This window comes from Nyctibius grandis, chromosome 1 (genome assembly GCF_013368605.1).
Source record: "Nyctibius grandis isolate bNycGra1 chromosome 1, bNycGra1.pri, whole genome shotgun sequence".
NCBI lineage: Eukaryota > Metazoa > Chordata > Aves > Nyctibiiformes > Nyctibiidae > Nyctibius > Nyctibius grandis.
In genome coordinates, this window is record NC_090658.1 from 2,669,262 (window position 1) to 2,813,440 (window position 144,179).

The window sequence follows — 144,179 nt, forward strand, 5'->3', positions numbered from 1 at the left end:
AACAAAACAAAAAAGACAGAAGTAGGCGATAGAAAAGAAGTTTTATGGTCGCTTACACCAACAGTAAGTCTGTCTCCAGAATTTCAGAAAACAACCAACTGTTAAAGTCTTCGCTTACAGTTTGGACTACAACCAGAACACGCTTGAAAAGACCACAGAATCCAGCCGGTTATCTACGATTTGTGAGATCAAGAAGGATAAAAAAAGCACTGCTAAACATGTTGTCCCAGTTCTTAGGAAAGCTTGAAGCTGGAGTGAAGAATGTGCAAGATATTAGACAGTGCTAAGAGCAAGATTTATGATTATTGCTAGAATATCAATTAAATAACTGAACATTTTTGACTCCAGAGTACATATGCCTGTCCATGGAAAGACGATGAGGCAGGCAAGAATGAAAAAAAGAGCTGAATTTTCTTTCTACCTCTGCCACAGATCCCCTAGCTGTTTCTGTTCCCCCCCCAATATTTACTACTTTAAGGACTTGACCTCTACTGGAACCACTTGATGCTACCATAACACACAGCAACACCTGACCAGCTGGTGTGCATGTGAGAACAATCACAAAATTTGTAGTTAATGCCACAATACGCTTTTGTGCTTAACAAATTAATTATTGCAACATGTCATGTTCCAGAGCTGTTGAGAGGCATGCTAGTGTCCATGCTGGTTAGACCGCTCGCTTTCATCTGCCACTGCTTGCAAATGACTTTAGAAAAAAAAAAAAACACATTGCAAGTATTTTCTTCAGGAAATACAAATAGTTTCTGAGAACACACAGTGAAGTGCATTTTAGCATTTCCAGAATATAGCAAGTAAAGATCCTTAAGGAGAACTCTGCTCCGACATATTCTAAGCAGTGTTATTCATTAGAATCTGTAAGAGCAAAATCTAAATCTGTCATAGCTCAAAAATTCTGTTTCAATAACATCAACAAAAAGCTTGCACATTCCCACAATACAGTTTAAAAACTAAATCCCCCTGTTAATTACCAGAGAGTGCAGGCTCTCCAAGGTTGAGTACCTATTTCTGTTTAAAGGTCGACACTTTAAGTGCTCTAAAATCCACATACTTGCTCAAATTGCCTTGAAATTTGGTGTGCCCCATGGGGATCCAACGTAAGGTTGGAGTCATAAGCTTAGGGTCACGCTTGCCTGTGCTTTTCAAGATATGGCCTGAAAAAAATAGCTTTTCCTAAGTGATAAAATTCTGATAAACTGTTTTGTTTATTTTTTTCCCCTATTCTTGCATATCCTTAGTGGATCAAACCACAGCTTTCCACAGTACTCCAAATGTTCCTAACATTCAACATTCAGCACCTTGAAGAGGTAAATGACTAAACTCCCGATCCTAAGAGACTCTAGAACACATCAGGATGCTGAAATCAGAAATGGCTTCCACTTTACTGACCAACTTTAAAATGAGCTGGGTGGTACAAGAGGATGTATGATATTAACTCACTGTACTTTATACCTAGTGGCAGTTTGCACTTGAATCTCAAAAGAAATTCTGAACACCAACTGAGTATATATTATTAGTAAAGCAAAAACCTTTGACAAAGACATTTTATTATTTTGAGTATATAAAGTTAAAATATTTTTGAAAAAGAAAGCAAGTTACACATGAATTCTTGCTTGGATGACAGAGGAACTAATGAACAGAAGAGATCAAGGAAGGAAGAGCATTTTAAGGGCAGGTGGGAGCCAGACAGGTAGGTCACAAGACCCCCAGAAGAACTTGAGGAGACCAAGGAGGAAGGGGTGAGCAATTCTCATGCTCTTTTTCTCCCCTCCTATTGCGTTTCAGGAGTTTCAGAGGTGCCTCCATATTTGTGTCAGGTCCTTGGGAAATGCTGTTCCTCTGGGAAGAGAGGATGGGAAACCAAAAGCATGTCCTGCCCACTTGCAAGGAATACAATTTTATATCTGTGAAATTCAAAATAAGATACCTGCCACCTCTTTGTAGGGGTAGGATGATGGAATGGGCCAGCCCTCATGGCTGACTTGGCCTTGGCACAGGGAACAAGGCCACGGAGGTGGGCTAATGAGAATTCATCAGGATAAAAAAACAAAACAAAACAAAAACAAAAAAAAAGGAAAAGGAATCTTATGACCTTATTTCTAAAGGGATATTGGCTTAATGAGGCAGGAGAAAGGGACTGGAAATGGTGACTAGGAAGCCTCTATGTTTTTAAGAAAATTACAGAAGTCAGACTCGCTCACTAGTTTTATACTACATATTTAAAATTCATTTAGCCATCCCATAATAAAAAAAAAGCCTAAACGTTGGGCAATGTGTCATATTTGTAATTTCTCTGTTAGTAGGCGGGACTTTTTGATTACATAAAGCATGTACTGGCTGATGGTTTTGTGAGGAAAATATGGCATGAGTTGATGACCACACGCTTAGTTATTTCCCTGCAACCATTTGTTGAGGGGCTCTCTCAGCCCAGGGCACGTGGTGTTGGCCTTATCAGGAGAAAGTTGAGCTTTAATGCTGTTCAGGCTCAAAAAGTCTTAAACTCATACATGTCCCTGTGTGTATAAAGATGCCTGCTTCATTCGTACTCCATGCAATCCGATCCATTTGTTTTTACTGAGAGCTTTGATATTGACAGTTTGTACAATCTTATATATGTGGAATGGGACATCTATGTATGTGCTACTGTTGTGTATTAATCAGCAAAATGTTCCAAATAGTAATTCTCTCAATAATGTGTTTTAAAACTTCCCCAAACTGTTATAGAAGTCAGGCTGAATTACCTCACAAGTTCCAGCTGAAGAGAGTACTTGAAGAGAAAATACCCCAATAGAAAATTTCCAAGAGGCAATTTGGCTAGCACCAAAAATGGATCATTTGAGGTTCTGCTTGTACAAAATTCAGTCTAAGAAACTCTTGACAGTGGTATCACTTATTGTAAGCATGACTTTTTCTGTCATCGTTTTAGAGAACAGACAGATTTTGAAAATCAGTATATAACCTTTTGGATTTGACCTAGTTAGATTTTTAATATTTCACTCATATATTTCCCCTGATGTACCACATAAAAATCATGCAAAATGCAAGCTTATCAATCCGTAAAGTCATTCCTTTTAAGTTTTGTCTTTAAGTTCAGTGACTTAACTCTTAACTTCTAACGTTTCATCGCTATCATCCACATAAGGCCAAACGATTTCACAAAGCCAAAAGGCATCAGGTAAATCTTCTAAAACTGCTCCACGAAGGAAGGCAGAAACTGCATCAACAAGAGGTAGGAAGAGCCTTTTGTAAGGCTGCAATACAGGAAAGGTTTTGTTAAATCTCCTGTAAGAGAGATCTTGCGCATCTGTTGCTGAAACACATACACCTCCTGGCACCATATCTAACAGTGTCAGATTCACAAAGGTGCAGGATTGGGGCTTCCTGGGGGTGCCCAGCCAGGACATGGAACCTTTTCATCCAAGATCTGAGCCTTGAGAAGCAAAAGAGGAAATGCAGTTACAGCATATTAAAGTCATCCAGAAAACCCCCAAGCTCTCGCCTCCCTTCAGAATGTGTCCAGTGTACTCTGAAACATGTATTGTCCCCTTCTGATCACATTATAAGGAAGTTGGTTCCTGTATTTTTAAAGAGCCCTCACTGTAGTTTGACATACATATGCCTGCTACAGCATTCAGGCATTTGAGTCTGTGCAGGTATGTACAGTTTGTTACACACAAGATGAACGCTTACAGAAGCCAGGGAAACAGCACTGCAGAAGCTTGTCTTGCAAACATGAGCACAAATCATGTCCCTGTAAGAGCAGACAGCTGAAACTGTAAATGTCCAGAGCATATTGCTGAGAGCGTGCTGGAGGTCAGAACTGTTGCTCCAGGTTGGTGCAAAGGGAGTGAGAAAGGGAAGCAGGTAGCAAAGACAGTCAATGCAAACCCAAGTGACAGACAGAAGTGCACCTGACACTCCTGGGTGAGCAGCATGCTGCCCGTCATGAAGTCTTACCTTCTCATAATTATACCTATTTAACACAGAGTTAAATTTATTATGTGAACCAGTAGCCGTGTTCTCTCCAAGCCCAAACAGATCATGATAGAATTAGATTGAGCGAGATGGCCCAACAACTGGTGAACAACTGGAACATTAGGTGTTGTCAGAAAAGATCACCAGAGCCATGAAAACTGACAGCCATCACTGTGCCCCAGAATGGGAAGATAAAGAGGACCGGTACAGAACTGGGACAGAATCAGGTCAGGAAGTCATCCTACTGTTCCTATTGCTGCCAGAAAGATAGAGAAGAAAACCTTGCTAGTTTTGAAAGGAACAACTGCCTTTTGCAGCAGTTTAAGACACCTGGCCTGAACACTGCAGGAGAACTAATCTGCTTTTCAAATGTACCCAACACATAACACTATCCAGCCACATTCCTGAAAAACGTAAAGGTTAGTGATTTTACAGATAGCAAATTTCCCATAAGAAATAAGGTAGTAGAAGAGGGATGGATGGATGCAGGGACTCAAAAAATTCACACCATTTAAATGCACAGGGTCAGTACGGTGAAATAGAAGATCTTTCCAATTATCCTAGCAACACTGCTCATAACAGTAAGATCTAAATTGTGAGAATGCAGAAGAGGCGTGGCTACTGTATAGCCACCCAGGTGATACTCCATGCATTTCTATCAGCATCAGTGTGACACATCAACATTACTTAAATATTTAAAATACTGAAGACTACTGTATCTCTTATTTTAACACAAACAAGTTCTCAACAGGCACCACTTCAGTACAATTGTCTGTCAGAAGGGCAAAGGAGGGACGAATAATGATAATGGTATGATCAATGGTTAGCCCATAATACAATGGGCAGAGAAGTCACAGATACTGACACATTACTGTACAGACACAACAGCTCACAAAGCCAGAAGTCTTTGCTAACTGTAGAAATCTGTTGCTCTAGTTAACTACCTACAGGTGAAGTTAGTCCCAGTTTTCTATTTAGACATGTTGTCACTCCATTCTCTGAGATTTTTTTTTTTAAGGGCCACCCCTCTGAAAGCAATCCTGGGAAACAAGCATATATAGGAAGTTTTTTGCCTTGCTAGAAAGAACATACGAACCATATGGTTAGAAAGGGCCAGGCTTCAGTTTCTTTGTCAGCATGAGGATTGCATGCACTACAGTATCAAATAAAGCTTCTGAAAACTGTGGGAGAAAATGGTTAGCGTAAGCTATTAACTCTAATTTTCTACATGTGCCAGGTGCAAGTATCCTGTGAAATAGCAGGACTCTCTCTGTGGTTACAGGGACTATAAAGCAACCCTCAACAACTGTTTAGGTAGGAACCTGTTTTAAATCCTGAAAGCCTGGAATCACTTTATTTAGTCACCTGTGGGGCAAAAGATGATTTAGAAATAGCTTCCTGGTGTGTCTGGAAATACATCTGTATTTCATCATATAATGGAACAAACATGGCGTAGTTCAAATGCAGGAATCTGTTATATAGATGATGTGTTCATTATAGGTACAAATTAGGAAGCTCCTTTGGGAAGATCAGCCTATTCTGAAGGCCACTGTCAGGTCAGATTTATTCCAAAGCAGCTTCTTTTTACACAACCTGGAGCTAACACACTTCTCTTATACACTCAGCTTTTGTTCAGCTGTGTTTTCATTTGTGTTTTGCTTTTTAATTTCAGAGAAGCCTCAAACTTAGGCATACTCATTGCTGACTTTACAACATTTAAAACCTTCATACCGCAGTGTCATACATGGCGAGAGCTGACATTTGCCACTGCGGCTGTCACTCCATTTCTGCTGCTGACGCGGGGCTCCTGAGCCCGAGCTGTGTGCACTGAGCCCTGTGGAGTAGAGCTGCAGGGGAAACAATTAGAGACTACACTTCACATTTCTGAGCAGAGAAGCAGCATAGCTGTCCCTCATCCTTCTCACCCCAGTTGGATCTCACATGGCAATAAAGCAGCATTATGACTGTACAGAAGAACTAACACTCAGCATGAGAAGGATCTGAAAAGTTTTTCTGTGAAGAAGTGAAAGAGAAAGAAGTGTGGAGTGGTCTAGAAAGGAAGAAGTGAGTGGTAAGGAGGGGCTTTCCCAAGAAGAGGGCAGTGCAATGGGAAGGGAAAGGCAAGGGAAAAAGCAAAGGGATTAATAGGAAGAACAAGGTGAAAATGCTAGCAGAAAGACAGACAAGGAAGGAAAGATCCTGCAGCTATATATTTATGTATATATACACTCATTTATTTCTGTCTTTCCTACTGATTTCCTGTGGGACTTAAGAAGCAGCATGACTTTTTCATGTGCATATGTAAAGTAAAGATAGAGACACTTCTACCCCACAAGAAGGTGGCAGCGGTTTCAGCTACTTGGAAGGAAATACTGCTGCTTATATAGGCTATATCTATACCAGAACAACTGCTAATGCTTTTTGTGTTAAAAGTGGGTAATGAAAGCAATCAATGCAAAAGCTTAAAGAGTTTAATGTTGCAAGTCAGGCTGAGGAAGAATACACAAAACCCTGTCTTTTATTCTCCAAGCAGTTAGCCGAAAACTCAAGAGTCTTAGGAGTTTATTCCAGTTAGAAGGCAGAACTGGCAACGGACCTGTGTATGCCCCCAAAGCAATTCTGTTCTTCTGTAAAGAGCATAGGAAGCTCCATTTCCCTGAAGACAACAGGACTCAACAATAAGCACTTTTTTTGCTCAAATTCCAAGACTCTTTCCCAGTCAGTGTCTAAGCCCATAGCCCTCCTTCCCCCTGGGATTTTTCTGTGACCCAAACACTTGGCCTTGCTTTTCTTCTCTCTCCTGTACTCAGAAATGCAGATGCACACAGTCAGTCCCTCAGCACCACATCTATTCGTCATTTAAATACCTCAAGGGATGGTGACTCCACCACTTCCCTGGGCAGCCTGTTCCAATGTTTGACAACCCTTTCTGTGATGAAATTTTTCCTAATATCCAATCTAAACCTCCCCTGGCGTAACTTGAGGCTGTTTCCTCTCATCCTATCACTTGTCACTTGGGAGAAGAGACTAACACCTGCCTCACTACACCCTCCTTTCAGGTAGTTGTAGAGAGCGATAAGGTCTCCCCTGAGCCTCCTTTTCTCCAGGCTAAACAACCCCAGGTCCCTCAGCCGCTTGTCATAAGACTTGTGCTCTAGACCCTTCACCAGCTTCGTTGCCCTCCTTTGGACACGCTCCAGCACCTCAATGTCTTTCTTGTAGTGAGGGGCCCAAAAGTGACCACAGTATTCAAGGTGCAGCCTCACCAGTGCTGAGTACAAAGGGACAATCATTGCCCTGGTCCTGGTGGCCACACTATTTCCGACACAAGCCAGGACGCTGTTGGCCTTCTTGGCCACCTGGGCACACTGCTGGCTCACATTCAGCCGGCTGTTGACCAACACTCCCAGGTCTTTTTCCACCAGGCAGCTTTCCAGCCGCTCTTCCCCAAGCCTGTATCGTTGCATGGGGCTGTTGTGACCCAAGTGCAGGACCCAACACCAAACCTTGTTGAACCTCATACAGTTGGCCTCGGCCCATCAATCCAGCCTGTCCAGATCCCTCTGCAGAGCCTTCCCACCCTCAAGCAGATCAATGCTCCCACCAACTTGGTGTCATCTTGTTGGTAGAATTGCTCAGAAGAATCTCCTGAAAGACTGAGGTAAATGTCAAATCCGCAAAAAGTAATTTTGCGGGCCATATTTATATGAGATGACTGAGGAATAGAGCATAGACTGGTAAATACAAATCATCTGGTATGTTTACCAGCAGAGACTGGTAAATACAAAGCATGCAACCTATTAGGAAAACATGCCAGAGCATAAGGAGCAAACGTTCCCCACAAGGTGCTATAATGGTAAAGACTGCCAAACATACTTTAAGCAAGATTTCTAAAGTTCTGAACTTTATGGGTTTTGCATAAAAGCTTACAAAAGCTTTTCAAGCATTCACCTTTCTATCTGAAGAATTCTAAACATTTGCAAAAAGAAGACAGGTAACACACTAGACTGGTTTCTTATCACCTTGACTCAAACAGGTTCACAAAGAACTCTGTCCAAATATTCACATGATAGAAAAGGTATTTTTGGGAAGGGTATCCTATGCACTGTACTGATGAGTCACCACATAATAATTTAATCTTTTCTTCCTGTGCTGACCTCCAAGCAATAATATATTGAAGTCCAGCTGACCTATTTAAAAACGTCACCTTCACCTCTGATTTCCATTCTCGTGCAATAAGACAATCACATGATGAGCAAACAAGAAAAACAGTGAGAAAGCAGAAGGGAAAGAAGCAACAACCAAGTATTCTGCTCAAAACCTTGTTTCCACGGAACACAATGAGGAGTTTTCAATTGACTTCATTGAGCTGGGACTTTACTTCAAATAAGTGTGGAGAAGCAAAAGGAAATTAGAGTTGTATTTAGGCTTGTAATATAACTTGTGGTTACACAATGTAAAAAGATTAAAAGGAACTGAGGCAAGTAATTTATCTAGTAGATAGAAGAGTTTTCAGATCTTTGGAAACCTTTTACAAGTAGAAGTGTTCAGAAGACAGTTACCTTCCCCTTATTTAATAAACTAAGTTTTCATACCACTAGACCAAACAAGGACTTTTTGATGTTATACAAACCTTGGCTAAATTCAAATTATTCTACATATTCTGTTCTGTATGTTACAAGTTACTCAGGGGATTTGTTCAGAATTATATAAAAATGACAAATCTTTAACAATAATATTACTTAAATGACAATTTTAACAAGGGGTAAAAACCAGAGGAGAAAGCAAAATACTTGAAAGAATTTTCACTTGATTTAAAAAAAAAAAATTTTTAATTAAACTGTATCTAACTGTGGAAAGTTATTTTTGTAGTGGGTTGAGATACTACATATCTGTCACACAAGATACACTTATGAATTAAAATATAAAAATTTAATATACAAATATGTTTTAAACATATTCTTCATAATCTGGAAATCATCTGGTATGTCACCACCTTCCTGGGCTCCAAACAGCACTGTATTCTACTTCAAAAACACTAAGCAAATGCACTTTAATCCAGGCTTGCTAGTTCGCTGCTTTCCTTGGAAGTCAATGGTTTAATAAAAACAAAAACAAACCACAACAAACAAAACAACAAAACCCCCACACAGATACAGCTATTTTGTGAAAAAATCCAAATTCTTATGAATGCTTGTTAAACACCTTGGACAAGCACCAGCACACTTGCAAAGAGATACAAGTTTCATGAAAATCTAAATACTGATGAAAATGAGTTTGTTTGGTTCCCTTTGGTACCTCAAATTTCTACCAAATATCCATTAATTGTGTCATCAGACTAATTGCCTGTTGTACCTCACCAAAGCAGAGACCTGAGATTTCTTCGGATTCCATTTAAACCCTAGGAGCAACTTCAACACTGTGATCACACCAGTAAAAGCATGTGCTTGTACTCTACTTTCAACTGCTTCCCCTTTCAAAGCAGTAAAAGATCTTTAACAGATTTTTTTCCCCGCCTTTTATGACAGTCCATAGTCAAAAATACACTGAACTCTTGGACTTTTTAACACTTTGCCTACATTTCTGTTACATCTGCTTGTGTTTCACTGCTCATTCAAAAGTCAGCATGAAAATCACACTTATAAACACAGCCCTCTAAGCATTTATGGTTTTTACCGTGCATTTTGAACAAGCTTTTTGATATTTTCATTTTACAACCAATTAATGAAAAACCACTCTGAGCTATAAAGAGGAAATAACGTCAGGTTCTGACAGATGTTTTGCATGCATGTTGCATTTATTACAATGTTTTCACTGTAAAGCTGGAAAGAGAAGCTGCAAATAATACTTTGTTTATCTACCACACCTTAAAAATACATCCTGGGGAATGCTCAGGAAAATCAATGAAAAGTCATTCCAGACATTGAAACAAAGTTCCTTGAAGTTACAGACATCTCCAACATTCTTGCCCAAACGAATAAAGATGTAGGTTCTTTCCTTATTCTCTTTTACTTCTCTTTTAACAATCTCTTTCAACGTGGAATGTAAAATATCTATTACCCTTTTTCCACTTACTACACTTGGCCGTCCTTTGCCTTCCGTCCTCTGGATTTCACGGCATGAATCAGAAGCCGAATGACTATCACTAGTACCATCCTGCAGAGGCTGAGACTGCATCCTTATCAGAGTGATTATTGTTTGCCATAGTCTCATAAAACCCTTTTGTCCTCAACTACAGATTTCAAGAGGGAGATGATTTTTATACTTTCTTTTTTTAGAAATTACCTTTGTCTAATCCACAAACCTTCTGCTTCTTCCCTTAACTATTTTTTTTAAAGCTATATTATGCCAGCAATTTTTCTTTTTCCATCAGGAAAAAAAAATCTCTCCTTGCTATAACAACAAAAATTTCAAAATCAAGTTACCCTTGAACTTTACCAGCCTTGTACAAAACATCTCAGACTAGCTGATGAAAAGAACATAAATCTTAAAAAACTATAAAGTTTTTTTTTAACCACTTAAGTTCTGCCTTTTCTAACTGAAAATGATAATGACTTTTTCCATCAGCCTGCCTCACATTGTTGCATTACAGCAACACAGTGTCATCCAGGGCAGCACGGCTCTGAGAAGGCTAGAGCTCAACAGCAGCAGTGAATTCCTCCGAGGGCTGCAGCGTGGTCCCTTGTGAAGCTCATCAGGAATCACAAGCGCAGCTGCATTAAGGCGCTCTGCACTAAGCAGCAGGCTGCTCATGACAGCAACTGCTCACTAAAGGAGATGAGCAAAAACAAGGGAGCAGGAGGGTTTCTGCAGGGCAAGGTAACTTCTGCCATGGACTGACACTAAGTTTTTGCTCAGTGCTACTAAGACCCTCTAGAGAGGTCATTCTCACAACAGATCAAAGGTGATCTGGGCAGTTACCAAGCATACACTCTTATTTAATCAGGAAGCCTGCATAAGAACACTGATTAAATTAAAGCCTTGCATTAGACAAATAAAAAAGCATCACAGTATCGAGGAGCCAAGAAACAGAGAGTAGTGCCCAGAGAGTGTGTTTGGAATAATCTTACTCTTCCTTCTGCCAAAAAATAAGCCTGTAATAGTGCAGAAGAACTGGGGACAAGAAATATCTCCCAAGAACTAGAAATGAACCTCACTCCTTTGTGCATTTAGCTATTAAAAAAAGATTGAAAAGTCACAGTGAAACTCCACTATAGAGTCAAGGAACAAAGCACGTGAAAGCTAGAGAATGAAAATATTGCTGACAGCTTGAGGGAAACTTCGAGAAATTAGAAACAGAAAGAAAGTATTGTGAAAATTAAGCAATTCCAATTCATCTAATTGTAGTGTACAAGTACCTTCTGCTGGGCAGTAAAACAGACTGAAATGATTTCTATTTGAATTACAAAATTATGTTAAACTACTGAGCACAATTGCTATGAAACCAGAAACGATGCACATATCTGATCAACAATATGCTATGGCTAAAATGTTCAGGTCACTGGATGATGGCATCTATTTTCAAGTTAGGAGCAACTACACAGGGGTGGGGAACAGAGCTTCCTTTTAACGAAGGAGTGGCAACCAGGGTTACAAATATCCAGTGGGTACATCTCTGCCCGACAGTGCATACAGTTGAAAGGTCTAGAAATTTGAGAGATGCGAAGACTGTGACAGCCACTGTGATCATCTGTTCAAATAATCAGAAGCTATAAAACTTCACCCTGTAATTTCCACACCCAACCTAGTTAATGTGGCCAAATCTGTGGCCTGTCATAACTTGGTAGAGTGGAAGAGCTGACAGAGATTTACTCTGAAAGAAAGATCACTTCTACAGCCTGCAGGCAAGAAATTCATCTCACAAGACACCTTCAAATCTTTCCTCTGTTCCATACTTCATATTTCACACAGTCAGTACTCAAGCCAAACTCAAGCCAAACCAAAATGGTTTCTAGACATTTTAAAGTAACCCCAGTTTTGGAAAGCTGAGGTATGGATTTGCTTCCTCTCTCCCAACCCTGTGAGCTTGACCATTAACTTCATCTCATAACTGTTGTCTGGGAGGTTTTGGCTTTGTGTCATTCAAGCCTCTTTAAAATAACCTGGCTATTTTCCATGGAGAAAAAGAGCCTATTTGTCAATATGCATTGTGTGCAGCTATACATCTAAGAGCATCTATACTTGGTGACTGGCCATCTTTCCCTCCTGGAAGAGGAAGGAGCACCTGTGGCCAGGTATGCATTATACGGTTGATGCAATGGGAAGCCATTCCCCCCACAGTGTGCTTTAAAATCTGTGGTTCCAGAGTTTGTGAAGGAGGCTTAGCAGCACTGCAGAGGTTTTGAGGCCTGGATCAGTGTTGGACTAAAACTGACAGCAAGAATTCCCAGGAGGCCATCACCTTTTGGTTGTGGTGCTCCTTATACATATGTTCTTACTGTACTGTGCAGTACGTATAGCCCTTCTCTAACGTTAGTAGAAGGTAGGCACATCTTCTGTATGGGTAACATTTACCTTGGCTGCATTATTGCTCTTTCACATGCCTTGTGAACAAATTTACAAAGAGCTGCTTTATAGATTTTCTGCCACCTATTAGAATAGGGAATGTAACTCCGTTTTCTTTATGCATATCACCTCTCTCATTTGGATTCAGGTGCCCTTCACTCCTTAAGAGTAGGGTCAGCTCTTTAACAGACAAAAAGTGCAAGATTGTATTTCTCAATCTGAACGGGATGCTCTCTATATGGTGATACTGCTGCTGGTTTACACATGGCTCTTGTAGTGTTTATAACGGTTTCATAAGAATGCAAATACAATTCAATATAACTTTATAAAGCTATGTTGCATGCAACTGTTGTATAGCTAAAGCTACTACTTTCTCCTTACAAAATTTCATGCCCACTTCTTCCAGAAATTTAGTCACATGCTTACCAAAACCTCTCACCAAAATTCCTAGGATGTCAACTAGTTTCTAGCACCCTTTCCCCAAGCATTATCACCATCAAGTGCTGAACTGAGCTGCATTGACAGGAAGGATACAGTGGAGAAGATTTACTGGTTTACTGTGTGTGCACACATGCAGTGGTGTAACAGGGGAAAATGGAAGGTATGTTTTTTTCCCTGCTCCAGCCCCACAGAGACAGGAAGAGAGCCATGTGTATGTGGGTTTTTTTCCTAGGTAACATATGATAGGACAAGAGGAAACAGCCTCAAGTTGTGCCAGGGGAGGTTTAGATTGAATATCAGGAAAAATTTCTTCACCAAAAGGGCTGTCAAGCATTGGAACAGGCTGCCCAGGGAAGTGGTGGAGTCACCATCCCTGGAAGTATTTAAAAGACACGTAGATGTGGTGCTGAGGGACATGGTTTAGTGGTGGACTTGGCAACATTAGGTTTATTGCTAGACTTGATGATCTTAAGGGTCTTTTCCAACCTAAATTATTCTATGATTCTAGTCTATGATTCTGTTTTATGTGGACAAGGGGGTGGACTGGGATAGATTATTAGAGCTTAATTACCCATTGATTAATTTGTTGTTGACATTTAGTCAGAGGAAGCAGCAGAACAGAGAGGAGAGCCACAAGCAAAGGGAAGGATGTCTCTGGAGATTGTCTAGGGTTTGGTGTGTATGTAAACAAAGCTAGCACGTGCTTTCAATGGTTATGCTAACCAGCTGTTTCATTATTCATGTAAAAAGTAGTAGCATACAAAGACTAGGATTCTTGGAAGGAAATATCTTTTTTCTTTTCCTAAAGACATGCCTCTGGATTCCTGCAAGTGATATTTATATCCTTAAAGGATTTCATCAGATACCTTCCCATGTCAATCTACTTTCCATAAAGCCTCAATCTGATGAACCACTCAGCTACAGTAGGTCACTGTAGTAATGCAATGACAATGTCAGGGACAGACACTTACACAAGGCAGTAAGGCAACTTTACCTTATATAAGCAAAAAAATTGTAGTCATCTCAGTTGAATTTCTAGTTATTTCAGTTACAGTGCTTTATTTTGGAATTGCTTTTATCCTCTTGGTGCAATACTCCAAGTGGGGCTTGACACAGTTTGCAAACAGTACACTCGGCACAACAAAGTCTGTGCACCATTGGTAGTGCTGCTGGAAAGTTCCCTGAGTAACTAAAGAATTCAAAGAATGGTTTAAATGACAACTGCTTCCCAAACCTTCCTGCCCCAAATTTCAGCAGCAATCTCCTTCCTACCTAAGCCACTCCAGAACATTGACTGCAAGGTGGACAACACAAAGCCTTGAACATCTGCTCTCTATCTCATGCCCCCACCAAAGGGATATTCTTGTAACATATATATTGGTGTTGATGTCATGTGAGTCTCTTGTGATTTATGCATAATGCTGTAAAAACTACAGTGAGCTCTCCTTTTCTTCCTTTGTCAACTTTTTCTCCATTCTCATCTAATCTTCAAATCTTTGGGAATGTTTCTGCCACCTGGACTCTAACTGAGCAGAATCCTTTCTGAATACTCAGTTGCTCAAGTCCCCTTGGACCTCTGTAGCTTCACGCATACAACAACTCTGCTCTGCTTCAGCACTGTAACTGAGCAGAATCCTTTCTGAATACTCAGTTGCTCAAGTCCCCTTGGACCTCTGTAGCTTCACGCATACAACAACTCTGCTCTGCTTCAGCACTGCGAAAGGTATGGGAGAACTCAAAGAATTGTCCAGAGCTTCCGAGAATTGTGGCCAGAGAGCACAAGAACGGCCACTGTACCTCTCCTTACTGCAAAATGAAATTGACCCTGCAAACATGTGACAGTGTCTAAGGAAACATTCAGCTCAGCTTTCTACTACTCAGCAGTTCCATGACAAGGTAGTTTCAGAATTAATAACTACTTTGCCTTTCTATGTGAGCAAAATTTATAAGCACAAAGAAAAAAAAAGGTATACAAGATGTATAATAATGTATGCACTGCTAGGTTACCGTGTATAGACTTGAATGAGTACTTGCACATATTTTTCTTAAAGGTAGTGAGTAAAAGCCTGTTGGTTTTAGTCAGATGAAATTCTGAATATGTTCCACTGTGATAGATTTGTTTGGGAACAGGAAAATTTACCCCATGCTCTCTTACTGTTCACGTAGCACACAGATGAGCCCGAGTCATGAATGCAGACATTGTCTATAAGGTGCTGTACAAACACAGGAACAGAAAGATGGTTTCTACTACCACTAAACATTTTTACTTTGTGATCATAAGCTACATTTCAGAGTAGCCACTTCTACCCCTCTATTTCTACCATGTTTGCTACGGGAAAGATGCCGTCCAAACAAAGGCCTGTGGATGCCATTGTAATATACGTCTGTTATTACTGCAGATGAAAGCAATCAGAAAAAATGTAAATTGTAATAAAACTGCCAGACATTCAATAACAAACTATTACAGCTTTCAGATGACAGGGAAGGTCTGGCCCTGAGCAATTTAACTTCGAAGACTGATATAAACTTCAGAATTGGTCCTGCTTTGTGTACTGGCATTGGACCAGATGACCTCAAGAGGTCCTTTCTGGCCTAAATTCTATGATTTTCTGAAATTATAGTTACCAAAGTGAAATGCACACTATTAATTTACACCTTCAAACTGTAACTTGTATGTATGGTACAATTAATTCCATGAGCAAACCAAAAGCTTTCATTAGATGCGACGCATCAACAGGAACTTATGTATCATCTAAGGAATCAAATCCCCGATAAAGAAATTAATACATTACACCATAATGCACAAAGGGAAATCAGGTATTTCATACAAAAGCTTTCTATAACCAAAGTCCTTTTATCATCATGTGCAACTTGCAGACTCTCCTGTTTAAAGATGGTGGTTTAACAGTAACACCTGGGACCTGGACCTGTTCTTGCTTCACCTTTTGTTCTAAACTATGAATACCATCTCCACCAGTGTTTTAGAACAGATCACGGCTATAATTTTGAAGCACAGCTCTTGATTGCCTCCCTTTATCATGCCTTGGTTCGTGTTATAGAGAGTTGTGGAGTATGAGAACTGACTCCTTTGGAGCGAATGGAGCTAAGTGAATGTGAATTTTGGAGTGAATGTGAATATATCTAGAAAGGTGTTTCCTGGAGAGTTCGAGGATACTGATGCTGTTAAACTGAGTTGCCTTTTTCAACTCTGCACATCAAATGTTACCAAAAACTAACCCTGCGACATACCTAAAGAGTGAGTAAATATGATCCATATATTACCGATGATGGGAAGAGAAGCTGAATGTAATGGCCTACTCAGCTAACAACACAGCATTGGCAGAGCAACTGATAGAAAGCCAGCAGCATCCTGACTTCCTGCTCCCTTCCCTTCTTAGGCATTGAGATGGAACCGAAATGTGAGTAAATGAGAACTATTGCAAGCTGTTGCTCAGTGGGCCAAAAGTCCTTTTAATGCCCCAGCAGTAAAGGAATGTTTTATGGCTTTCATACAACCTTTGACGCCCTATTTGCAACTTTGAGAGATGACTTGTGTAATTTGTCCTGATGCCCATCCCCTTGCTTGCTCACAAATTCAGTTTCACTGCTGTGCCTATATAATACCTTAAATATGGGGAATATAGTCTCTATTCAGCAGTTAAAGCAAGAATGGAGTGTACTGTAGTAAAACAAACAGCTGTACTCTACACAGAATAGTTCAAACCTCCAAGTGAAATACTGAAATGAATCTCTCCAGTGCATCTAGCTTTATTGCACAGAGAGATGAGTCCATGAAGACTATATACACAGAAGCATTATTTTTTGATGGAAGTATAGTACTTAGCTTTTAGAAAAGCAGTGCTAACTGGTTTTCCTGTGCTCCACTTGTAAGTACCGTGTACCCAGCTGTCCCTTTTACACAGCTTTATGTATCATTCTATGTATTATTTATACTTGGAAAAGGCAGAGCCACACAGGAGTCAGAACTCATTTACTTATCAGTTATGTAGTAGGCTATTGATGCAATCGTGTCAAAGGTATTCTTGTTTATTCAGCAGTCTTATGACCCACAGACAACGAAAATAAATTAAAAAAAAATAAAAAATGAAGTTTCAATTAAGAGAAAGTTGTGATAGTTCCCCCAAAACATATTATAGTTCTGTATTGATTTAATAGCCTGTTACTTTTAGAGTGACTGCTTTTAACACAGTTGCACATAGTTGCCTTTATTATTTCAAAAGCACTGTCAAGCGTAGAAGTATGGAATTAGCGTACTTACATTAAAGAAAATTAAGGCAGAATGCCCATCTTCTTAACTTTATGTTCCTTTAATACACACTCATTCTTCATCTTTTTCCTTTCAAATGTAAGAAAGCTTGAAAGACTTAAACCAGGTTTAGTTTAATAAGAGAAAATAAGAGGACTACCACACAAAAAATTACTAAATTATGCTCAGTTTAGGGGTTCCACTTTTCTCTTTTGCCTCAGGCTTTTGGGACATTAAGACCATGTTATAAATCCTGGTCAGTGCTTTTTTCTAAAGAGCAGAAATGAGAGTTTATTAGCATCACAGTGGTTGCCTCAATAATGACAAAACAGTTGCTCATTACTGCTCATTAGATTCATATTAGATTCATTTGCAATAGCAATACATCTTCTATTCATACTCGATTGCAAAACAACAGATATGATTTGACACCTGCTGTAGCACAGAATTCATTATAAAGTAATAACACAAATAGGAATTCAGTGGATGGACTTAGTCTTCTGTCTCTGATGGGTCTAAAATTTGTCATTTAATGTAGAATTTATATAGGATAAATACCACAGCAGGCAATCAGCTTCCTCAAATGATATGTGCTCCAATAAAATATCACACACAGAAGCAGATATGCAAAGAGCAGACAGACATACAAACAAGCAAATTAACAGTACCATATGCAGTACATTATGTATGCAGTAATACACACGAACTGTGTGTTTCTGTTGATATCCCTAATATAAATTGTGGTGACTAATTTTTTAAATCACAGAAAAATGCAAAAAGTTACCTTTTCATCAAAATACTAAGTCAACAAGTAAACAGGTCCGATTTTCCCTTGAAAACTTCTGGGACAAACTGACCCCTGGATGTTACTGAAATACTACTTGAATGCCATTGTCTTAATGTACTTGAATAGTGCATAACCATTATTGTATCGCTATACTTTAGAAGCACAAAACTAATAACGGTGATTAAACAGGCTGAAATCTTCCCTTTTTTAGAAAATTCCATGGGGAAAAAACCAAAATCATCTCAAAACTCAGCAGTTCTTGCTTTTTTTTCCTGTGCAAGGGATGAAAGTATACCCAAGTAATAGGTCTTCACATCATGAAGAAGTAGAGAAATACAAGGATAGATTGATTCCAAAATCTAGCCCTGTGTATCCCAAAATAATTCACCTTATATTACCCTCGGCCTCACTTATTACCTTTCATGGTATTTCTGATGTTATTTCTCAATGTACAAAACAAATATCACCTTTCTGTCCTCTGCCCAGCTCCTAATTCATCTATCAAGTTAATTAATTCCCTACCACTTACAGTATATAAGTGTTTCTTAGCAAAGGAGTTTCTGTGTGTTCCCATCCCTCAACACACCTAACATCTGAAAAACTATGTAATTTTGCTTACTCTACCTCTGGAAAGAAATGTCTTCACAACTTCTTTTCAAATCTGTTTCTTACAAGAACTGGTTTCCAGCAGAAGAGGTCCTCTTCCAACTCAGTTCACAGTCATGATCTAGCTCTGCTTTCAACAGCAGAACTGAATATAATCATTGCCCTCTGCCTGCATTGTTTTAGAGATAACATTCATGATTTAGCAGTTAAGGAATATACAGCACAGTAAAGATGAATTCTCAATGAAAGACTACTAAATACGTATTCTGAATTCCATAATAGAACTACTTGATCTTCTACAACCTAGAATCAGGCCTGACTTTTCTTCAGACTTCTTAAGTCACATTACCAGTCCATGGTCACTCTGTGATTCTCCTCTTTGTCCTCCAAATCAGCAGTCTCAAAAAGCATAACCTCTAACTTTGTATTCTGAAATTCTGTTCTGTTTCTCTTACACCAGTACTCCAGTGCCTCCCAACTTTATATTTATCAGCAAAATTGTATAAGGACATTTCTATTTTGTTGTTGTTGCTCATGAAATTAATAATACTGAATTAAACAGTGCCTGAGGTAGATCCTTAGGAAACCAGTAACCTCTTTGTCATTTGCTATTTCCCCTTTCAGTTGATTACTCCTTGCCCATTTCTCCACTGTTTCACACTTTTTGCACTTACACATTCTCCAGCTTAATAGTTTCCCATGTGATTCTGCATTAAATGCCTTGAAGTCCAAATGAATTGGTTCTATCACACTTCTCTTGTCTAGCAAATCAGTTATCTTAGCAAAGATAGATACCGAGTTAGTTTGGCATGATGCAAAGCAATACTGCATTTTATTCCATTTTCCTTTATCATCACAGACTGTTATTATTCTTTCTTTCAAAATTAGTTCTAAAGCTGCAAACTGTTGAAGTCAGGCTATCAGTTTTTTAGTTGCTCAAATCAGTTTCCTTTCTTAATTGTAAGTATTTTCTGTATAACAATATGTCATACTAGACATCTTTATTTTCCTTGCTGTCTGTAAACTATGGAATGGAAGTTGTCACCTTCCCTCTTGACTTCTATCACCTTACACAAAACACTCAAAACATGTATTAAACAGAAAGACCACTCATAAAAGGCATACAACTATTCCTCCTCTGTCTAAATGGGCACAGTTTTCTCAGGACCTCTAAAAACTATACAGTATTATTTAAAGGTTATTTCAATACATGATCTCTTATCCCTGCTCTTTATAGAGCAGACATTATAGATAAGTCTATACAATTACTCCATGATGAATATTTAAAAGCAACCATTCTGTCTTGGTTCAGCCAACCATTAGAACAGCAGGTCTAAGCCTGGATTTTCAAGAGTCACTATAAACGCAAAAAAAAAAAAAGGGGGGGGGCAGTGGGAAGTCACACAAGCAGGGCAAAGCCTCACTTGAACAAGCTAACTGCTTTTAAAAATCAGCTGTTAAAGAAATTACTAGCATGATTATTGAAGAAATCAGAGCTGCAGATACTGAATTACAAACCAAAATTGTCAAATTATCCCATCGGTCTCCTTTCACAACTATGGCTCTGCTCATGGGATTGACTGCATGGCAATGGGAGTGGAGCAGTATCACGTAAGGACAGTGCCTTGCTTTCCTTGGCATGCTAGAAAAACATAATAATATCTAGTATCTTCTTAGATGTATCACACAGTCTATTTGCCACTTCACCACTGGTTTTAATTAAAAAAACCAAACCCCAAACCCAAAAAACCAAAGCACAACAACAAATTGAAGGCAGTCTGAATGGTCATTAAAATCAACAGCTTCCTGATTTCTCCTGGGAAAGAAAGCATCAGCACCCTGCCTCTTTCCTTCTGAATGGGATCTGAGAAATAACAATCCAAATATATTAATATTGCATGGTCAGGACTACTTTCTATTAATATGCCATTAATATAATGACCTTTGCACTACATTTAAAGATCATGAAGATCAATATTTATTTTGAGTTCAGGAAAAAAAAAAAAATCAATCGTGCAGTAAAATGAACCATATTTAATAAATCCCATCATCATAATTAAGTTTTTATATAAAAAGTAGCATTGATATGTGAATAATGAATGCTTGACAGACAAGTGTCCCTTCTCAAACAACTTTGTGAATAATCTCAGAAGTGGAAAGACTTAAATGAGTATAGGCACCTTCTCCCCAAGTGCTTTGCCACATTCCTCTTTGTTTCTGTAAACCTTTTCACATACACTGCTGTATAAAAAAAGAAGTCACTGCTTCCTGTAGACCAAGAACACTGGTGTGCTACTGCTAATATTCCTGTAATTCCTTCATTTCCGTTCCTAGATATCCTTTGAAAAGACCTAGTGTCTAAGTAATAACCACTACAGAAGCTTAGCAACCTTCCTCCTGCTTTCTGACTAGTGTATCTTTACTTTTATGTCTAGGATAAAATGTACAAGAACACCAGTGGAGGCAAACTACTTCTTTTCTTTGCAAGGCTGTAATAACTTTAACTTCATGGAAATTTTGTGTGTTCCATATGCGTTTGGTTTTGAAGGGGAGAAGCCTGACTAAAAAAAAAAAGCTGGTAACTGACAGAAAGAAGAATGTGCATTCAAGCTGGATATATGGGAAACCAGTTGTAATGCATCACACATCCCATGATAAGGTAGGGCTAATGGTTACCATCAGATAATAGCCACAGCAATAATACATACACAGCAACTCTCACCTGAGAATCTCAGTGCCTTAAAACAAGCCACTCAGATTGCTTCAGATGGATAAAATGACACAGATATGAAATTATTTGTATAAGGTCAGTCAGTAGCAGAGACAGGATTAGGATTCATGGAGTTACTCTCATAAGGAAGATCATTCCTGATCACCTTCTCTGCTCTAACCACTAGACATTCTGCTCTCCCTGCAAATACAATCCATTCCCACAACAACAACAAACTTACTTTACCTCTTTGCACATTTCTGAAATTAAATAAGCATGGCTAAGAAAACACTTTTTCTTCAATGCTCATAAATAACCACTTTCTAAAGGTATGAGCAGTAAAACCCCTAACATGAGATAAGGAACATGCCCAGGCTCTGTCTTTTTGGTTATAGTGATAGGAACTGGGAGTAACACCTCATCCCAACAGCCATTAAAATGATGTGAGAGCAAGAACAGACTTGGGGAGAGGAATCCTGACCCTGCCTGGACAGACAGATTCTGTAGCTTATTCAAAAACCAGACATCACTTCTTCCCTGTTTCAGGACTTCTCGTGCATTTGTTGCCAGCAGGTTTGACCTCATTGTATTAATCCCCTGTTCTGGTTAGTTCAGGATGTAGAACTGATTACACATTTCTCTTGTATTGGTAGGAAGGCAAGTGTTAAAGGGACACTGGGTAGGCAAGTTGCAGAGACTAAAGCAGCCCCTATAGAAAGAGTTTATTTTCTGGTAAAAGGACAGTGTGGGAGTCATTCAGTCACTCAGGCCACATGGCATTAAAGCAAATGTCACCTATTGCCATTGTCACCTCCTGTATTTTAGTAGTGCTTTTCAAATAATTTGTTTGCAGTGTTATATTTAAGATGAAAGTTCTAAGATCTCCCATTTTTTGTATTTTCTTTAAAGAGAAGACTCATTTCTTGCTTGCCTTTTTAAAGTCTCAGCTGTTTTCTTCTGCTCTGTTTAACATGTAAAAGCCTTTAATACTTTGAACTTATTGTGAGATGCAAAATACAAGAACTGTCTACGTGGAAAACCTTAATCAGTCAGGAAGTTGGTAAATTATGTCTTCATGCCATCCATATTGAGTGTCCATTACTCCTGGACATAGCACATTAACTGACTCATTAGCTATTTCAAACCATATGGACTTAGGTTTGGGTGGGTTGCTCTGATAATATCCTGAGGTGAGCTTCCTAATTATTGTAATTATGTGATCTCAATCATGGGGCCAGTCACACAAAATAGAGTCAAGAGTCTTTAAAATGGGTGTCAATGCACCCAGACAATGACTGAGTTGAGCAACATGCCCCCTGGATGTTGGAGATCCCTTGATACTACAAAAAGTAATTACTTTAAAAGTTCTGAGAAACTGGCAACGAGCACAGTGACAACTGAATAAGCACAGCAAGCGCATGGGACTCTGCACAGATACAGGAACATGAACAGATTTCTCAGCAGAAACCAGGAAATAGTCTGAAACTTGATGCCTTGTTGTCAATGGTCTTAATACAGAGATGTTACATCTCTAGTGTAAATTTAGCCATGATATTTTAAGCAGCAAGGAGATCTGAGGTGGAAGGGGGGAATTAAATGTGGAAGTGCTAAAATGTCAGCGTTAAATACCAGAAAAGCATCACAATGTTACAAGTTGCTCACCTATTGTAGCAAATTTAAGGGGCTTTGTATATGTGATACTGCAAGATTTCCTATAATTGACTGAAATCTTTTCTACTCAAGCTTAGGTTTGAGCAAGAAGAGGAAAAAAAGGACTGAAAGAAACAGAAAATGGGCGTAATGTTTAATGTGCTGTACTTTAAAATAAAGACAGAAACACATACAGCCTCAGGACAGAAATAAAAAGTTTGCTGTATCACTAAACACTTAAAGACATCACTCAGTCCCAGTGAATCTCACTATGCTTTTTTAAATACAAGCCATAATAACACAGCATAGCTTTTTGTCACCCTCTACAACTTATTCTGAAAAGAAGATTAGAAGTAGAATGCTACTTCTGAACCACAAATAAAACTTCCAAAGTTTGTACCTTACAGGCTTACTTCTAACTTTCAAAGTGCCTCTTGAGCACCCTGCAAATCCAAAAGGCCAGATATTAAATAGCACCAGACACCTGAATACATATCTAGATAACAAAACAATACACATTAAAAAGATATTTAGATATGTAACTTTGATCCACTATGTAAAGTGATCTACACTCTATCTTCACCCCAAAACTAGATCATTGTATTTACCTTGAAAAGCCAGCTCAGGGTGTTAGCAATGACCACAGAATAATCTAGTAAGTATAGCACCACCAGTTTCTGTTTCAGTGACATGACAGTGAACATACCTGCATTAACTCTGCAGAGAAGCTCAGAAGATATCTTCATGCCTTACATATCAATATAAACATACAACAAACAAAACAAATGAATAAAAGCCTGCATATATCAGGAGTACTAAAACAACCATCCAAAGAGAGCCTCTTCCACCACTTCTAATATATAATCCTGAGTAACGAGAAAATGCCCACCTGAGCTGCATGAGGGACAGATTCTTCATGAGAAGGGCCTGTGACCCTCAGCTGTTTGTAACAATTTGCCATTAGTAAGTAAAATAACAGCTATTTGGTAGCATTTTCAGTTGTATGCTAGTAGGATTTGCATATTTTTACTCTTATTAGCATACATACCTTTCTCCTATAAGGATTCTTGAATTTGGCAGTAATGCTGGCTATACCACCTTGAAGGGAAATTGCTTCCATCATAACGAGGTTTTCCTGAAAAAAAAAAAACCAAACAACAAAAACCCCACCCTTGTATCTATAATTATTTTGGCCATTTGTCCCTCTTAAACCACATCCCCAAACCGCTAATTTGAAGCAACTGTGAAGAGGCAATGGAGGCTTTAACCTGACTAAATGAAGCTCATGTTTCTTGGGAGGGTTGCTAATTGCCTGATGATAAGCAGGAGAAAAAAAACCCAACACTGTCTCCAGTTCAGCTCAACAGGAAAAGAGGCTTCCTTAGTCCCACCCACAAAACACAGGGATGTGCTATTTATACGGCAAAGGGCCCTTGTATCAAGTTCTAATCTGGTTAGAGCTTTTTTCAGGTAAAATTTTTGATATTTGTTGATTTTTAAAAAGATATACGTGTTAATTTTTTTGAATGTGTTTTCTAGAATAGGAATTGTATGAAAAATTTGCTAGTGATAGTTGCATGCATTTTTCGTGGGCCTACTAGCTATAGTTATTTATTAATAAACATCCATGTTTAAATGACAAACTAACTCGTTCTTCAGGAGTAGCCTAGTCTATGTGGGAAACTTTTCTTTTTAGGAAATCTTTTTGTTTGTTTGAGTGATTTTATTAGTCTCTGTTACATTCCTGTGCATTTGTCTTTGAGGGTTTTTAACCCTTATAATGAATGATAAAATATTCAAAATTTTTTAACCTTATGTTTTTTCTCTCTCTAAAAAAAACCCAAACCCCACAATTTCTTTATGCAGAACCTATTTTCTGTGACTTGTAGGCTATATATCTTAAACCTTTTTTTATACTACAGGATAACATTAAACTACAGAAGTTGTGAAAGAGCTGCGTATTAAAGATGTCTAAGACTTCAGAAACTCTTCCATTTGGATGGAGTTGAAGCTGTAAACTTGCAATTTCATTTCTTGTACTACTACAAGGAATCTTTCATTTAAAAACTGACAATCTTAAACCTTGGCTACCTATGTAGGTATTTGTGTTGTATGAGTCAAATAAATGTTATATAACCTGACTTAAGTTTTTAAAAGTGGTAACAGATTGCATATGCTGCTGTATTCATTAACAAGGAAATAGACCCTTGTGCATCTAGTTCTACTTTTAATTTTGCTGTTAGCTTATAATGACTATTTTTTAAATAGCCTTTTCTGATGACTTCATTATTCTTCAGAACTTGTTTTCTTTTTGTGATCTTATCCTTGCTCATGAATAAAAAGCACTAAATAAGCTCACAACAACTTATATTTTTGAATGGTAAAGTTCTGCATTGAACCCCAACCTTTCATTAAATCAATGTATTCCACTAACTTCCTGATGTTAGAGTATTCTCAATGGTTTTGTGGGAACAAAAGGGAAACAAACTCCAGTTCTTGTGTACTTAAACATAAAATAAAAATAGGAATGGGTAATCAGTTTTGGTTTTTTAGGATCATGTATCTTTCTATTAATTCATAATTAATCTGTTTTTTCTCCACATAATTTCTATGCATTTTGAGTGTTTTAAATTGTTATGTAGCTTTCTTCTGTTTCTACTAAAAAAAAAAAAAGCCTTAAACTATACAAAAATGTAGGTGTCTGCCAGCCAGCTAATGCTATTGCTGGTATCTGCTGAATGTCTAGAAGACAGATGCAACCCTCATCTGATTTGTTTAATTTCCTTATCCTGATGTTTTACTTTTGTGGGCAGAGAAAGATAGCTCAGAAGCAGCAAGGCCTCTAATACATGCTTATGTTTCAGTTTAATTACGTGAATACCTCTTTGCAAAAGTTGAGCAAAAAAGCTTTTTGCTTAAACAGAGGCTGGTTCTCTGATTCCCAGGCAACTACTTGAAGACAATTTTCTTGTGAAAAAACCCTTCACCCATGGCAGAATGGTGGCTCTCATACCAAGTGACAGATATTCTGAGAGGATTGCCCAAATGGCCTCTGTGAATAAAGGTGCTAGCTCTCTCCAGTGAATGGTAATAGTTTCTTTGATACAGTACTGGACACCTGCGGTTTTGTTTTTTTATTGAAAAACAAACCAACAAACCCCAACAACACCCTCCTACAGTCTGTTTTGACAGCTGTTATAAAGGGGAGAAACCCTATGAAATGCTTTCTGGCAATCTTGAATTTGTTTGCTTTATGGCGGAGCTTTCTACTGGCAATTCTTTAGCTGGTCCTTTTAGTAATGGTAAAACCACAAAGCTTGTGAGAGTGATGAAGCAGAAAGGGTTGTTATGTTAACACCCTCTCTACTGATGGCACTACATACTCTGCAGTTGTGATCTGTGTTACTACTTTTCAGTTCACTGGCAAATTATGTAGCTGCTCAAGATGTTCTGGACTTTGATTATTCTTCAACCTTTTTTTAGTAAAAGGACTTCTGGTCATTGCTAGGAAGATGTGGTGGTCCCCAGTGAGCTCTATCTAGGTGTAGTGTGCTCAGTGGGTGGGTGGATCCTATTAATAAAGTAAAGCTCACACAAGATGGTGGCTTGTTATCAGAGGTATGCCCTCTGAGCTTGGCAAGTAAAAAAAAAAAAAACAACTAACCTTCCTGTGTCCTTTATTACCAACTCACAAGCTGTTGGTCGTGATGGGGCTGATCTACCCCCAGGTCAGCTCCATCTGTCCTCTGTACCTGCTTGGAGCAATGGCTGACTGGCAGTGAGGTGGCCATCGCCTTTTCCTGTTGTCCTGCTGATGGCTCCCAATGCTCCAGGCAGGTGAGCTGTCATCGCCTCACTCCGGGTGAATGCAGGAGGCATTCCATGCTGGTTTTGGGCAAGTTTCTGTGCGTAGAAGTGATCCTTGGCCTAGGCCAGAAACGTTCTGAGGTAAAAATGAAGCGGCCTGACCAATAAAGCTCTGTGACTTCATTACAGCTCTTGAAGTCCTTGCTGCACCCCAAAATCCCTGCGAGCTAAGATTTTTTTTTTTTTTAACCTCAGCCAGGGAACAGCACTACAAGAAAAAAAATAAGAAGTAAATTCCTCACTTGCGAAGTGCAGCTTAAAGAGAGGGAGCGCTGAGGGGGCGGGGGTGAGGGCCGCCATCCCGCTTCTGCCTTTCCCGCCCGACGCAGGTGCCGCCCTTCAGGGGGCAGCGCGCGCTGCGGGGAGGCGGGAACGGCGCGCGCCTCCTCTTCCCCCCCGCTCCCGCCCCACACACTGAGGGCGGGCCCCGCGCGGCTGAGGGAGCGCAGGGCCGCGGCCCGGCCCGGCCCTTCCCTCTTCCCCGCCCAGGGGTTTCACGCGGGAGGACGGCGATCCACCGCCTCCTGCTGCTGTGGGCGGGGGCTCGCCGCCCGGTCCCGGCCTGCAGGAAGTTCTTGTCTGGGAAGTTTGTAGCCGGCGCCGGGGGGAGGCCGCGGACGCCCTGCGGAGGTGGGTGTAGGGGGAGCGGGCGGCGGGGCCGAGCGCGGGCCGCTTACTACCCCTGTCCTGTGGAGCGTTGGAGCGGAGGCCGCTGCGAGTGAGCCACCCTGGCCTGCCGCTCCACTAACTAACAGGTCCTTCGGGCCTGAGGCGGGGGAGAGCCGCCCGGCGCCCGGCCGCCGCCCTGAGGGGGACCGCCCGGGGAGGCCACGGGGAGCTGGGCCGTTGCTCGGTGCCTGTTGGGCAAAGGGCACCGAGGGATATTGTTTCTCCTGACGAAAGTTAACTTTCTCTTTCATTTCCCCCCCTCAAGGTGCGATGCCGCCTAAGGAGCGCGGTAGAGTCAAGCTGCCAGTTCCTCTCCCAAGAGACATGATCCTGAAAGACACCGAAGGAAAAGTCTGGCGCTTGGGCAGTCAGATCGGCCAGGGAGGCTTTGGCTTGATCTATTTAGGTAAAACACCGGTGGTGATTAGGAGGGTGACTTATAAATTTCTTTGTAACTTTCTTAGATGAATAAGAATGGGTTTAAAAAAAATTACTGTTATCTACATGCTAGTGGTCATCTGTGTTGGAGTGTGGCTTCCTGACTGTTTTAGCACTCTGCTGGGTGTCCTTGTTTTTCAGAAGTGTTGCTGATGGTGCCGCGTGTTCTCCATGGGCCCACCAGCCCAGTTTGCTGGCTCCTAGCACGCTTTTCTATGGAGTTTGCGGGGGGTAGGCAAGGTGCTGCTGCTGTCAAAGACTATCGAAGAGCACTGCCAGGTGATGCTCTTCGAAGTAATGGTGATGCTTTTGTGAGCTGCCACTTTGGGTTCATGCCAGTCTTACACTCTGGAGCACTGTGGGTTTTCAGTTACTGGAAATGTTATCTTCTGGCCAAGACTAATCAGTTTCATCCAATAAACATAACAGTAGCAATAGTTAGCTGAGTGTTGCCTCTGAAATAAAATCTTTCACCAGAGGTGGAAATGCTATTCTTTATTTGCTGTAGCCTGTATGTGTTTCTGTATTTTTTTCAGAAGAAGCTGCTGCATTTCACTCAGTCTGTGTTATAAGGAATGCATGGTTCTGAAAGGCAGTTTGTAAAGCATTCTAGGTCAGTGAAGAGGATATAATGTATGTTACTATTGCTGGTCTCTATGAAAGAGCAAATCCTGTTTTCAAGGCCGTATTAAGAGTTTGGTGGTTTTTGGTTTTTGTGGTGTTTTTTTTTGTTTGGTTGGTTTTTTTGCACAGCAAACGTATACAGGCAAACTAGTCCACAGTGACTGTTAGGGACTAAATTGAGTTTGTATTAAGACAGCTGTAAAGAATTACCTAGGAGCAGTTTAGTACATTGTCCCTGGAGCCAAACATGATCTTTTTAAGTTAACTCTATATTTGGAGTATTAATGTTTAAGGCTTGATAAGCAAGTCACTCCTATACATAAATCGACTTCCTTTTATGTATAAATCAGCTATACCTTCATTTTTTAAGCTTTTCCTTTTTGTGTGTTTCTACCATGGAAAATACAGTTTTGATTGTTTCCCACTCTTGGTTTTTTTTGGTTGATCTCTTAATGATGGTTCCTTCATATTGAGTGATTTGTCAGAAAATAATCTGTTAATACACTGTTATGCAGCATGAGCTTTCCACTTAGTGTGATTTCCAGATTTTTATAACGAGACAAGTGTTCATTAGAACAGGCATCATATGTCATGCGCCTTCTCAATTCTTTTGTCTTTAGTAGCTGTGAGATGTTCTGCATGCGGGGACTCCTTTCAGATACGCAGAGCTGTGCTGGATTCGGTGTGTCAGGGAGGTGAAGGAGTTGTCCATCAGTGTCAAATTGTAGCATCAGGCACCTACTGTAGAGAGAGAAAAGGCGTGTGTTTTCTATAGAAGTGTTAGCATGTTTGCTCTTTTCATATTTGCAGTCATAAATGTAGCTCTTGCGTGCCACTGGTCTCTTGGTGACAGATTTACTGTGATCTTTGTTACATCTGTCTGGCTATCTCATGGTGCTTGTCTGCTTTTCAGCTGTTCAGGAACATTTTATATGGCACTGAAGTGTTCTTCCTCTCCATCTTTATTTTTCTTCCTCGTCCATTATGGTTAATCGCAAAGAACTGAATGGCAACTGAAGATCCATATTTTATTTCATGGTGTAATAGTCCCATATGTGATCAGATGTTGCTTCTCTAAAGTGGTTGCCCAGTTGTACTGTTCTTCCAGCTATTAACGTGTGACTGTAAACTACAGGAGGGTGGACAATTTTACTTGTGCCATCTGGACTTAAGTTGCATCTAGACTTCAGGTTTGAGTAGAGAAACTTTCTAGAGGGGAAAAAAGGCATAAACTGGCTTCTAGAAAGAAGAGGGAAGTGCATTTTGTTCCACTGAATGCCTGCATAAATGAAGCAAAAAGATTTCAGTAGCAACCTAAATGCCACTGCTACTTTTCCACCAAGAAAACACAGTCACTGAAAAACCTGGAGAAAACTGAGGCTGTGTATATGTTTGCAAGTAGTTTGGTATAACAGAAGTGCATGAGTAAATGGAAACAGTCGTGGCTATGACCTTATATCTACCCTATGTCTAAGTTGAGGGTTTGTTTTTACTTTGGACTAGATTTGATGTGATCTGCTGCACTGAACTTCCTCACCAAGTGCGTGGTTTGAGGCTGTCTGAAGGAACTGCTTCGAATGCTTATGTTGCTGTTAGGAGTTGGAGTGCATCTGATGGGTTCCTCTAGTGGAGTTTCTGGCTTGGTTTCCTCTGGAATTCATATAGTTCACACATACCTAACTGCTCTGCAGGCTAAACCAGTGGGGATGATAGGGGTTTCAACTAACTGCAGTTACAGAGGAATCAAAGGAAAGTGCGCTTAGAATATTTACGTTCTTTTTCCTTTTGATTCATCTGATAGTTTATTATGACCTCCTTTGAAACCTCAGTTGGTTACATTTGAGAGGTGCTGTGCATAGAGCATATATGAGATGTTACCATAAGAAAATAGACCTTAGCATGAGCTGAGAAGTGAAGTTAAGGTGTCTCTGGATATTGCCATTCAAGGATAAAGAAGACAGAAACTTGCAGAAAGCTCCCGTGGAGAGGAGGGGCTGAGGGAACTAGGGGTGCAGTGCAGAAAGCAAGGTTGTAGTGGGTGTAGTTTTCCACGTGTAAGGCAAAAAATGTTGTGTTCCTGAATCGCTTGGAATATAGCTCTGTCGTTTGCTGTTGCAGTTAAATCACACCAGACCTTGTGGGTGGTATAGCACGTGGCATTCAGTCAGTTTCATGCAGATTTGATTAGTTTTCTGCCTGATCACACAAACCACTGAGGTGATTTCATATATTGTGGTATTTGTTGCAATTTGACTCCCACTGAACTGAGGTGAAAAGCAGTCAGAGGATTAGCTGAGAATGCGAATACAATCGGGGACCCTTGGTATTACTGTTCTGTGTTTTTCTGTAAGTGACAGCATGGCTGAAGAAATACGGCTGCCACTTTTATAATAATGGTATTTGTGTTCATTTAATCTCTTCTTTCAGAAGAAGTAGTGAATGTTACATGTAGCACTGGACTGAAGGCTTAGTTCCCCTTGTAGCTCATCCTACAATTAAAAGAGGAAATGGGCAAGATTTATGCCTAGGTATTGCCACTGACTGAAGCTTTCTCGTTTAGTCCACCTCTTTAGCTCTGATACGTGTTTGTTATGTAAAGTATAGCATTCAGTAGGTTTTTGGGGACTTGATCCTACAAAAGAGTTTAGCTGTCTTTGAGAGTCAAGGGGAGTGAAGTAGATGATGAAACTTTGAGAGAAAGATACGGATGCTTGGTGCTGAGAGGCACCTTCTTCCTCTCTGCTGTTCAGACTAGTTTTTAGTGCATATACAGCAAGATGTGCGAGGACCACTGAACTTCCAGTGAGAAGTTAACCCAGAAGGAGCTGCAGAGAGGTGGGTAAGACAGGAGAGTGGAGACAGATTCGACTGCCTGCCAGAAAGAACAGCACAGCCCTTTTATAAAAGTAAAGGTTAACTTTGCCAGCAATATCTTTTAATAAGTATTTTTATAGTAGCCGTGTAAAGATTTTGATGTGCATTGTTATAGCTTAATTTCCATTAAGGGTACTCCATGCTCCATTAATGTATAACAGTGTTCTTGAGGAATTTTACGGTATCTCTGCAAAATATATTTACAAGGGATGCATTCTGTGCAAGGTTCTGTTCACTAAATCAAAGCTGCTGAAAGCCATTTACTGACCATGAGCCCTAGGATGCAAATAGTCTCTTCAGGTGTGGGGCTTCTAAACTTCTAATTATGTACATGAAAGTTATCACTCTCTACAAGTTCTGTTGTGCCTCACAAACGTTTTCCCTGGGTTTCTAATTATTCTTTCTCTTTCCTGTCTGTGCCATTCTTGTCTGTTTCTTTGTTGACTTGTTCCTTCCCTTGGATTCCCTTTGCATTTTTATCTTGACCAGAGCACATCCAGCAGCAGAAGGCTTACAAATACTGATTCCTCCCAATGCTTCTGAAGAGGAAAGCTTTCTCTGCTGCCAGAAGCAATAGAAGCCATCTAGAGATGTTCTTTCAAGCATTGCTTGTGTTGTAGCAAGAGCAATATGGATCATAAGCTGGAATTAACTCTACTGTTGTATAAGTTTGATATTTTTGTTGTTGCTGTTGCTGGTGCTGATTTGCTGTCAGGCATCTCAGGCAGAAGTGTTATCCCTTTGATAAGGGGGAGCAGAATGGAGAGCAACCGAGGAAGAACGTGACATATTGGTGGTCTCATGGCTAGTTTGTAGCCCTGTGGAGAACAGTGGCAGTACACTGGAATATTAAGCACAAGTTGAGGAGGGTGCTACTGAGAGCCTTACATTCTCTCATTTATCTTCCTGATCACAGTCAGTAATTAACACCAGTCTTTATATAAATCATTCTCTAGTCCCGCTGCAAGCACTCTATTAATGCACAATTTGGACTGAAAATTTAAGTGCAGAAAGGTCACACAATGTTTTGTTAGGAGTCCACTGTCACAGTGAAATCTGCTGTACACAGCACTATCTACTTGCGGGTTTCTTTCTCATGGAAACTGATGGTTCTGCAAAATACTAATTTTTTTATATATATATATTTATATACACACATGTGTTAGGTAGTGTCTTTTACAATAGAACTTATTATATTGTCAGTGTGTTTTAATTGTGTTATACCTGTATATTGTAATGGAACTTTGTAAGCGATAGGTGAAAACTAAGAGTTTTGAAACCATTTTTTGTAGCTGGCTTTGCAGCCAGTGTGTTTGTGTTGCTGTTTGACTGCTATTTTGTGTGTGTTGTTATAATATGGGAAGCTCAGAGAAGTACATAGTGATAAAGCCATAATCAGTGATAATTCTGCCCTGCTTGGAGATCTGTCACCAGTATAGCCAGCACGCTATCCTTTTCTTTCTTCTTTTCCCACCCCCATTTTCCAAGAAGAGGCGAAGAATATCTGCTTGAGCAGTAAATAAACAGCGATTAAATGGGTCAATATTGTCTTTTAATATCAGCAGCACAGGGAGCTCTGCTGCTGGTGGAGGTAGGGAAGAGGTGTGGTTGTGGCCTTTTCTGCTTTTAAGTTTGGACCATAGTACGCTCTGCCATTGATATTCTGAGGCTTGGTGTTCTGGGAATCAGGCTGAGGTGTGAAAGAAAGGTTCTTTCTATTTCAGAAAGAGTAATATCCATGGATAATTTGTATAGCTGTGAGCAGGGGTGTACGTGTGTCAGGGAAAAGAAGCGTTGATGGAAGCACATTCTGTCATTGTCATACTATTCATTCCTTGGTATGCGTTAGAAAGTTGGATTAGCAATTGGTTCTAGAGAAATTAAGTATTTCACCAATTGCTTAAAGTAACTTCACTGAAAATATTTGCTATAGTGCAGCAAATTAATTAAAAACGTAGTAAAAATTATACTGAAAGATATACATTCAGCATGATTTTTTATAAACTCAATGGAAAGAAGAATATTAATAGCAAAACCCTGTAATTAATAGCACTAGCAAGTAACTGTCTGGTTAGGGATGCATTTTTCTGAACCTTCAGATGTTAAAATGCATTTCAGCAAAGGACTCATTGTATCTGCAGGTGTGAATCTTAGTGTGAAAATAAATTCATTGGCAAACACCACTTCAGGAAAGAGTCTTTTTACATAGTCACTAATATTAAACTGTATAAATACAGATATAGCAAGTAGATTACCTAATTTTTTGCCCTGTCTGTAGGCAAATTATATCATAAATCTGGCTTGATTTTTGCTGCTTGGTGGTTACTTAGGGCTGACAACATGGTACAGGATCAGCCTGCACCATCTGTTAGAGAGGAAATGCTCCTTGCCTTGACTAGTTCTTTCTGGTGACTGCTTACTCTTGAATCTTCCCTCTTTCTTCTGTTTTTGGTCCTCTGTGGGCTAGATGTCCTAACTTTGAAAGCATAACTGATTTTTACACAGTAGTCTAAAGCCTGTTACAAAGTCTGCAGAGATCATTACTGTAACATTTTAGTATTCTGCCACATAATGTGTTGTGGTTTTTTTTTTTTTATATGTGTGGACTTGTGATTTGGGAGTTGTTGTCTTGCTCTTCATTAGTCCACTTTGTGAGAGTTGTGGTCAGGGACCGACACCCTGGCATGCTAAGTAAAGCTAGAAAGTCAAGAGAGCAATTTTTTTTTTTTTTCAGTGGGGGATGTATTTCTGAGCAGTGTTATATGGTAACAGGAGGAGCTTTGGATGAAAGAGAGGGCACCTGTTGCCTGATGGAGGGCACTCCCTTCAGCTGTCTTTGGCACCTGTACCCCACTGAACCTGGCATAGTATCTTCTGAGTGGGCACTGTGTCAGATTAGCAGATGGGCTGGAGCAGAATCTTGCCAGAAAACAGTTTGTGCATCAAGTTTTAAATATTAGAGGCCTGGACTCCCATCTGAGAGTGCTGTAAGAGCAGACCATACATAGCTTTTCTGCCTGGGGTTAAAGGATGTGTCATACCTGTTGCAGCTTAGAGTAATTAACTTTGAAAGTCAAACAGTGGCTTCCGTTGCTGTGGAATACAAAACTTTGGCTCTAGTAAATCAAGATTAAGGTTTCATAGAAACATGAGTAAGAAATGTAGTGAAATTTCTTACCAGTTCTGAATGTTCTTAACTTGGAGGCATTTGCAATTATCTGCAAAACAGTTTAGCAGTTGAGCACAATTTTCTACCAAAACCAGTTTAGTTAGGTCTTGTGGAAGATGGTTTCACAAGCATGGTACAGAGGGCTATGTATATGTAACTTGTGTAATAAAACTCTACATTCATAAAGCTACCTAGAAGAATCATCTAGAAAAAAACCTTATCATAAGCACTGCTCAGAGAAGAGTCTGTCCAGGAGATGATGATGCATGTTTAAGGTAACAGTATGAGCAGAGAAGCAGGTCTTCCTTAGGCTGTGTTAAAAATGGACTGTAAACACCTTTCAAGCACTGAATGTTTCGGTTCTTGGGAAGTATTGGATATTGCGAGGGTGGGGGGCGAAACCATGTGCTTTGTTTGCCTTGAAGTATTTGCCTTAGTGCTCTCCATTTTTAGGAAATATTTGAAGTTGTGTGTTAAATAGCAGATGCTACTTTTTATTTATTTGTGTATAGTAACTATATTCCTGCAACTTGGATCATTTGTTATTGTTAGATGCTCTGAGCAACACTCCCCCCTGTTAGCCATTGAATTTAACAGCTCTTGGCTTGACTTAAATGAGGTCAGAATTTTTCCAGCTTTTTTTTATAGGTAGCCCGTAACTTCTAAGTGTGGTATTTTTGAGCTTAGTTTTTATTTCTGCAAAAAACTAAGCTAACAATATCACTCTACAGGATTAGTTAACCAATGAAACAAAGAGAATAAAACACTAGCAACCCGAGAACTTCTGAAAATAATATTATTCATGTTTCCCAAACAAATATATCCTCAAAATATCCAGCAGTGGCAAAGACACCAGCTGTGGACAGGAGCAGGGATGTTTTTTCAAACTGCCAAATCAGTGCTGTTTTCTTTTCCACTGTGTAAACTTTGTCAACAAAACTGGTTCTGTGAGAGCCATTGAAAATATTTCACCATATTCCAAATGTGACTGCCACAAATTAACTGCTAAAATTACAACAAGCACGTTTGAACTGGCAAATAGAATTGGCACGTTTCTTTGTCAGACTGCAAGCAATTGTGCTGTATGGTTGTAGGAAATCGCAGTTCATCCAGAAACACTCTTTTGTTACTGTGTCATATTAACATTTAGAAAGCTACATTAATTAAGGTTGTGGCACTCGGCAACAAAACGGATGAAATTCACGATTAAAGTGGATGATAAGACCATAACTGCTTTGCCTGGGTGAAACTAGGGAGTTCTGGACATGGGTTGATTTGAGGTAAGTTATTTGCTGTGTTCTATAGGCACAAGAGTTGGAAATTATGGCAAAGAATGTGAATCTTACTGCACTGCTTTATTTCAGAGTGTATTTTAAATTCATATGCTTTTCACTGGCATGGTAGCTGCAATTGTGGGATGAATGGGAGGGAGGGAAAATAGAGCTGTGCCCTTTCCCCTTTGCAACTGTTTTGTGAGACTTGTCTTGGCATGAGATGGAAACAGCCACAGCCCCCTACACAGCTTCATCTTGCACCAGTGTTCCCAGTTAACAATTATGCAGACAATGGTTTTGATTGTGTGCATACATCAACACCCCTCCCCCCAAATGTAAGGAGATTGTGCATCTCTGGTTGATAAAAGCAAGATAAACTGCAAACTGGGAACTCTCACGCCTGTTATGCTATTTTAAGATATCCTTTGCAAACATATTCTCTCCATATAGTGCTCCTGGTACTTTATGTGTGTGCTTACATGCCATCAGAGACCTCCTGCCTATCAGCATTGCTCTCCTGCAGGGTCTCTGCTTACTGTCCTGCAGTCTAGCATTTAACTGATTGTAATATTATAAATAGCCATGTGCTACCACACAGAACGAGGCTAGCACATGGCTAATTACGAGTATACAGTAATTAACTATGAGCTAAATTCGCAGGAGAGTATGTGGTGGTGGTCTATGAGGTATGTAATCAGACTGTTTGTTAAACCTTGGGAGCCTTTCCAGTCTGTTAAGTAACTATACATAGTAATGAGACAATTTTTTAAAAACCATTTATGTATATTTATGGACAAAAAATAGTCTGTCTGATTTCTAAGCTGCAGTTAAAATATTGCTGCCTGATATATGAATGGTTAATTAAAAAGATGTAACAAAAGGTACATGTGCAACTGCGGCTTATCTGCATGTATGCGATTATTGTCTAAGCATTATCTGTGTCAGAAGTTTAGAGCGTTATTCGGTGTGAATGTTATGCCTTGTTTCATGTATGTGCAGGAAAAACAATAATACCATTTCTCCTTTTGTAGATTTGAATGTCATGTTACTCATTTTGTGGAGCATCTGTTCCTATATCTTCTTGAGCTTTGTCTGGCTTTTCTCCCTTTTCACATTGTAACGATTGCCAGTTAGTTTTGGTTTTATTTTTCTTCAGGATGTTCTTTCAGTTTGACTCCAAAAAGCATCCACACTGGCCTAGTGTAAGAACCATGGGGGTTAGGCCCTTTTGCTGGGCTGCTGCCTGTTAATTGCTCTTCTTCATTACCCTGACAGCTGTTACTGTCTGTTCCAGATTACCATGAATGAGGCCTCTCTTTATAAAATGTCAAGATGTCTACAGGGAAGTTAGATCAGACTCTTTCAAATACATTTAAATTTGATACTTCTCTATACCTGTCAAACCTCTGTTAAGTAACTTGGTATGAAAATACATTTTTTTATACACAGGTTCTTTTCTTCTCTGTGTCAGTAAGGGAGCACATCTAATTCTGTTTGAGTAATGTGATGTTGTTGAATACAATCAAAACACTTGGACTGTGCTCCTTTAAACTAATGTCTTCAGCTATTCACACATAGCTGTGTGTGACAGAGAAAGATAAAGACTTAAGCACCTGTGCCTTACTTCCCAGTTCAGTACAATAATATGGTAAGAACAAAGTTTACCAAAATTTCCTTCCTGATTGTATGATAGTTTTAAATTGTATTCTCAATGTGACTGCTACTTGTCTGAGTCTATGGATAGTTCACACCTTCCAGAGCTACTGTTTTAGGATATGTTCATTTTATCTACATATGTTATTAGCACAGAAGCATTCACATGGGGAAGTGTCAAGCAGAAGGCAGTGGGGACCCTGTGTTTGGGGTGTGTATGCTGCCAGATTCGATCTAGGTGCTGAATAGAATTGAAGGAAGATGGCAGCTGAAGGAGTCTGTTCATTGTCAAAATATTTTTATGCCCTGACCATCAAAAAATGTAAGCTTGGATGGTTTGATTAGATCCAAGTTTACTCGATTTTTATTATGTGGATAAAAGTAGTCTATTTTTGTGTGTGCGGATAGGTGAAGTGTTTCACACCTGGACTGTTGTTGGTATTTGATCATTATAAGAAGTTTGAAAGGGACACTTATTTCCTAGGAACTGTATTCTTTTTAGTTTTTTTCAGTGATGATTCTAAAAGATGATTTAGTCTCATTAAATTTTAATCCCAGTGTAGCTCCATGTAGCTTCAGTAGTATCAGAGAGAACTGATAGTGTTCTCGGGGTCAGAAGAAAATAGAATTGCATTGTCTGTGCAGAGAGGTTCTGTCTCCTGGGCTGTAATTGGCACATGCGGTCAATTATTGTTTTGAAATCTCTACTTGCACGAAGAGGCACAATCCCTCATCTCCCCTTTAGGCAGGTGGTGGCTGTGCTATCCCTAACTTAGGCCAGTGTCTAAATAATGTCAGAATAGAAATCAAGGTTCTAGGGCCAAATTAATTTGTGAGAGAGGAAAGCAGACAATCCTGTCTAGAGGCATAATGTAGGTCATAACTTCTAAGTGGTGTCTTTGTCACGACAGCGGATTGACAGCAACCAGATGCAGAGGTTATCCAATTGACTGGAATGGCTTAAACATAGTCTGTTATAATGGAATACCTCATTGTGGTGCAGACGGGCAATGGGGACATCCTGCTTACTCCTTAACTACCATCGAGGGAGAGAGTTCTGAAAATGTGGGTTAAAATTGCTTCTGTACTTGTTGATTAAAACTTCTGTGTGTGTGTGTTGTTTTTGTTTTGTTTTTCTTTGAACTTGGCAAAACTTTGACCTTTAGAAGTAGGAATTCAGACAAAATGTTGGGTATCTTTGTCATCTATTTTTTTTTGGTCATCCATGCAATGTTAGCTTGGTCTTTGTTTGCAATTATATTTTGTTGCATGCAGCTTGATCCCCATCTCTTTCTCATTTTGCAGCTTCCCCTGAAACTCATGTTCCTGTAGAAGATGATGCAGTGCATGTAATTAAAGTGGTAATGTGCAGATCTCCTTTCTAAATTCTTAACTTGTATGCAGTTACTTCTTTTAATTATCTATCCTTATTTTTGGCATTGGGTCACAGTATTGCGTGCTGTGGCTATTGTTTTTTTCCCCTGTTTCTTTATATCTTGATATACTGTCTCTGCTTGGGAATATATTTGGCATTTCCATGACACACAGTATTTCCTTGACTTGATTCTTTCCTTTCCTTGATTACTGCCCTCAACAGTTTAGTAAGGAAAATCAGACTATGAACTTAAACACACCTGATCTACAATATTTCTGAAAATAGTGTCTTAAATAATTCCTGAAAGAATCTCTGGTGTTTATGAAAATGTCTTGCCAAACACCTTTTCTTTTTGCTACTTAGTAAAATTACATTTCAGACGGCATGGTATATGGGAGGTGGGGACAAAAAGAGAGTTTCACCCTCTCTGAATTTCTCATACACTTTTCTTTAGAAACTGTTGTCTTTCTAATGGATTTTATGATACTAAGTTTGTTTATTTCTCAATAGGAATATCTTGAAAATGGCCCCTTATTTTCTGAACTGAAATTTTACCAGAGGGCTGCAAAACAAGAGCATAGTAAGTAATATATCAGTTCTGATTCAGGTAGATTTAAGCACAAGTCTGGGTTTTCTGATAACAACTGTCGCTTTAGAGCGTGATAGCCAACTCATTTCATATACACTGAACTAACCCTAGTTGGTGCTGTAATAGTTCTAGGTTGCTGTAGGTTTCTTTACTTTGATGTCATCCTCGTCCTTTCTGATCAGAAGGGAGAACAGATGCGTGCCAAATTTATGATGTGCACACTTCAGAGTGCACAACAATGAATGGACTCCAGAGAGAGGCCAGCCTTGGAACAGAGGTACTACATGAACTAATTGGTCACCATATTTCTGCTAGTAACTATTTCCATGTGCAGAGCTAAGAGTGTCTGTAATCATCAGAGGATTTAGTAGTAATCAAGGCACTTGATTCTGCAGACACTTAAACATGGATGTGATTTATTCCTGGGAACTGTCCTAAAGACTTTGGATGACTTAGATTGCTGGTAGACATAAGCTCTTTTGATAGCTTGAAGCATTCTGTATTGAATAAAGTAGAGCTTCTAAAGGAATTATTTCTTCAGCTATTGATAATTGCTTGTCTGCCTTCTAAGGGAAGAAAGTACAACATTGCTAGAACAAAAAAACTGCTTCTTGTTTTGAACAATGTAGAGAACTTCACAGTAAAATTATGGTCTGAATTGTTTGCTACACAAACTGCCAAATAAGTCTTATTTGTTTCATTGTTTCATTCAAAGTTTTGGCTTGCTAGCTAAAACAAAAAACAATAAAAAAAACCCTGCACCAAACTTGAAATTCTCCAGCTACCTTTAACCCAATGTTATCTTTTATTATTATTACAGTAAGAAAATGGACGAATCTCAAAAAAATAAGATGTTTAGGAATTCCAGTGTTTTGGGGATCAGGCCTGGCTGAGTACAAGGGAAAAAGGTAATAAGATGAATTGTAATTAAGCCTCAAATTGCCTGAAGATCCATTTTCAACAAAATAGAGGTATGTCCTTTCAATCTGACACAAACTTGCAGTCTTGTCTTAAAGGATTCCTCCCTTTTATGTATCTTCTGGCAGCTATAGATTCATGGTCATGGAGAGACTGGGGGAAGACCTTCAAAGAATCTTTGAAGATTGTGGAAACAGATTTAAGAAGACGACTGTTTTGCAGCTTGGGGCACGAATGGTACGTACACTGAGAGGGGAAATTGCTATGTCTCCAACTTGCTGAATTCAACTAGAAAATTATCTTTCTAACATAGTTCCTTTAGGGAGCTGTTGAGTTTAGAATTAAACGTGTAAATGCTATGTATTTTCTTATTTTTCATCTTTTTTTTTTTAAATAAAATGAGTATTAGGTTGAAAATCAAGACCCCCTGCAAACTGGAAGTTGGTGGGCTCAAACCAAAATTTTTTCTAATAGGTTAAAACACAGACCATACACTTCAAAATGTGTGTCTAGACTGAGATGTGTAAGCCTATTCTCATATGCTTTAACTTGTATTGATTTTTTTTTCTCCCCCAAGTCTGAAGGGTATTGTATTAGACATCCATATTTGTCAAACTTCACAATTGCATGCCTGAATGCAAAATTTTCAGTGTGTTTGCTGAACACACTGATTGTACAGGCCAGGATTAGGCTAGTCTGCAAATATCAGTTTTGTTTTCAACTGTGTGTAGACTGGCACATACCAACGGAGATTTTATATGTGCTCCTTCGTAATATCATTTGTGTTGTGAAAGACTGCTATTACTGAACGGAGGTGCACAGCAAAAGGAGTAGAAGCAATGGTCATAAGTTGCAAGAAGAGGAACTCTGAGTATAAAGGAAACATTTTTGCAGAAAGAATGTCTCAGCACTGGAGCATGCTTCCCAGAGGCTGTGAAACATCCATCCTTGAGGACTTCTGAAACTTGACTATTCAATCTCCTGTGCAACCTGATCTAACTTACATTAGTGCTGCTTGAAGCAGGGGGTTTAGACTGGACACCTCCAAAGTTTCCTTTTAACCTAAATAATAATAATAATAAAAAGTGAAGGGCTTTTGTAGTTGCATAATTGTCAAACTTGTAACACTTTGTACTCTCCAAAAGCCAGGATTAGATTGTCCGATTGTCCTTTGTGTGAGTTGCCAAGGGCAAACATTTTTTTTAATAACTATTAGAGCTATCGTACCTCAGTAAGGTGCTGAAGAAGGATGATGATGGGGGGATAGTGACATGAAATGCAGTTCATGTAATAATTGGGAGGATCAAATATATTATAAACCTTCAGGGCTGATTGAATATGTTCTTCTTAAGAGCTTGGTGTTCTCAACAGTTCCTCCAGTGTTTATAAAGTACTAGTTTCATGCTTGCTTTATGAACTTAGAAGCTGGAACTCGTAGGAATACTCATGGCAAAGTATGGCTTGTTTATATTTGCCATCAGCTGTGTGCCTGGTGGGAACAGACCCTGTGGACAGAGTGGGCAGTCCTTGTGCTCTGGCTCAGAACAAATTTGTCAGCTCAGTCTGTGTAGCCCTTGATTGCACTGTATAAGTGAGAAATATTTGGTGGTAGGGTTAGGGGCTGAGTGGAGAAGATGATGATGTTTTCTGTTCTAAATCCTTTCCTAGTTGGATACTTTGGAATATATACATGAAAATGAGTATGTTCATGGTGACATTAAAGCAGCAAATCTACTTTTGGGCTACACCAATCCACACGAGGTAAGCACGTTTACTTCTCTACACTGTTACTCTGATGTGTTTATAACTGTTTAATAGTTTTAAGTTATGTATATCCTGCATTAACAATTTACGTAGTAAAAGAAGTTTATGCATGAACATTCACATCCTCTCATGACAAATCTGAGAGTGGCTCTGTGGAGCTTCAGATTTGAGAAAGAAGCAGGACAAAACTGCTTTGTTCCCTTTGCGCTCTGCTGAGGGATAGTGGTATGGACAGGTAAGCTGTCAAGAGAGTAAGTTAGAGGACCTAAATGCTGTTCTAGGTTGTGCCAGTTTAAGTATATTAGTAGAGTTTAAGGATGTGGCCCACTGTATTTTCATTCTTGGGGAGCTCCAGCTTTCTAATATTGTCATGAATTGTGTTTCTGTGCTGCTAACTCTTATGTCCTGCTCGTTGTAGTGTATATAGTAGGTAAGATTAAGGTTGCTGCTCTCTAACACTATAGAGCCTAAAGCTAGCCTTGAAACTGAAGTGTTTTGGTGAAATGTTGTGAAACAAATCTTTTGATCCTGTCATACTCTACATGCTTTTATGATGTCTTTTTTTCTTCAGTTAATAAAATCTAAGTATGCTTTTTTTCTTGGAAAAAAAATATCATTTGGGAAAAAAGGACATCTCTAACTTCACTTTTAGATATAATTAGCTGTAAGCAATACTTCTCCTTTTCTTTCAATTTTTGTTTTTCTGCTGCAGTGCTGAAGGGACAGATCTTGCAAAACGGCTCACTGCCATTGGAGGTTGAACCATTGAACTGTAGCTGATTTTTTTATAAGTTAAATGGTTGATTCAAATTTGACTTTTCACCTTTCTAAATCACATAGTTTGAAAACTCTCATGACTGTTTAAAACAGCCATGTTTTTACACAGTGGGAGCAGCCAGTCCATAATCTCAGTTTATGGTGTTTACCAGCGTTCTGAATCCAAAGGAGGCGGCTATTTAGAGGCAAAACGATGTGCTACCCAATCCCATTAACATAACTCAAATTACTTTTTTTTTGTCTTGGCTATTGTGCATTTTTATGACAGCAAGATACGTTGTTGTTTTTCACATTGAAATAATTTTGGAAATGTCCATTTAGAGTAATCATAAAATTTTAAGACATGTAGCTGACTTGGATCAGCTGCTTTTGAATTAGCCAGATTGTGAGGTGATATTCTGATTTGTTTCTCTTGTTGTCTGCATGAAGATTGTGCTACTAGTATTTTGTTTTCATGAGTAGTAAATTCATGGACAGATTAAAAATAAGGTACTTGTGAGTTACTGGACAGAGGTTTTTAGGTGGAAGTAGAACTTGTTATATTTATTAAATAAAAGAAATCAATAGATATTCCAATTTAAGTAGCTCCTAACTCAACACGTACAAAGTGGATGTTACTGCTGAGGTTTTGTGTGGAATTTTGTTTCAGTAAAATTTCTTTTCCACTGAAATAATTCTATAAGACAGTTTTAAAAGTTCACATTCTAATTCAGAAGAGCTAACAGGAGAGAATTTCTAATATTTGCTTGCATTTGTAAGGTATGAATTAAATTTTCATTTCTGTATGCTTAAGAAAACTTAGAGCTGTTCAGATAAACTTCCCAGTCATGGGCCTCAGAAATTCTGCAAGTGGCCCCAGGTCTGCTGGTTTCACTGAAGCCGTGATAGCTATACCATACCAGTCTAGAGCCACGTAGATAGTGATGGTTATTTCTAAATGTATTTTAAGGTAATGTGTGCTATATTTAGCTTACACAGCAGGGCAGATGGCTTAATGAGGCTGTTTATGGTCAAATAAAAAATTATTTTCCAGGCACAACTTGCACTATATCTTGAAACACGTATGCTCTGTGGCTTGCAGGGCATGAAAAGAAGGAATAATCTCAGCAACACCACAGCTAAAACTTTCAAATTGGCAGATCTACGTATGCCACAAAACTGAATATTCTTCCCCTGGAATTGTTGACTCTGATGTGGTGTCTGCCCCCATACTTCAGTAAATGTTCTTTATGTGAGTTAGGAGCAGTGCTAGGCAATATCCTCACACAGATTCAGGTATTCAGAACTGTGCATGTGTACATGCACAGATGATTTGGCATTTGTCATGTCCTGGCTATTTGCATGTGCCATTAATTTGCATGTAATTTTGCCATGAAAGTTGCTTCTTCCTATTCCAAACGTGTCCAGTTCCTGTGTAAGACTTCACGATGTTCTGATAGCCTTTTCCACAGATCAGGCTGTCTTTATAACATGCTGGTGAGCAGAATGTGTTATGTATTTACCAGACCAGTATTTTGGGAAGCTCTGTGGAACATTACCACTGACAAAATATGACAACAATGTGGAATATCCTGTATCCTCTCAACTGTTGCTGGAGATGCTGTGTTTTAATTTGGAAATCTTGTACTAACCGTAGACACTTCAGATAAAACCTCAGACACTGTTGCTGCTACCAAATGCCTGTGAAGCGTTTTGTACAACCTTCTCTCTCTGTTAAAATGAGGGATAGCTAGATTGCCTTGGTCTTGTTTTTCTAAAACAATGGAACTGGGAGGTAAAGTGATTAAACTAATCTCATAAATAGGGAGTGAGAGCATCTAGCCAGTGGCAAACTCAAACTCAGGAAAGCAAGCTGAGACCTGTAGCTCCAGTGCGAGCTGGCATAATAAAGCTGTCTGACCTAACAATTTCTTGTGAGTTTTTGTGAAGAAGTTTATGCTAGTGGGTTCTTGCTCTTTAGGGTCTAGGATTTTAAGAGAAAATAAATTGGAAGTTTTCTTTAATTCTAGAAATTTGTTTTTAAAAGAAACATATCTAATCACCTAAAATATATATATTCAAAATGTATTTTCATATTCTGTTTTGGTGAAGAGAGAGAAATATCTGTTCAAAAAAAGCATGTGTACCTTTATACTCAACGTTGTCATTGGCTGTTCATGTGTACTATTATGTGTGAATTTGTCACTGACTTCCTGCAGTTCCAAAAAAAGATCATTTTTCTATGTTAGACTTTCTGCTGCTACGCTCTCTTCTGTAAATTAACCTGGTAAATTTACACCACAGCCAATAAATATCATAGTCCCCTTTTAAAAAGAACACGTGAAATCCACACTGCTATCCCCTACCTTCTGTGGCAAGGCAGAGAAACAAATAAAGTAAAGGTCCTGTCACTCTGTGACCTCCAAATGATGTTCAGGAATGGTTAGAAGATCAGAATCAACTGACCTCAAAGAGCAGTTTGCTGCAGATCTATTCAGTAGAAGGGAACGAGGCCATTCAGTGAGTTACAGGTCAAAAGATCAATTCTCTAGTCAATATGTTTCTGAACACGGACCCAGCACAATGACTGACAGAAGAGGAGTGATGTACTGAGGGAAGTACACAGCCCATGAATCTCGAAGAGGACTGAAAGAAAACTTGAAGTGATCAGACCTATAAATTACAGACTAAGTGAAGCACCGTCTCAGTATTGTGGCGAGTTAAAGATAATTTGGTGCGTAGTAATAACTGTATGATAAAGTAGAATAAGCATTATTGATATGGACTCTAAAAGAGAAATTAAAAACCATTAAACTCATTTAAATTGTCATACCCTTAAAAGGGACAAGCTGTCACCCGACAAGAGCTTAAAATCAGAGGTTTTTAATAAATGGAATAAGGTTTGGAAGAGTGTCTCTTCAAAACAATTACCTTGAAGTATTTTCTTTCCCTCCGCACCCCATGGAACATTTGGGCAGACATGCTGCAGTGTGGCAGACTCAAGGCTGTACCAGAAGTTGCTTAGTTGGATTTTTAAGCTGTAAATTTTAATTGCATTTGCACCTCAGTTCTGATTTTGATTTTAAGTGTTTCTTAGACAAGATAGTAACAGAATAAAACTCTCAGACTTATCATAGATACCCTTAACCGAGAAGGAAAAAAGAATACAAAAATGTTTCAAAATGTTAATTTTTTGTGACCATCTTTCAGTGGACCAGCATTGAAGATACAGAGCTCACGCATTGATCATATGGGAAAAACATGCATGAAAACAATTCCAACTTTAAGCCATTTTTCGTTGTGAGGTGAATCATTGTGATTCCTGCTCTTTAGTCCAGTATGACAGATTAGCTAAAGAGCAGATGAATTGAGAAAAATTAAAATCTGCCACTGCCAAGTAACAGAAGATTTCTTCCCCTCTCTCCTTTGTTTAACCTGCTTTCCTCCTTCCTGGGTTTCTGTTTTGTGAAAGATGCTATTTTTATCCCAATCACTATACTTGAGACTTCCTGTCCCAAGATGGACTTGAGTCCATCTTTACCCTTTTCGTAGAGTAGTGTCCATCTGAAGCTGACAGCACTATGGCCATTAGCAACCAGTCTGCCTCTTATTAGTAGGTATCTACTTAATTATTTACAGCGCATTACGTAAGCCTAGTAATGGAACCATTGGGAAGAAAATGTACAAAGAAAATCACTGTGTTGTTATCCGTTCAGCAATAAATCTCCTGCTGTATGTACTTCAAGATAAAGAGAATACCATGAGAATCCAAAATGCTGGGCTTATGACTTCCCAGATCAGTGCAGGTATATATCATAACATATACAAGTTGTAAGAATTTTATATGTTTAGCAGATACTTATCACTTCAGATGCAAAGCGCTGCGAGGGAGTCATACACAGAGAGGACAAGGGGACTGCCGAATCTATGGCTGGTTGCTCCTGCATATAAATAGTTATTTGTGCCTGTGTGGCTGTGGGCTTGAGTAAGATGGGCACATTCATGTTTGCATGAAATTAAGTGCGAAGACTTTCGAAATCTGGCTCCTAATCTATAACAAAATCTATTAATAACAGACCGTGCGAAGCGCTGCTGAGTCTAGTGCAGACTGGGATGTGTGAAAAAGAGAAACTTGAACAAAAACAAGAGTTAAAATAAGTGAGTGTGGGGGGAGGAGTGTACAGTGTAACACAGCTAAACCCAGCTGTTCTGGGCTTATGTCACTGTTGCACCTTCATCATCCATGTTACCATTCCTTGTTTCAAGTGTCTTGTTTATCCTAGTCTACATGTTTTGTTCTCTTTTTGTTCTTATTTGTTTTGTTGTTCCTAAAAAAAATCATGCAGATGAAAAATATTTATGGTATTGAAACACATACTAACACTGACAGGTTTTCTCAATATTCTTTAACACTCATCTTCTTTTCCCCCTTCCTATACCCTTAAAAAAACCCCAACAACCTACAAATTCGTTAACTACCCCTACCCACCGTGTTCTGAGCAAATTTGGAAGGGCACGTTGTGTCACATTATCAAAAAGTGACAACTAACTATAAAGAACTATATATCTTTTTAATGATGGAAGGGTTATAATGATAATTGATGAACTGAAATTCATGGTAATTTAAAATAATGTAGTCATTCTAATAATGGTTGTGGCAAGGTTGTAACAGTGCATTGCTGGCTTTGTACAAGCTGAAGGGGATTGATTTTTGTTGGTGGCCAAGAGGCTTTGCCTTGAGAGGCTACCATCGGCTGCATGTTTGTGGAAGAAATCTGGTGTGAAAGTTGTGGAGGTGATGAATGGCTCAGCTAGAAGTGAGCTAAACAGTGACACTCAGGACCAACTTCTGGAGCAAACTGGTGCGATCATAGATGTTGTTGCAATTGCATGTGAGTGGCTTTAAGAAGTGATTGCTGCTTAGTTTCCAGGTCCTGCCACCATCAGTCAAGGCAGAATAACCTAAAGCTACTTCTCACTTTTAGAGGGGTTTTTCAGTATAAATTTAAAACTCCTCTGCTGATACTACTAGTGACGGTGTTTTAAGCAAACATGTTGCTTAAAAATGGGTTAAGAGCATATAGCTGCTGTGATTTATCTCTAGGATAACTGGTAACTTTTTTACATAGTTCAAGTTTGATTAGCAAATATTTGTGGCTACTTTCTAGACGCCCTGTCATTAAGATAGTTTGAAAGACCACCAAGGCTGGGCTGCTGTATGGGAGTGTCTATCACATAAGGTAGCATTCCCAGCCCAGACAGACCCAGAGAGCTGGCAGGGATGCTTTTCTTGTGTTGTTTTTTCTAACAGTTAAAATCTCATTTTATACGGCGTAGCCTGAATTTTTGAAGGTTGAAATCTGCTCTGTATTTCATCTTATTATATCTGTTCAACTGTACATGTCAGAAATCTGTAGTCAAGCAATATCCAAAGTGTACCGCTTAGCCTGGGAAGAACACATCTTCTAGCCTACTCTCTCCTTCCCAGCCCACAAAGGATGCAGAAGACTCACCAAACTTGGTATTAGGGTAGTTTAAATTAGTTTTCTCACACTGACTGTGGGCTCAATTAGGATGGGTACCAGAGCATCAGGAACACGCTGGAGAATGGATGCAGGAGAAAATCAAATCGGTCAACCCAACAAAGTTTATGCCTTGTCCCAGATTTTCTAAACGTGCCTCTGGTCTTTAATCTTGTATCACAGTTTGTATAGTCTGTCAGGTGAAAAACATCACTGGTAATCTTAAAAGCCATCACCCTGCAGGAAGTGAGTGCTGCATCCTGGCTTACACGCTCCAAATAAGCACAGATCTTGCAGCAGAAACAGTAAAACCAAGAGACCAGCCATCCCAGGATTTGAAGCTGCCTGGAGCACAAACAGGAATCAGTAGTTCAACAGAATGTGGTAGAAAATAATGCATTAAGTTTTTTTAAGGGTTGGTTGTTTGTTTATTTGTTTTTCCTCTACCAGGAGTGACATAATTAAATTACAAGTGAGTGCCAGAAGAGTTTATTGTAGACTTTTATAGGATAAATTATTTTTTAGCTAAAGAGGACACAAAACTAAGGTTCAAATAAGAAAAAGCTTTTCCTTGCAATATGATATAGTAGAAATGATCTGTATATGCCTTTAGATGGTTTAGCTTTTGCCCGAGAGATCTGTTCCATCGGCAATATAATAGCAGTCTGTAGCAATTTTTTTAAGTGAAAGTACCATACTTGGATATTTATAAAAAAAGCAATTACCTAATGTGAGAACTGGTCAATGTAAGGGGCAAAGGCCGGGTGGGAGTGTGAAAATGACAGAGTGAGAAAATAACCTATGGGATATTGTGGGGTGGACAGATTGTGATTAAATTCCAGCTGCTTTCAACAAGTTACTGCTTGTCAGCTGCGCTGCAGTAATTGACCACGTGCATGTATTAAGTCCACCCCTGTTGGAGGGTAGAACATGTTAATCTGAACTTCATAGAGTGGACTTGCGCCCTTAATCTGAATTATGTGAGTGGCAGAATTGACACGGATGCGGTACCGTGTGCTCTATGCCTGTAGAGAAATAGAGGCGTAGGAGCCAGATGGCATGTTCGGGTTTGTCTTGACAGGCAGCAGGAGAACAGAAAGTAAAATTCAGCTCTCCTGAGCTATTCTGTTTACAGCTTCAAATACCGTAAAAGTGAGCGAGACCAAGTTTAAAGTCAGTTAATACTTGCACAGTTAAGTCCCAAGAATATGCAAGTGCATCTCCCAGATACGTCATTCAGAAGTGTGGGGCCTCCTCTCTCTGGTTATTTAGGTGGCTATAGTGAAGCATCTTGGAAAAAAAACACACCCCTGTGCCAGGGTGGAAAGGTAAATGTGGCATGCATGAGCTCGCTGCAGTATACACAGTGGGGGCTCACATTTTTTTTCCTCTTACACTGATTTAGCTCCATGGATTTGCTTCAGAGTAACTTAGAGTGAGGTCTGGCTCTGTGCCTTTTCAAAATTTATTATAAATTCAGGAGTGATTTACTAAGATTGCTTTCTGGGTTGGCGGGGGGGGGGGGCTAGTTTGTTTTGCTTTGCTTTATCTTACACTTTGTGTTTAAATAGTTGTTGCCAGTACGAAGTTACTGACAGTGACATTGAAAAAGATGAGACTGCAGTTAGGCTAATGCCCAGCAACCCTGTGGTCACCGTCCCTGTTAGCGCTGGAGCCCTGTGTCCCGTCTGGCTGGGGGGAAGCTGCTGCCTCTCAGTTCCTCTGGCTTTTAAGTTGCGCTGCTGTTATGAAATTGTACAGTCTCAGCTGATGGAAAATTTGAAGAAAGATGTGTATGTGCCTGTTTAAGTAAGGAGAGGAAGGGGTCCCATAAGCAACGTGAGGATACATAAAAGGCATATTGCATTTTATGATGTCTAGATGCCCACCTGGAGAGGAGAGAGCTTAGGAACAAAATAAAAAGACTGAAATTCTGCTCGACTCTGAAATAAGATAAGAGTATAGTAGTGGAAAGATTTAAATGGGGAGGGCAGCTGTTATAGCCCCCAGTTGTACATATTTTATCCTGAGGCACCATTTGGTTTAATAAAATTTAGATCTAAGGCTGTCCTTAACCTATCAGTTTCTTAAGACTTAATTATAAAGGTTATACTTTCAAAGGACAAAAGCATTATTCATTTGTCTGTTCATGTCTTCCAGGTTTATCTTGCAGATTATGGACTTTCCTACAGATATTGTCCCAATGGGAACCACAAACAGTATCAGGAAAATCCTAGGAAGGGCCATAATGGGACAATAGAGTTTACCAGCATAGATGCCCACAAGGGAGTAGGTAGGTTTCTTTTTTTTTATTCCAGAGGAGTGATTACAGAATGAGTAATCAGGCTGTGTGAGCTGATGTATACAATAGGAGCAGTCTTGGGGATTGCTCAGGGTTGATCAGCCCCTTGTGTGGTGACCTCTTCTTGTACCTGGGAACGCTTCTCCAGGGCTGCTGGGGGAAGGGGGGCAGCACGATGAAAACTGAAAGGCTGCTGCACGTATGGAACTGGAAGGTGGGCCAAGATGCCTGACGAAGAGCTTGCCATTAAACTTAATTGGTTCATGTTGGGAGTACTGGTTTGTGTTTGCTGTACTCTGTAGGCAGGCAGAGGCAGTATTTGCTTATGTTGCATTGTCAAGAAAAAATATTTCGAGTCTGCACTGTGCTTTAGGGAGGGCTGTGTCTGAGTGTCACCATCTGTGTTATGGGAGGATATTTCAAGATGACATTCCTTCTGCAAGGAGAAAAACCTTTTTTGAAGCCATAAAGTGTTAACTTTTTGAAATCTTTTTCCAGTAGCCTTTCATATATCTTACTTATTTAAACTCACTTTGATGGTATTGGAAACACATTTGCAGGTAAATTACATACATAGTCCTTTTATTGGATATTGATTGTACTGCCTTGCATTCCAAGGCAGACTTAATTCAACAATTCCCTAATTAGTTAAAGTCATAACCTATGTCTTGTATTCATTTACCATTAATTAAACCTTAGCTGTTTATTACACTGCAGTCCAAATCCAATAGCAGACCCATAGAGCCATGGAAAAGGGAATGGGAGGTCAATATCGAAAATATATGGTGCAAAGTCCCACTGATGGCTGCATTGTTCACAATCAATATGGTCAATGCAACACAACTTTCTTACTTGCTATGTCAGCAAGACAAAAAGTCAATTGTAATGTTATGCTAGTGAAAAAAATGGTGATTATTGAAACAATTTGACTCTTGCTATGAAACAGTGTTTTTGTTAACTTTTCTTTCCCATATTCCCCCCCCCCCCCCCCCACCAAGATCTTCTAAAACAAAAGGAACGGTTTTCTGCTGCCAGCTTTGCTAGGATCATAGTGTCACAAGTGATAACTGTAGAAATTTGTGCTTGTTAATAGCTGCTGAACTGTTACCTTAAACTAATACTTTCTAACGAGTTTTAGTTGGCACAAACAACTGTATATTATTGCTTTTTCTATTAAAAGGACCATTGACCATGTAATGTAGAGGGTCTTGATAATTTGCCGGCGCTGTTAAAACCTGCAATCGTTTAACTCTGGTCATTAGGAAAAATGAAATAAGACTGTCAACTATTTGCTGCTAAGACAATTGCACAATTTCACCTGCTAAAAAATATTTTGTTGTGAAGAGGGCATCTGTTTCAGCCTGTTTCAAGCCCTCCTGAGCCTGCAGTGCATTTTCTGGAGACCTGATTCTGGCTGTTTTTCCTGGGAGTGTGAGCGGTGTGGCTGTGTACTAGTGTTTGATGTGGATGCTGTTTGAAGAACAGGTGGAGGCTGCAGTATTTGGGATTTGGCAGTTGGATAGTTGTAGCAGCCAGTTTGTCTAGTGGACAGGTGTCTGTTGATGTGATTACAGAACTGAGAATTCCTTTTATTTGAAAGAGCAGGGAAATTTTCAGACTTGGGTGGCGAAGGGTGTGCACGTGCAAGTGTGAGTTGTTGCCTTCTGCAATCTGTGGGTTAGATTACCCCCTCAAGTAGCTGAAGCCATGATGGAATCAGTGAAAAGCGGAGGACTCCAGAAAACAAAATGTTCAGAAAGATAGCTTGAGGGAGCTTACCCCCATCTTACGCTTGAAAATTTTTTGCTTGTTCATAGCTGCACACAAAATCCGCAGATTTTTCTGATGCTCCCTCCAGAAGAGCCTGCAGAACATCGTGTAATATCTGGTATGGTGCTGAGAATCCAAACTATTCACATTGAATGCCTCAGCTCTGACCTTGTAACAGCCTGAATCCATTGAGGTCCAGTTACCAGTTTCCCATTTGCAGCAGGTCTCTCACCATCCCAGGGAAACAGGCATCTGCAGCGTCTTCTGTCGGGGATTGCACAGGTCCAGGTGGCAGAACGCAGGGGCTGGTTTCCCTCATCTCATCTCTTCTTGTGAGGTTTAGAGTTGTGGAGATGTTTCCAACAGTTGGGGCAAAGGAGCAATTCTTTGCTCAACAATCTCCTGTACTCCCGACTTGTGATTGAATCTTGGTGCAGTCTCCTGTACCAAGCGAGGTGGGGAGCTCTTCTGAGAAGTGTTTAAAGACTGTTTCACTGTTGGCAAATTAAAGCTGCATAGACAGCTTCATTCTAGTGTTACCCAGTTTTTCAGGGTGGAATATTTATTTCAAGGCTTTTAGAATGTAGTTCCATTTTTAAATGTTATTTTATATAAATAAGATCCTTTCCAGAGGGAATTTCCTGAGTGTACGTAGCAACATAAATATATCTCAAACCTCAACACCGCTGAATAGTCCCAGTTGCTGTATTGAGCCAGACAAATGAGAACATTCTGACTTGCTCTGTCTTTATTCATAAAGTACCTACTTGAAGACATAGAGCCATTTGAGGTATGTGCTGAAACTTAAAACAAAGTTATGAATTTGTTGCTTTCAAAAGTGTCTCTTGGCAACGCTTAAAGCTGATAACCTCCTTTCATAAAGCCAATCAGATGCAATGACTGCCCACTAATTCAAATCGACACTGGTGTTTCCCCAGGTGTATCAAGAGATTAACCCTGCTGCATGCCTACTTACTGCCCAAACTCTCTGGAGTTCATCAGGTGTAGAGGTTACGCAGTCCACTGAGATTTAGAAAGTTTCCTACCAGCGGCCACTGCGTGGTAACACTTGTGTGGTAGAATTAGTCCCTGTTCTTCTGACAGCCTCGGGCAAGGGCTTGGACATGCTGTTCCTGTGGCAGCTGATGGTGAATCGCTGCATTCAAACAAGTTACTTTCATGAATCATAGATTCATCCTTTAGTGCGTGCAGGTGGACACTGATGGTGCTGGTGGCTTTGACTTTGTGCTGGAACTGAGGAGGAATTCTCCCTGAGCTGGGAAAGGCTGGGGGCAGCTGCCCTGCCTCGTGTCTCAGCTCTTCATGCTGGTTTTGTCTTCAGTTTTGCACGGCTTTGTGGGTTTTTTAAGTTTAAAACCTCTTTATTTTGATGCAAATTGCATATGGCACAACTGCATTGTTAGGTTTAGCGTAGTATTTGAGTGTATTCATTTTTAAAGACCATACTGTATAAACAGTATTACATTTTTGCTTGTTGATTGATAATTAAAGAGAATTATATCTGTACCCAGTGTACGTTTAAAAAATTGTTACATAGTTAGTGTTAAAAAGTAATATTTGGATCAATGCCTCCTATGGATTTTTGTAGATTTTCTACTCACTGAGGCATGCAGTCAATACCTAATTTCTCTGGAGATATACTGCGCTTAACATATTGAGTTTTTTTTAAATACTCCAGTCCTGTGCATTGAGTGCATACGACCAGTTTTAATTTGCTATCATTGATGAACATAAGAGTATGAACTGTCTATGTAGAATTCCCTCTAGCATATATTTGTATTTGCCATAGATTTCAAGGTAACTCTCCCTTTTAACAATGTTTCAGAGTCACTATGAGCAATTCTGCCATCTCTCACATTGGGTACAGGGCCTACTGAAATCCTTGCACAACATATATCTACATCTGGAGTAGTAAAAGCTGCTTAAGACAGTAGTGGTGATTTTTGACAAGCTTAAGGCTAAGTAGAATGTCTGATGACATTTGCCTCAGTCAGGCCTCACTTTTTTTTTGTAGCTGGTGAATATGTTTTGTCTGAGTTGGTTTCATCGAGGAAAAGTGTCTTTACTTCGATATCCTGTGTTGGGGAAGGCAGTTGCAGCTATGTTCGATGCCATATTTTAGCCAGGTTGTGCCCCTTACGTTGGGTTATTGCAGCGTGCGCTCCTTGAGGTCCGTCCTGATGCTTGTGTGCTGTGTTTGTACAGAGCAATGCAGGCGTGGGCTGACTGCAGGGAGAGCTCGGCAGTTCTTGTTCTTATTTTCCCCACTGGTCTGACAGAACTGTTGCTGTTTGATATTAAAAACATAGCTCAGTGCTTGTCCGTTTTTCCTTTTCTTTTACGCACAGGGGTTGACTGGAATATGTGCAGGGTTCATTTTCTGAGGAAGTATGTGCAAGAATATAAACACCTATGCTTGGAAACATATTCTGTCTGAGCCCACATGGCTTCTAGAGAACAGAGCTCTAAATGGCTCTGGATCAAGAGGTTTATTTGGCATCTGTCCATGTATAGTTAGGAGTCAGAGGGAGCCTGCTGGATTTTTTGGTTGGTCAAATGAATTATTGATTTGCTGCAGTTTTCTATGTGTTTCTCAAAGACTGTGTGCAGGACAAACTGTAAATCCTAAAAAAAAAAAAGGAAAATATAACCTGTCTGGTGAAAAATGGGTGGAACTTTGCAGTGTGAAATAAACAAAAAGATGTTTTAGTTTCTGAGTGTTGGATTAGAAATGTGTGCCCAGCATAAAAGGGAGCAGGAGGTCATTGTAAGCAAAAGAAGAGTTGGGCTTTAGCAAGGAGAAGATTGAATAGGTTCCTATAATCACCTCTGTAAACGTATTCCGTCCTGCCAAGAAGGTCCAGAGCAGCAAAACTAAGATGACGAGCACCACAGCTTCCCAGCACAACTGCGGAGTATGGCTGGGAACTGGCTGTTTCATTTTGGCTCTCATTCTCTGCGCCAGGAATTCAAAAAGTTAGCGAATCTCAGAGCTTCTTGTCAGCCCCTACTTGTCAGCCCCTTACCTTTGTGATTTTTTTTTCTGCCACACAGATGTGAAAGAAGAGTAAAACTTCCTGTCCCCACTCTCCTGCCACACATTCTTACTGCAAGCTTGGAACCTTTTACTTCCGACCAGGTCCCCGCAGCTCTTGTCACCACCATTTTATCTCCTACCCAGATCTCGTGGTGAAGTTCCCTCGCATCTTCCAGCCTTCCCACGACATAAACTTCTCCCCACCAAATCAGGATTCCAGCCCTCTTCCTTTCAGCACGGCACCTCTGTACCCGCCCAAGGCGAGGTCAGTGCTGGGGAGTCACGGTTGTCTCCTCCCTGTGAACAACTGCAGGAACCTCCTGCCAGCTCGGCAGCGTCTCCTGCTGACCAGCCGTACGACCCGTGGAGGGTACAGCTGTAGGATCCGAGTTTAGGAGAGAGACCATAGCTGGCGCAGGAAAAGTTGCTCATTGCCATGCCCCAGACTGAGTTCTCTGGCAGAGCTGTAGTCCAGTGGTGGTGACACCATGTTTGCACTGGATTTTTCTTTCCAGCATTCCGTGGTGGTGGTTCTTGTCACTGAGTACTGCAGCAATGTGTCAAGCCAATGGTTCAGAACTGTACGTGGTGGGAGGAGAGATTGTTCCCAGCCCCTGCTGGCAGTTGCCCTGCCTGAGACTGAGTAACTCTGCCTCCAAGCATTAAAATTTATCTTAAATTTAACTATGTTTATCTAACCTGTTCTCTGTAGGCGCCCACTCTGTTCAGTTAGTCACTATCCTGCTGCAGTGAACTCCTCAGACTGGCCAGTACCTTGGGGAAGCAATACTTCATTATTAGCTTTTTTTTTTTGGTCTTTTCCTTTCTCCTGCCCCTAACATAGGCACTGATTTTTGCCAAGTCTTGTATTTGCCTGTTTTTTTATAATCTCAACCTTAAGAACTTATATCACTTTTAGTTCATTTAGTAAAACATTGTGATGATACGTTTTTAACATAATTATATTTCTCCATGGTCATGTTAACACTCCTTTCCTTTATGGGCTTGTGGATTAATGGCTATGGTATGAGTTATATTTGTTTGTGAATTAACATGAATTTGTATGCTGGAATGCCAGTGAGGATTGGAGGCTCCACGGCATGTAGATGCAACTAAAATCTTCCTTTTTATGAAAAGCTTCCCATCTAAAGAAACACTAACGGTGAAATTATAATGGAACAGTGCTAATTAAAAATAATAGAAGAACATTTCATCTGTCACTCGTTAGCCTCCTAGATCTTTACAGAAGGCTTGAGAAAGTTAGCTTAATATGGGCCATCGAGGAAAACTCCCATTTTCACGTGGGTTTCAGATGAGTTCTTGGGAGCAGTGCAGTTTTGAGAGCATATTGTGGCTGGTGTGGTATCGTTTATGATCTATTTTGAAATAGTAATGTGAATATAAATTAGGGCTCAGATAGCTCCCAAATCCAGTAAACAGAGATACACAATATATTTTCTTCCCAGGGTGAGTTGCTTCAGTTATGTTATTCTGAGTTACCGTTGAACCCTGCGCCTGCACGTCGAGTATATGTTTGTGGTGTGTATAAAACTTGTTATGGCCCGACTCCGATTTCATTGACGTGGTTGTTAATTCATTAACTTCAGTGGAGTTGTTCCTGATTTATCTTGGCAGGAGTAAGGACAGAATCAGGCCTTAAATCTTCAAATTAAAAAATTAAACCATAAAAATATTGTGAAATAAAATATCACCAACATGTTCCCATTAAATAGCATTTCGTATGAGACTAAAATAATAATAAAAAAATCCTAGTTAATAGAAAAGCAGAAATCAAATATCTATTAAAAAAGAAAGAAAAAAAAATCCCAACAAGTTTTTAGTCACAGAGAAGTAAGAGAATTTGATTTAAATACGTACTATTTTGAGTGTATACTCTTGCAACAGTGACAGGCAGAATCGTTTTATTTTTGCATGGCTGTCACATTTAAAATGCAGCCAGATTGACTTCTCTCAGCTGATGTTTATCAAGAATTCTTGTACTTTCCAATTGTATTAGCTGATTTATTTTTGCAAGTAAACATATAGTTGAATTTTACATACGAGTGCTTTATTTGGGGTGAAAAATCTGATTATTCCATTGTTCATAGATAATATTAATTCATTAAAAGATTAGTTAGCTGAATATTTTTTTTATACAGATCTAAATGATTTTAACAGTTGAGGAAGTTAGTGTCTCTAATCCTGAGCTGACAAAGGAGCAGAGAGAGAGAATAAGCCAAATAATCAAATGTTGACATTTTCATGTGGTTCTATGAAAAACACATGTAAGTGTCTTTATGCAGTAACACTTGCAGTGACCTGGGAGATAAAGTGATACAGGAGTTTACCATCTCTGTAAAACATTTCCCTTTTTATTTTGTAGTGATGTATGGCTTAGTTACATGTACTGCTTTTTTTTTTCCCCAGCTGACTACTGTGGCTGTAGGAAGGTATTAGTAAAGTCTTACTTGCACTTGCATCTCTGTTGGTGATGGCTTTGCCCTAGCGTTAGTCAGGAAATGGCTGAAAGATCCGCATTGAGTGAGAAGGTAATTAGTCCTGGCCAAACTGTGAAGTAAACTTTACTCTCTGGGGACTGTTTTGTCAGAAAACCAGTTATCTTAGGTTAGCTTCTGCAATGGAATTGACTTAGCATTATTTACATATTCATATCAATTAGTCCCTCAGTGGAAAAAAGCGGTCCATTGTAATTTTGACAATTTTTCTCAAAAGGCCACTTTCTGTAGCCCATCTTACACAAACAGGTGCCAGAAAAGCTTTGTGTGAAAATTAGAGGATCCTCAATCAAAAATCCTGGCTTATGTGGTTGTAATCTGGGATTGCCCTAATGGAAAAAGGAGTTGTGAACACATGTGTGTGAATGGAATTGTTCCACGGTTAACAGGAGATTTATGGCTGAAGAAATCACTACAGAACAGCAAGTGGTAGAGACTGTGTTTTTATTTTAATACGAGAGCCAAGTCTTGCATTAGGATGTTGCTGAATCTAGTGCAGAAAATAAACGACACCCAAGGGATAGTGTGGCGTTGTTAGATTGAAGGGCCTTTAATAATCCCATAGTCTAATAGCAGTTAAGATAGAGAATGTATAAGAACTAATCTGCTTTTACAATAATGCGTGTACGGTAACAAGGAACAGGTATGATGTGTTGGCACCGTAGCTTTTAGCAGATGACTTTTGAGATTAAAAGATAAGTTTGCTGAGTGACTTTCTGGGATTTATTTAATGAAGGCCCATAAAATACGGTATCTGTTTACAGCTGGATTAACAGCACTGTGCTCAACTACTAGTCTTTACACTAGACAAAAAGTACTGAACAAATCTGAGATCTTTCATTCCTGGAAAGTTCAAATTCGTTTTGGAAAAGTATAAATGTAACTTCTACTTCTGTCTGTCTTCAGTCAGGATTAACAGTTTCTGTTTCTGCAGATTCCATGTGGACTTGACTTGCAAACTGTAGGCTGCAAGTCAAATGTGTACAAAGAAATACTGCAGCAATCCTGCTTGTTCAGTTTGTTCAAGTTTGGTTTCCTTGGAACAGCAGCAAGCAATTGCAATTCTAGTAGTATTGCACCTTTTTTTTTTCCTCTTTCTCTTGGAAAAGTCAATCTATAGATTAACTTCAGTTGTGTGTTTTTCTGCATAGAAGATGTTTGGGGATGGGTTTAATTTTTGATTGAATTGTATCTACTGTAGTTAATATTCTGTAGTTAGTGTATCGTTTAGGGGTGTGCAGGGTGAGAGTAAGTTGTTCCTGAAATAAGTTCCCTTTTGGAAGCAGCAGCGGTAAGTTTACCCAGGACTTGCTAAACAGCAAGTGTATTTTAGCTTGTGCTACAACTCTCTAAACAAACAGTTCCTGGTACTCGTGAGCAGACAACTCTGGTGTGTAACTGTACACTAGATGGCAGTTTTGTCATATCTTCCAAGTTCAAATAGCTCTGTAGGAGAGCAGGAAAGGCCATCAGTGTTTAGTCTGCACTCACAGGGTCCCTGCATGACCAATGTGGACCCCATGGACTTCCTGGAACATGTGTTAGCAATTTAGCAGCAGACATTTATTTCTTTGTTTTACTGCTTGGCTCTTTGAGAAAGTGTTGGTACTCAGTTATGGGCTGTCTGGATCATGTCAGAGGCCATGGGGATCAAGTCCATGTGACAGGCCAGACTGAGGAAGGATGAAGTTGGAGGAGGTGAGGAAACTGACCCTTACTTCAACAGTAACAAGTCACTGCCTGTCTGTGGACTGTGGCCAAATGCCGGGGCGTTTTAGGTTTAATACAGCTGAATAAACAAAACACTCTGCCCATTTGCCTTTTTCATATTTCATCAACACTAGTTCAATCAAAGTCTCTTCTATTTCCTAAGAAGAGGTTCTTATTCTTCATCTTTTTTTTTTTTCTTTTCTCTTCCCTCTCCCTCCCCACATTTTAGCCCCGTCCAGGCGAGGTGACCTTCAAATCCTTGGCTACTGCATGCTGCAATGGTTATGTGGGAAGCTACCCTGGGAACAGAACCTGAAGGACCCTGTAGCTGTCCAGACTGCGAAAACAAAGTAAAAATACAACACCACACACATGTACACATGTACATACACACACCACCCTAGAACCCTGCAACGTCCTCATGACTTAAAACGGGTCTGAAAAAGACAGCTGTACATCCTGTAGAACAGCACCTTACGAGAAAGCTAAAACCATTTTCTTTAATTGAGCGATGTTAGAAGCAGTTAAAAATGTGAACTCTGTGCGCATATATACCTGCTTCTATGTGTTTGTGTAGGTGCTGCTGCAGAGAGATGATAAATTCAAATGCACAGTTCACAGTCATTTTGTCTGCTCTGTATTTTTTTAGTATTTTTTTTTTTTTAAGGAAAACATTTGTGAATTAGCGCAGGCCTTATTGCACATACAGAAGGTTGTTGTGTGTTTCCGTTAAACTTCATGGGTGCTTTGTAGAGACTATGGTACAAGCATCTCTTGGAAGCTTTACCCCATGTGCATTCAATTTATTTAACTTTCTATGTGATACTATTTTTCAGATGATTTTATGTAGGTTTTTAACATTATATAAGCCTACTGCTCTTACAAACAATTAAATACCAAAATACTAAAGAACTTGATTAAAATCTTTCCTTTTTCCCAGCATGACTCATTTAGAGCTTACTAAAGCAACAGAGTGTATTAGTGTTTTCTTTCTCTGCTTGCACAGTTGGGACTTAGAGAGTTAATTGCATGTGGTACAGTGTAGCCTGTAGAAGGCTGTACAGAGGAGTAGTTACCCGTAAGTGTAACATCACAACTGGAGAAGGCAGCAAACTTTTAAGTAGGGCAAGTCACAACAGAGGTGCACAATAGGGATGGCTGGTCCGCAGAAATCAATCTGCAAATTCAGTGTGGCATCGGCTCTCAACAGAGAGAAAGGTTAGCCTGCAGACTGCGGATAGTACAGATTGCATCTGTAAATGGTGACATCGGATGTTATGTTTAATATTTCTCCTTTAGAAGTTCTAATCATTACACAACCCCCTGCAAGGTAGCACTTATACAATTCAATGTTAAATCAATTTAATCAATCAAGCTGCTTCACTAATTCTTCCCCTGCGGTTAACCCTTAGACTGCTGGCATTTTCAGGATGCCAAGCAGACAGATGCTGAGAGGAAATGCACAGAAAATGATACAGATTCCATTTATCAGAAATATCCTATGAATATGAAGTCTAATGAATTACGTTCTTGGTATGAGGTAACTTGCCCAGGTTGTCCCCTTTTATTTATCTTAATTTTCAGTGCCTACACTGTTTTCAAAGGCCAGAAATAAGCATCCATATATGTGTGCGTACCCAGTTGGTTGTAAGTTAATACGTATGTTACCAGCACAGTAGAATCACTTCTGAGCCTGCCAGTCCTTTGCTGCAGGGTCTGTGTGAAGGTGAGGAAGAAGGGGCTGGGCCTGGAAGGAGGGGTGCACTTGAAAGGCAGGAGCCCGAGCAGGACCAGTTGTTCACCAGTTGTCTCATCCTCTCGGCCCTTCGTTACAAGTTCTTAGTCTTTCCTCCCAGTAATGCTGGGGCCATGAGGCAACTGGGCCACAGCTTTGGGCATTGGTTAGGGGGTATTTGAGTTTAGAAATGTTAATGCCATGCTGTAAGTGGAGGAGAGGCTCTGTTTGAATTAGAATTTAAGCTAGATTACAGGAAAATATTTATGTTTACATGTTTCATTTCCCCAAAATTGAAACCCCTGTTTCTGATAGTAAAGAGCAGATTACGGAATTGAAGGTTATTAGCCTACGTGCCCCAACTTTATGCATCCTGTTACTGATTGGTGAACCTTTATGGCTCTTCAAACAAACGAACAAAAAAAAGGGATCCCTTACCAGTATTAAGAGCTAGACTGAAGTAACAGGTTTCACTTACTCGGGGCCAGGGGGCTTGTGCAGCTGCAGGTTCCTCCAGGTGCTAGGAGATCATCCTGGTTCATGCCTGCACAAGGATGAGAGCTGGCGTGACTTCGTCCGCTTTTAGGGTATGATTGATTCCGAGCTCCAGCATCCTTTGCTGTTTCTGTTTCTGGATGGATAGAAAGTACATCTGTGGCCCTGCCCTTCAGTTTATGAAGTGCATGGGACTTAAGGTCATGTAACCTCCTCTCCCCTTTTGTCCCTGCCGTGCCTGCTTGTAATTTTGACAGCCATCACCCCGCTGCCCCTGAGCTACATGGCAGAAAGAACCTGATGCTAAATGACTAGTAGGCAGACCAGAACTGCTTCTTAAATTCCGAAATACAAATATGAATCATTAAGCTGAAATCAGAACAAGCCATTTCAATGCAAAGGATTTTTCTCTTTCTTTTTAAAAAGCTTAAATCATCTGCAAAGAAAAACTTAAGTGCAGTCTTAGCTGTAAGCCTGGTCTTGCTGAAATCAGCAGTCTCCAAAGAGTTAAAAATATAGCTGGTAAGAGGAGATTTTGTTTTAAAAGCAGTACTGTGAATCATTAGCTCTCCCGGAGGTCCACTCCCTTTGGAATTGAGACTTGCTGTCTTCCTAAATCCCAAATGAAGAATCACCTGCTCCAAAACCACATTAAACTGTTGCACTCTCCTGTTGTTTCAGGCTTATGGATGAGCTCCCAGACTCAGTGATGGAATGGGATTCTTCTGGAAGCAGCTGCAGTAAGTGTGCTTGCAGGATGTACCACATAGCTCTTTAGTCTGTTACAAAAAATACTTAAATGTCTTAGTCTGTTTGGGGGAAGCGGTATAAAAGTAACACAAATTTCACAAAGCCTTCAATTTAAAATCTTAAACGTAATTGCTAAGTTGTGCACCTTAAGGGAGATGCCTTCACCAGACCTGAGTCTGTGCAGTATTACTGGGCTCTGGTCTTAGGGCGAACTCTAGGGTGCAAGCAGAAGTCATCCTAATGGGAGCCCTTGAAATCAAGCCTGCGTGAACCACTTGTACACATACCTGAGCAACAGAAGAATTCGGCCTGCAACATCTGCATTTAGCTGATAACACAGTAGTTATGTAATACTTATTGTTTGATCATATGTCACGCCCTTTAATTCAGGGTGCAATTTAATGGAACTGATATATCTGGGTGGAACTGGATCAGGCCCTTCGTGTACCAGGTTATTATATTTTAAGCATTTTTGGCTCGAAGGCTTGTTTACTGCAAGGGGAGAAGGTAAATTTCTGGATGCTGTTGAATGCTGGTCACTGCACTAAATGATTCTTGCTGCCTGCTGGTCCAGGATACTCGGGATACTTCATGCTTTTAGTGCAGCACCTTTTTTTCTGCTGCTTTCCTGCATTATCCCATAAACAAGTACTAAGTGGATGACACAGACATGGAAGGCTAAATTTTCAGCCCTGGTGTGTGGTGGTACAAAAATCTCGATCGGTCTCATCTGTGATGTACGCCAGAGTGACGTGAGGGATCTTAGCCAAATGTAATCCAAGGCGTTAGGAAGCAGTGACTATCTCAGCAACACAAGTAGCTGTTAGTATGGAAATAGTAAGCAACTGTCTACAAAAGGTTTATTGCTTAGTATTGAGGGTTTGAAAAAGCAAATGACTGGACGGTTTGTCTTGTCATGTTTCTTGCTTCACTGAAGTACCAAAGTAACCCAGGGAAAACACCAAACTTCCTTCCAAGGTCAGTATCTATTTTTGATTTATTCCCTTACTTTCATAACATTTCTGTATTTGAATTATTGTAATGCGTCATACATTACATAAAATATATTCATGATGTGTATACATATTTAGTAAATCTTTACTTCTGGGATTCTACCAGATGCTAATATCTGGTGTAGTATTCCAGTTTTAGGATACACTTGGGTCTTCAACGGGAAAGCAAAGTTTGATCCCACCCCCATATGTTTTTCCTAATAGCATTATTTCTGCCCATTCAGTGGTTTCCCTGTTTCTAGAACCACTTGATAACGACAGCAAAATAATGCTGCTCTTAGGCTGCTTTAGGATGTAATCTCAACGACAATATTTGTCCAAGTATTAGAAATAAAAAAAAAAGTTGCTTTTTTCCAAAGCATTCAAAGTATAATATCTATGCAGATTAAAATAGTGTTGTTGACAGTAGTTAATATTTAAAGGAGTATTATGATCTATCAAATATCAAATACTTCTGGTTTAGACAGGTATCAATATTTGTTGATACTTTGATTAATTTTTATACTTAGCTTTCGGTACCACACAAATTAGTGCATGTGCATAACAAAGCACAGCACTTAAGGGTTAGCTTGTCTGTCTCCTTTTCTCATCTCGCAAAGACAAGGTAGTGCCAGTTCTGGGTTTTGAGGGCGTCTTCAGCTGAAATTGTGTCATCTTGTTTGGCAGTGTAGGATTGGCGTCCGTTTGGGAATTAAATTCTTTCTGAAGTTCTAAGCCTACACCTAGTGACGTTTACATTAAAATATGCTCCACAGGTGAACTGTCCAAGTTTTTGGCATGTGTTTATGGCTTAGCTTATGATGAGAAGCCGAAGTATCAAGTGCTCAAGCAAATCCTGCTGGATGGACTAGAGTCGAGTGGAACTCGCTACGATGGCCCTCTGGACTTTTCCGCTGCAGCACGCACACAAAATCACTGCGCTGCTAAAGCATCAAGAGTAAGTAAGACAGTGCTGGGATTATTTCTGACATCTCCTGCTTGGTTGTGTTGCCTTTTCTTTTGTAGAAGAGGAAATAGTTTAAGATCTCAAAATGAGACTGACACAGCAGTTCTTTTGCCTTAAATACACCATGTTTGTTAATTCCTGTTTCCCCTGGCTTTGCTAAAAAGTGGGATGTCAGCCCTTAAGGAGGAAGAACTGTCATGAGTCCTTTTGACCCACAGCCTCTCACTTCAAAGCGGTAGGTCTGTGGAGAATGATTTACTTTCAGGATAATGGGGAAGTCAAGGACTTTGTTCACTGCCATCTTGAAGACAAGCCTGAATGCCAGGTTTTTCCTTCATTCCAGATTAGAAGCAAAGTTACCTTTATTAGCGAAAGCATTTAATTAATTTTCTCCCTTTCAAACTGTTCTTTGTCATTTGCCTTTATACTCCTGCAGCCACTAATGTGGCAGAGGTATTATTCTGGGATTTGACGGTGTTATTGGTATGCAGGGCTATGTGATGCACTAACACAGAATTTTAAAACTGACAGCCATCGTGTTCTATTTTCCTTCTGTACTTTGAAGTCTGAAACTATACAGTTAAAAACCCCATGTTTTAATAAGCGGAGATTGAGGTAATTAGCAGTCTCGCTGGACTTGCTGCGAAATGTCAGTCCCATCATACCTCTGCCTCAAAACTCCCCGTATGCAAAAGCCCCGGTTCTCTCTCTGATGCGCGTGCGATAAGGCAGGGTCAGGGTACCATCCATTTTTAATATTTCTGGTGAACTTTGGACCATCACAAGTGTACGTGAGCCAAGAATGCAGGATGCAAACTAATGTGACTGATAGGCTGCTGGATGAATGGTGATTCAAGTATCAGTGCACAGATGGTTCTGATTTGCTGAGTTTTGTAGCTGCTGCAACTGAAGACATAAAATATCCTTCTAGTCATAAATTAGCTCTTTGGAAGCAAAACCTTGGCACCAGAGCTTTACAACCTTCAATTAGTAGGGAAAGAAGTATTTGAATGACTGTGGTATTGACATCTGTAGGCCTGCATAGTAATCATTCCTAATAGAAGAGAATATCTGTTTGAGGGGGTTTTGCATGGCTAATTAACCACCAGTGAGAATATGTAATTTTTTCATGATCTCCTGATTGTCACCTTTCTCTCATGATACAATTACATTTTATTGTAGCAAGTGCCTCACAAACCAATTGTCAGCACTATTTACGTATTATGGAAGGCAGAACAAAAGTTCATGTTTAATAAAAAGGCAGTGGGTTTTGATCTTGGTAATTACAGATACTTATTTTAGCAATTCTAGTGACTTCCTGTTTTTATAACTTTTTTTTCTTTTAACAAAACCAAAAGCTATTTCAGTGACAGTATTTCTTTTGCTGTGATGGTGACCACTTTGTCCTTACTAATTTGAGAAGCTTTTTTTAAAAGTTTGTACTATTTTCTGAATTGATAGATCAGGTAGCTGTTATCTGATCTCCACCTGATCCTATTGGATCTCTGGTTCACAAGAGTCTTTGATTTCTTAGATACTAAACAGTAAATCTATTTGCTTCTTACTGCCTGGCCTAAGACTTGACAGTATGCTGGCATAAAAGATGATCCTGAACTTCCAGGCTGTAAAAGCTCCTATTTGCAAGTGCACAACCCCGCTGAAAAACCTGTGAATGAGAGTGTCAGGTACCGCCACTCTGGGGCGGTAGGACGAAGCGGAATTGGGTTTGATGGCCAAGGACAAGACCAGAGAAAGAATGTGGCTGCATATTACTAAATCATGGCACCTGTCATCACTTTTTCAGAGAAATTTTTAACGTTGGATGTCTTGTTTCTGGAACAGTAAGAATGCTAGCACTGCTCCAACCATCACCTGCTTTTAGCATGTTTCTTCAGCCAGTTCTGCTGCTTACATGTGCCAGTTCCTGTAACATTCACTGCAAAACAGCTGCAGAAAGGAAATTTCTAGGGTTATTCTAAGGACTTAAGGAGCACTTAAACACAAGTAGAGAGAGCAGATAACTGAACTTGCTCTAAATTTATTGCTATTTCCAGAAAACCTGATTTTTCAATCTGTGGTTATTGGCTGTGGAGGATATTCACTTTGGTGCTTACAGCCCTGACAAAGTGTTTGACGACAGGCAGGCACTTCCCACTGCATCTCTTCGTGGCACTGTCTGTCGTTATCCTAGTCTGACTCTTTTCATCTCGGCCCTCTGCATTCCCTTTCCACCTCTCCTTTTATTCACCAAACACTTCTCCCATTAAAGAGGCAACCTAAGAATAGGGGGAGCCACTCCAAACAACCCCCTGTCTCCTCACTTCTTGCTTATGAGCAGAATCTGACTCCAGATGACCTGTCTGATTCCACCTGTACCAGTTTGGTACACAGGAAAGAGGTGATTTTAGGTTAATTCCCTTCTGAAGACCAGTAAACACCTGTAAGTACCAAAAGGGGGTCCCGTAACACTAGCTCCTTGAAGATGATGTGAAAAGGAATTGCTACAGAACATGAATTTTAAGATGCAGTAAGTATAGAAACATGAATCTAATCTTGAGATTACACGGAAAGCGTAACAGTGGCTACCTCCTGGTTCTTTGTTCCAATTGCACACCAAACATAGGTGATAAAATATTAATTGCATTAATTCTCAGATTTGTTTACCAGAGGTTTTGGCACTGGATAAATATTTTCAGCTGTTTCACCTGCAGTGAAAGTGCTAGCATTAGGGCCAAATGATGTATGGCAAGGCCGGCTGACTACCTGCTGGCTTTCCTAGATCTCATATTAAAAAATAATTACATCAATACCAACCTGTAATTTTTATTAGTGTGGAATATGGTCATTTTTAGGCACAAAATAAATATTTTCACAAGTGCTTTAAGTCCTGTTTTGAAAGTGATGTAGTCATTTCAGGTCTGTACCTTGTGAAGATACCAGAGGTAGCTGTCAACAAGCTGAGCAGCTCTTGCGTGGCGCAGTACCGGGATGTGATGCAGAGAAAACAGCTTGGGCCCCTGCCTTCAGATACCATCAGCGTGGCACTGAGCCTCGCCTGTGTAACTCCATTTCTCAGGGCTGTCTGCTGTGTTTTGTCCTGGGGTAGACTGTTTGAAACTAGCCTGAGTTGTTATTCAGAGCAGATACACCTTTATGTTTCTAAACATTAATAATTTTCACAGAGCAGAACTATGGGTTAGAATCTTAAAAGGTGTTTTGAATTAAACGGTATAGGAAGTGACGAGTGGCACTTTCACAGGTATTAAGTTTGTGCAGTTTCTATCTATCTCCTGTATGTATTTAATTTGCAGTCTAAAAAAGCAGCCCATTATTTCTTCTTTAGCCCATTATTTCTTCTTTTAGGGGGATCATTAGGGGCACTCAGCATGGCTTCACCAACGGGAAGTCTTGCTCAACCAACTTGATAGCCTTTTATGAGGATGTTACCCGGTGGATAGATGATGGTAAAGCTGTGGATGTGGTCTATCTCGATTTCAGTAAAGCGTTTGACACGGTCTCCCACAGCATCCTCGCAGCTAAACTGGGGAAGTGTGGTCTGGATGATCGGGTAGTGAGGTGGATTGTAAACTGGCTGAAGGAAAGAAGCCAGAGAGTGGTGGTCAGCGGGACAGAGTCCAGTTGGAGGTCTGTGTCTAGCGGAGTCCCGCAAGGGTCGGTTCTGGGACCAGTTCTATTCAATATATTCATTAATGACTTGGATGAGGGATTAGAGTGCGCTGTCAGCAAGTTCGCTGATGACACAAAACTGGGAGGAGTGGCTGAGATGCCGGAAGGCTGCGCAGCCATTCAGAGAGACCTGGACAGGCTGGAGAGTTGGGCGGGGAGAAATTTAATGAAATATAACAAGGGCAAGTGTAGAGTCCTGCATCTGGGCAAGAACAACCCCATGTACCAGTACAAGTTGGGGACAGAGCTGTTGGAGACCAGCGTAGGGGAAAGGGACCTGGGGGTCCTAGTGGACAACAGGATGACCATGAGCCAGCAGTGTGCCCTTGTGGCCAAGAAGGCCAATGGCATCCTGGGGTGTATTAGAAGGGGTGTGGTTAGCAGGTCGAGAGAGGTTCTCCTCCCCCTCTACTCTGCCCTGGTGAGGCCGCATCTGGAGTATTGTGTCCAGTTCTGGGCCCCTCAGTTCAAGAAGGACAGGGAACTAGAGAGAGTCCAGCGCAGAGCCACGAAGATGATTAAGGGAGTGGAACATCTCCCTTATGAGGAGAGGCTGAGGGAGCTGGATCTCTTTAGCTTGGAAAAGAGGAGACTGAGGGGTGACCTCATTAATGTTTATAAATATGTAAAGGGGAAGTGTCATGAGGATGGAGCTAGGCTCTTTTCAGTGACATCCCTTGACAGGACAAGGGGCAATGAGTGCAAGCTGGAACACAGGAGGTTCCACATAAATATGAGGAAAAACTTCTTTACAGTGAGGGTAACTGAACACTGGAACAGGCTGCCCAGAGAGGTTGTGGAGTCTCCTTCTCTGGAGACATTCAAAACCCACCTGGACGCGTTCCTGTGTGATATGGTCTAGGCAATCCTGCCCCGGCAGGGGGATTGGACTAGATGATCTTTCGCGGTCCCTTCCAATCCCTAACATTCTGTGATTCTGTGATTCTTTAGCTGCTGTATTCAGATCCAGCTGCTGCATAGCGGACCATATGCAAACAGTACAGTCGCAGAGTTACTGGTGTGCCAGAAGTACCAAAGGCATGTGCCATACAGCCGGGGTTTTGGCTACATTTGTCTTCCCAGTTACAAAAGCCAAAACCAGACATCATTTGATACTTAGTGCTTAGAGCAGCACTGGAAAAAATGGCACTAACTCATGCAACTATTCACCGTGTATTCCCCATTTACATTTTAGAAGACTGTAAAAAAATATAAGACTTAAAATTAGATTACCCGAGTCAGAAGACTTAGTGATTATCTTTCTTTAGAGAGTTTTGCATTTGACCCAAGCCAGTGATACGAAATGCGTTCAGCTCTACTTGTTAATGAAACAAACAGTGACTTCCTGGCATCATTCCTAATAAAGGTTTTTAGTGAATGTTTTGAAATGTACAACTCAAGTTTATTTTCTAGCGTACTTCCCAAATACAGCAGAGCTCTAACTTTGTACTGTTTGAAAAAGACATTTATTGATAATTAAAATGTGCTCGGTACTGAAGACAGAACATTTTTCTCTTTGAAATACTCACCCTTTTTTTTTTTTAACTATCCAATTGTTCACTGTATGCCAGCAGGTTCGCTTACCAAAGGCTATGTCCAAACCAGTTCAGCAGAAGCAAAAAAAGATGGAAGGTGAAGAATACGCCTGTCAAAACAAAGGCTGTGCCGGGGTAACAGGAAAACCACTCCAAGATGAAGAAAAGCCAAGTATATTAAACAGAAAGCTTCACCAAACAGAGCCTCAGCAGGTGAGGATTTGGGCACTGCAGTAGTGTATGGTATCTCCTGGGAGTTTGTCTGCTCTGTTAGCTCAACGTCCACCTTCTGGGGTGGGCAAGGGAGAAGAGGGCTTGAAAAAAGCCAGGAGCCATGTCTCAAGCTCCAGAAGCTGCCATATGCATAGTGGTTTGTATTGCAAATGTGAAACTCCAGAGCTTCTTGCATAGCCCAGGTAATAAGTGCAGACAGGGCACTATCCTTGCCCGTCTCAAACCTGACAGGTCCCAGTACTGGAATGGTACCTGTGGTAATTTTGAACATCACTGAATTCTTTTCAGCCTACAGAGTTACTATCTGTACATCAACAGGTTCACTTACCGAAGCCTTCACCGAATCCAGCGCAACAGAAGCAAAACAAGGTGAAAGAGGAAGAGTCCAACTGCCTAAGCAGGCCCCATATTCGTGTCACACGCCGGCAACTCCAGGCTGAAGAGAAGCCAGCTAAATGTTACCCTACAATTCAGGAGCCTGACCACCCACAACAGGTGAGGGTTTTGCTGTTACCTTAGAACAGTCGTGGCACCCTGCAAAAGAAAGAGCATCTTTTCTAAAAAGAAGAGTTTAAAAAAAAAAAAAGAAAAGCCACACCAGCACAAAGCAAGCCTAAGCTAAATGTATGCAAACTAAGCTAGGTGTTTGCCCCAAACACTAGAAGTTTGTGTAGAGTTGCTTGGTCATACTAGTAGTAAACTGCCACTCCAGTTTTTTCCGTAGTTTGGTGGTATAGCAGTGCACCAGCGTGCAGATAAGTGTTGGGAAATGACAGTCTCCCTTTGTGGACCCTGTTGTTTTCTTGGTAGAAACTGACTTCAGTAGTTTCCTTTTCTAAGGAGTGGAAAACTTCATAGTGCTCTTTAATTAAGTTCTTAAATTCTGACTTTTTAATCTGAGGATTGTAGTAGTTAACTAACCTCAAATATTATTGGTAATTTACGGCATAGAAGGGTTGAATGAATGTGTTCAGTCTTACTCTTCAACTGTATGTGGAAAAAAATTGATTAAAAAAATTAACCAAGGTTTTAGTAAAAATAATGCAGAATAAAATACATCTCAGTAATCACACTGTGCTCCTTTTCCGTGGAGTTTAAGTATACTTTAACAAAGTGATTCTGCCCTGTTTTTCTTTCATATAGAAAAACAGCTTGTTAAATGAGGACCATTTCTAATAAGCACAAAAATGCAACTTTAAAGATAGCTTCATTATTAATTCAAAATTCTTTGCTTCAAGCAGTCTGCTGATCACTGCCTGGAGACTCCGGTACAAGCTAGGAGGCTGAAGCAGAAAAAGCACAGCTGTACCTGAGAGCATCAGGCAGTCAAGGGGTGAGCAGAACGCTTTCTGGAGATGTTTTGGCTGATAGCAAGCTAGACAGATTCTGAAAAGTCTGTGGAGTTTGACACAACAGTGACTCAAAGTAACAAATTAACTTTGTAATATGAAGATATTCCAGTGCTAGTCCCTAGTCCTCAAATGTACAATTTAAAAGATATTAGCCAAAAAAGGTAGCAAATCTCTCCCACAAATCCCCTCCCTCCTTCTATTTTGTAGAAAAGCTACTTTAGTCCCAAGAAAGAAGTAGATATGCAAAGAGAGCCACAGTTAGGTTTCCAACATGACATAGGGGAAAAGAGCTGGTGTAACTTCCCCTGTTTACTGAACAGCAAGAGATCAGTAGATCTTGACACCAGAGAGTAACTTGGGGATTTGTGTTTCCCTCCTTTTTGTGGGAGGAAGGAAAAGTCCGTTTGTACAGAAATGGGACCAATCACTGGTCTAGTATGTAGGTTATGCTTGTGTTTTGATTTAGAAAAGCCACTGTGCCAATGTGATTAATAATGCTGCACCTGTGTAGAATAGTTCTGTGGTATTCACTGAATATTATGCAGAGCAGGGGAGTTAAAATGGATGTCAGATAACATTTAAGATATTCAAATGAGAAACTGGAGAAGGAAAAAAAGGCAGGATTGCATTAGTTTCATTTTGCAGACTTCCTCTCAATTACAGGAAATTTCAGAGTACCGAGGTTATGAAAATTCAGGAGGATTCTTCAGGCACAAAGGGGGAAGAGAAACAATGGTTCATGCAGGAACTAGAGTGGTGAGAGGCTGTCAAGATTCTCCAGAGAGCAATTCCAAACACTTTGGTTAGGCAACTGCTGGGAGTAGCTACTGGCAGGCACCTCACTTAGGTGGGATGGCCACGCTGTTGCCTTTAGAGACGATGCAGTTAAAGGTCTGAATACAGAACGTGGAGGGGAAGTTCTCTCTCTTTCTCCCTGGTTTATCCTTTGGGGAAGTACATTCAGAAAAACAGCCCACAGCTGGGACAGTGACAGGAGGAGTGGCTCTGCTGGGTAAGCTGCTGCTGGAAAGCAGTTACAGTTTAGGTATAAATTAAACTGAGAAACATTTCTATGCTGAAAGGGAAACACCTGACCGAGAGGAGTAGGATGCTTGTGAGAGGCGGGACAGCGGAGAACCTGGGAAAGAGAGAGTGAGGAAGGCAGAAGTAACAGCTAGAAAATAATATGGCAACAACAAAAAGCAGAGAAGAAAAAACCTATGAGCTGCCTTTATGTTATGTTGGACATAATAGTATCCTTCTATCACATGGGGCCCATCTTTCATTCAAATAAAAGAAACAGACATGTGGAAAGAGGAATAAAACAGGAAAACAGGAAATTCCTGTTAGAGAAATACAATTTAGGTTATGAATTTTCACCAAGAAAGCTATATGGCTAGTTGAAATTAAGTGGGATGTATTGCTAAAAATTAACGTATTGTGAATGGGATCACAGAAAGGAACCCAAAGCTGGAAATATTTCCAAGGGACAGTGGGCAATACGGTCAACCCTTAGATATGTGAGAAACAGAATCGTAGTGTTTGGGGATTCCTTTCAGAGATGGAGATCAAAAAGGTAAGCTAAGGATGACACTGCAGCTGGAGACCTAAAAACCCCCAACGCCCACCCTCTGCAACTAGAACAAAAAGCCCACTACTAGCATATTTGTGCTGTCTGTGAGATAAATCAGGAGCACTCTAGCTTCACTATGACATGCAAAAACATACACATTAAAACAGCAGACCAAACTTCAAAGTAACATCTAGCATTTCCAGGCTAAAACTTTATTAGCAGGAACACTTTAAAGACTGAATATATTAACATTTTTTGGAAACGAGGTAAAGATGTAGAAGAATTTCAGCTGTCGACTTCAGTAACAAATAGAGTATGTCTCTTTAGAAGGTGTTTAATCATACCTAATGTTATACACTTAATATACAGTATATTTACACCTGCAAGTTTGAGTTCAGACTCTGTAAGAATTGCATTGCTTTCTGTAGCGTAACTTAAATACCTGTCATCATGTCACCTTTGGCAGCTCTGTTTTTCTGATTCACATCTCACTTATTCAATATTAAGTTTATTCTTACTATTTATTTTTTCCCGCAGAAAGACACTGCAAGAATATTACCACCCTTCGACCCCCGAGCAATATTCTCAGAATCCAGAAAGAAACACAATCAACTCTTAACTACGGATCATCCAGGATCATTGCAAGAACCTGGTTCTGACAGCACTAGGCCTTCTCTAGCTGTTCTCTTTAGGCTTGCGTTTACTGGCGAAACATACCACTACAGTATAGCTATACTGGTACTGCTGCTACTAATAGTACTTTCCTTGTATTTCCTTTGATGTCGCGGTTCTAGTGCCGTCGGTGTAAGCGCAGTGGTGTTCCCAGCACGCAGTTTTTTTCTCAGAGTTTCTTCATTGAAGATTTCAGTGTCAATGGCTTGAAAAAGATTTTTTTAAAATAATACTGTCAAGACACATCTTTTAAAGGCAAGTTCTCTTAAACTTTCCAAGTCTGCACCCAATAGTTACATACACACTAAACTATCTGTACCAGGCTGTTTTCTGTTACAAATGTTGGTGTGGTTTTTTTAATTTTTGAAACTGGACTTTTGCTACAGCAACATTAAAAAAGTATGAAATACAATGGGGTGTGATATTTCGTTATTCTGACACTAGTGTGCTGATAACGGGTGTGTAGCCATCTTTATACTGCTTCTGAAAACCTTTAAATACTGATGGATTAAACACATGGGAACGTAGTTTTCCTCTCTTCGTTCCAGTGTGCGAAGGGAAGACAGTAGCCACAAATTCTGTTTTACAATGGACTTTGTTACAGGTTTTGCCTTTATCTAAGCTACCGCCCACCATCTAGTTCAGTCACTCATTTCCATTAGATGTCCTTACCTTATTACAATACGGACATTCACCAAATATGACATTAAAACTCTGTCTGCTAGAAGGAAGACCTTGTAGCCACTGCAACACAAGTAAGTGGATTAAAATTCACATTTGTTTCATACCAGATTTAAGAATGACCTGTTACCAGGGGTTCTTCCAAACAGAGTTCGTTTGATCAACACCTGACGTGGTGTGTGTCAAGTCAGCCTGTGTAACCACACAGGGAGGCACGTTCCCTTCCACAGGGAGCTGATTTATGAACTGTGGGTTAGAAGAGGAAGCACAGCGAGTGACTCTTGGAGCACTCCTTAAAAGGACTTTGCTTCATCTGCCATTTAATTGGGCAATGCTTATTTTCTAGAATTGGTGAGTTAATGAGCAAGTTTGTCCCATTAATCACTTTACCTCATACAGGCAAGCCTGGTGAAAAGGCTGTCCACATCGGGGATCGTTGCACACTTGATCTGGAGTGGCGCCCTCGAGGCGATAGGCGTAGCAGATTCCACAGTCCTTAGCAAAATCCTTAAAACACAACATGTTTTAGCTTACCCTACAACTGCCAGGAAGAAACAGGGCTGGTAACACAGAAAACATGTTCCTCTATTTGTCTTTGCTTTTGCATTTTTTTTTGTTACTTCTTAGAATTACTAAATATTTTTGCCTTTAATAGATACGTTTACACCGTTATGGTATAAGGAGTGAGCTGAGTTGCCAGATGTACAAGACTTTGCTCTGTTATATTTTATCCTCTCACTGAATTATGTCTAGTTTGATAAGCGTTTTCATACCCTTGTGTTTCTTTTTTATGAGACACAATAATTTGTCATTGCATTTGGACATCAGACACAAGACCTCGCAGTCAGATATTAATTTAAAAATTTCACAAGTGGAAGCAAAGCTGGTAATCCAGCGTTACAGCATTGTCAAAAATTAATTCCAAGTTTGTTTGAAATGCACCAGTATTTAGATGGCCTCTTGTCCCCTCTGAGCAGCTCTACCTAATTAGGACTTAAGTCATCAACATCCATAACAGAATGTTTGGATTTTGCACATCTCATTAGCTACTCTGGAACTTCCTCTTTCCCTCCTAACAGCGCAGCCTGTTATGAATCGCCTTGCTGCTCTGAAGGCCACAGGGAAGTGTGCACCTCTAATCAAAGGTTAACAAGCTCTGACAATTGTTGCCTCAAGTTCAGAACTCCTTATGACAATATATTAATCCAATTACCTCTCTTCTAAGTCTGTTATTTTTGCTGGCAGGTATGAAGTGACCATTTAAATTTTACTTATGGAGAAACAACAACTGATCATTAACAAAAAGCAACTTACGCTTTTTTCTAACACAGCACGAGATGGAAAATCAATTTCTAAGAGGTCTTTCAAGTTCTGTAGTAAACTGATTTCTGGATCCCTGCAGGAGTGAGGGGAAGAAAAAAGTAAACACGAGGGATGGCAAATACCATTTTAGTATCAAACTTGTATTATTAAAGATGCTTACCATAAGTGCATATTGTTGTTCAGCTTAATTCTCAAAGGGTTAACCACTGCAAACAATGTACATAAATAATTACATCATCTTTAGGATCTCCTTCGCCCACCCCATTTGACCTCTTCTATTTCAGCACTGAAGGCAAAGGCATGAGTTGGGTTTTTTAAAATTATTTAAGGTACCTAAGCCAACAACTGCTCTTAGGTTTTAGTTTTGGAAATTCATTACACTAATATTTAAAATATCGTAGTGTTGAACATACGATCTTATTTACTTTAAAAAGTTGGTAAAAAGCTGTGGGACATGGAGTAAGAGACTTAAATGTTGCCAAACACTATGAGGACACATATAGTAAACTTTTAATTTTTTTTTTTTTTAAAGAAAATATTAAAATATAAACACGATTGAGTAATCAGCTGTAGGGCACAGGGTTCCCTCTAAACTGTGCTAGGAAAGGAGTGGAGAAAAGTGTCACTCACAGAGCAAAACAGCGTGCTATGGATTTAGGCTGGTAAAAACCCCAGCAGCTACTGTGTAAAACTCTCTTGTACACTTATTCAGCTTAATTCCTGGCTCTGCTTAAGTAAAGTTTACCCCAGGGGTCTGACACAGCTTCCACTAGTACCTGCTCACCAGAGACCTGGTTCTAGAAGAGAAACAAACAGTGTATGTATGTCTGCTGCCTTACCGTGATCTGCTCCAAGAAAATAACACTCGGGGAGCATGGTTGGATGCTGAGGATCTACCTCTACGGTCACCGAGACGTTGTTCCCTACAACGAGAAAGCAAGTAAATCCCAGGGGAAGCTTTGCTTTGCAGTCAGGTATTTGAAAACAGAAACATTAACCTTTTTTTAAAAGCAGTTTTAAACTGGTTAATTCAGGCTGGTTTTCCTTACGACAAATAATAAAAAAGGCTGGTAGGTATCCAAATTAGTTGTACAATATATCAGTATACAGTAAATATTTAAATTTCCATGGACTGTAATTAAAAATAGGAACTGATCAAAAAAAACCCTGCTGCTCTGTCATTTCTTACAGACTAGTCTTAACACTTAGACTGATTTCTGAATAATCAAACTCAAGTGAGATGATATAATCCATTTGAAATCTTAGTGCAATTTTAAAGGTAGTAGAGCTGTAGTTGTTATTAGTTCCTCCTCATCTTTTACACTCAAAAAGAGAAGCATAAAGACAATACAAAGCAGTACAAAGTCAGTCCCCTCCACAGCGTACTCCTGGACTGAGCGGACAAGGGCGTATTTTTGAAATAACAAATATTTTTCTCTATTTACAAGGTACCGCATCGCCCTCACAAGGTCTGCTATTTGTAAGGGGTAAGCAGCACAAAAGTGTTCTGCATCCAGGTTAAAAACCTCACAGCAAATTCTCTTCTAAATAAAAACAGGTGAAACCCAATAATTCTGTAACAAAGGGGTATGTTAGGCTTGCCCTCCTTGAAGAAATTGGAATGAAGGAAATAAAAGTCCGTAACTGAAGATTGTGACCAACAACACAGGGCTCTAAGCCTCATACTGCCCTCCAGGGATCTGCTGTGAGGCGCTTTTTGAGGCTTCGCTTTCCTTTTCATTGCTCTGGGTCAAAGTACAGCAGAACCAAGATAAAGCCACCCTGGCCGCACACACACAAAAAACCCCGAAAGTGTTTTCCAACCCGGGTCATTTTAGCCCATTGCTGACCTTTTTCTGCCCTTTCCTCCACCCCCAATGAAGGAGCCGCCTCAGCACCCCACTAGCTCCTTTCCTTCCTCACCGTGGGCAATCAGTCTTTCTGCAGGTTTTGGGGACAACTTCAGTCTGCTTTGGTCCACTGTATGTGCTCAGATTTCTACAATAGGCTATTGGTAGTTTGGATTTCAGCTAAAAATCAGAAGTCTTCTTTCAAAGACGACATTTTCCCCTGTATCTCTACCCTCTGACAGTGGCAAGTTTCTCCTCTGCAATTACAAGACTCCTTATCCTATATATATAAAGACCTTAAAATGCCAGACATCAGCATATGAATTAAGGTACTTTTTCAGAGGGTTAATACCGTAAGCCTCTAATTTCCTCTCTTCTCTTATTTCTTTGTCCTTCCCACCTGCCTCTCTGAACCCCCTTTTTTCCCTTTTGACTGCACTCTAATGCTCCTTTCACTCTCCCAGGACAGGATCAATCTAAAGTAACAGACTGTTAAAAAATCTGCAATTTCTGAATGAGAGAAGGGCTTCATCTAAGCTGACTTTTTACAAATCCTGATTTTTCTAGAGTTATAATGCAAATCCTCCAGTTTTGACAGTTACGTGTTCATAATTTACAAATACACAATATTTTCTTGCAGAAACTTTCATTTTATGTAACACCATAAAGCTGTAATTCATTTCCTAAACAAGTTCAGTATTCTGTGCAAGGTTATTTTTTTTTAATACACAAAATAAGCGTTGTATCTTGCTGGTTCTAAGTGCTACCTTTCATTTCCCTAACTCCAACAAGCACCATCTGATTAGATAAGCAAAGCAAAACAGCACCTCGAGTTTTACTTCTCAGACTCACTGTATTCCTTCAAATCTTTTCATACCTATTGCAATTCTTCTTGTTGTAGCACTCCGTGTGGGGTTTTCTGGCTCAAGCACCCACGTCTTCCCATCAATTTCATCCATGGCGTCCCAGAATTCTTTCAGCGATTCTAATGCCGCCAGGAACTGATTATAAATGTCTATTAAGGAGTTCTAAGAAAAGAAGAAATTGAAATAAATTGTATCGAGTTTCTACAGCCACATAGAGTATTTAAAAAACAAAGTGCAGGTAATTTAAGAAGTGTTAAAATCTAGTATGTATCCAGTTGTATCATGGTACCATAAAACACTGAACCTCACAGTTTTTCAGTTGAAGCAACACAAAGAAGAGCTGTATCCTGAGGACAACAGAAGTTCCCTAATCCTGGTAGTTCTAACGTTGTGGTATACATATATCACACCTGGATTTGATAGTGATCTATGCTCCTTTTCAGAAAGCTTTTCTGGAAACTGATAACAACTGTTAATTTGCATTGTAACTTGTAACGAACTACTGTAAAATTAAAGCAAAAATCATCATTATCTACTATTAAACTTCTAACATTCTGATATTTTGTCTCTACTTCAGCTGAGCAACATGGCAGTGGTACCACATATAAATACGCAGAAATACCCACTAACTAAAGTAGCTTATTTATTCTTCTAAAGACTCTAAGAAATATAGCCTAACAATGTCATAATTATCTCAAAATGAAGCGGTATAAAACCAGGTACTTAACATTAGATTTCAAGCAATGTGAGTACGGTAAGAGAAGGAGAAACCACCTAATGATCAGAGGATTACACTCAAGGGATTTCACTATTTGAGAGTGGATTAGATGGAATCAGAAAAATCTTTCATTATACAGGACAATATACAGAACAGCAATGCAAAAGGAGTCTTTCTAAAATCATCACTGAGCTGAAACGAAGTATTTCTACAGGGAAAGACTTCTTCAAGTAGAGAAAGCACTCAGCAGTCAAGTTAACACCTTCCCGAACGCAGATGCCCAGAGGGTACAAAACATGGATGTAGGGAACCGAAAGGAGGTGAAGAATGCACGAGGAGGAAAGAGATGAGTTCTGGTTGGAGTAATTCCCCATATGGGTTTTGAGCCTGACGTCAGACTGAATCAGTGGAGGAACTGGGACGTGTCGGGAACAGACCAGGAGGAGAACAAGGAGCCATCAGAACGGGGCTTCCTGGGGAGAGATGAAGCTGCGACAGCAAAAAAAGTGAAGGTGTCAAGAAAGTAGGCAAAGGCAGCAGAAGGGAGATCGAGGGTGGGGGGAAGCGTCTTGGAGACAAACTCTTCCCAGATAACTTCTTTTCTAAATTGTGTCGTAGTGGGAAACTCAAGAGTAGAAAAAGAGGAATCATTTGGGAGCACCAAAGGGTATTTTGAAATAATTTACCCAGAACACAACTGAACAATTAAATGCGTGAGTAAAAAGCAGGAAGAAGAGGAGAGAACTGACAAGGCTCCTTCGATTAGAATAAAGAGATGGTAAAGTTCGTTTTAAAAACCCCAAAAGATAACGAAAATATTTCAGATATGTTTTGGCCTGGGAACAAGTTCTTGGGGTCAAAAAGAAAAAGCAAAGCATGTGATCAGTTCTTAAAGAAGTATTTTTCTATAAATAACACAAAATATACAGGGAAGGGTCTCCTTTCATCTTCAGTAATTATGTTCTTCCTTTCTCACCTCGACAATAAGAAGCAAATTATACGAACATTGTCAGATGAAGGAATATGATTTGTATATGTAATAAGTTTTTATATTTTACGCATACATATTTTAGAAAGAAATGGTGTAGCTTAGAAATAAAAGGGTACTTTTTTTCCTGCTGTTATTAAATTATATTAAAGTAGAAAAGCACTTAAGCAGAAAAGTGTGAATACTGCCAATCTCAAAATGTAACGCTTATTATCTTTAAAAGCATTTTGTTACTTTTGTAATACCTGAAGTGATATAATAGTGTCAGTCACTTAACCACATCTTAGAGTATAATATCTTCATCTTAAGTACTATTATTTCCAGTATTTTAATAATTTTCACACAGTCCTGAAATGTGATCTTTTGTGCTCTGATGACACTTAAATTAATAGCATAATTTTCTGGTACTTGCAACAGTTGCTTTCCATTTTGATTTTTTCACATTTTTCTATATCACATACAGATAAATCCTCTAATAATCATTTTTATCTTTATCTTCCGGGAATTCAAAGGGTTTCACTAGAAAAAAAGAAACATCAAGGGATTATAACCCACAGATAAGTTTTGAAATCCAATTAATTTTAATACTAATTGTAATTTTTCAATGATGTTCCTTAAAAAGGTAGTTAAATCTTTTTTTTTAATGCACTGTTCATTTGATCTTATTTGCATGCTTCATTGATGTTGCCAGCTGTCTCCTGCTATATACATAAATGCATCTATAGCTATTTAAATACATCACATGCTTGTCATGCAAACCATGAAAACTGTAACATTCCTTTTTATTTGATTAACCAACTAATTTTTCGTCGTTGCCAAACACTTTGAGAAAAGACTGCTATCGTGCTTTCGTCTACGCTACACCAAGAGAGTCGTTAATAACGTCAAACATCACAAACTCTTTGTTTCTTGGTAACCTTTGTGCAAATGCATTAGAATTTCTATGAAATATGTCAAATATTCTTTGGAAAAATAATACATTCATAATTCAGGATACCATCCCTGGCTGCCCTGACTAAAACCCACTAGCAAACCCAAACTGGGTACTCCATCCTCTGTATCCGTTAGCTTTCCACACTCATCAGGCAAAACAGCCGTTATAAAAACAAAGAACATTGTGGCAGTTTAATCTTTCACAGCAACTTAAACCAAAATGAAGCTATTTGTAATGTTTAATAGAAACCTTGCGTTTTATTTCTAACTACTGAGGACACTGACACCAGCTGCCCGTATGAGTAGCAATGACCAGCTAGCAGAGGTAAGGAACTACTAGCACTAGAACAGTCACGAAACCTTACTGCAGTTTTGGCCCAAGTGGATAGCACGGCCTGTGCTAACTTGACCCCCCCGGGGATCGCCGACACCTATTGCCCTGGCTGGAACGTGACCCCTCCATAGCTGGGGTCCCGGGTCCCTGGGCTGACCCCGCGTTACCCAAGCCAGTGCAGAAGGCACTAGTGAGGGTGCAGGCCAAGCTGAAACACCGCACGTGATTCCGACCAGACCTTAACCAACCAAACCAACCAGAGCTGGGACAAAGAAGGTTCTAAGATGAGGAACAGAGTCTCCACCATTAGACAACGTCAGAAAAGTTCTACTGGTTTAGACTAGCAAAACAGCGTTAAGAGGAGCTGTGATTAGTGCCTCCTATTCTCTGCGCTGTGGTAGCTGTACAAGATCCCTAGAGCTAGCGCTGGTTGAAGGACCCATCAAATCTGAATTCATGAAAAATCAGTAGCTGGAGCCGGGTTCCTCTCCATTACAGCACTGAGAAAGCCTTACAGTCCCACGACACCTCAGTACTTTCAAGTGGGAGCTTGGTAAGGTTCTGACAGAGATACGCTGGATGATTTAATGATCCCGTTCCCTTCAGCTCTAATGACCACCACAGCAACTGAGCAGCCCAAAAACTTTACTGAGTTTAGCATCAAAGCGCATTTTCAGATTAGGTGGCCTCATTCTGAGTTTTCATATGGAAAAATAAGAGACTGAAATACTCAGCCTGAGATCCCTTCATCCGGCTTTAAGAGGACTGTTTTTATTAGAGCATCCCCTCCCGTGACCATACTCATAAACACTCAACACTTCTCCAGATTTTTCAAATATCAAGTATTGAGCTTAGAAAACAAAGAATACAATTAGTGATGACTTGTGAAAAGGCACTGTAAGTGACTCTCAGCACAGACAGCTTTCTCTCTCAACAAAGCATATATTCAGCCTCAAAGTCCCAGTTATTCAAGGCTCGATGAGGCAAAAATCTGATATAGACTGATACAAGCTGTACCAACACAGTCCTTTGGACTGAACAGCAATTTAATGTTAATTCACAGGGCTGTGATTCTGTGATCTTAACTTCTGAAAACAGGTGTTTGTAGCGACTGGGTTAAATTGGTTAACAGGAAAACAGACATGTAAACATAGAAACCTTGATGGTTCCCCAGCAGTTTTAGAAAACTTTGACCACATGTTACCTCGGTGCTATCAGACTGTATGTATCCTCCAACTGGTTTCAACAGGTGGTAGGAGATGAAGCACGCACTTTGGTCAGTGAAAATCAGATATTCCAGACCTGTTTCCGACGGGAACAACCTTCTATTCCACCAGGAGAGAGTCTGGTGTAGTTTTGCACCATTTTTGTTTCCATTTCTATCCTCTGCACTCTCTTCTCCATCTCATCACTGGTAGCTTCTCGTGCCAATTCTTCCCCTCTTTTTTTACTTCATTGCAATGCAAACACTTCCCCAAGTTTAGCCCTGTTGCCTATACACTGTTTCATTCAATTAAAGGAATAAGGAGGAATGGAAAAAAAGTCACTCTACCCTTGGTTCTTATTTCTAGAGCCACAGAGGCTGGGAAGAATGAAGAGGAAGCCTTGAGTCTGCATCTGCCATAAAATCCACAAAGCCTTTCTGTAACGCTTAAGTGCTATATGCCTATATGGCTATTCTGCCAAATTTCAAGCACGTGCTCCAGATCCTTCATGAACTAAATATTAATCAACTGGTAGTAAGAATGTTCTAATTAAGGTAAATACAGCACAATTTATTAAAATTTATTTAAAAAAAAAAAGATTAAAATGTGATCTTTATTCTGAGGTTTTTTTGCTAAAATTCTTCCTAACACAAAATTTGCTTATCCGAAATAAAAACAACTGCAAAGCCTCCTAATGGAAAAGGTAAAGTAGCCTAAACTACAGGTGCTGTTACCTGCTTGCCCTTTATGAGTTCATAGATAGAATACAATTTAGTGAACAGTTGTTGGATGGAAAATCCATCCACCTGTATCACCTAAATAATTTATGATTCTTTAGATTTGTTTGGAAACTGTTTATTTCTCACAAAGAGTAGTTTAACAATTTCCCCCTCCTTAGCACAAATCAAATTGAGACACAACACTCTGAAATCTTTATATAGTGCCTTGTCATCCACCTCCATCTTTTGTATTTATAGATGCATATAAATCTGGTGTCCATGAAAAAGAACAATTATGATGCATTTTATTGTGTTTTCATCAAAATAACCAAAGAATAATCTCATTCATACCACTATACCTTCTGAATCTTGTATTCCTGTTTCACTGTTGGCTGGCTGCGTGACCTCATTAGTCATTAATTTCCACTCTCGTGACCTTCATGTAGCCAACCAGGTGGGCAGTGGTCAGCACAGAAACAATACCCTGCTGCGAGGGCAGCAGAATATAGATGCACTGAAGCTGCAGAACCATGCTTACAGTGTATGCTAAAATGTGGAGACAGCACATTTATCTGGTTATTGAGAAAAAGGACAGAACTGAAATAAGGAGATGTTCTTGCACTTGTCATTGAGAAGCACTCTGCATTTATTTGGCACTTATAACAGTAGCAGCAGCAGCAGCATTGCCCTTGGTGCTGATTTCTTACTACTCTAAAATGTCTCCTCTGAGCCAGAATACACTGGCTGTTGCTGATCATGCTGTGAGACACCTGCACTGGCTACTAGGCTTGTCATGACGCACAAAACCCTACCATCTTCAGCTTGACATTGTGCGAGTTATAATTATTCATCCAAATGAATATGTCAGAGCAGCAGCAGCAGACCTCTCATCAGAGCAAAAGAAAAATACATCAAAACATTATCAACCCAGCAGGAAGACAGGGACCATAAGGAAAATTACCCATTTTTAATATGGATGCCATAAAGCCATGTCTATTATTATACGGGGGTGGGGGGGCGGGGAAAAAAACCAACCACCCAACAACCTCTCAAGTTTAAAGTCCACAAGCACTGAAAAGAACCTGAAATACGCAACAGCACACACAGGGGAAGTGAGGGAAAAAAAAATCAATTACCTGAAATCTATTTATATTTTCTTTTATAGGAGTTTATATTCTCATAGTGCAATTGCATAATTTTTGTTAAGCCTTGTCAGTTTTTACATTTAAGACGAGCAACAAATAATTAAAATTTAAGACCTATCAGTACCAAAACTTCATGTTATTTCACTAGAAAATAGGTATAGGAACCAAAATTTTCAACCACTAAATTCTGCTACCAGTGGTGTTTCAGCATTATCTAAGCTTAACCCTTATTTTACCACGGTGTGAAGACAGCTCACTGCAATGATTTCCATGCATTTTGAAAATAAAAACAATTTACACAATTACTACACACATTTTTTCCCAGAAGTGTTAGGTTCACATCAGCCACACAGATAAGGTCAGTCGTCAAAACAGACTGTACAACTAAAGCATTTCTATCAGCACAATGCCCTGGGTGCTGGTATTTGGTTCAGCACTATAGCAGCCTATCTGCAGCTAGAATTAGTATCTCATGATTTCAAAACAGGGTCTTCAGTTACATACAAACATCTATTGTTCATGTTTTCAAATAGTTCACAGGTAATTCTAACTGTAAAATGATTTTAAGATCTCAAGGATTATAGTGTCATATTTTTAACATTAGATTTTTACTTGGTTGTAGTGTCAATATTAATATATTTGCTCTCATCTTTAACTTGTCAGAGAAGGCTGCTCATATCATGTTTTTCAAGAACATTTTATTAAAACATAAGTCCAGCTAGTAGCTTTAAAATTACTAACAGTAAACACAGAGATGCAATGACTGTCAAGGATATTTGAAATGTTGTTGATTTGAGGCAACATAAATTTCAAGGCTGTAAAATTAATAAAATACTATTAAAAGTATGTATAAAGTTTGAGGTTAGAAACAGTACTTCAAATCCTGCCTGTAGTACATGGAATCCAGCATAATGTAAGGGAAAAACATCATCTGTTTAAATTGTTCCAAACCATACCAGAGAATCAAAACCTAAAACTACATGTGAAACTAAATACATTTTTCGTTTGAAACAGTCCATTCTTGCAGTCATTTCCTCAAGCTCTCCTATTAGAGGATCTGAGGTGACACACAGAACCTTAAGCGTTGCAGTCAAAATTATATGCCCATCTTAAAATCATTCTGATGCAACCTTTCAGCCATGTTCCCTATGTAAATTTAGTACCATAAAGACAGGCTTTATTGATGGGTAGAAATCCTCGTGAGAGTTAGAATTATGAAATGCAATCATTTATGTAAAATCTATTTTCCTGAATTAAATGAAATGAAACATAACTATTTTCTAGAGATAATTCAAATTATCTTACATCTAAATGGTCACATTTAAATCCATTTAATCAAGTACACATGCTCTATTAAGGAAAAAAGATACATGAAATAATGCAAGAGAGACTAAAAAAGACAACGGCTCTTGGTTCTTTATATTAACAAAATCAGTTAAACTATGAAATCAGATTTCTGTCACATACTTTCCTGTTGTTCCTTTGATCGTAACTGAAAAAAGTTTTAGTATGTTATGAAAACTATAGGATAACAAACTGGGGGACTGCCTTTTTTTTAATGTCTGTCAACTTCAGAGGGTGCTGCTTTTCTATAAGACAATCGTTTCTCATGCATGTATTTTCCCAATATAATTCCTAAAGATATTTCAGCCATACGAACAGCTTAAGAAAAAAACAGACAGTATGAGTGCAAAGCATATGACATGCAAGGTATATCCATATGGCAAGGAAAATATTTAAAACGCTATCATAAGGAATATGGAGTTCAGGATTATTACGTTTACATAAGCATGTGTAAAGGTAAAACGCACACAGGAAAAAAAGCTGGAGTTAAAAAATGACATCCAGCCCCTCACTACCTCCTACATATTGCATATGTAGCTCAGCCATTAAAAAAAGATGTATGGTACAGCAGTTTACCTGTGGCATCCAAGAAACTGCAAACTGAACAGGAAAATCCACAAGGCAATCCGGTGGTTCTGTTGGATACTGAGGGAGGGAAAGAAAATACAGGTTTTAATTTTTTTTCTTTTTTAAGTGCTTTAAAGTCAGACTGATACTCAGCTGCCAAATTTGATAACAAAAATTTGAGCACTTCAAGCATCTTGAGAACTTGGCTCTTAGAGGAAACAGCATGTAAAGCATTTTCAGAAACAGTTATGAATATTAATTATCATTTAAAGAAGAAATCTACATGTAAACAGTTTTTATATATCAGTTTTTAGTAAAGGCAGGAGAATCAGAGTTTTCTCTGTTCAGTGTTCACAAAGACACATTAAAAAAGAACTTTGGACAAAACCCAAAATATTTTAAAAAAATTTCTCCTCATTTACCTGTATTTTTTTGTATTTACTGGATAGGAAAGTTTAAAAAAAAAACAAAACACCAAAAACCAACCACCCTTTCATGAGTCCAGAACTAATTTTCATTTAAACTAAAATATTTGCCCTGACTGGCAACATTTTTTGTTTTGAAACTGAAAGTAATCAGATAAGTACATAACTATTTCGAAAGAGATGAATGAACATACACCCAAAATTAAAACAGCTCCTCATCTCTCATCCCAAATTTAAAGGTATCAATGAGGAAAAAAAAATTAGCTGTATTAAGAAAACTGAAGCTATAAAAATAAAAGGTTTGACAACTTCAAAAATAACCACTGACTATTCATTACGCTAGTAAATCTATTGCTGTTCAGCATCCAATATGAAATCTGGGGGAAAAAAAAAAAAAAGGTATTTTCTGAAAAATAAAGTAGCAAAGGAAAGAAACATCTAAGTACAAATAAACTGTTCTCTATGGCAAAGAGCAAAAAAGAGACATAGCTTCCCTAGAGCACCCATTCTTCATTGCTTCGATTTTCATAATAATCTAGTGGATTTATGGATTTCACATTTTATTTGTTTAAACTTGCTTTTTAATGCGCCTTCATTTGTGGTTTCTGTTAGGTATCCACTTTCTGAAGACAACTCCTGCATCTCTAATACCTTGTGCTCTGTCTTTTTATCAAATCAGCGGCAGACAAGTTAAATAACAGCGACAGAGCAAGAGAAGCGAAACAACTGATTTGAACAGGAGGTGGTTACAACTTAGAAATGTATATATCCACAAAAGCTGTTAGTTTCTTTTATTGTAGCGTTACTGTTCTTGTAGGCATTGCAGTGTTAGTGGTTGTGTATTGCAGGTATTTTTCATAAAACACTTCAATGCTTGCATAGAAATAAACTTGTTTTCAATGTATAAATGTATGCCTAGAACAAACTAAGAACAATTTCTTCCGTAGGATTGGTTTAAATCCCAGCAGCACTAGCCAATTATGTGTTTACTGTCTTGGTAAGTAAATTCGTTTTATGCAGTCTTTTGTAGGGTGCCTTTGAATAAGTGCTTGCAAACAGGTTCTACTAACTTTATATTACTTAAAAAAAAAGAACAAACCAAACCAAAAAACCTGCAGCACTTTTCCCCTGCATTTTTAGTCAAATTTTCTTTAAGAGCACAATATTGTACTGTGCACCAGATAATTGCCAAGAACTATGCGACAATGATTCTGTACATGTGTACATAATTTTTTTAGACCTTGCAGACTGAAATCCTACATAAAATAAGGTGAGTGATTCCCCAGGAGACAGTGTTTTAAAATACTATACCACAGCATATCAATGACATTATATGTTATTACAGTTACATTCAATTGTATATGTCAGAAATCATCCTATTATTCCTCAGAACAATTTAAGCAATTATTAAACAAAACATTTGTATTGTATTTCTGAGCATACAGCTAACTTTATCTAGAAAAAGTATTTTCATAACCCTTGCCAAATCATTCAGATAATTACCAAATCATCTTGATTACTCCAGGGCGCGCAAATTCTTGCAGTGGCCAATTTGAATTCTTGGGATCTGAAATGGCAAGCACCCAACCCACTTCTCATGCAATACAAAATGAAATCTGACAAATAAAACCTAATGTATTTGGCTTTATACTTGCAAAGATGCACGCTTTGTTTTCAGTAAACTTCTCTATCCATTCACAATTTAAATAAATGACTAAAGATTTCTGGACCAGGCATTTTCAATCAAATAAATCGGAAAACTATTTCACAAAATGTAATCTGAGCATTAAACAATATACCCTCTTATGAGGATTAAGCCTAATTATTTACAAAAGTCAAAACTGCGTAGCACGTGATTTGGCTGACACACCTAACCATGATATGACCATTCTCAATTCTTCCAGGTTTAAATCGACCGCCCCAAGTTTCCTAGCCGCTTTACAACTGCCGTTTATAGAGAGCAAGTGTTTTGAAAGGACAGTTCCTAACACAAAGCACATTAAGACAAGGATAACGGGTGGAAACATTTGACAACGCATTAAGGAAAAGTCCTCAAAACACATCCAAACCGTTCAGAATGACAGCAAAGGAATATTTAGGGGATTATCTCAATACACCTTATGAAAAAGAATGTCCTAAATCACTTATTGAAGAGTTTCTTCCTGAAAACATTGTTGGCAGGCTTATAAAGTCATTTCACTGTATGGTATCCATGAGGAAAAGGCTGAACAAACCCATCTGCCAGAATGCAGACAAGAGCCATTGATACATGCTGAGGAGGAGAGGTTTAGCTCACACACTAACCTTAATCAAAGAAACAGCATAACAAAAATAAGCATGCTTTTATTAAAGCAGGTTATCAAAAGAAATCCCTTCAAAAATACTTCAGCAAAGTCTTTTCGAGTGTATTAGATACGTATATGAAGGAAAATCAAATCCCCATGTCACCTAAACCACGTTTCACATATGAATTTTCTCCGGTGGCAAGTTGAAATGCCAGACGTGGTTTAAAAAGGACAAGCAATTGATCCTTCATCATAACAATCAACTTGAAAACAAAAAAGAAAAAAAAGAAGATTGATGATTACTCATTAGAACAGATAGGTTGGATAATCTAGTTTCTTTATTACACTGTATCCCTAGTTGTTAGACGGTGCTTTCTTCTGCTATTAGGAGTCTCAACTTCAGATATTTTATCACTATAAAGAAAATACACAAATTTTTACAAGAACAGAAAAGGGCAATCTTGATTCCCCTTACAGTACAGTGATAAGTTAAGGCTAAACAGAACCAGCCAACGCCTAAGTGCAATAGTGTTTGACTGTGGCAGCTGCTTGGTAAAAACGGGTATTGCGTTGTAATTTTTTTCTACACTTTTATACTTCCAAATACTTAAGATACTTTACTTCAATCGCCATAAAATCAAGAAAAAACTTAGGGGCAACAGGCTGCACTTAATTTCTAGTGGCATCCTAAGTATGGGATAGCAGCTTCCTTATAAACAGTGAAATACAGTCTGGTTACTCTCCTCGCGTGTTAAATAGACTGTAATTGTACTTCCTGATATATTTTTTCCATCAATGCATTTAATACTGGACTGACTAGCAAATTAATTATGCATTCATTACTCTATGCATGTAGGATAGTTTTACTCTTTTTTTAAAATCCACTTCAGCAACCTTATTTCCCAAACAGTACTTTTTCCACAGGCTCCTTTTTCCCCCTCTAAGGTAAAATAAGCTTGTCTTATGTAAAACTAAAAACCTCCTGGTATTTAAAGGAATATAGGATGTTTGTGAAGGTGAAATTTAATCTTACAATACCATGCCCACTCCTCATCCCTTCAAAATTATTAGTCCAGATGATGGACCAAGGACAGTCCCAAACAACAACATTTAGACACTTTTGGATGCACTTTTTCCCCTAGACTGATCTTCTGAAGACAACAGCTATCACCATTCCACTGTCACCATACAGCCTGGATATTCATAGTTTCTGATATGAGATTTGTGTCTTGAAATGAGAAATTCTATGAAGAAACATTGCCATTTGAGCTCAATTCTAAGTACCTTAATTCTAAGAATTAAAATTTTTCTGCTTCCGCACACGCCATGGATTTGCTTTGCAAGCACTGTCAAAATCAATCAATTATTTAGACTAAAAAGAAATAATTTTTTTAACATAAGGAACTCACTTCCGTAGTCAGTTTTTCATAAATCTTTATATCTCTAGCTTTAACAGTAAGACTTGCTAAAGAAGCAACCCAGCATCCTCTAATTCTTGTTATATGCATAGTCTCTGGATGGAGTGATAATGAATGAAAGTCTCCCAGATGGCTTTGTCTGTAATCCAGTAAAACAACTGCAATATCATAAAGTGTTTTTCATGTGATGCACAGTTTCATGTGAAAAGATTCTTACCGCTAACTGTAATGCAATATTAAATTTAAACATAGTTAAAATCTGAAAACTCTACTTTATATAAAAAAAAAATTCTCAAAAACCCCCCCACCATTATCTTGCAAAACAGACATACTAACAAACCAACTCTCTAAAATCCTTATGATTAAGAGAAATCCATTTATTTCAAGGAAGCCTTAAAATATTTTCTCTCACATAAACTCACCTTTGCATTTAACTTCAGAGTGATGAGATGCTGTCGACCACAAGAGTCTTCAGCTTTTAGCTTGACTGTGGAAAGACCAGTATCCACAAACGTGACTCTGAAAGAGAAAACAAAACTCTAACAGCGTTGTAAGAAGTACAGTTTGAAATGTCTGCAATACTTTTATTAGTCTGTTACAAATATTAATCAGAGGAAGCCCTATATGCCAACCATTTCTGCTGTTCTAGATTTACTGCTGTTAATACACCAGTCTACTGCTTAATGCAGTCATATATCTTCGGGTTATTTACAATGTGTGTCAAGGCTCATGCTGTGGTCAGTGAGCACTGTGTTTCAGTTTTCCATCACCGGAACCTTTGACACACACAGCATGTTCCTGTCAGCCTCTACTTATGTACACATTAAACTTCCTGTCAAATCTTTGATCCATTTCTGCAGTTTCTTACTGTATGAGACTTTTATGCTCTTGATTTGCTTTTCTCTTCAATGAAGTTCTCTTTTATTATCAATATTATTATTGTGGAAAATTCAGTGGATATTGGTTCATATTCTGAAATTGATTTTCTGCAGAAAGCAGTGCCTAAACAGGTACAAAATGAGTTATTTATGATGATTTGCCTTCCTTTCATGACAGTTTTACACAGTATACATGCACCCAAGCAAGTAGCAGGTACATACTAAATGTAAATAAGTTTTAAAACTTCTGACATAATCCCTGACTCTTTGCTTAAGATGTCACTGATTTGTGCTTCCCACAACAATGAAGATGAATACAATTGTAAAATGCATTGTTCTCTAGAAATATGTTCTGCTGAGTAGCTTCAACAACTGCCAAAAAGATTCCAACTTCTCCATATATTTACCAGTGAACTGGGCTTGTGGATATTTTGGCACTTTTACTATGCCATTCTTGTGTAAAGATAAAAAGCAGTCCGAGATTATTGTACAACTTATCACCCAGACTGATGGAAAGGCCTATCAGAGTTCAATGAAAGCATCTGCTTGCTGACCTAAGTAACATTTTTTTTAAACCATTACACACTAGCCCAGTCACTCGAGCCAGCATGCTGGGAAAAATGGTTCTCTTTCAAGTGAAACTGGCAATGGAGTTGTAGAAGCCTGTACAAGAAAAAAGTAGACATACACCAAAGGGTGTGCACATTCCTGGGAAGGAAGTGAAAAAAAGAAAAAATGATCTACATAAATGACATAGGCTCAATATGAGGGAGCTGAAAAATACAGACGGAAAAAGCAGTAGTGGCAGTAAGTAGGGAGAGAGATATATTATTTCATGTTTAATGCTAATTAACTTTAATGCAATATTAAATAGTCCTACAGATTCCTGGGGGTATTTTGACGTTCCTTTTCTCTACAACAGTTGAAAGAAATACAAGTCTTGATAAAAGTGTAATTCAACTGTAGTCAATTAAATTCGATTTATTTAGAAAGAATTAGAGCATTTTTCCTCTAACTGGAAAAAAAATCATTATTCCCGCTTTGTTCCAACTTTACCTCAAAATTATATCACAGAGTTTTATAGAGATAAGAAACTATCTATATCCCACCCCTCCGTCTACTGTTGCCTGGGGTGGGGAAATCCTCAACCAGCAGCTAAGGCACAGAATGGTTACTGCAATGAAATACACAGCAGTGTCCAAAACAAAGCATAACTGGTGCTTGCATCATCACTGCACTGTGAGGCTGGATAGCAAAAGAGAACAGAAAAATTAAAGGGATGCTGTCAAGGTGTTTAGGATTTAAAATTATCTGTTCTGACAGTCATCTTGTTTGGACCACTTCACTCTTGAGGTGCCAGAAAGGTATGGATTATTTTAGGTTATGTGTGTGCCTACATAGATTTAAAATATATGCACACCATTATTCTAAAAATATAGTGACAATATTATTATGTTCAATCATATCTGTAAAGAACCTTCACATTCAGTTTTATTGACAGGGTAAATTAGACAAACTTTAAAAAAAAATGGAAGCATATGGAAAAGGTGTTAAGAGCACCAGTAATGGCTACCTGTTTAATTATATAGAGAGGGATACACCACAAAATGATTTTCAAGTTCTGTCTGTTATTCAAGTTTTAACATATTTTTAGTTTCAGAATTCATATTTAAAGTATCTTTCAAAGCCAGTTTAAAATGTGATTTTCAGAGCTTAGAGATAACAGAGAAAAACTGTACAAAATGTAGATCATCACCGCTATGAAGCACCACTACAATCCAGACCAATCTAGAAATTCTTAGGACTTTTACTTAATTTTGACTTCAGCAACTAGCTGCTAGTAGAAGACAACTACTCAAGCTAAGCAACACAACACCTTTTAAGTATTATTCATTACAAACCATGTACCTGGAGGTTTCTAGTAAAATGTTCTTTTCCCTTTCAAACTTTTTCACAAACGGGAACACCAAGGAATAAAAAACTCCTCACACAAAGGGCATACATGTTGAAGAATGCCCAGAACGAAAATTCATAGTGAGCCTTCTTTCTTCTCAACAGAATGTAAAACCAGTAAACTGCCTCCAGGGAATGAAGGAGGATTCATTTTTCCATTTAGGATACAAAAAAGGAACTCATCAGCTTTATGGCTACCTGTTCTGTAACATCACTCTGCCATTCTTTGGGTCAGAAGAGGTGAAAGGGCCAGTTCTGTAGGACTGGAGTAAGTTGGACAATGCTGTAAAAGTCATATGAACTTCTTCATGTGATTGTATAGTCAAATAAGGAATTGTTTACATAGGTGATATGTCAGTTATATAAACCTTTATTCCTCTGTAGGCTCCATCATTTTATTACATAGAAAAAAATGGAATGACCATAAAGATGGAAAGCCTCAGTTAAATCTCTGAAGTACAGTAATTCAGCATAACACACAAATGACTGAGAACGCACGAAATGGCAGGATTACCTTGGAAATGGAGAAGGCAAGAGGAGAAGATACTTTCTATGAAAAAGCTTCGCAAGTATCAAGCAGAAATGCATTGCATCTTGGGAGATCATGACACACTATGGACTTAAGAGATACTAGCAACCTTTATGAGGGTGATAAGAGTACTACAAATGTTTTATAGTCGATAATTTACCTTCTCAAGACATGGTTATTGAATCAACTTGCGAGATGATGAGATAGTATTAGAAGAGCCTTTCCTATAACTTAATACTACTACATGTGTCCTTTCTCCCCCTTCAGCTCATTAGGTTTGTCCTGGTACTTTTCCATATTCTTAAAATGGAGGAAGTATCCTCCTTTGAACTCCTCAGCTGTTAGGACAGCACTTAGTGTTGGAAATTTGGTACAATTTCATAACCTGTTGAACTGTGACTTTTGTGTACACGTATTTGAATATGAAAGCATATTCACCCTTCCCCACACCTAAATTAGGTCAAAGAATCAAGTTTTCTATATCACAAAGTGATTATATCTAATCACAGAAGCCTGCCCATTTACAATCCTCATTAATGTTTGTACTTTCAGTGGTTTAGGAGGAAAGAGGTGTAAGATCATTGCAAATAATGTCTTCAATTTGTTTTTTAGAAACTTTACATATTCCTTAGATAAAAGCCATTAGAAGACACTAAATTTGTGCCATACCTGAGAGCTTCTTAACTCACTTCAGAGCTAAAGGAACCATAGCCTATTGCTTTGATTCTCTCTCAAACAAAATATCCTTTATTTTTTTCAGTTGAATTTGGATGCAGTCAGCTTCCAGCATGACCCAAAACTCACTAGGAAAAACTAAATCTAGTGTTTATATTTTTTCCTACTTGGAAGTGCCTCCCTGGTCCCCCAAACATGTTCGCTTGCACAGTTTTTGGAGACTAAGGAATGCTTTTCAACAGCCCTCATCTCTGTTTGAACCCATCTGGGTAGCAAAAAAAAGTATATGTAAGTTTCTTGCTGTGGGTGTCGCAAAGAGCTGGCTGTTTTGATGTTCTGGATTTACAGCTTTCCAAATTCTCCCCTCACATATTTTTTTTTGTAGATTTACCTTGTTGTGGATTAACTATGTTATTCCTTTGTCTAAGGAGGTCCTTGTGCTATAGAGAGCAAGATAGAACTGTTCTTTAAAAATAATTATTCTAGTTCTAAAAAATGTATGAACTGTTTTTATGAAAGCATAAAGGTACACGATGGTCAACCATAGCATAAGGGAATAGTCAAAAAAAGCTGTACAAAGTAGGAGAAAAAAAGGAAGAAAAAGGAGAACTATAAAAGTTGTATTAAATATGTTTACTATGCCAACAGTTTATAGGTCAAAGAAGAATTGATTTCTTAGTAGTAGCATCTCACCTTTCAGCTCAGTTATGAGGCAGTTGATACAGGTTTGTTGGGTTTTTTTAAATTAAAAACAAAGCAACAGAGTTTTTAAAGCAAAACCAGTTTCTGAACAGGATAAATTAACAGAATGAGTACATTTGATATGTTGAACTCACAAATACAAAAGAAGAACAGATATTCTAAAGATAATGTCTGTTAAGAAATAAAATAAACATACTTATTCCAACCCAATATTTCTAGATCTCTGACAAGACAGGAGTAGTATTCCGGCGGCCGTGGTATATGCAGGTCTTGTGTATTCTTTAAAGCAATTTCCTGTTTAAAAGAACATTAAAAACATCATTAAGAGATATTTCAATATTTTTGCATCTATTTAGTTATGTGATTTTTGCAATTCATTCAAAAATATTAAGCTTATGTAAAATTAACTGTACACTGCATTTGTTTTGTTATAGCCTCCAGCTAAAGCAGACAAAGAAGCTGTTTGGTAAATTACTTCAGATACTGGTAACGAAAACATCTGCAATTTAAAAAAACTCCACAGATGTTGACAACCTAGTCTTCAGATGCAAATATCAAATGTGCCTCTTTTTCAGCTAATAAATTTGAAGTCAAGCATCTTGACTGAAAGAACATTTCAAAAGAAGGTTCTATTAAGCCCACAGCTGTCTCCTGGGCTCCACTGCCGCAAAAGACAACACATATATGAAATCCCCCCTACTATTTTAAAGTAGCGATATACAACTTTATATAGCTATTAAAAAAAAAAAAAATCAAAAAATCAATTTCTCAGTTTTAACACCATAGGATCCCACAGAGTAAGTTTTGGTGCAGTCACTCATCAAGTATGTCATAATGCCTCAAAAAGAAATTTTTATCAAAAAGGTAATGCCACGTTACAGAGAAAAACAAAACCAAACCATACATTCCACATTCATGTTGCGCTACTTGTTCTTTAAAAGAGTACTTAAGTTAAAATTATGCTTACAGGGCAAATAAATAAATTAATGAAATTTATAATAAAATTATTAATAATTTAAAATAAATGACATTTAAATAAAATAATAAATAGAATTAATAATGAAGTCAGTATAACAATCATTTCTGCCCAGTTCTCCCGCAGTGTCTTCTGTTGTTTTTACTAGCTGCACTGAGGATCACTATTTTACTATTTTGAATTAATTATACTTTCATTGCATTCGCATTCTCTGAGTGCTTGTGTATCCATGCAAAGAGACTGCAACAACTATTGTGAAATATTCCAAAATTGCCACATGTAGACATTCTTACTCAGTCCCATTCCAAGCGCCTTTGCCTGGTTTAGTGTAATCCAGTTTGGCAGTGACCGAACTAATACTGAGGAAAGGCACTCCCAGCACAGAGCAGTAGTGTAATACCAGGAGGGTATTTTTGTTGTTGTTTTGAAGAATATTTACTGTGTTTTGTTTCTAAGTTAAGCAGGTTGTACGCAACTATTCTTTGCCCAGAAGGCTCATAGAACAATGTTTTACTAACAGAGAAGAAATTGTCACTTTCATATTGTTAACTAAAAACTTTGCTACTCTTCAATCCCAGAGTCGAAAAACTTTTAAGAAAAGAATAAACAGCAGTCTCTGAACTATAAAAAAAAAAAAAAGCTTTCTGCATTTATTGGTCAGGTTGTCACACAGGTCAAAGCACCTTCAGCAATCCACTGACTGTATAAGCCTTTGTATGATTCTTTACCTTCTCGATAATACCAGGAATTCCAGGAAAATCATTGTAAAAAGGATGGCTCTATACTGAGATCCCTTGCCAGGATTTTAATTTTTCTGTAACACTCCAATTTCCAAAGAATACACTCACTTAAAATCCTAAAGGATACTTATACAAATATTACACGAACAGCATACATACAAAGTCACCTCTTAAAAAAAAACCCATCTATCAAACAGTAAACTGTAAAAAACTGAAAGTGAAAACCAAAGCTATAAGAACATCCCACGTCCCACATATATATTCTGTCACTTACCAAAACAGTTTTCAGCTCCACCATAAAACTGACAAGATCTGGACAGCTGTGCAACCTCTGGAAGGAACACAGTATCAGTTCATTTTCTTCAATGCTTAACTTCTAGTGGTAAACAATTTTAGTCTAACTATTTTTCTAGTATTTTCAAACCAATTAACAAAAAAAAACCCCAACTGTATACCACATGTTCAAATATTTCGATTACAGAATACATCTCCCAGAGTACAGGAAAATTAACCATCACCTTCATCACATCACGTTACATTACACATTTATATAGTTTATGAAGACTTTACACTTTATGCATTTATGAAGACTTTTATGAGGGCTTTAGTCTTCACCAATGAGAACAGAAGATTTGGAATCACTCAAAAATGCTTCTTAGTTGGTGACATTTTCTTTAAGAACTCTTCAGACCTGCCTGTTTTTAGATGCTATACAAGATTAAGGAACCCTGTCTATCTTCAGATGCGTTACGTATCTCCTGAGCTCAGTACCTTTCGTTACTCCCAACTTGCAACCCTTGTTCTACAAAGGGGTGCACAGTCCATGAGATACAGTGTCTCAACTACCACTTGTGGCAAAGATGACTTTGCGGAAACAAAATATTATTTGTGACTGGAAGGCTGTTGTATCCTTGCTCCAAAGTTTCTTCTGGGTATACAGAGGTTTAGCTTAGATTCCTTGACTGGCTACAAAATAGAATGAGCTAGATCTATCAATAATTAATGTGAATTCTCTTCTTTGCATTATGAACAGTTTGTAAAAAATAAATAGATACAAAACCACAATCTGTTTCTAATTGAGAGATTAAAGAAAAATTACAGTAAAATGTCAGCAGCCATTTATTAAAAATCATTCTATCTCAATCTTCAAAAAAATAAAGCTTGAATAAAATTATTTACTAAATTCTACCCATCTCTCTTTAGATTGACCTGCAAACCCTCAAGCATTTCAAAAGAAATCATGGCTATACAATGAGAGTTCTTTAACACTTTCAGAATAGGTGTGTGAGTATAAGCTTTTCAGAATTATTAGAAGTATACATTTAACAGAAATGGTTTTAAAAGTTCTATACCTGCTTTAAAATATGCCGATATCCATGCAGTATCTTCTTTAGGTGCCAGCTACATTCTACCCTAGACAAACAGTATTTTGTATTAATTTTAAATTCACCATACATGATTTTTAGAAGAGATCAGAAAGTCTGCTATACAACAACATAAAAGTTTTTCTTAAAAAAAAACAAAAGAAGTAAACAATACTTCAAAATTTCTTTGAGTTTCATATTCAAAGTTATTTAAAACTTTGAAATGTCACTATCCCAAAGCCCATTAAAAATTAAGTATTTACCTACAAAAGCCTGTTCTTTGCTGAAAAACAACAACATAATTCTTGCAAGCTAATATGACTTCATAAAATATACCAATATTTAAAAATGATATCCTGAAAATGTCAGTGTTACCTATAATGCTGTTTTAAGTATCCAACCTAGGATGTAACAAAGCTATCGAGCACAACTGTTCACAGCCCAGAGCAGGCTGGCCTAGGCAGAAGTATGGAATACAACGGTAAAGGCTAATCCAGGCATGTGTGCATACACACAACACACACACCCCTCACATATTACTGTGATAAACACTCACGGTAATAGGAACAGAGCTTTTAAAGAGAAGTGGGGTAACGCAAATTAATACGTATTAACAAGAAAGAGAAAATGAAGTTTAAAAAGCTATGCTAGCCATCAAGTACATAATTGCTTAAATTTAGAACTTCGCACTGAATTTTCTGTTTCCCAAATGGTGACATGTAAATAACCTGATTTCAATGAACATTCTTTTTCCAAGTACATTGATTTATATATAAACACAACCAATTAATCACAACAGGTTTCAAAGTTAATTAACAACAAAATATTTTGATACAGGCAATGTTTATTGTCAGCATTTATTAACACTGATGCTGTACAATTTTGTTGCAAGGTTAAGTTGAAACCAATAAGAATTAATTACCAACATTGATATTGGGAAAAAAGGAATAATTCATATGCATATCCATCATTGCTTTTATCAAAACAAACTTTTGTTACATACACTTACAAATTGTTTTCACCAAACTATCTTACCTTGCGTTTTTCAGTTGAAAATCCATTGGTAACAGTATCCTGATATGGAAGTCTCTACCCTTGAAAATAAACATTTAGTTAATAGGAAGGTCAGCAAAGAAAAATCCTAGACACTTGTGGGAATCATTCCCCATAAGATCAGCTACTAAGAAAGTTTGTCTTATCTGACTTTCAGAAATATTATTCAGAATTTCTTTATTTAGGAAAAAAAAGCAGCATGAGTGACAAGTAGAAATAATGCTGATTTTAATTCTTGAGTTGAAATACCCTTGACTTCTGACTCACAGCATTCAGTAAAAACTCTTCAGTGCATCACATTTCATAAAGCAAAACTAACACCTTTCCGAAGAAAAATAGACATTATCCAACTCTGGACAAAACCCAGAAATGTAATTCAATCCAATTCATGCTGAAATACACAAAAGTCTGTCTTCAACTCAAGTAAAAGTCAAAACAGACCCTTATTCTAAAAGTACTACACTCAAAAGGAACCTGGGCACTGATCCACAACACATTTCAGCAAGGTTTTAGAAACTGTAAACAAAAACAGTCCCAAGTACCTGAATGTTTTTTTTTTCTTGTTAGTGCAATCCATCTGGGGCAGTTCCTAAATGCCACCTACTTGTAATTTCAGTAATTGTCCCTATTTGTAATCCTCCTCCTACTTTCTTATGGGATGATCAAAATAAAACTGAAATAAAGGTTTGTGAGTAGGTTTAACTCCTCCCTGAAGTGAAAAGAGCAGTTACCTCATCTCAAAACTCTTATTCCAGACTCAGCGTACCTTGAATTATGTCCACAAACTCTGAGATTTCTGCAGCAGGAAGTTAAGAGCAAAACCAGATTTCCTCCTGTATCAGATGATTGATACAGTGGATGCTTTATCTCAATTTCAGAAAGGCTTTTAATACTGTTTCCCGTAACATCCTCATAGACAAACTGAAGAAGGATGAACTAGAAAAGCTGTCAGTGAGGTAGACTGAAAACTTGTCAAACTGTTGGACTCAAAGGACTGTGATCAGCTATTTGACCTTCATTAGCGACCTGGCTGATGGGACAGGATGCACCCTCACTCAGCAAATTGGCAGAGGAGTGGTTGATAGGCCATGGAATTGTACTACCATTCAGAGGGACCTCAACAGGCTGAGGAAATGGGCTGACAGGAACCTCATGAACTTAAGAAAGTGCAAAGTTTTGCACCAGGAGGGGATTCACCCTGTGCACCAGCACACGCTGGTGGCAGCTCCGCAGAGAAGGACCTGGCAGTCCTTGTGGACGTGAAGTTGACCCCGAGCCAGCAATGCACCCTTGCAGCAAAGGCCAACAGCCTCATGTGCTGGATTAGGCAGAACATTTCCAACAGGTCGAGAAGGGTGATCCTTCCCCTCTGGTCAGCACTGGTGAGGCACACCTGGAGTGCTGGGTGCCCAGTACAAGAAAGGCATGGACATACTGGAGTTAGTCCAGTGAAGAGCTACGAAGGTGCATAAGAGCTTGAAGCATCTCTCATACGAGGAGAGACTGAGGGAGCTGGGACTGGTTAGCCTGGTAAAAAGGTGGCTCAAGGGGGATCTTGCCAGTGTGTACAAATACCTGATGGAGAAGGACTAAAAAGGTGTAGCCAGACTCTGAGTGACACACACTGACAGCAGAAGCAATGTGTACAAGTTGAAGTACAGGAAATTTCACCTAAATGCAATGAAAAAAGCTCAGTAACAGTGAGGGTGGTCAAACACTGGAACAGGCTGCCCGAGAGGTTGCCCAGTCTCCATGCCTGGACATAGCCTTGAGCAACCTGCTCCAGCTGACCCTGCTAGAGGACCTCCAGATGTTCCTTTCAACCTCAGTGTTTCTGTGATGCTCACAAGCAAAAATAAGATACCGTTTCAGAGCTAAATATTGCACATTTGGCACACCAGTTGCTTCCAAACTCCTCCAAAGCTGACGTTTACTGTCGGCTTAAATTATGCACATATCCTCAGACTTTGCTACATTATGGCCTTAGCCCTAACCCAAAAACCACATCTGAGAACAAACGCTCACACTCGCATCTTAACCTTCCCATTAACTCCAGGATGCTTTCTAACACACAGAGCATTTCAAAAGTTGCAGCTGTTAGAGTAATGCAAATATAAACACACACTTGCAAATGTCTTGTAAAAACTGAGTATGAGAGTCACCAAAAACTTTCCTGAACTTTGACTGCAAAACTACATTTTTGAAGACACAAGTGTGACACAGCTCATGTTATTTCTAAATGAAAATACACCTGTTAAAGAGCTGTTTCTGTGCTCTGTGTGTACATGCATATGTGATATTTTAATGAGCCATGGCTCACTACATAGTGCCTCTAATGGCAAAGTTGGCTTAAAAGCATCCACTCTCAACATGTGTTAGGTGCCATTCTTCTACCTGCACTGCAACTTACCAGATCCTCAGAGAGATCATGCAGCTACTTAAGCTGAAACCTCACAAACACACCAGGTAAAAGGAAAATACCCACAATTAGTCATTTGCTTCAACCTTTACCCTTGGCCAAGAGCGCAGGCACGTTGAATCTGCCCCATAAAACCATTTGCCAGCACAACAAATCCAGCCCACAAGCCACCAGCGCCGCCAAAGCAGAGCAATTCCGCCTGCACGAACGCGGGCGCCTCCCCACAGCACCCCTACGGCACACGGCCGGGAACCGGGCGCAGGGGGGCACCGCAAGCTGAGGGGCCCCGCTGCACTCCCGGGCATTTCCTGCTTCACAAACCCGGCGGCTCCGCGCTCGGCCGGGAAGCTGCCGGCCCCGGCAAGGGGCGAGGCGGGAAGCGCTCCCCACTCACACTGACGCGGCTCCCGCGGCTGCCTGCGAGCGCAGGCCTTAGGGGAGCGGGGGGGGGCTGACGCGGAGTAACGGCCACCGGCCAGGCGGCGCGCGGGCCACAGTACCTGCGCGGTGAGGAAGCCCTCGTAGGCCGTTCCCTCCCGGTTCTGAGGCAGCAGCAGCGGGCACTGGCGGAGCAAAGCCCCCGAGCCCGCCATGCCGCGCCGCACCGCTCCTTCCCGCCCGCCCGGCACGGCCGTTCGAATCCGACGCGCTGCCGGGTGAGGCCCCGCCCCTGCCGGCGCACGCGCCTGAGGGGAAGGGAGGGGCGCGCAGCGTGGCCGTCAGGGCGGGCGCGTGCCGACCGTTACCTGAGGGGAGGTGCCGGCCGTCAGGGCGGGCGCGTGCTGACCGTTACTTTAGGCGGGCTCCTGCCGAGCGTTACCTGAGGGGAGGCGCCGGCCATCAGGGCGGGCGCGCGCTGTTACCTGAGGGGAGGCGCCGGCCGTCAGGGCGGGCGCGTGCTGACCGTTACTTTAGGCGGGCTCCTGCCGAGCGTTACCTGAGGGGAGGCGCCGGCCATCAAGGCGGGCGCGCGCTGTTACCTGAGGGGAGGCGCCGGCCGTTACCTGAGGCGGGCAGCCCTGTGGCGAGTCCCGCGGCGAGGAGCAGCCTCTCGAACCCGGAGGAGCACGGCTTCCCGGGAGCCGGGCCGCGGACCAGCCCCGGCGTTCCCTCACGCTTGAGCACATGCTGAGGGGACAAGTGCCCTGGACTAAGGAGAACAGTCGAGCAAGGCGCTTCGTACATAGCCGGCTGGGCCAAGCAGATTGCAGTACCTCTCAAGGCAAGGCAGTGGGTTACTTCTGGCTCAATTCATGTGTTGCTTTTCTAAGAATCATACAATGTTTACTGCCACAACATATTTAAGGTGATAAAAGCTTCTCTGCCCTCTCACACAGGGGTTGGGATAAAAAATTTCCTCACTTTTCTGGGTGGGTTGCCACTAAGACCTGACAGCCACTGTGTTTGGGAAGGGCCAAAGAAAGATACTTAAAACTTTGGGGTTTATTACATACGTTTCAGGAGGCCTTAAGACTTTGCATATGACTAAGGCTGAACATCAGGCGAAACACACCAAGAGGCAGTTTCTGCTGAAAAAGACATGTTTGACAAAAAAAAAAAACAGTTTTACAAGGGGATAGGTGACTTGGGTAAGTCACCTAAGAGGTGTGTTGCAGAACTAGCAACTGAATCTTGAGGGTCCCTGAGGCAGCTTCCCTTGGGAACAAATGCAAATGTAATCCGATTAGCATGCAATATATTACTGAATTTGTAGAAGGACATATATTTATAGGCCAGCTGATGAGGCTTCCACTGTTGGATATGGTATGAATGACTAAAGCTGCTAAATCTTGACAACTTTTCCAGGTATTCATCCCTTGTAATAGAGGAGGTTTTTTCTCCCAACTCATGTTGAGTCGTTATATCTTTAAACCAGTGCTTTTCACTGTGGAAACGAGTACAGAAGGCTCAGCAAAATGTAGAAAAGACAGTATTAGAAGGAGTTCAGCTCTTCCAGGCCAGGGAACTGGGAACTGTCAGTCAGAGAACCACTGTCTCTGACTACTGGCAGCAGCTCAGTACCTGTGGGACAAGAGAAGAAGTGGAAGAGAAGCAAATAAAACAACAAAAATGTTTATACCTGCAGCTAGATCTTGTTCCCTTAGCTTGGGAGACCCGTACGTGGGGATTGCATGGAAATGGAGGAGTCAAAAGGGGTCAGAACCTTTGCAGTTTTATATTGTAGTGGCTATTAGAAATATAGCTACTATGTGAGGGAGTGAACGTGAAGCCTTGTTTGCTCATATGAGCTAGACGTTAGTCTCATGTTCTGTATTCTTTTTGTATGCTGCCAAAGTTCCTCTGTCCTGTATCCAAGTTCTGCCAATGATTTGCCCAAGCATCAAGCATATAATGCACTAAAAATAGTCAATAGAGGTGAAAGAGTCCCAAAATTTGCCATTTAATTTAATCACAGTAAGATTTTCAGGAACATGTGCTAATAAAAATATATCCTCAGTGCGGGTTAACATGTTTTCTTATACCTTGCAAGTGTCACTGATGATTTCCAGACTTCCAGCAAATTATCAGTGTGCCCGAGAAAGACACGTTCTAGCAGTTCAGTTCTTTGCAAGAACGTTGCTCTAGTCACCCCTTTTTTGTTCCAGAGAACTTTGGACAATACAAGACTTGGTCACCAATCCAAGAAACATTTTCTAAATATAGGCACAAATAGGTTTTAAATACCAGTGTTTAACCTGTATGCCCATCGTTTGCTCCCCAAAAGCTGATCACGGGCATTTCAATACCCAGCATGGCTCACCTTGAGCAGTTAATCCAATGCTTCGTAGTAAATTGCATCCTTCATATTATGTATTAATTTCATTTTGATCAAAACATTTATTCTCTTGAGCTGTTTTCTCTCAATATGCATTACATTAGAAATTACCTTATTTAATGGTGAAGTATCTGTACTTTTCCAGGTATAGAGATTATTTCTTAATTGCATCAAATGCAAAACAAGACAGTTTTTTTTTTTTCCTTCTTCTTTTGGCCCTGTTTATCTTAGTCTCTGACATTAAAAGAAATGTCAAGTCACTTTAGCCTAGTGCAGTTATGGAGTAATGTATCTAAATAAAAATACTGTAATATCAGAACCATAAAACATTTTAGTACTGGGGCCTAGAGAACATTAATCATTATCTTGCACTGTATACTGCACACTTTTAAACTTTGTATAAAAGTGCAATTTTTAAATTAATTTGTATAAAAATGCAACCTGAAACATCATGTTACTTTGGTCTGGCACATAGACTTCAGCGTTTTAAAAACAGGAAAATAACAAAATAAAAGCAAGAAAGAGGTTTGACAGGTATACTTCTTAAGGCAAAGGAGTCCTGATCTTATCGTTTAGCCACAGGCCACCTTTACTAATCTAATTATAATCATTGTCTGCCAGAAGAATCATAATGGAGTTTGTTATTAATTATTTGCCCATTCAAATATCACATTCAGCCAGTTAAGTAATCAAAAAAATCATGACTTGAGTGACAAAACAAACAGTATGCAGACCAAACACTTGAAAGTGACAATTTCTGAATATCTAATAGGCTAGATTTTGTTAGTAAAGTTATCCCACAACAGTCAGACAGCAAGTATATTCACAGAAGACAGAATTCACATGAAACCATTCAGTAACTTAAAAAAAAATCATTGAAATAATGTAGTTTTCTTAGGAGCGTGATTTTTTTTTAATTTATTTAAGGATATTATGAAAGGCAAGAAAATAACAGTACATGGTTCTCCAACATTAGTATCTCCAACATAAAACAATCTATTTAAAAACATGCAGAATTGCTAATACTGTTATTGCTGTCCTTCTTCATAACTCAGTATCATTGTATTCATCTCGCCCCTAAGAAATGACCTTTTCTGTGCTTATCCCCACCTTTTTCCACAAATCCCTCGAGTGACAGAATCTCATCCTAATCCCATTTCCATTTAGATGTTACAGAAAAGGACTGCAGACCTTAGAGGGAATAAGTAATCATAATGGAAAGATAATAATATGTTTATGAAATCTTGATTATAAATTGAAAAATTACAATAGTATTTCAAGCCACTGAAGGTCAATGTTACTAAGTGCAAAGCCATCGATCAAGTGTTTTTAGGCTTCCATAGTTTAGATTATTTTTTAATACAGAATATCTCTATTCAGGGAGCACCTCTCTTCTGAGGTGATTCCTCATCTATCTAGTGCTCACAGTCCGGTGTTAAAAACAGTAGCTGTTTGTAAGGAAAAGCCACACTAGAAAAATATTTAGTATATTTTAACTGCGTTTTAAGCAGACCTAAAAACATAGAACAACTTCACAAGCCTCTGCAAAATGCACCATAGACCACAGTTTGAGAATTACAGCCCTAATAAATTCTTAAAGGTAAAAGCATATGAAAGGACTCATAATTAAGTATAGCAAAACAATACTTTGAATACTATGCAGTTGTACCTTTTTTTACTAAAGGTAAATTTGCTTGCTTATGCCTAAAAGCTACATCAAAGGTGTACATGCTGAAAACCAGTGAAACTTAACTGAGGTCCTAGACAAAAAAAATAATGCTTAAACCTTGTCCTCAGCTAATTAAGAAGTTTCCCTCTCTTGAGCTTCAGTTTTCCACTGTTTGAAAGCACAGCTCAGACACACTAACAGCCACTGGAACTAGACGGAGTTTTCTGTAACTAAACCAGCAGGCCATGGTTGTCATCTGAAAGAGATTTTATTGTACTACTGCTCCCACTGAATGGCTCACTGTTGTGAAGGATAGTTGTGCTCTTCCCTTCACCCTGTTCCTGGCCCAGCAGCCCCTTCTTCTCACTTATGCCAACTCTGGTTCCCCATTGATCCCCTTGTACACTGGGCCTGTTTGTTCATTGACCAAAAACTAATTGTTTTTTTGATGAATTAGTTTTAGGCTGGCCTGGCTTGCTGAAGCTGTGACACGAGCACTAGAGCTGACATGAAGAAAGCATCAGGAGGGCACATCCACAAGCCAAACCACCACTGTTGTGGAAACAGCGAGATGTTAGAACGGACACTGGAAGAGCACACAGGTGAGAACCACCAGGCTTCCCCTTTTACCACAATCCTCCCAGGCCACAGCCTGCTACTGGCAGTTATCATATCTTCCCCTTCCTTTGTTTTACCCAAGAAATTTTTGCTACAAAATATTTCTAGTGATTTGCATAGAGTTGTCTTGCACTATACTTTTATTTCTGGCTATTTTAAAACCATTTTGCATCATTAACAGTTCACCAACTCAGATGGAGACTCTGGACATCTCTATTAATACCTCAGTACAAAGCAGTGCAGCTATTAACAAGTGTCTGAAGCAGCAAAGGTGTCTGTTCTGGTGATTTTGAATGCAATTTCTTCTGTATTTAAGAGCTTTAATATTAGAAAACATATGCAGGTACCAAAAGCAAGAACACTGATTAATCTATTAACGGTATAAAATGATTAAGTAAGCCTTGGATATTTTAAAATGTCTTAGGTCTAGAGGGCTCTCAAAGCTCATGTTCGTCTTTGTACATGTAGGCAAAATCTTGGCACTCTTTTTGGCAGATGACCCAGTGAAATGACTGATGTATGAACATTAAAGCATTCACATACATTAACTTCTGCACATTAAAAACAGAGACTTTAAGCCGAATTACATCTTCCTGAATTGTATAAATACTCCCTTTGCAGTCAGTGCAAGAAGCCTCAAGAAGACGGGGCCAATCCATATGTTATATTGATTCTAAAGGCACAAGAGTATGCGGTTAATCCCTTTCAAACCTTGCAGAGCACAAACTCTTGGAGATCTTCCAAGCAGCCAGATGAAAGTTGCCTTTCAGAACCAGGAAATGTATGTTGTTAGAGATTCCAAAAGATGCTAGGCCAAAATCTGGCCTTGCTTTTACCAGTATAAAATGAGACTATTTCAGTGGAAGTATGTATATGTACACCAATATAAAACTGATCATTATCTTGAAAGATGGAGTACAATGCTAACATCCTCTTTCCTGTTAATTCCTAAGAAAATTAAAGTGAAGATAACAAACAAAAGAAAATATTGTCTTGTTCCAGCTAGAAGATTTATAACCCCCAAAACATTTGTCAGACAATTCATGATAGCTTTGAGGGTCTTTTCTGCTGCTAATAGGTTTTACCTGGAGATAATTCAGATACCAGAGTGATGATTGACAGTATAAATCTTCCCAGGTAGGTTGAAAACTGTTAAAAGTTGCAAATGCACCCATGGTCTGTTTGCACGTGAATGGGATCTCCTGTACACACATGACTTGTATCATCCATGACAGTCCTTACAGATGTGAACTTGAGAAACATCTTTCTGTAAAGTTGAAGTTAAAGGCTTAGCACCTTTAGATGTGTTCACACTGAATTTTTGTCCATCAGCCAGCCACTGAATCTGAGTATTTTGAACCTGTGGTATTTCACTTGGGTGTCAGCACTGTCTTTTTGTGGGATTTTCTAAATATTGTAGGAATACAAAGCCATCCCTCCAGCATAGCTCAGAATCCACAGTCTGACTCCAAGGATCCAGTTCAGAATCCTCAGATTTCACAGTGTAGCTGGATCATGCCAGTAACACTGAGGTTGAAACAAACTAGGTAACTAAAGTGTTGTATTTCTGTGGAGTTAAAGTATATTATTATGACTGGCTAAGTTCCAACCTTAGTGCCCACTGTAAGTCAATATTGTCTAGCAAAATAAAATAAAATAAAATTCCTGGTTTATCCAAAAATGAGGGAAGTCATTAAGACAGAGCCATATCACCACGCATCATTTTCCCTATGTTTTCAAGGTTTCCTCACCGCAGTTTAGAAAACTTACATAATAAAAACAAATTTTGAAGCAAAACTAAATATGTTCCTTTATAAATTTCGTGGTGATATAAGTATGCAAAACAAAAAGGTCCAAGTTTGTATGCATTTTTAAATGATAAAATTACTCCATATTCCCAGATTGTTGGGAAGTACAAAGTATACTCACAGCAAACACTAATTTTTAGAACACTAAGGTCAGAAAGGCGAGTCATTGCTGCCCAGTACCTTAAGAATGTCTTTAATTACTTTTAACTCTTGAACCATTTAAAAGAGTTGCCTCAAAACTCACAGAAAAAACAGCCATTATTCACGGATAGCAGTGGATAAATTGAGGCAAATCCATTCTTTGTCTTAGAAACAAAGCAGATGAATACTTACTGTTCTGTCTGAATTTAAAGTTGTATGTGATTAGTGGCTTAAAAATTCATTGTATCTGCATATGCACCTTATGAAGAAAGCTAGTGTTTGTCTAGATTAGTTTTCGAGCCAGATGCAACTCTAGTGATTTTATGCTAAGCAAAAAGTTTACATTATAGCACTTTATTACATTTAACTTCATAATAGTTTTAAGTAAATGTGTAAGAGGAGCACAGACTATAAAAGCAGAGAATACTGTGCAGAAATTAGAAAAAAAGAAAAATACATAATGATGTAAAAAGAAACAGATAACGAAAATTAAAAGGATTTTACTAGAGAAAAACAATTTCATTTTATTGTAAAGCTCTAAATGAATAAAATAAAGTCTTTGAATGTGAAGATGATTAAAAAGACAAAATCATTAGCTAAAGATATTTACAAGTTTAGACTTTCATTTTGATTGTAATTTTAATTAGCTGGACACTGGGGGGGATGAAAATGAAAGCCTACATCATCTACTTACTCTTTAAATTGCATTCCACCTTAATTTTCTGCTCTTCAGTTCTTAATTTTCTCTATTTTTGTTCTAAGTAATCCGGTTATCAGAATAAAGTGATTTTCTCTCAGCTAGGTTTAACATTCAGTATTTGAGTCTGTGAACCAAAAGTTCACCCCACTGCTTCAATTTTTATTCTTTCAATAGCAGAAACTCTCCAGGAAACTTTCCCAGTCTTTTGTCTGTACAGCAGGGTGCTTTATGTACACATGACAGTTATGTAGCTAATAACAAAGGATTCTATTTTAAAAATAATTATGTTCCATTTACACAGTTTCCCACAGAATTTACTCATAAAATGCAGGATGCACCAAAAGATTAAATGCCATTTTCCTGTTCATTAAAGCCATTTTTCTAAATGTAACTGAGTTATTTGCCTTTTTGTCTTGAAGGAACCACATGCCCAAGAAGTGGTTAGAGTCAGTTTGTTCTTAAACAAAAGAACAAATTACATTTAGGCCGTGTCTGCAGCGTACAGTTAACTTGCAGATTTGTACCCCAGTGTCAGGCCATGGACAGATACTCCTTTCATGAATAGCTGTACTAGTTGAAGATGCTGAAGACACTGCTGACCTGACTGTTCCTTCTGTGCCAAAAAGTGCTTCTTCAGCTGACCAGTCCGAGTGAGGGAACACAGTAGGTCCTTCTGCTTCTAGCAAAGCCATCCAGGTTGATTTAAATATTTGATGAAGGCAACTGAAGCAGATTATGTTGCCTTTTCCAGAAAAGCTCTGGAAGCAGAAATCCAGAGCTGAGATGGCTGCTGCAGGTGCATAAGCACGACAGTCTAGTCACTGTGTGAGCATTCTCACTATCAAGCCTTATCTGTATGAAGGATTCCTCACAGTTTCTGCCTTCCCCTGAACACGACCTCTTGTCAAGTTACATGGGATTCTTCTGAAAGCTGACACCTTGTTGGCCCATGAGAGTGAGCTGTGAAAAGGGATTATCAACACATTAGGGCTTTCATCTGCACTGAAAGTGGAAGATGTTATATAAAAGGCAGCAAGCCTGTATTTCAGCCCTTAACCTAGCCAGGTTAGCTGGTTTGGGCTAAAAGTATCTACACTGCAATTGATGTCTTCTCTTAAAGGTCAGCAGAAGGGTTAGTTATCTCAGTAAGTCCTTGTTCCTTTCCAAATAGTTTCTTTTAGGAACAATTCAGTCCTAAGAGATGTCTAATATAGAATTCTTATATTACATGATTAGTTTTAGCTGGCTGAAAAACAGCAAGCATAGTTTGATCTTGACAAGATCATTTTATCTCATTGTTTAAAAAGCAATTCATTCACAGGCCTTCTTGCCCTGTCTTCCCACTTCAGGAAAGAACACAGATAGGATTCACTCAGGGCCTTTTTGTAAGACAGTTTCCACCGAGCGTATAGACAATCTTCAGCAAGGCTACAAATACCTTTCTGTACCTGGGAGTTCTTCTCTTTTTAGTGTCATTTTAGTTCAGATCAGCATTGTGCTTTTGAAGTGAATCTCTGATTGTCCTGATGTTCTGTGCTTTGATTCACATCGTGATACGGTATTGAAGGATGTGAACTGAATTCCTTTTGGATTAAACTGAAGTGGAAAATGCTGGAATGCTTCTAATGCATTCCAGCTGCAAATGGGCATTCAGTCAATTGAACCCAACTACAGCTTTTTTTAACTTAAAAAAAAAAAATCATGACATGGACATCAAACCCTCATCACCACCTATTTTGCTCTAAGTTAATGTTCCTCCTGGTCTATAAACACTGCTAATGCAGATGCAAGTTTAGGGATAATCTAGTTCAAATTCAGCACCTATTTCTAGTTTTACTTATCTCTCTTGTACAATTAGATATTCATCATGTACTCACCCTCTCCTAACTAATTCTAATAGGTTCAGAACTCTGTCAAGATACAGTTGTCTGTTCCCTGGGCAGAACAGGGAATTGCAATATGTTATATTTAAAACTAAAGGTCCAATTACAGGACCAATTTATGATCTCAGTTGAGCCAATATAAATCTGATATAGTTCATTGACTTTAACCTGACTGCAGTAGCTTTATTCCAGATTTGCTCATGTGTAATGAAATTGAGTTCAGACAATGGCTCCGATTATTACTTTTTAAAGAATTAACTAGTAACGTAAGTTGCAATACAGAGTCCTTCCACTTTTGAAACAAGGCTTCATAATTATCACTTGTGGGTCAAAAGCATATATTCAGTCCAGTGGTTCTTCAAGGACTGAAGTGCTTTAAAGATTTTGCTTAAGAAAGCAAGAGGTGGGCATATCAAGAAATGAAGACTTCAGCAACACTGCCTGGAAATATGAGCTGGTCACCTGGTATAACGTATACATCCATAAATACAAAAAAGATTTTGTTTCTCCAAAGTAACTGATAAGGTTAACTTTCTGCCTGTGTGCATGCTGTAGAAGTATTAAGAATTTTCATGGGTTTCAGTTTACAAGGTTTGGTGGAATTCTCCAAAGGGGAGGTACCGTAAGCAGAATCTGCAAAGGCCACATTTCTGCAGACTGATTATTTTCAACATCCAGATTGAGAACAGCTATTGCCCTAAAGTTTCAGTGCTTCCATCCTAGTCTTTAGGGGCTGTGCATATGTGCTGACTTTAGCACTGTCAAGCAATATCTGTATAGCAAGAACCCAACCCTTCCAGAAGCAATTCAAAGCACTTAAAATTAGGCTTTTGCTCTGTATTACTCCCCAGAGCAGCCTGTCTATCTGTAACAACTAATGCAGTTTAGTAAGGCAAATCTCTCTAGATAAAATTTAGATTTTTTTTTTCAGTACATTCCCTTATTCCTATAGAAACATAGCAGTTTTCTGGGTGTGTCATTGAATATGTAGCAGAAATTTGTATACAGGCTATTTTTTTTTAAAAAACACATAGGAAGAAAATAGTCTCATTTTTGCGCTCTGCAGAATGTGGTTTAAAAACCCAAGGAGACACATATGACTTCCATAGTGCACACAGCTGTTGAATAAGCAAGAGTCAGCACTGCATAGTCACTTTTCAAACAAGAACTTAAAAGTGTGTTTTCAAGTTTTAGGTGAAGACTCCGCATCAGATATTTAGCACCTACACCTTCTTTCCTCTGTTTTTTTCAAGTTATTTATCTTTCTGGAATTTCCTTAACAATGGCAGACACCTTAAAGGTATTTGTTTCGTTGGGGTTTTTTGTTTTGAGGTTTTTTTGTTTGTTTGTTTTTTAAGTTTTGTGCAGTTCAGTTGTTAGATCTTGTCAATAACTCAATGACAGTTCTTTTTTGTCTTCCCCACTCCCCCTCCTTATTGGCATTTTTCAGAGAGACCAGGGAGTAGTTTGAATTTCCCTGTTTCCCAGTACTTTAAAGACTAGCAGAAATCTGTTAAAAGAAAAATATGGTAGTGGAACTCTCTTTTGGGTGTTCACAGTCAGCCTACTCCCCTGGTTTCTGTGATAACTATTTGTGAATTGCTAGAGAAGAAAGGAACAGATACTCTCACAGGTAGCTTGCTTAGGTTAAATAGTCTAGTTGAAATAAGTATGACTATTCACCTCCCATATTCAAGAAAGAAGAGTCATTCAGAAAAAGACTTAAGTAAACCTTTAACATAAATATTTATTTCAGAGCTGTCCAGATCAGGTGCTATCCTCAGGGAAGCCTTGATTCAAAATTCCCTGAAATTCACAGATATCCCACTTTACCGTATGGAATTTTATTTTTGTCAAATCAACAAGAAAGCAGTTAAGTAAGTGAATAAATGCTCTACCCAGTTAGTCTGCTGCAAAATAGCTGCAGATAGCTGATTTTCAGAGGAGTCACTGACTAAATTACATTGGAACAGAGAGCTAACTGTAGACAGCGAGTGCTAGATCTAATAAAATACATGGGGACCGAACACAGGGTTAAAACAGAAATCAGGTGTCTAAACTCAAACTACGCTGCATACCATACATTAGATATATAATAATAAACCTGTTTCAATTAAAACTAAAAGTGCAATTCTTGACACTGACAAAAATTTTCTTACCTGAGAATCACAATCTTACACAACACAATCTATCAACTTCTGAGCTTATGCTGGCCCTGGGTTTAAGTCTGTATGTTTGAATGCTTGGAATTAGTTTCAGGTGCAGTAATCAGAGAAAGAAAACATGTGCAGAGACATAACTTTTTAAAGAAATAACAAAACTAAACAGGTTTAGAGAATTATCCATCAAATTACATTTTTAAGAGTGGCTATTAAAATGTTGATTAAAGAATATAAGATGATGAGTCAGGGACACTAAAAGACCAAATGCATGGGTTCTACAAGATATTACACTAAGAACTAAGAATTTCACTTTATAATCCAATGTGATTAAATAGCATACTGCTGAAAATGCAGATGTTATACTACTATAGTAAAAAAAAAGCGCCTTTTAAAGATGTTTCTAATTAAATCATGAAAGATCACAAAGCAAATAGGGAGGGGCTTTGCTAAGAGTGCAGTCATATAGAAGGACTAGGATTTGAGGCTGATCTTTGAAGTTTCCTTCTTCAAGCTACATGGCCTTGAAGCCATTGAAAGCTTGAAAGCTTTTCCTGGTGAAATTGCATAATATTATGGTTATGTTGTACTACTCAGTAATATGTAAGCTGTTTGTAAGGAAGAATTATTTTTAAGGAAAATCTGTTTTCAGATTGACCTTGGACACGTATTTCTAAGGCAGCTAAAGAGGAGAAAACATTCACAGCTGTGAAGATTCCTACCAGCTATGTAACATTCAAATCTCAGTTAAGCATATTTTAAAATGGCGGTAATAGTGATAGATAGAAAAAGTAAAATAATGCGCCTACTTTTCAAAACAGAGGTGTTAGTATAAAATAAGGCTTCAGCAAGGACAGCAGGAATTATTAAAAGTCATTTGTATATGGGATTTTTTTTATTTTTAAATAATCCTGATTTCTTAGGCATTAGACAAGAGACTTTCTGAACTAAAAGAAGTGTGAGCATTCTGTTATGTGTTATAGGGTTAGAAGCACATGTCAGTAAATATTAAAATAGTCCATAACACAGCTGAGATTGTGGACCTCGCTTAATCTCAAAATATTCCAGTACTTGTGGAATAATGTCTTCTGTATTCCAAAGGCTTTTCTTCTGCCATTCAACCTTCTGTCATTTTGTATGTACTTAACCATGAGAAGTTATGGATGAACATGTTCAAGTATGGGAACAAGCCCATGAATGTATGCCAGACCCCCTTGTTCTGGGATATTCCATTCATACACTTAAATCCATTTTTACAGGGTCAAGTCTGGCTCTTTGTCACTGTTTTCTTCTACATAACCAAATTCTTCCAGGCTGATCAAGAAGTGTGTTTCTATTCAGTCTAATGTTCTTTCTCCTTTATAGAAATTAAACATTCTGATTTGGGAGATGATCTTGTTCACTTCCCAGCAGGTCAGTAGTACTTACTTGATTCCATGCTGCCCACACTCTTCAAAATCTGCAACAAGATACTCCTAAAAATCAGGTGCTGATGGAATTGTGAAACATATTCATTCTTGCAAACCTCTTCTGAAAAGAGTTGAAGGAACAAATTCTTTACAGAGTTAGACTTGCCAGGCTCCTTGGCTGACATCCCAAATCAAAAGCTCTCTTGCATTTTGAAGTCTAGATGTGACCTCTTCACCTACTCTTCTGGGGAACTACTTCAGGTTGATTGCTTTATTCATGTCTTTCTTATCTCTAAAGTTCTCATAACTTTATTTGTTATTTTAGTACAGTGACCATACTATTAACCCAGTCGGTAGTGTCTGAATTAACTCCAAATGATTGAGCCATCTGGTGAAGTTCGGTTTTTATGCTGTCTCTGAGAGATAATTGGGTTTTATGTGGCACATCTACTTCAGAAAGCACATTGGGGCCTATAGCAATGTGATATATTACAGATTTAATGCATCCCAATCCATTAAAAACTTCATCAGATTCATTAACTGTAGTTTGTACATCCATTTCAGTAGACAAATTTGTTTGATCATATGCAGTTGCAGTTGGCTGTTATATCTAAGCATGTTTCCTCTTCCACTGCTTATAACTTTAGCCAGTGGCATCTCCTCTGTAGAAAGAACAGTTTGGCTTCATCTCCTTAACATTTTAATTGCTCGCTAATGAATCATATTTAGTACTTTAGTATTTGAGCATTGGGTGGCTGTTAGTTTTTCTGCATATGTTTACCACTATTACATTTCACACAACTTGCAAAACTACTGCGTGTTGCTTTTATTTCTAGTGTCACAAACTATTGCTGAAAGGGTTTGGTTTTGAATGTTTGTACAGAAACAGAATAATTAACTCAGTTTCTTCGTGACCATCTAAACTTTGCTCTCTGAGTGTATATCCAGGCATGTAATTTGGTTTTGTGAATATTAGATTTTTGCTGGACATAAAACACTTTTGCAGAATTGATGCTGTCGCGGTATACTTAGTATCCAGCCAAAGCTGTGAATTTGAGAGATGTGACTCTAGATACCATGACTATTTTTCAAAAGGCCTAGCTGCTGAGAGCAGCTGAAGTCAATGACACTGTGGCTGTCAGTGGAGCCTTGGAAGCACAAATTGTGTGTTCTCTATACTAATAGTAAAATAGAAAAAAAAGTTTTTTCCTTAAAGCAATTACTTTAATGATAATCTTATGATTCATCAGAGGGTGATTCCTTATTTACAGTCATTTAGAAGTTGCAAGTATTGCACAGTTTTTCCTCATACCTCTTTATCCTGGTGTGATTACTTTTCTTTTCTTTGGATTTTTTTTTTAATTGCTTAGCTTTGAACTTTGTCTTTATTGAGAGAAATGGATTTTTTTACTCAGATACATTTCAGTTATTTTTCCAAAACTTGCTATTTAATTTAGAAATATTTTTGCTATCAATGTAAATATTCACTGTTTTCGTAACATCCAAATTACTTGATACAATAATCCTGTAATATGATAACTATTTATAGCAAGATATTCACCCTCCAAACAATTACATGGAAACTGAAATTTACCAGACTTTAAAAAATATTTTACAAGGATATTTATTTTATACTTAGCTAGCCTGTATTTATTTAAAATGTTATTATAATACTTTTTTTTCTAGAGTTACCATTTTTCATTAAGAGAAAAATATCAGTGATCATTCTTACAAACCTCTAGATTTTTTTATAAAGAGGGAATGCCATTTTTATAGGGAAAAAAACCAAATCTGAAAAGGGTATCGTCTTCCTCACAATATTTACAAACTTCAATTAAAAAAACCCCTGAATTAAATTGTTTTGGTCCAGTCTTTTGAATGTTCCATGAGTAGGCTATTCACATCTCAAACATTCTGCACTGTCACATGCATGTTCAAAATATTGCTTAGTAGTCTTTCCATGCTACTAGTTTAAAAAGGAAATGTTTCTGTACCAATAACTTTTGGGGGTAGATCAATGTTTCTTTGACTTTTTTTTTCTTAATTGTTCAGCAGTTTCCAGCTATTTCTGGTTGCAAAGAAATATAGAACAGGTGTTGAAACCCTCTGGGCCTATGACATGCAACAGTGTACATGATTTCTCTCCCTTCTGTCTTATTTTTTTTACAGTTCCTCTTCCAGGAAAATTTGAGAGTGCTTCAACTGCTTTTGGGGTTGCAAAATTCCTTCTGGCATGAGGAACAGTGGTAAGTTCATTTGCTCTGCTTTTGTCAAGATCCCATTTATTTCTGACACTATATAATTAGAAAAAGTGGTGGTTAAAAATTCTCCCCAAAACTAATTTGCTGCTCCCCTTTAAAAGCATAGATCAAGGTCATGACAAGCTATGCTCCTCTCACATCTCAGCATGTACTGACTCTAATGGTTCCTCAACAAAATTCTGGAGCTGATACACCTAAAGAAGGCATTTCTTCCATGATATTATGAGTTTTCCCCTTTTTAAAGACAAATCGAAACAGGAATCCCAACCACTTAAACAGAAATTCAGTTGAAAAATTAAATGTGTCCAACATATGGCATCCTAAAACACTTGATATTTTAAAGCTATGGTAAATGTCAAGAACATTTTTACTGTCCTTCCTACATTACCTCATTTGGATCATTTGTCTTGCAAAGGACTAGTAAACCTTAATTTGCTTTAGCAGCTTTGAATGGATTTTTATTGTTTCTTACCACAGCCTTTCAACTCTAGTAATTTGAAAACTAAATATGAACTGCAAAACTCAATCAATCCTCTAGTATTCTTTTAATATCAATTTTTATATAATTAGCCCCCAAACTGTGTTCAATTACTGACAATTATTCTCACGCACTTTGAGGGACAACACTAATTTCACACTTAGCAGCATTTTAAAAGGAAGGTGATTCAAACACAATATAAAGAAGTTCCTCTCTCAAGAGCTATACAGCATTGTTGCAGACTTTATGAGAAAAGTAGGATTCCACTGTGGTACAATACTGGAATTCAGATTTTACAAAAACATACAGGTATGTGTGATTCTGTTTGGCACCTGGTTCGTGTTAGTATTCTTATAATGCTAACTAGGCCTATTATAACCTTGGCTCTGTTCTTTTTAAACCAATAAAACTATGGAAAAATCCACAGAAATTGATGGACCTGACTAAGACAAATGATTAAAGTGATATAATCAGGATCTCTTACATCCCGATTCCTTTCCTTAAGTTGTCTTACAGATATTAGAAGCATTGCTCTTAGAACTGTTACAAGGTGCCTTCCCTCAGTTTATAAAATCCTATGTTTTCTCATCTTTGGCCCATTCTTTCTCCCTGTCCCATAAGAATACAGGTGGAAAGGACTGGTGATGTCATTATGGTACTGTGGTAATGATATACAGCTTCTGTTCCAGTGAGGTCATTGGAACTATCACTCACTTTGTAGGGACAAATTATTTTTGTTATATCTATTTTGTTCCTGGACTCTCTGATGGATCTTGTGACAACTAGAAGTTCTATTTATTTATGTGCATATTTTTAAGAGGTTGTCAGTAGAGCCCAGAGCATTGACGGGGTACTCTTATTATAGAGTAGTAAAAATCCAAATAAAGAAATAAATCAAATGACACCTTCCTCAAATGAGAGTTACAGAACGGAGCTAACCGATATTGATAAGTAGCAGTCTTCAGAAGATCTTCTAAATTATCTAGGATGTGCTATGAAGTTTAAGCAGAGGAGACAAGGAAAGAGAAGAGTTATGGTCAAAACAGCGTGCAGACACTTAACAACAAAAATAACAGTCTTTTGTTGGCAAACGACAGCAAATCTTAGCTCTAGTGTGTATCTCAATGATATGAAGGAAAGTTATACGATAAATAAAATTGTATGCATTGCAACTTCCCAAAGACACTGAGTGGCTGAGGAATGAAGACCACTAACTAAAATCCTGCAAAGGACAGATACAAGGTTATTTTAGTTTAAATGTAAATTTCAGGTAGAGTCCTACAAACATCATGAAATGTAGTGGTTTTATTGTTAAGATTTCATTCTTTATAGTAGGCTCTAATTTCAAGTCAAATGCTGATTTAAACCTCTATAATAATAATTTTAAGGTGAATCAAAGCCAGCCCACAGTACTAAGCATGGTAACCAGTTGCAGGTTTTTGCAGTATCTTGTATTGGGCTGGTTCATATTTTTTCCAGAAAGCTGAGCTATATCTTCTTTCCCCTTTATGGCAACCAGTGCCATTAGGAGTCACCAGGAAAAAAGTCAAAACTTTTAAAACTGTAAGAGTCAACTACAGATCGTGCCAGTGACTACTTGGGTAACATGAGTGACAAGATGAGAATGTTCAGGACTGAACACAATCTCAATGCTCTTAGTAATGCTTGACAGTCCACAGCTTCACAGCAGCAGTTATTGTCTCTAAAGTGAATAATGTCTGTGAGAATCAGGGGCAAAAAGTATTATAACAAACACTGTAATGACTCTGACAAGAGCTTTGACAAGTAATCAAGTAAGTAATACTCATTTTAAAATTAGGTTGTGCTAATCTAGCTAATTGCAGTGTGTTTTACCATTGTAGATCCAAACTGTTATATGAATAATGTATTTTAAAAGAAGTTAGCTAAACATTTTACATATTTACACAAGCAATCTCTAAGGATAATTTTTACTGGATCACATAACCTCAACAAACATTTTAAAGTTCAAAAACCGAAATAGCAAAAGATAAAATTCAGGGAATATAAAAGGTCTGGTTAAAACATTAAGGGCACAGAATCTCATAGTGAAGACTGAAGTTGTATTGTAAGCTCCTGCTTTTGTTTACCTGTTTTGTTTTGTGTTCTTGGTATATCTCAAAACAATATGTACAGCAATACCTAGGCACAACATAGTGAATTAATAATGGAGCTTCAGTCTTAGCTGCGAATTCCCTCGCATCGGCTGGTATATTGCCTATATAGACAGGGTTTTGTGGCTTAATACGTAGCAGCACATAGAGTGTCAGCTGGAAATCCATTTCGTGGTTGTGGAACAATATACAGAATACAATAAACCCATTCCCACCTTCCCATTCCTTTTGTACAGTAGGAAGCCAACATTTAGAAACCCATAGCAAACAAACACCTGCTAAGCATAAATCACAAGCACGAACACAGCACTGGACAAGTTCAGAGAGATACAACGGGAGAAAAATCCATGAAAAACCTTAATAGTCATTAGGAAAACCTAACATTTATTTCACAAACTGACAGATGGCCAGTGAATCGACTTCAGAACAACCATAAAGAGAGAACTGGTTATTATGCTAGTAAAACTTAAACAGCAGAGCTTTTTAATAAGCTGCACTCTGTTAGGAGTACACTGAGGGAGCCCAAGCAGGAAAAAGCAATAATCACATCTAGCAATAACAAGAGGATCAACTAATATCCATCATAATTTCTCCCTGTTTTGCTTCTCCCTATTAGTATGACATATAGTAGAAGTAGAAGCAGCCTAACAAGATACTGAGCAAAACAGGTGCAGAAACAAAAGCATCTTCCATTTAAAGAGTCAGCATTTTTCTTCGAAAAAACCTCTTTGTACTACGCAGGTTGGAGCCTAGGTTGCCCATTGTTTATACCCATTGTGTGATGTGTGCACTATTTTATCTCTTCCTGTGGAGTTTGGTTGTGACATACATAACACATGCGCCCATAGAGCTACCCAGAAATGCACTGAGAAAGTTCAATATATGTCATGGCAAGCGTATTTCTTTGTTAATTCCATAAAGACAGTCTGGAGAAGCCAAGTCTCGTACAATTTTTGTGTCCGCAGTGGGGAGAAAACAGCACAACTCATGCTATCTTTATCACAGAATTTTAGTGCACTCTGTAATAATTTTACTCGTGCCAGGGAATGATAGTGGAAATGGCACTGCCCCATTACTAATGCCTAATGTATGACCAATCAGAAGCTGAGAATCATATGACCAGTGGCAGCTTATGCCATCCCATCAGTTAGTAAATTGGATGCAGTTTGTCAGATGGACACAATATCCCTCCACTGTAGGTGGTCTCTGTTTCATTAGGTTTCAGATTGATGGCAGCGAACAATAATCCAAAAGTGTGCAATAGGTACATCAACCTCATTTTTCATTAACAGTGCTTCCCAAATGTATTGGAAGCAGGTACAAAACATAGATTTTGTTTGGCTTACTTTGATCCATGCAGAGACTACTGGGTATCTGACTTCGCTGCTGGAGGCTTATGGTTTCGGTTAGCCGAACCTGGTACAGCAACTGGATGAGGTGTTTTTGATATAATCTAGTCATTTCAGTATGATGCAGAAATAGTGGGTGGCAAAGCTGCTAATTTTTTTTTTTTGATGAAGTAATGAGCAACCAATACTCTATTTACATTCAAGGCACTGGAGTTACTAGAGCATCTTTCTAAATTATGTGGTAGATACAAGAGTGGCAGTGATTTTTTTTTTTCTGTATTTCCCAAGAGATTAACAGAAATATTGGTGCATTTTTGCTGCTTCTAAAAAACTGAAAAGACTGAAAGTCTTTCCCAGGGTCACTGAAGCGACATACAAAATAGCTACTGGTGTATCTTACACATTTTTGGCTTATAGGGATATGTTTTACTTCACAGAGAAATAAAGTAGTATATTATGTTGCTCAAATACTGGCTAATGAAAAGGCATTTTTAAAGCAGGGGACTTTGGATCCCTGCATATAACATAATATTTACAAAGATGGCAGAAAACTGATATTGGACACTGCAGCAGATTAGTAAGAACTGTTATCATCAGAACTGATACGGTACCACATGCTTTCACTATCTGTGATAGTTTTCTTTCTCATTTTTATATTGAGAAAGTGTGCACATACATTATTAGGAGGTTAAACATGCTTACTTTTAAAAATACAATCAAAACTCTAAGTGAAATATTCTGAAACAAATCACCATCAAGTTTCCTCTTATTTAAATTAGTTTTTAATGTTAAGATGAATGGAATTTATTATGTAGAAGTGTATATACCGGTAATCACGTAACATCAAGCTGTACATGTAGTCAAGATAGACAATATGGTTTACTCTTTAGATGCATTTCTCATCTCAATTTTACAAGAAGCTTCCATCCACAGTATTTCATTGTCTCATTCTGAGAAATGTCGGTCTAGGTCCTGAAGATTTAAAGAAACCTTTCCATTTGAACAGCATGAACACGAGCACTGTTCTGTATGGGGCTGAGGGAGCGGGATGTCTGTCTGTGCATGTATTTGGCATGAATTTATATGGAATATATTGACGCAGGGTCTCACATCATGCCATTTTTCCAACAGCATCTCTTATCATTGTTTAAGAATATCTTTTCACTTTGATGCTTTTCTGTAGTTATCTAACATAACTGGGCAACTTTTCTTCTGAAGTTCTGAAACATATGTCCATTGCCCTGGTTTTTCAGCCTTGAGCATATCTCTTTAATAGATCACTTTCAAGAAGATGATACATTGATATTCTGCTTTAATTAGTGTCATGAAAGAGAAAAAGCCCTTCAAATGTCAATGGCTTGCAAAAGTTGGAGCATCTTCTTAAAGCAAATCTGAAGGACTGGCCCTCACTACTTTTTTTTTTCTTCCTTTCACATGATCCTATTACAGGAGTTTTTTTGTAAACTGGTGTTATAAACGATTATTTTTAGTTAAGAGAAGCACCAGGAAAGATTAAAAAATGGATATAAAGACATTTTGGTTCTTGATCTTCTTTCTTCTCATCTCAACCTTTAGAAAGTCTTGCTGGAAGAACACAAGGAGCAGCAGGAAGGTTTCTAACAGATCTTTGAGACCTCCTTGCAGTCAGATCCCAGGGGAGCTAGAACAGTGTACCTCTGTGGTTCAAAAACTCTTTGGGCCAGAAAAAGGGGCCTTTATCTGCTGACATTTCAAACATATTCAATCAAATATTGATCTAGAAAATCAGCCACTTTTTCTCTAGCAAAGAAATTAAATTAGTGCTACCTACTGAAGATCTACAAATGGTTCTCCTGAAGATAATGATAATACCCTAGGCTATTCCTAGGATCAAAAGGTTTTAGGGACACCAAACTGATTTAATATTTTCTGTAATGCATGGAGAAAAAAGGGTGAAAGATCTGCTTGCCAATAGTAATGTGCTGGAGATTATCTCATGTGGCGAGTCCTTGCATCAAGGAGCCAGGTAGGTTTTTCAAATCCATCTCATCTTTGGAATAAAAGAAACAGAATGTAGCCCATTTCACCTTACACAAAGATTTTCATCACCAGAAACATTTGATACCTCTTATTTAAGTTGGCTGTGGTAGCACATGCTCCTCTAACTCATAAACATTTCCTGTCTCTGTTGTGTTCTGTTTTCAAGATGTCCCGTATGTTGCTTTGGAAGAAGTGAGAAGTCTCTTCTTCATACTCTAAACACTAACATACCATAAAACATGTCTAATGTGCGATAATGGGATAAAGATTCTTTCAAAAATATTTTATGTACCATTGTTGAAACATTTTAATTTGTACTATGAAAAAAGGTAGTCTTTACAAAGAGCATAAGGGTTTAATAATTTAATTAGTACTCTGTTCTATGAATTTGCTGGAAAAAAATAATGAGACATTACTTTTTATTAAAGCATTTCTCACATTCTCACCCATAAAATCATGTTGTGGGGATTTAACTACACTGAGACAAGGAACTGCATTGTTACTGGCTGAATCAGTAAAGGGTGGATTTTTCACTTCTCTCACTTCTTCATGAGAGAGAGGTGCATAGATTTGATGATGTTTTGAAATTCTGGCAGTTTCTGTTCATTACTGAACCTGTATAATTGGACTCAATTTATGCACAAAGAAGAGGCACTAGGTATAAGTTTTGTAAATGTATCAAAGCATCTCAGAAGGTGTGAAGGACTGACTTCAAAAGGAGTTAGTTAAGGGGTTTGGAAATTCCAAGCTTCACCTGAGCTGGAGACTGAACTACTCTCATCTATTGTTTGGTTTGGCTGGGTTTGGATTCTGTTTGACTTGTTAATTAGTTCCTGTGTTTAGACTGTCTATTAGTAGTTGTAGCTAACAATAAATATTTTTAAATAATAATCATTGAATGTTTTGTATACATTTACACAGAATTGTTTAGGTTGGAGAGGACCTCTTGGATTATCTAGTCCAAACCCCTGCCTCAAGCAGAGACAGCTGGAGCTGGTTGCCCAGGACTGTTTCCAGTCAAGTTTTGAGTATCTCCACAAACGGACTCCTCAACCTCTCTGGGCAGCCTGTTCTAGTGTTTGACCATCCTCACAGTAAAGTTTTCTTGTGTTCATATTGAATTTTACTCTTTTTAATTCGTGTCCGTCGTCTTTTGTCCTGTCACTGAGCATTACTGAGAAGAGTCTGGCTCCTTATTCTTCATTCCCTCTGATCAGGTATTTATGCACGTTGAAAAGATCTCCCATCAGCCTTCTGTTCTCCAGGCTGCAGTCCCAGTTCTCTGAGCCTCTCCTCATATGAAGAGATGATCTCAAGTCATCAGATCACCAAAAAAATTCAGCTTCCGTATCTTGAAACTGTTTGCACAATGCAATATAAATTTCCAAGGAACTTAGAATGAAAAAAATTTACGTGTGCCACCCTTTCACTAGAATTTTTCTAACAGTGATCTTGTATACAACAGATAATCCAGCAAAGCAGTAGGGACTCCTTGTAAAAGGACTCCGTTGTGTAAAAATATTTCTATTCTGCATATTGAGCTCTCAGGTGTTCAAAAAGCTCCGAAAATCTAATGCATGGAAAAAAATTCTGTAACATGGGTTATATGCAGATTACATAATTACCAGACAGATATGTTAATCCTGTATATAATATATTGTAACCCATGTTCCTGGGAAAATAATAATATACATTCCTTTTAAAGGAATTACAGAGGATCAAGATGTAGAGTTAAATATTAATATAACTTAGAGGATTACTTTCCAATTTTAGGGAAGCATCAATGAAACTTCTATAACTTCCAGTCGCCTCCCTCTACTAAATCCTTAGCAAACTCAATAAACCTTGCCAAGATATCTTAGGGAGGTCAGCAAGTGGGTTAAATAATTCCCTCTATCCTCTGTTATTCATTTCCTTTTCCACCTTCCAAAATATTGTTGGGCTTCAGAAAAGTCCTCTTGTTTCAGACAGTGGAAGGCTCCAATATTTGCTATTAATTTCACTTTCATCATCAGGCAGAGGACACCAGCAGAGCAGGGTCTCATCTTTCAGGGGGAAAACAGGTAGCCCTGACATACCTGCTTACAGTCCGGTTACTTTCAGAGTAGTAGTATGGCCCATTCTTTGGCTGTCATTGAACTGATAACTTGCCCATAAGGGACTGAGAACCAAGGAAATCTGCTAGTTAGAAATACAGAGAATTTGAACTAACAACTGCAAATCCTTCTTTGCAGGAACAAGAAACTGAGCCTCTCAGTACTGGTAATGATGTTGCTTGCCAGACTATCCTAGGGAGCAATTATGTGTCAGGTGGGGAAACAGGTTGCTTGTTTACTTCTGAAAATGAAACCTTGCAGTGTTAAAAGAGGCTCCAAGTGTGCTGAGTGTCCTCTCAAACATAAATGAGAAATACGGGAGGCCACACATTCTGAAGGAATTCAATCAACCCCTTCAGACAAATATTCTAAATAAAGATGCATGTTGAAATGACCAAAGCGCTCAGAACAATACACCCTAGAATTAGTATAATATAAATATTACTTTTAAATTAACCTGATCTGATAAACAAAAATTGTTTCTCTGATTTTCTGTATACAGCAGGACATTCACATACCAATTTATCTATTAAAACTTGTTGAATTTGTCATAAAAATGTGGATAAAGGTAAACTGCTTAATCATTTAAGCCTAGCCTTTCAAACCCTCACAAAATTTAAAGAAATTAGGTAGTCACAAAGCTGGAAACAAAAATAGAAATTCCATGCCCAACGAAGTTCCTGTAGCTTTCAGTTAAAAAAGATTTCACTTAATTTTTGTCATGGGTCAGTCCAACTAGGAGACATAAAAAGGAGGAAGAAATGAATTCTCACTTTTCACCATAGCAGAATTCAACATCCAAGTGCATGCTGTTCTGCAAGAAGGAGTGGCATAGTTTAATATATTTTTTAATGAACTGGAAAAAGGGATGAGCATTGAGGTGATAAAATTTGCAGGTGACACAAAATTATTCAGGTTAATCAAGTCCAGAGAGGGTAATAAGAAACTTCAGAAGAAAATAAACAAGTTAGGTGAATGATCAACCTGATGGCAGATTAAAGTCAGTGTTGATATATGCAAATTAATGTACTTTACAAGGATTTTTTTATCTATTTTTACACCTTAGTGAGTCCTAAATTGATTGTATCAAAGGAAAAGGACCTAGATAGCATTGTCAAGAGTGCAATGAAGTCCTTCACTTGGCATGCAGCTATAGTAGAGAGTTTTGGTACAGGAAGGAGCAATAATATGAAAAACTCTCTAATGCCGTTAAATCAGTTGTCCTCCACATTTCAAACACCACGTACAATCCTGGTCACCAGCTGCAAACAGAAGTTTTGCAAAATTAGAAGCAGCTCAGTTCTATCTGGCAAGAATGACAGAGGACAAGGAGAGAAGACTGAAACCATTGGCATCACCAGCTTCACAGAAGAGCTACGTGATAGATTTATAAAAGCTACAAAATAATGTCTTGGTAAGGATGGTTAGGATCTTGTCATGTATGATAAGAACACTCAGTGAAATTTAAAGCAGAAGACATACTTCTCACACAATGTGGAGCTTGTTGCTATGGGATGTTAGTTTGGCAAAAGTCAGAGGGATTGGGCAATTCTATGAACACAGAGGTCTTTAACTCTGGAGTTAAATTTTTCAGTTTGCTTTTTGCTTTGGTTTGCAAATGTAGTTCTGCAGGAATTGCTTCTATCTATTATATATAGACTATTTAGTCATAATTTTCCTCAAAGTATTTCTTCAGGATGATAATTCCCCATTAAGAACAACTGTAGTAAGATAAACAAAAGAAAAATTGAGAGATAGAGTGATAAAGAAGGTAGGAACTGTTATGTACATAGCACCTAAAGGCAGGCAATGCACTTTTAGTATGGGTCAGCTGGGCTTTAATTGTATGCTAAATTTAGTTGAATTAGTAGACTGCAAACAGGCAACGCAGATTGCTAAAAAGCTGTCCTTGAGTTAATTTGGTAGCATAGTAGTACCTTTGAAAAATGTTCATAGTATTTCTTTAAGGAGAGCTTTTACTAGTTTGTTTAAGGTTGATTGCTATTGAAATTGAACCCACAGAAGCAATTAACAGTAAGCAGTGCTTTACTGTAACCAGTGAAGAAGCCATAGGCTGTACAGTGTGGTGAGCATGAGGTTTAATAAATAGAAATTCCAAGGGATTTTCACAGGTTTAGTGGAGTGGTGACATATGTTATCATCTTGCTCACCACAGCCTGGAATATGATTTTGCACTGTCACGTCATATCGGCCCATGATAACCAGAAGTCATTTATTTCCTCAGAAAATAGTAACTGGATATGACAACCTGTGTTGCCTCATGGTGAGGTTATGGTAGTATTTACTGATAATGTGAAGTATAACTTGTGTCATCTATTATATTTTTCAGTAGAAATTCAGAGCATTTCTAAGGTAAAAAAGAACAGTCCAGCTTTTCGGTGTCTTTTCCTTTTGGTTGGTAATATAAGAACTCCTGTCACTTGCATAAAGCTTACATTAAAATTATATAGAAATTCTCAAATTAAGAATTAATATATCTTCAGAGTACAATAAATAATTAGACTGCTTTGTAATTATACAATCCTCATTATTTAGTTCCAATTTTTGCAGAGGTAGGGAGAGAGGTTGTAATTATACAATTCCTCATTATTTAGTTCCAATTTTTGCAGAGGTAGGGAGAGAGGTATCTATCTGTCTGCCTGTCTGTTTCTCTCTCTTTCTCCACCCTCCCCTCCCCAGCCCCAGGTCTCTTCTGCTTTTCTTTTTCTAGATAGGATATATTAGTTGTATTTTAATGCTAAAATCTAAAATGAGACCTCTATTAAACTAAGAATGCGTAGTTACCATTTTGTTTTTATTTTCCTCAGAAAACATAAATAATTAAACTTGACTTCAAATAAAAAGATGAAGTTAGGCTTCCTACTGTACTACAATCTTTTTTCCTTTATGGTTTGTCTAGCAGGATGGTAATCCTGTACTCTTGCTAAGGTACGATGCTAGAAATTATCACGTAGGAGTTCTCTTCATTTTAGTCCTTTTGCAAGACGGATGCAGTGGATGTATACAACGCAATTTAAAAGGCTTTTCATCAGGCGTCATTCTTGATTTCTACTGTAAATTCCACAAGCTACAGTAGTTTAATGCAGAAGCGTAGATGTCCATAAAAAGCTGGAGGGAATGGTGTATGTTATAATGCTGTTATAAAACTGTCTGTGATATTAACACACACTGTATATTAAATACACAAAACTGTTACAATAACTTGAAGGTTGAGACAAACTCATGAAAACAAATAAATTCTTTAGGACAGTAGGCAAAAGGTTGTTCTTTGCAAAAAGATTTAAATATAGTTGTACAGCAGTCAAAATTAACCCCCCCAAGATAAAAAGCATTCTCCCGCTAGTCATGTAGTCTATGCACAAAAATCCATACACAAAATAGATTCTCCAGGGAGGTTCTTCACCGTCATGTAAGTGTAGGCACCCAGTGTATCTTGGGGGGAAGACAATCTCCCTATATATGAAGAGAGTGAAAGGACCCTCCACAGAGCGGTTCAGAGCAGAAGCCTAATTCCGGTGCTCTCAGACACTCTGGAGGAGCTTTTCTTTCTGCATGGATTATACAGGAAACTTTTGGAGACTAACCTCCCCACTAGGACAGTGTTCCCAGTTTACTGTCAATATCAGGAGGAATTAATACTTCCCTGTTGCTTGCCATATTCATACCATTGGCCCTCTCAGTGTGGCAAATTATGTGAAAACAAAATTGTGAAAACTGCATATAAAAATGGAATGAGACACAAATTCATGCTCACACTCTGCTCATAGTTACATTATTGTAAATCCAGAATAACTCCAGTGATACCCTTAAAGGTAATTTAGCTTAGTTTATAAAAGAATTATCCTACATTATGTGAAGTGAAAGTAGGATCTTCTGTTATCGTAAGTAAGAACTGCTCTGAGTGTAGTGGCTCAAGACAAATAGAGTGGTTGTTCTGTAAACGTGACAGGGTTTGCAACCCTTGCAAATGTTTTGTTTTTTTAAGCAGAAACAACCTTGTTATTGGGGTTTTGTTACGTACCATAAAGAAACTAAGAAGGAAAGAAATCCGGGTTGGTTTGTTTTGATTTTTTTTGGTTAACCCTGAAAGATAGATAGATAAATGTTGCCTTTAGTTGTATTAATACAATACATGGAAAACACCATCTGCTAAATGATGTATTTGGGTTCCAGTATTACAGGGCTTCTAGCAATTTAAGATTTTTTTGAATTTCCACATTTGTCTGAGATGCCTGAGCAACAATGATGAAAGTGAGCACTGGAAATTCTGAAAACTACACCCAGTGAAGATATTTGTCTCGCAAGCATTAGATATCTACAATGAGGTACCCACTGCACACAAAGCTCCCTTTTACGTCAACAGAGAAAAATAGTCACTGAACTGTTTTAGAGTTTACTTCAAGGTGAAACAAACTGAGCCCTAGACTCCTTTGACTAGATCTGAACTAACTATTCCAAGAGAGTCTAGGTGATGTCATTCTTAGCCAGATGAAGCCCACCCTCAAGTCTGTAAAACCAGTCTCAAAAGAAATAAATGACCAGCTGGAAAGTGTGGCCCTTCCAAACTTTCTCAGTCTCCAGAAGCTACTATAGATTTACACCAGCATAAGCAATATAAACACTTCTCATCTGCATTGTGGTTCTGCTCAGTGCTGTTAGGAAAAAATAAGATTATTAGCTGTGCTGTGCCAGTTGGTAATTTCACTCACAGTAGATAGGAATGCAATGTTAAAGTATGTGTGAAACCTCACTGTTTTAACAGTGATTTTTCAGGCACACAGTATGGGTCTAATGTGCAGCAGTGACACAGACTTAGTTCAGAATAGGACAGAGCACTCAAACTTAATTTACTAAATTATATATCTTTTTTTCTCAATTTATAGCATTACCACCTGAGTGTCAGACTATTTTACATCGCAGGGTCCCTCATTTCTGGCCTAGGATAGTGCCTGGCTTTTAAAAATGCCTCCTAGACCCACTCAACATTCATCTTCTCATGTTTTTTTTTGTCTCTTGAAACATCAATAGAATGAAAGTACAGATGGGCTTAGGCACAATTGCATTGCATTAAAGGTGGCTGCCATTTTAGGTAGTCCCAAGGTCATGAATAGCAAAATATGAAAATTTCAGCTCTTTACTGTTGGTCAAAACCTTAATATGTTCCATGACCCTACACTAGATTCAACCTATAAAATGAGAGAAGCTTAATAAATCTCTCTGTAATAAGTATTACACATTATGACAAGGAACACTTAGATCTAGCTTATCCTTTGAAGTTTTAATGGACACTTCAATTTCATGACAGCAACTCACCTATGCTTGTAATAAGTTCGCAAAGCCTGGAGCAGCTCAAGTCGTCTTGGACTATAGCTTTGGACGACAATGAACTCGGGCAACTGCAAGCTTCAAAGGGCTTATTCAAATATTCTAGCTCTGGTCTTACCAGGCATTGCAGGCAAACTTTTAAATACATTTCTCCGTATCAAAGAGTATTTCTAGCTTGAGCTGTTCATAATCATTTTGTCTTGTAATAAAATTGCAAAGCCTTCCAGTCTGAAAAGGATTAATCAGATATGCCCCTTTGCTCCACCCTTGTGCAAGCCAGAAGAGGAAAAAAAAAAGAAAAAAAAAAAAGAGAAGAGCAGGGCAAAGAGAAAGGAAACCTGGCTCTTGGATCTGTACGTTTCTCACTGCTTTGTGTAGCTACATCAGGTCCCAACTGGGAAGTCCACCAGACCAAAGGTAAAGAGAATATAGCCATGGAGCATGACAGCAACAAACAGGCAAAGAGCTGCTGTAAGCAACACGTTCCCTTCTGTGCACTTAACTGTGTCTGTTGGTGGGTAATGTTTCAACTCATCCTGCATGTTCCGTGACAAGGGAGAAGGCATTTGGCTGCCAGATGCTAGCAACGAGACAGAGAGCTGACATTTCAGGCTGATGCAGAGGGGCATCAGGACAATGTGTAGAAGGAGAATGTTTACCTGCTTTTAGAGGCAAAGGCAGAGGGATTTAATGCATCTGCAGCTCTAATGTACTCCTAATACAATGCTAAATAATGCTGACTGAGGGAAGAGAGATGTAAACATGTTCTCAGGCCAAGACTGGGTGAAATGGATGTTTTCTTTTGTGCAGAAAGTTATTCTATTTTTTTTTTTAAGTAAATGTGAGTTTCCTCAGTGACTTCAGTAAGGTTTTAGATAGAAATATGACATCTACTCCATAAGAAGTTTCATAGTTGAGATGTTAACTCTCTGCAACCCTGGGACTAGGTATCTAAACATACTCATCTAGTGCCATTTCAGAGGCCCTAGGGCATCCTAGGGCCAAAACCATTTCTCTGTTACTACCTGGACTGTAAAGTGGACGTTAACCAATGTTCATGCTTCGGACAGGTTGAACTGGAAAAAATAACAAAGGAGAAACAAGAAATAATACTAATTAAAACAATTTGTAGTCTTAACAATCTAAAGTATAATAAATGATACTGGAAAGACTTTCTAAAAAGCAGCTCTCTATACAAACGCACTGTCACTGAAATGAGGGCAAATGAGAAAACACTGCAGTGAATGCACAGAGATTGAGCCCATTTGTTATTATGACCCGAACCTCAAAGCTTTATGCATATATTTAACTTCCTGCATTGCAACACACTGATTTCAGCGGGACTGCCAACCATGTGTACAGACAATCATTTGTACAAATCTGTCTGATAATGACCATCTAAAGGAACAGAACTGAATTCATTCTCTCTTTTCATAGGAAGGATGAAGCGGAAATAATGCTGTGTTTGTCTAGGCATTGTGTGCTATAACCAGTGTTATGTACCCTGTAGACATGAGTCTCTAGTGATTAAAATTGCTTTAAAAGGCAGGGAAAGTCATTAAACTTTTGTAAGATTAAAAGAGGAGAATGCGGCCCTGTACATTTTAAAAAATCAGTTATGTAATAAGGATGTAGTTTACCAACAGAAAATAAGAGGCAATCATTTCTGAAAGGCTGTTCTTCCTGTGAAAACATAGGAACCTGCCCCTATCCAGGCACAGGTCTCCTTCTCTTATCCCATGAGGCAAAGATAACTTTGATTTCCTCAATGAGCCTTCTTTCTGGGTGAATGTGGCACCACGTTATCTTGGCTTATATTTTTCATTCCCAGTTTAACAGTTATAAACACCTTTCAACATCAAATAAGAGCAGCAGGGTAATCCAGATAAAAGAAAATTCTTCAGCCCTAACAGCATGACTCAGATTTATATGCCTGTTTCAAATTTCTGTTCCTCATTCCAAGACTTGCAACATTTCACAAGTACCATATAATGTGCTACTTGATCGGCCTTGCCAAGGATACAATGTGCTGCAACACATTGTTCGGGAGTTTTATAGATATGTATCCCTACCACTTCAGGTATTCATTGAAAAAATATATCATGGCCTTCTCTTTCTGTGTTCTACAATCTTGACGTTTCTTAATATAAGGTTGTCTTCCAAGATGTCAAGATGGTTTTGAATTATTTTATGGTGTTCTCAGTTAAAACAGTGTCATGTAAATCAATCACATCCTCAGTTCTCTGTCAGGGTCCTGCAATCTTAAAGCACAGCCTTCAAATGGAATCAGTACTGTACGAGATTTCATTGTGGGAGAGCAATGATCAGCCTGGGATTTACTTGTTACTGTCCCAGGTAAAACCTTTGCTAATAAATTATTACCAATGGGTATGAACCTTCAAAGTGAGTTCTCACGTGTTTAACCTTGATCCAAACTTCGCCAGTTATCACTGTTAACGAAGCAAATATCGCTTATTATTATTATCCTGATGCAGCTTTCAAATTGGAGGAGGGCCAAGTGAGATGGTCAAAGCTTAAACGCAGCTTACAAGCCAAGGAGCAGAGGACCCCTGTGAGGTTTCTTCCAGCTTTTTCTCACAACTTAGCTGTTTTCCCAGCAGTTGGATGCAAGACTACAGAGCTGCACTATATCACAGCTCACTTTGGACATGGGGGAAAGAGGCTGTAGAGACTGTTGGTATATGCAGGGCCTTGACATACTGTACAGGAAAACAAAAGAGGCAGAAGAGAAAGTAGTATTAATCTCATTTTACAGACTGGACACTGAATCCTAGAGTTGAAGGTCTTGATTTAGAAAAATAGCTCCAGCTCATCTTTTAAGCCTTTGCTTAAATCTGTTTGAAGTCAGTGCTTAAAACTGCTGTGAATAGGGATGGTATCACAGGTTTTCTACAATCAAAGTATAGGTAATTCACCCGAGGTCACAGAAGTCGTATGTGGCAGAGCTAAGCGTTGATCCTATCTCTTCTGAAGTACTGGGCAGTGCTTCACTAAAGAATCGTCGAACTTTTTTCTTCCCTCTACTGAACAAATTTTCCTTATTTCGTTAATTATCTTATTCGCTGCCACTGCTGACCTGGAATTTAACCTAATGTATTACTGTAACCATTATATTCCCAGTTAGTGATTGATCCTGTGGGATCTCATTCACATTATATTCCTTGAGTCCTGCTTTCCCAGGCTTCAGCTTTACATGGGGTAAAGTAGGTGTAAATCACCATTACTGATTATTTTCTTACTGCTACAAAGTTTCTTTAAAGATTTTATAGAGACCCATGGTTTATAAATGATTTCATATGTCCCAGAGTATTAATGTTTATAGCTGGTAGTTAGAACATCATTTATTAAACATCTTTTGAAACATCATCCATATGTGTTCCCACATGTTAAAGCATACCTACAATAATTTAGTTTTAAAGTAATTTCTATTAATCATGTAACATCAGTAAAATATTTATAAATGTACCTTAATTTAAAATGCCACCATTTTATTCTCATAAGTCAATAACCGGTGACAAATTACTGGTGAATAATGATGTTGCATTAGAATAATCCTCAATTTTGGAGACTTCAAAGCTTCAATGTGTAGTTGTTGCTCCTTATATTGTCAATATATGCAATTTTGCTACTTTCCCCCCTTTCAGATTCATAATGTATTTCCTGTTTTCTCTTTCAATGCCCTCAAATCCTGAGGGGGCAATCTTGTAATTACATGCATTAACTCTAGTATATTGTGGACTTCTACGATTCTGCACCCACAGAATGAGTAGCTGCTGCTTTCTTAAATGCCAGCTACTCTTTAACTGTAAAGGCACCTACTATTTTATAGGAACTATTCTTGCTTTATTACTGTAAACAACTTCGATCATAATGATGCCATTTGAAAGAGCTGATCAAGCTGAGAAAAATGACACTAGAGTCATAAAGTCACACTAAATTTTGCTATTAACATTTTATAGTGCATATAAGGAAAGCATTCCAAGTTGCAACTACAGACAAAAGAGAAAATTAATTTTACATAGAAATGTAGATTTAAGCATTAGCAATATACTGGTACAATCATTTGCACCATATTCTTAAGCACAACAGATGACCCTCTCTGTAGATAAGAAAGCATGCTGGTTGTCATATCTTAGATGAATCTGTGCTTGCTCTGTGGCAAACATGAGAATATATTATGGCCCTTATCCCTGAAACAAAGACAGAATTATTGTGTTAGGAAGAAAATATAGAAATGTCATATAAAACAATTTGAAAAGTTATCAGAAAGAAAACACAGTTCACAGTAGAGCTCTTGATAGTAAAGAAAGCCTTAGCTGAAGGCTAAATCGCTTTTTTCCAGCAAAATTGATCATCTGACCCCTAAGATAAATTTGCTTTCTGAGATATATGCAAAGCATGGAGTGTGGTGACAACTGCTGAAGTAGTATCCTCCTTTGGACAGAACTAAAAAATACAGTAGACTGGTATCTGTACTGGGAAATTTCGCTAGAAGTGATTTAGTTTGGGCTATAAGGTAAAACAAAGTGGTTTTTGTACAACATGTGTTTTAAATTCACCAAGGAACTGCAAGTGACAGATCCAAACAGTGAAGTAACTACTAGCTCTGCTGTAATATAGAGGAAACTGTTTGTAACAGGGTGAAATGAAAAGAAATGGTAGTTGGTAAGAAAGATATGCAAGCGTTTTAATATGAATTAATGAAGTTAGACATGCAGGGCTGGAACCTGGCCTTCATTAGGGTACTTTTCCTTCTCTCTAATAGCACAAACATGTCCTCAAGCAGCAGTAAGTGGGAAATCTTTGGATATGGATATCTTGGTATTACTTCAGTAGAAGAAATGGCAGGGGAAAAGCAACATTACAGCAGCACTCCTAATTCTTTGTGGTTTCCAGCTGCAAGAACAGCCCCTTTTTGATCTTAAGTTGCCCAAAGTTATGCCAATGATTGCAGTTCTCAATTCCATGCAATGGGAGCTCTTGTCAGCCCTCCTGTCTTACTGTAGCAGTTGGAATTGGAATAAGAGGGGGGCAAGGATGTGGCAGTAGGAAAGTGAAATAAGGAAATCCAGTTCCAGCAACTGTTGGATCTCCCTTTTCAAAGGGCAGAGAGGGCTAGGAAAGAAGGAAGAACTTCCAGAGATCTGTAGGCCATTTCGGAGTCCAGGTTCACAAAACAGCTTGGGTGGACATCATGGTCCAGAGACAAAAAGAGAATGAAGCTCTCTCTAAGCTGCAAGCATTTTCTGTTCCCTTCCACTTGGGGAAAGTAGGGCTGCTAGGAACGGTGGAGCAGATGGGCTCTGTTCAGAGCAGCACTGAATCACAATATCGAGCCCTCTACTGTCTGATCAATGCCAGCTATTGGGGGTCACAGTACTGTGACAATACTCAGTAGCTCTTCTGTTTGGTTTTTGGTTTTTTGTGTATGTCGTTGTAGCAAAAGGATTGCACTTGGTATCGTAGAGTAGCTCTTCAGTACTGCGGCTGGAGGGACATCTCTTTGCAGGTTACGCTGGGAGCACAACACCTTGACATGGAAGTGGAATAAAATCACCTCACTACCACCTCTGACATGGGCTACTTGCCTTACTGACTTCTGAGTACTGTATACTTATTTATAATTGTGAGCTTTCAAATTAAAGGTCTCAGCTGAGTTCTGTGCGCCTTTATAGGTACACAGCATTGACTTACCCAAGCCCAAGATCTAGCAGAAAGTAAGTGCATTTGTCAAAGCTCACAATCAGCTTTTGGAAGCAATACACATTTAAGAATATTAGAATGGTCTCACCTGAAGGAAGGTTAAAACAAAGAGCATTCAGATTCTGATCAGCTACATGCTTCTTTACAAGGCTACAGCAGAGGTGTTAGATCCTTCCTGGGAGGTACAGCCCTGTGCTCCAGAGCAGGCAGAACTGCTTTGCCTTGAGGGGTGAAAGTGGGAAGTGAGTATCCTTATAATGAAAAGCATTGTGCTTGCTAAGCTAATGGGAGTCACACCTTTCTAAGGAGTGCAGCAGGCTTGTCTCTAAGGCCAATGCGTGAGATGCAGAGCCCTTGCTGAAACTATCAGCTCTTCCTGCCTCCTTTAGGATATACTTCCTCAAAGGCTATTTCAGTATCAGCCCATTATAATTCTTTTTTTGCATAAGACCAAGAGCAACTCATTCCAAAAGATCAAGGAAGCAGACTGCAATGCAACTTTATATTGTGCTTCACTCTCGTGAGATGCTGCCTAGGTATTTAATTGTCACTTCTTGCTGTTTTACACAATGTATTAGGTCATCTGGTCTGTTAAAATTTCTGCTTTTTTTTTTCACCAGTCTCCCACTCATGTTTCTATTTTCGTTTTTTTTTTCAGAGCAATAGCATTATTTTTCCTTTAAGCTCTACTTTTTGGATAATTTAATTTTAGGTATGTTGTCTAATTTTATGGACTTTTGCATAATAATGGGAAGTTCTGTGAAAGTCCACTGTTTTGATAAGACATTTTTGTTTTATTGCTAAGGCCTGGTAAAGGGAAAAGTGACATTTAAACAAATACCTGCTAAATTAATAAGCTTCATAAATTACAAAATCTCTGAACACCAGCTGCTGAAATACAATAACTCTCTGGCCTGAACCTATTAAATGAATAAGTCTGCTGGACACAGTTTACACCAGTGCTACTCATTAAAAATAGCTTATGTAAAAAGAGTGCAAAATGTCTTTGGTAGAAGCAGGACTTCTGTACGCTAAGATTCATCCCAGCACCACTGGCTCCTCTGCTATTTTGTACCTTTCATTTTTCTTAGTATATACTTTTCTAGAATTGTGCAATTATCGGTAATTTAGCAATTTGGTTCCTCTTGGTTATGATATAGGTGAATGGCTGCTATGTTGTCTTTGATGCTGTAGCTCATGCCATATATATATAATATAAGTGTACATATATATCTACTGCTATACTGTACACTCTTTCTGAAGAGTTCCATTTCCTTCATATAAATAGCTTTATCTATTTAATAAATCACAAATCAGCAGCTCCGTGTAGATCCCCAAATGCTTGAATAAGTCTGTTTTCTAACAATCATGAAGTCCTTTTAAATAAATCTGGTATTCTGTTCCTGCAAAACTAGAATGGTTTAATCATCAGGAAATCCAGAAACCTCTGTAACTGACAGCTAGTTCTGTTACTGTAAAACAGTTGTAAGTTTAAGGTTGGATACCTATATCTTTCTACTGCTAAATGCAAATGTTGGTATCTGTAGCTTTGGGATTCTCCTCTTCCTCATAGCATAAGCTTTCTTTGTCTACTTAAGCAAGCAAAATAGCTGACAGAAAAGACTCTGAAGAATTTACTATTTGCATGGAGGAAGAAGAATTATTTCTTTGAAGACTGACTAATGGCAGACCAAAGAGAACATAGATAAGAGAGAAGAGGAAGAGAAACAGCAATTTTTGAAACATCAGGTATCTTACATATAGAATAACGAAAATAAAGCATGGGGGATGAAAAGAGAGGAAAAGAAATAATTTTTTTCTTAATTGGGATCTAGGGGACCTGAAGCCTTGAAGCAGGGAGCTTTTCAGTGCCCCACTCCTCTGACATTCAAATTTGATAAATGGCAGCTTGATTATCCAACATCCCAAATGTCTCCATTCTTTACAAAGAGGAAAGATACACGTAAGTACATATCCTGGTGTAAGAAGCATGAGAGATTCCAAACCAAACCAAACCAAACTAAACCCTAAGCAGTTCTCTCTAAAGCCGTGGTAAGAAATGCACTGATGCATGTGGAGAGACCACCTGATTTCTTACTGACACTTTTATTTCTGTAACAGGTTTTTGTTTATTCTTCAGGGCAGAAAGGCTGCATTTTCTCTTGCCTTGAGCTAAATTCTCTAAAACTGCTAGGCAGGAAATATAATATCCAATATCCTACTATTTCTCACTTCATTATACTAATATAGTTTCACATACAATGAGGCAGAAATAATGAAGAAAATATGCTGTAGCAATGAGTCTTTATGTGACTACTTTTTTAATGTAGTTTTGTACAGTGCATTTTCAGGTCCTTTATATGTGATTCTCTCTGTATATATTCTAATACATTTAATTGTACATTTTCATTTGATATGAAAGCTGTTGGGAAAGAATGTAAAAACCAGAACCAGACAATGGCCCCGATTCTCAGCTGTCACAAGAGAGCTCTCAGGGCTGCATGAGTGGTGATCAGGGGGTGGAGTGTCTTTCCAGGAAAATCTTACCCAATGCCATCAAAATCAGTAGCTTAGGCTGGGGCAAGTGCATTAAAGAAGGGCCTGAACTTATGTGAGGACTGATCCGAAGGATGAACTCCCGAGTGGAAGTTCAGAACACTGTTCTGAAGCTGCACTGAAATGGCATTCACTTAGTGCACCCTTGCTGTAAAAGCACTCTCAATACCAGCATCATTTGTGCCCTGTAACAGGCAGAGACCTAAGACTTTTACAACAGAAACCCCTTTGAGGACTGTATTGGCTAACGGTTCAGCAGTTTCAACAAAGGACATCCAACAGTGGTTATGAAGCTTTTTTCAAAGAAACATATAGGAAATGTTTACTAACTTCATAGTGGCTGTGGCTCTGCAATACTTTGCTCATATTAATACTTGAAGTCCTCCAACAGTTTAGGGCTTTTAGGAGCCAGGAAACACAGCTGTACATGTGAAACCTACACTCAGAAAAGGCACTGACTGACATCCCTAGGGGCTGATGACCTCCATTTAGCTGTAAATTGATAGAGCATGGGCAGCAGCTATGTTCGCTTCTGCAGAGCCTCCAGCATGACCCAGAGGAACCCCACATGGGGCTGACAGCATTGTTCATTCTCCATGCCCAGTCAATCCGTAACTATTTGAGACTTGCCAACAAGAATGCTAATTGGTATCGCTCAGAATGGTAATTTCTGTGGTGTGAACACTTGGGTGATAGGAACTGGACCAAACCCAGAAAACTCACTTCATCTAGGCCACTGATAGAGCTGTTATATAGTAACTGCTTTTGGTCACTGCTAACTTGGGCTGAGTTCAAACTAAAGACTTACAGAGTTTCTAGTATTAATCTTGTAATCTACTTGTTAACTCAGTCCAGCTGGTCTCCCTGAATATAGTTTTCTAAAACCATGCTTCCAACTTGGTTGTCGTTATTCATGAGGCTTTCTGGAAGTGCTGATCCTTGCATTTAACTTCATCATTCATTTTCTCCATTATATTCCATCTGAAATTGCATCTGCTACTTGTAGATTGATAAACACTGGATATATCTCCTAAAGGCTCCTAAAGTTTCAAAATGGGATTGGTTGCTATTATTATTTAAGGAAAATGTATCATTAAAATACACACACACATACTGCAGACTAAGAAGTTACATATGAGGAAAATAATTCTTTTTGTATGAAAAACCTTATTCCAAACTTTCAAAACTCTAAGCAAGTTTACAAAACTTTTAAACACTGTTGGCTTTAAAACATAAAGGCTATTCCACCATTACAAATAGTCACTGTGTCTGTTTTCCATAAACCAGATTTAAATACATTTACATAGTTCTTGTGTGGAAAATAGTATAATAATTGTGTGGTTTAAGGATGATTTTTATGCAGCATAATGAAACAATTACATGTTTTAAAGTCGTTTTTCCATTGAGTTTAAGAATTTACTCCCTCAAATTAATCCACCTTGTTTTATTTTCTGCACTGTTGACTCCTTTCTCCACAGTTTGTCTTTGAAGCATTGTTATCCTTTTGCTTTCAACATTGTCAGGTCACAGTACTGTAAGAATTTATAATGAAGTCATGTGTCCTGACAATTAAATATACTAAACAAAGGCACTTTAGGTTGCATTTGGAGATTATTTGACCCTGCTGGATCTTATCAGTACTATCCATAGGTAAACGAGTGTGTAGAAGAGAGCTCCAGGCACAGAGATTGGTTGGTAAGTCACAAACCTGCTAAAGGGATATTCCAGAATAATCGTACCAGTTCTGCATTACGTATATGCATGCTCTTCTGATTGGTTTAAAGCAGAAATTATATTTTCATCTGACACTCTCTTTGTTGTAGAATTTCATGTAGTAAAACGGTATGTAAAATTTGATAGTAAATAATAGTAAAACTATATAGTAATAGTAAAATAGTAGATAGTAGTAGAAAAAAAGTAACAGTAAAAAAACCTAGATGGTAAAATAGTAAAACTAAATAGTAATAGTAAAGCTTGATCATAAGATGCAGTGAAGGAATTAAAAACAGGGTAAATGGATGGCAGAGAACAAACCATAAAATGAAAATAAATGCAAAAGCATCTCAATGGCTTTTACATTTTTAATAGTTTCACAGTGGGAAAAATTGGCAGGTTTTACTTGACTTTGCTATGGTCAAAGCACCCCCAGAAAGTAACTTAGAATATGTCACTGATTTCCCAGGACAGGTAAAGTGACGTGCCTTTATTGGAGAATCTAACCTAGATTGCTATAGGAGCAGTACAACAGAAGACTGGAATACTGTTTCCTTAAGACTTTGTATCAGGATGTATTTCCCACTTGTGGAGAAAGTGGAAAAAGGAGAAAAATCTGTCAAGTGAACTATCGAAAGGAACAAAATTAAAACCAAAATAGATTTAATAATACTTCAGTATTGACTACCAGTGAATCTCACAAAACTTTGCAAGATAAAACACTATCCCATGTTAGCATTAGACAGTTCAGCGCAAGCCATACGTGCATTTAAAATGAAAAATCTGTCCTCTCTGAAAGATGAAACGTCATCCTGTCCTGCCTGTATCACAAGTACATACATAAACAAATATTCAGTAACTGCCATGCAGCAAGTAGGTCACAGAGCAGACAGAACTATCCCTTTGGGTACAGAGGTTGTTTTCCCAGGCTTACAGCAAATGCATACGACAATTTGGGAAATGTAAATAGGAGATACCATGCTGGATCACTTCAGCGGTCCAATGCCCTGTCTCTACAGTAAGTGGCCAGGACCAGATGTTTCAGTGGAATTTGCAAGAAAACCCATAATGGACAATTATTGAATAATTTGCTCGTAGGGGAAGTTTCTTCCTAATCCCAGACAGCTAATGATTGGTTTATGCCCTGAAGCATGAGGGTTCATCTATCTCCACCCCCAACCATTTTTATCCTATCTAAGGTATCCCTGGGCGCTCTCATTATCCAAATAAGTGTATAATCCTTTTTGAATCCTACTAAGCTCTTGGGCATAATGATAGCTTGTTGCAGTGAGTTCAACAGGCTAATTATGCATTGTGTAAAAAAGTATTTCTTTTTATCAGTTTTAAATTTGTTTCTTTTCAATTTAATGGATGTCACTTTGTTCTTACATTATGGGGAAGAGTAAATAGGAGCACCCAACTGACCTTCTCCATACCATTAATTATTTTATATCTCTCTATCATGTCCCCACTTATTAATTTCCTCTTCCAACTGAACAGTTCTCACCTTTTAAATCTCTCTTAATATGGAAGTTTCTCCTTGTCTCTGTTCCTCTCTGTTGCCTAACTTTGGGCTTCTTCTATTTCCACTATGTATTTTAAGATGGCATGACCAGAAATGAATACTGCATTCAGGGAAAGTGTGCCAACAATGTGTATAATTGCACAATTACAATATTGTCCTTGTTTTCCATCCCATTCTTTATACATTCTCACATTTTGTTTGCTTTTTTAACCTCCACTGCTCATTGATCAGATGTTTAATTGAGCTGCCCGCAGTGACCCCCAGGTCTTTTTCCCAAGTTGTTACAGTTAATTTACAACCCTGCAATGTGCATGAGCAATTCAATCTGTTCCTTCCAATATGTATTTTCATATTTGTCAATGCTGAATTTGGCTGCCATTGTGCAGGCTTATTAGGTCTCATTGAACATCTTTGCAGTGTTCTGTAGTGCTGACTAACCTAAATAACTCTTTGCTATCCGGAAAGTTTACCGTCCTCCTGAATGCTCTTTTCCAAATGACTGAATTTATTTGACAGTACCAACCATAGGACAGTGCTTCTGGCATGCTACATGTAGTCTGTGGCTGGATATAAGACTACTTTTGATTAAGTATCTGACTAAGACATAGGGGATAGAGTAACTAGAATTTCGAAGAATAAAACATAAAGGCTAAATCCTACCTGAAGTTCTACATTCAATTAACTCTGGTTGCCTAATGAGTCCCCATTTGGACACACATCACAACCACAGTGAATTTCCACATAATGTGCAACTTTTTGTGCAGGCGTAACCATATAATGGGATCTTATGAGCATTACAAAGGGACCAAAGTTTGAAGCAGAGCTGTGTGTGAGACTTGAAATAATATTCTACATTTTTGACTGCAAAAGCCGAAGTCATAGGCTGTGTCTTACCAGACTGTATTTTGCACTGGTTAATATGTGCCCCCTCGCTGGTGCTTGATCGAGGCAGCCACAACCTCCAGGTTACCAGGAGAAAGATTCTAGGTCTTAGGATCTTAAATTTCTCTTGTGCAACAGAGACTAAAAAAAATTGTCTTTATATGCACATTTTTTCAGTATTAATTCATCTGAATAAATAAAATCACATTCGATTTTTCAGAGTGACCTGAATTTATGTTAAGCATTGGACAAATTTAAAACAAAAAGAACTTTATACAAGTAAACCAGAGGCTTAAGTTCTCAATTACAAACTTGTACTGGCAGTTCAAGACATTATCCAAAAGGCAGTTTTCTTTGACATCTGTAAGAAGGTTCTTTGGAGAGCTGATTTTTTTGCACATGTACTGTTTTTCCAGAGGAAGTCAAGGTAATTGCAATAGTAAAGCTTGCATTTATTTGTGACCTCTTGCAATCCACTCGCCATCAGGTTTTTCTGTTTTGCAGCGTTTTCAAGCATCTCCAGCTTATTACCATTTTTAGAGAAGCCACACATAGCACAATAATACCTCTTCAAACATGATGTTGATTTGAGGGTTCACCATGTCGTGTTGTTGTTAAATCTCTCATTTTCATGAGCACCACATTGATATAAAATCTTAGCACGCCTATATACTTTTAGTTGTGCTGATATGAGAGCTGAGGGAGACAGTGGGATTTAAGCACACAGCTTTATTCACTCTGGGATATTCTTGCTTCCTATCATCTAATTCCCTCTGGAATTTGAAGCTCTTCTGTACTTTCTGGAAGCTAATTTTTTTACCTTCTCCAACAAACACCTTTTGCCCCATTTCCCTGAAACATCTAGATGCTGGAAATGCTTTAGGTGAAGAGCAGATAAACAGTAGTCTCTTTTGAGGATGGCACTGCTTCCACTGTATGCATCAGCCTCCAGAGTGCAGGTATGCAGTGGGAGCTTTCTATTACTTTCACCAGGCCATGGAACAGGGTATCATAAATCTTACCTCCCCATTCTACGGGAATACATT

General features: G+C 38.7%; 2 protein-coding genes across 5 annotated transcripts; one reads left to right on the top strand and one right to left on the bottom strand.

The window, feature by feature from the left end:
* Positions 1-27,257: 27,257 nt before the first annotated feature.
* Positions 27,258-74,185, top strand: VRK2 (VRK serine/threonine kinase 2). 3 transcript variants are annotated; one of them, XM_068420527.1, is made up of 15 exons: positions 27,258-27,456; positions 27,761-27,901; positions 38,833-38,888; positions 39,413-39,482; positions 40,312-40,399; positions 40,538-40,646; positions 42,078-42,170; positions 50,612-50,744; positions 60,037-60,157; positions 62,719-62,777; positions 64,556-64,737; positions 70,005-70,181; positions 70,521-70,697; positions 71,444-71,535; positions 73,665-73,747. In XM_068420527.1, exons 2-14 carry the CDS (start codon positions 27,766-27,768, stop codon positions 71,513-71,515), a joined length of 1,473 nt encoding a protein of 490 aa, XP_068276628.1. In that variant the 5' UTR covers positions 27,258-27,456; positions 27,761-27,765; the 3' UTR covers positions 71,516-71,535; positions 73,665-73,747. The 3 variants fall into 3 exon arrangements, with proteins under 3 accessions (XP_068276628.1, XP_068276448.1, XP_068276540.1); XM_068420347.1 differs by lacking the exon at positions 71,444-71,535 and having other exon boundaries at positions 73,665-74,185; XM_068420439.1 differs by lacking the exon at positions 71,444-71,535 and having other exon boundaries at positions 70,008-70,181; positions 73,665-74,185.
* FANCL (FA complementation group L) lies at positions 73,403-102,482 on the bottom strand. 2 transcript variants are annotated; one of them, XM_068420736.1, is made up of 15 exons: positions 102,390-102,482; positions 99,453-99,511; positions 98,406-98,466; positions 97,328-97,384; positions 95,534-95,631; positions 91,023-91,119; positions 86,475-86,550; positions 83,417-83,424; positions 78,531-78,681; positions 76,643-76,726; positions 75,964-76,009; positions 75,795-75,876; positions 74,871-74,987; positions 74,472-74,543; positions 73,403-74,004 (listed from the first exon to the last, which is right to left on the bottom strand). In XM_068420736.1, exons 1-15 carry the CDS (start codon positions 102,480-102,482, stop codon positions 73,969-73,971), a joined length of 1,137 nt encoding a protein of 378 aa, XP_068276837.1. In that variant the 3' UTR covers positions 73,403-73,968. The 2 variants fall into 2 exon arrangements, with proteins under 2 accessions (XP_068276837.1, XP_068276753.1); XM_068420652.1 differs by lacking the exon at positions 83,417-83,424 and having other exon boundaries at positions 86,482-86,550.
* Between the last annotated feature and the right edge of the window lie 41,697 nt (positions 102,483-144,179).

What these genes read in the sequence shown, in the direction of transcription:
- VRK2 (XM_068420347.1), top strand. Translation starts at nt 27,766, where the DNA reads ATGCCGCCTAAGGAGCGCGGTAGAGTCAAGCTGCCAGTTCCTCTCCCA. An exon ending in GGCTGCAAAACAAGAGCATA is followed by an intron (nt 39,483 to 40,311) that starts GTAAGTAATATA and finishes TTATTATTACAG; the next exon opens with TAAGAAAATGGACGAATCTC. An exon ending in AGCCTGACCACCCACAACAG is followed by an intron (nt 70,698 to 73,664) that starts GTGAGGGTTTTG and finishes TTTTTCCCGCAG; the next exon opens with AAAGACACTGCAAGAATATT.
- FANCL (XM_068420736.1), bottom strand. Translation starts at nt 102,482, where the DNA reads ATGGCGGGCTCGGGGGCTTTGCTCCGCCAGTGCCCGCTGCTGCTGCCT. An exon ending in TGGAGCTGAAAACTGTTTTG is followed by an intron (nt 95,632 to 97,327) that starts GTAAGTGACAGA and finishes TCTTTTAAACAG; the next exon opens with GAAATTGCTTTAAAGAATAC. An exon ending in AATGTCCGTATTGTAATAAG is followed by an intron (nt 74,005 to 74,471) that starts GTAAGGACATCT and finishes ATCTTTTTCAAG; the next exon opens with CCATTGACACTGAAATCTTC.